Source organism: Oryx dammah, unplaced genomic scaffold (assembly GCF_014754425.2).
Source record: "Oryx dammah isolate SB20612 unplaced genomic scaffold, SCBI_Odam_1.1 HiC_scaffold_5, whole genome shotgun sequence".
NCBI lineage: Eukaryota > Metazoa > Chordata > Mammalia > Artiodactyla > Bovidae > Oryx > Oryx dammah.
In genome coordinates, this window is record NW_024070189.1 from 57,022,838 (window position 1) to 57,164,146 (window position 141,309).

Genomic DNA, 141,309 nt, shown 5'->3' on the forward strand with positions numbered 1-141,309 from the left:
GGTAATAATCTTTTTTAAAAAACTGATATAACTCATCCTTTTAGAGTATACAAGACATTGTACTCTGGCCTCTGGCAACCATTAATCCACTTTCTGTCTCTATAGATCTGCCCGTTTCAGACATTTCATATAAATGGAATCATGTAACATGTGGCCTTTAGTGACAAGCTCCTTTAACTTAGCATAATATTTTCAAAGCTCATCCATGTTGTAGCGTGTATCAGTACTTCATTCCTTTTTATTGCTGAATAGGATTTCATTGTAAGGATATATGATTTTTTTTTAATCCATTCATCACTTAATAGAAATTGGTTTGTTTCTCCTTTTTGGCTATTATGAATAATGCTACTATGAACAAGCATGTATGCGTTTTTGTGCAAGACTTATGTTTTCGTTCTCTTCAGTAGATATATAGGAGTAGAACTGCTGGCTCTCAAGGTAACATATGTTCAATTTTTTGAGGAAGTATCAAATTTTTCCACTGTGGCTGCACCATTTTACATTATCCGCCCCCTCCACCCCCCCAGCAATGTACAAGGGTTCTGCCCTTCTCTAGCACTACCTGTCTTTCTCTAGCAATACCCTTACTTTATCTTCCCGGTCGAAAGTTATCTGTTCCAAGTACTAGTCACAGCTCATCTAAAAACCTAACCTACATTACTGGTTTAATGTGTCATCTCTCTGCATAACATTTTCACAATTTAAGAAAAGTTTCCCAGAGATACAATAATACATTATTCAGGACACATCCAAATTCAAAACATCTGAAGCAGAAAGATGATTTATTTACTTGTATAGCTGGGAAGATAGTGAGGCAGCTTACAGACTCTAAAGGAGAGTTACAGGAACCAAAGCTTCAGCTTCAGGGTGAATCAGTCAATCTCTCTCTCTCTCTAATAACCTAACAGAAAGGTTATTCCCACCCCCACCTTTCTAAGTCTCCTTCTTACTTCTTTGGTTCCCTCATTCCATGATTCTCTCTCCATATCTCAACTCTGTAGCCTCAGCCTGGTCTCATTCCACACAGGTTCTTTCTGTGTGCAAGAATGATGGCTGCCAGCAACTCAGACTTCCGTCCTTCCAGCTTAGCAGGCCCAGGGACAGTTTAGATCAAGGGACAGGGACTCTTTCCTAGCATCATGTGTATTATTTCCATCTAGATCAATCATGTGTCCAGGAAAATGAAATCTAATGTTTGGCCTACACTGGCTTCACACCTACATCTGTGGCCAGTTCAGAAGGGGAATAGGGAAATAGATGAATAGGGTAGGAGGTGGGAGGGACATGCTGGGCAACCAAAAATAATCACTGCCAAAGACCTTCATTCAAAGGGGAGGTGCTAGTGTTAGACATTTCTGGCATCATGGAAATTCCAAGATCATAGGCAAATGGGTCATCGTCGGGGAGGAAGGACCCGACAACAACCTCAAAGCTTATTCTGTGTCAAGAGCCAGCCCTGGTCTGGACAGTCTCCTGGGGTAACAGAGGACACGGCATCCCTGGAAAGCCAACAGGCACTTTTCAAATTACAGGGCAATACATATCACTGCAGCCCACGTGGAGACTGGGGCAGACCTACCACTTAACCTGATTACTGCCTCCTTGGTTACTTCATTCTGTTGCAATTTTACTTTTTCCAAATGAGTGGAATGGAATCTTTTTTAGAAAATGGAGGAACAACTTCAGTAATTGAAAACATTTTCTATTTTACCCTCGGTGGGTTCCAAAATCTGAAAAAAACACTCAAGGGACTTCCAAAACCTCTCAAATAAAGTTAAATGGCTACTAGGGCCTACACGTTCAAAAGAGAAAATGAGCTGAATCCTTAGATGTGAAACTTGGAAGACCCTGTGGGGACCACCTAGTTCCCCTACTCATTTTACTCAGGGAGCAATTGAGGCCCAGAGCTTGTAAGAGGCCTGTCTGGTCATACAGATAAGAAGCAGCAGAGCTACTAAAACCAGCTCTCCCCGCCCATGCCCCTTCTTGACAGGGCCTCCTCTTGTCTGCAACTCTCCCTTATGAGCACAAACTTAAAAAAAAAAAATTAGCATTTCCCCGGTGGTATTGTGACTAAGAATCTGCCTGCCAATACAGGGGACAAGGGTCTGATTGCTGGTCCAGGAAGATTCAGCATGCCTTGGAGCAACTAAGCCCCTGCACACTAGGGCCTGTGCCCCGAACAAGAGAAGCCACTGCAAGGAGAAGCCCATGCGCCACATCTAAGGAAAGCCCTCGTTGCAATGAAAGACCCAGCACAACCACCAAAAAAATGGCTCCAGATACATAGTAAGGGCATAAGAAGGAGGTGCTGAATGGTTGCAAAGAATTTCCAGTTTTAATTCTTTCTTTGGACATTGCAGGAATCCAACCTATGCCTGGAGGAGGCTTCTTGTTGAAATAAGCACTGCGGGTGCCATATTCCAGCTGTGAGTCACAAACAACACAGGAAGCATCTTAATGAGGTTTTTCTGAGTGAGAAGAGAGTTCTTAAGGGTGAGGAGAGGAAAGAGGTGCATTTTTGAAACTGCAATAAACAGCTGAAATGAACAGAATCCACTTGAGTACTAACCACGTGTAATGTCCTATGGGCAGAACAGAGACATTTCAGACAGAATTCTCTCCTTGCACATTTAGAATCCAGTCTCCCAGGAGAGGAGACATGCTTCTGGGACATGTTTTGCAGTCTATGAATGTGGGTGTGTGTGTGTACATGTGGGCACACATGTGAATTTGTAAGAGCCGTTTATGCTAAGAGCTCTTAGTTCCTGTCTATCTCATAAGTTGCAAATATTTCTCTCCTGCTTTCATTTGTCTTTTAATTTGTTTTTCTCTTCTGAAGTATTTCATTTTCATATGTGATCATATCCATCAATCATTTCTTTTGTGTGGTCCAAGTTTTTGTGTGACGATTCAATATCCTTCTCTACTTCAGTTTTCGTCAGAATTTTTTCCTAATACTTTTGTACACTTAAATATTTAAACTATGTGGAATTTATTTGGGAGTAAAATGTGAGGTATGGATCTAAGCTTTTACTGGGTTTTTTCCCCCCTGAATATAATTAATCAGTTATCACAATAACACTTGTTGACTAATTCCCTTCACACCCAGTAATGTTTTACAGAGTTACAGGCTGGGAGGATATATACTTTCTTGCTGTTGTTATTGAAAAATATATGTGCAAATTTATGACCCTCTTCCCTTCAAAAGATGGAATTTAATTCCCCTCCTCTTGAGTGTCAACTGCATTTGTAACTTTTAATTGAATAAAGTGTTTTTTAAATTTTCAGTCCCACTTATTTAAGACTCTGACCCCTGAAGCCCTTGGAGAAGCATTGTCTCTATGCAAACCATCACAGGAGGCCAAGAGTTCTTCTCAGCCCCAGAGTAGAGTGCTTCCCAGGGTTTGGGGGTAGAATTGGCTACCCCTGACTACTACTGGACCTTCATATAGATCTGCTTTTCCCTGAATCTTGCAAAGTGCCTCTTGAATTGTTTCATCAGTGTCTTGCTATAATCCCCCTCTCTTAGGGTGCTCAGGTCCAGGCCAAAGGAGTGGACAGGAGGCACAAGCCCATCTATTTACTTATAGACACTTATTCTCCCTTCATAGAGCAAATGTCCCACATAAATGGATGGAGACCTATAGGGACTACTGGGGGTGTGGATTATCAGCATGAAGAGCAGCTAAGCACAGTGCTCTGCCAGCCCCATTCCAAACCTAACCTAAGAGCCCTCTGGTCTCTCTGACACTTTAAGTTAGCATTTGTCTTCTCACAGAGCTTTCCTGTCCTTGTTCCAAGTATCCTTGGAGTATCCAAGTATCCCAAGAGTCCTTGGGAACCCAACAGCTCTCCCTCGTCCCCAAAGGAACGTGACCTGGCTGTGCTTTTGCATTATAGATGATCCAGCATTCTTAGGGAAGCAGTGCCTTCTGCACTTTAAATCTAGGAAGGAGTAAGTTGTAGAGAGAATTCTCTTTCCTCTAACCTTCAAACTGGCATTCATTGATAGCAGGTTTTTGTTGTCAAGGGTAGAGAGGGAGCTGCTTAGGGTGACAATCTGACAGCCTTTAAACCATGCATATCAGTCTTTTAACAAGCAACTCCATGGTTAAAGAGACAGAGCCAAAGCAACAAAAGAACTTAGGTTTTCAGTCCCACTTATTCAAGACTCTGACCCCTGAAGCCCTTGGAGAAGCATCATCTCTCTGTAAACCATCACTGGAGGCCAAGAGTTCTTCTCAGCCCCAGGGCAGTGTTGCCTGAATTGAACAAAGAATGTCCAAACTACTGCACAATTGCATTCATCTCACATACTAGCAAAGTATTGCTCAAAATTCTCCAAGCCAGGCTACAACAGTACTTGAACCATGAACCTCCAGATGTTCAAGCTGGATTTAGAAAAGGCAGAGGAGCCAGACCTGAATGAAGTCGCTCAGTTGTGTCCAACTCTTTGTGACCCCATGGACTGTAGCCTACCAGGCTCCTCTGAGGAACCAGAGATCAAACTGCCAACATCCACTGGATCATAGAAAAAGCAAGAGAGTTCCAGAAAAAAATCTACCTCTGCTTTATCGACTACACCAAAGCCTTTGACTGTGTTCAGTTCAGTTTAGTTCAGTCGCTCTTGAATCGTGTCCGACTCTTTGCGACCCCATGAACCACAGCACGCCAGGCCTCCCTGTCCATCAACAACTCCCGGAGTCCACCCAAACCCATGTCCATTGAGTTGGTGATGCCATCCAACCATCTTATCATCTGTCGTCCCCTTCTCCTCCTGCCCTCAATCTTTCACAGCATCAAGATCTTTTCCAGTGAGTCAGTTCTTCGCATCAGGTGGCCAAAGTATTGGAGTTTCAATATCACTCCTTCCAATGAACACCCAGGACTGATCTCCTTTAGGATGGACTGGATGGATCTCCTTGCAGTCCAAGGGACTCTCAAGAGTCTTCTCCAACACCACAGTTCAAAAACATCAATTCTTCAGCGCTCAGCTTTCTTTATAGTCCAACTCTCACATCCATACATGACCACTGGAAAAACTACAGCCTTGACTAGACAGACCTTTGTTGGCAAAGTAATGTCTCTGCTTTTTAATATGCTATCTAGGTTGGTCATAACTTTCCTTCCAAGGAGTAAGTGTCTTTTAATTTCATGGCTTCAATCACCATCTGCAGTGATTTTGGAGCCCAAAAAAATAAAGTCAGCCACTGTTTCCCCATCTATTTGCCATGAAGTGACGGGACCGGATGCCGTGATCTTTGTTTTCTAAATGTTGAGCTTTAAGCCAACTTTTTCACTCTCCTCTTTCACTTTCATCAAGAGGCTCTTTAGTTCTTCCTCACTTTCTGCCATAAGGGTGGTGTCATCTGCATATCTGAGGTTATTGATATTTCTCCTGGCAACAGATTTCTCTCAACCTGTGTACAGATTTCTCTTTGACTGTGTGGATCACAACAAACTGTGGAAAATTCTTGAAGAGATGGGAATACCAGACCACCTGACCTTCCTCCTGAGAAATCTGTATGCAGGTCAAGAAGCAACAGTTAGAACCAGACGTGGAACAACACACTGGTTCCAAATCGGGAAAGGAGTACACCAAGGCTGTATATTGTCACCCTGCTTGTTTAACTTACATGCAGAGTACATCATGAGAAATGCTGGGCTGGATAAAGTACTAGCTGGAATCAAGATTGCCAGGAGAAATATCAGTAACCTCAGATACACAGATGACAACCACCCTTATGGTAGAAAGAGAAGCAAAACTAAAGAGCCTTTTGATGAAAGTGAAAGAGGAGAGTAAAAAGGTTGTCTTAAAACTCAACATTCAAAAACAAAGATCATGGCATCTGGTCCCATCACTTCATGACAAATAGATGGGGAAACAATGGAAACAGTGACAGACTTTATTTTGCGGGGCTCCAAAATCACTGCAGATGGTGACCACAGCCACGAAATTAAAAGGCGCTTGGTCCTTGGAAGAAAAGCCATCACCAGCCTAGCTGCTGCTGCTGCCTGCTGCCAAGTCACTTCAGTTGTGTCTGACTCTGTGCGACCCCATAAACGGCAGCCCACCAGGCTCCCCCAACCCTGGGATTCTCCAGGCAAGAACACTGGAGAGGGTTACCATTTCCTTCTCCAATGCATGAAAATGAAAAGTGAAAGCAAAGTCGCTCAGTTGTGTCCGACTCTTAGCGACCCCATGGACTACAGCCCACCGGGCTACTCTGTCCATGGGATTTTCCAGTCAAGAGTACTGAAGTGGGGTGCTATTGCCTTCTCCAACCTAGACAGCGTATTAAAAAAGTAGAGACAGTACTTTGCTGACAAAGGTCCGTCTAGTCAAAGCTATGGTTTTTCCAGTAGTCATATATGGATGTGAAAGTTGGACCATAAAGAAAGCTGGGCGCCAAAGAATTGATGCTTTCAATTTGTGGTGTTGGAGAAGACTCTTAAGAGTCCCTTGGACTGCAAGGAGATCCAACCAGTCTATCCTAAAGGAAATCAGTCCTGAATATTCATTGGAAGGACTGATGCTGAAGCTGAAGCTCCAATACTTTGGCCACCTGATGCGAAGAACTGACTCATCAAAAATGGGTAAGATGCTGGGTAAGACTGAAGGAAGGAGAAGAAGGGGACGACAGAGGATGAGATGGTTGGATGGCATCACTGACTCGATGGACAAGAGTTTGAGCAAGCTCTGGGAGTTGGTGATGGACAGGGAAGCCTGGTGTGCTGCAGTCCATTGGGACACAAAGAGTTGGACGTGACTGAGTGACTGAACTGAACTGAACTGAACTGATAGGTTATTAGAAGATACTGGGTGTAATTCGCTGTGCTATGGGGCTTCTCTTGTGGCTTAGTGGTAAAGAATCTGCCTGAGCAGGAGACGGAGGTTTGATTCCTGGGTCAGGAAGATCCCCTGGTAAAGGAAATGGCAATCCACTCCAGCATTCTTGCCTGGGAAATCCCATGGACTGAGAAACCTGGCAGGCTATAGTTCATGGGATCACAAAAGAGTCAGACATGATCTGGCAGCTAAAACAAACCAAAATGAAAAGCCCTGTGCTATACAGTAAATCCTTATTGCTTATCTATTTTATGTATAGTAGTTTACATCTGTTAATCCCATACTCCTAATTTGTCCCTTCCCCACCTACCTTTCCCCTTTGGTAACCATAAGTTGCTTTGTTGTCTATGAGTCTGTTTCTGTTTTGTATATAGACTCATCTGTATTGTTTTTTTAGGTTTCACATATAAGTGATATCATATAGTATTTCTCTTTGTCTGACTTATTTCACCAAGCAAGTATTCTCTAGGTCAAAGATGCCCTTTATAACATAGATTACAACAGTGAAAAATTGCCAAGAGCCTAAATGCTCAAAAGTAAGGGGATTTCCACACCTATGGTCAATTTATCTTAAACCAAGGAGGCAAGAATATACAATGGGGAAAAGACAGTCTCTTCAGCAAGTAGTGTTAGGAAAGCTGGGCAGCCACATGCAAGTCAACTTAGAACATACTCTTACACCATACACAAAAATAAAATGGCTCAAGGACTTAAATAAGAGACATAACATCATAAAACTTTTAGAAAAGAACATAAGCAAAACATTCTCTGAGGTAAATCATACCAATGTTTTCCTAGGTCAGTCTCCCAAGGCAATAGAAATAAAAGCAAAAATAATGTGGGACTTAATCAAACTTAGAAACTTTTGCACAGCAAAGGAAACCATAAACAAAATGAAAAGACAACCCACAGAACAGAGGGAAATATTTGCAAATTATGGGACTGACAAGGGGCTTCACTTCCAAAATATAAGAACAGTTCACACCAAATATCAAAAAAACAAACAACCCAAACAAAAAAATGAGCAAAAGACCTAAACAGACCTTTCTTCAAAGAAGACATACAGATGGCCAATAGATATATGAAAAGATGCTCATCATAGCTAATTATTGGAGAAGTGCAAATCAAAACTACAGTGAGCTACCACCTTGCACCATCACTGGAGAAACAGCAGTGCCAAGTCCACCACCCTACTCTAAGAAGTTACTTATGCCAGAGGCTTCCCTTGGGCCAGATTTGGGTTTTAAACCTACTTTTCATTAGATGACTGACCAGTAGCCCCAGTGGGCCTTAGTCTCTCCAGCTAAGAAATTTACAAAGAATTTACCTTAAAGGTTTGTGTGAGGATTAAATGAAACAAAATGTGTAAAGTTCTTAGACAGTGCACAGGACCCAGTAAAGGCTCAATAAATACTGGCTGTTATTTATAATGCTTTATGTAGGTATCCTTACTTATTGTCCCTGTTCTTTTCTTTCTTTGCTGTGGTGGTAAAATATACATAAAACATCATTTTAATAATTTTAGAGTAATTAGTTCAGTGGCATTAAATACAGTCACACTGGTGGGCAAGTATTACCAGCATCCTTATCCAGAACTTTTTCCACCTTTCCAAACTGAAATTTCATAACCACTAAAAAATAACTTTCTATTTCTCCCTTCCTCTGGTCCCTGGCAACCACCATACTACTTTCTATCTATGGATTTACAAGTCTAAGTACCTAATAGAAAAGGAATTATATATTTATCTTTTTGTAACTGGCTTACTTCACTTAGCATAATATCTTCAAGGTTCATCCATGTTGTAGCATGTGTCAGAATTTCCTTCCTTTTCAAGACTGAATAATATTCCATTATATGTATATACCACATTTTGTTTATCCATGGACACTTGGGTAGTTTCTACCTTTTGACCATGGTGAATAATGCTGCTACAAACATGGGTGTCCAACCATCATTTCAAATCCTTGCATTTAACTCTTTGGGATATACACCAAAGGGTGAAATTGCTAGTTCATACAGTGATACCATTTTTAATTTGTTTGAGGAACTGCCATACTGCATTCCCATAGCTATACACCATTTTACATCCCCACCACAAGAGTTCTAATTTCTTCCCATTCTCACAGAAACTTACTACTTTTGTTGTTGTTGTTAAAGTAACCATCCTAACGGGTGTGAGCTGGTATTTCACTGCGAGTTTGATTTGCATTTCCCTACTGGTTAGTGATGCTGATCATCTTTCATGTGCTTATTGGCTATTTGTAAATCTTCCTTGGAGAAATGTGCATCTAAGACCTTTGCTCACTTTTTAATTTGAGCTGTTTGTATTGATGTTGAGTATCGCAAGACCTCTTACATGAGTTTATTCCTTTCTTCCCACAATGCTCCCAGAGCCTCCTCTTAATGCCACAAGGCACCTCAGACTGATAAATGAAATCTGCAACAGTAGCTAGAAACATGAAATAAACAAATGCAGAAAGGAGGGAAAGGAAGGCCAGCTAAGAAGATAAACAAACTAGCTCTAATTCTCTCCAGCCAGTCCTTACTAAACTAACCACAAAATGTCAGCACCTCAGATTCAAACGTGAAGTGATTTATATAAATTTCACCTTTGAACTTGACAAGAGGAATGAGTCTTTGTACATTAGGAGCACCCTCCCTGCTCTCCCCACAATGGAAGAGCAGCAGCAAGCACCAGAAAACAGGAGAAAAAGAGTGAGGGGCCTGGAAAGATGTTAGGTCCTGTACAAGCAGCTTTCAGGGTGCAGAAACATCTGGGGGAAGAAACAGAAAGAGTGATTGCTCCCCCATCACGTTCTCCAGAGGCGGAATCTTAGAACACAGCATAGGAAGTTATGTTAATAAGGCAAGTGAAGCCATGATGAAAAGTTGTATAGGGAAGACAAGTGAGAATAAAATCAGGAGATCCCCTAAAATGACAGCGATCCACAAGACAGTTTTTAAGCATACTTGCTCTTCTGATAGTAACCCCAGCCTGCCCAGGTTCCTTCCTCTAGAATTTGAATAAGACTATAACTCTACACCAGGAATCACACTAAATGCAGGCTCCCAGGCACCGTATTCAGAGATGCATCCTTTGTGGGTCCAGGTGGGGCCTGAGGATCTGTATTTTAGCTCTGCTGCCCACGATGAAACCTCAATGAGTAATGAAGATAATATGAGAATCACAAGCCAAAGGTACAGAGAGAGAATAGGATTTTGCTTGCACGCTTGTCAAGAACACATCTGTTTATAATTGTAATAATAATGACTCTTGAGCCAGGCCCTCTGCTAAGTACTGTACTTGATTTAAACATATATTTACATAAGTAAACATGAACAAAAGAAAAACTGAGGCTGTATTTACAGATGATTACAAGTCAGTCAAGCAATGTAGCCTTGTGTTTTAGCATGAGTTCTAGATAGCCTCAGGTTCAAGTCCTGGCTGTATCATTCATTAACTGTATGACCTTAGGAAGGAAGATCTCCAGGTCTTAGTGGGTACATCTGAGAAATAAGGCAGCATGTACATCACAGGACTGTTCATCCAATTAAAGAAAATGATATGTACAAAGCTCTTAGCACAGTCCTCAGTATGTGGTAAAACCAGTTTATGAGTATTTTTAATGGTTGCTATTATCATTGTTGCTACCTGAGTAGAGTTTGAGTCCCCTATACTAAAGGAGGGCAAGGGTTGAGTCTATAGCCAGTTCTGACTTCACACATTCCCACCAAGATGCAAAGGAATACAGGGGACACTGCCAGGCCAGTGTTGTCACCAAGGTGTACCCACAGCTGGAAACAACCTATCACCAGTTATTCATGCCGGATAACTCCCCCTGCACAGAGAGTGCATCCTAGAAACTGCAGAGTTCCATAAGGTAGAGGTGAGGTCACTTTAAGAATGAAAGGAAAAAAAAAAAAAAAACAATGAAAGGAAGTAGAAGAGAGCACAGTACTGAGCAAATATTCAACCATTATTAGACATTGTTATTATCTCTAATTTATCAGATATCTGCTATGGTGTCTCTAAAAAACACATGACCTCATTAATAGTAATTCGCATTGAGCACCTACACCAAGAGCCATCTCTTGGGTCTGCATGCCAAATACCTTCACCTTTTCCTGATGAGAGGGTCTCACTTTTCTCTGGGGAACTTCCTCCCTCCATCCTAGTAGGTAGACCATCCTGTGGCTCTAGTAGGGCTGCCCATCACAGTGCTCTATTCCAGCTTCTGACAGTCATTACTAAATCATTCCAGGGCTTCCCTGGTGGCTCAGTGGTAAAGACTCCATCTTTCAATGCAGGAGACACAGATTCAATCCCTGATCCAGGAAGATCCCACATGCCGAGGAGCAACTAAGCCTGTGCACCATAATTACCAAGCGGGCGCTCTAGAGCCTGGGAGCCGCAACTACTGAGCCCACGTGCTGCAACTGCCAAAGCCCGTGCACCCTAGAGCCTGTGCTCCACAACATGAGAGCCCACCACAATGAGAAGCCCGTGCACAGCTGAGAGTAGCCCCTGCTCGCTCCAAGTCAAGTCCACGCAGCAATGAAGATCCAGCACAGCCAAAAATAAAAAAAATATTATTAAAAAAAAATAGTTCCTGACTAACCAGCCAGAGGTCACCAAGCAGCGAGGTGGGGCATCCAGAGGACCTCAGGAAGGACTGCAGCTCTTCTGTGTGAGTTTTGGGTTCCAGCTCAAGGATTCCAAGGAGAGTCGAGGAGAAGTGAGAATCAGTTCTGGATTGGTTGCTGTTTTGGTCTCAGGATTAAGAAAAGCAGAGGTTAACTAGGGATGGAGTGCTGTCATGAGGTGAGGGCTCGGAGCAGTTAGTTATTCTCAGTAAGAGATGAGAATAACAAAGCAGGCCTTTGCTTTTGCCTTTTGTCAGAAGTCAGAAAGCAGCAGTCATCCCAAGAGAGGTCCTTGTGGCATGTCACAGCTGCTGCCTGACTGTGGGAGAAACACAAAGCTGTGGCTTTGCAGCTGACTTTATCTTCTCTGTCCTCCCAGCCAACTTTTTTACTTTGCAGTCCAAGCTTATCTTTCACCGTCAGCCCCAGCTGTGACTTTGTACAAAGACACCCGTCCTCAAAACATTTGACTGTCATTTGCTAGAAAATTGAGAATTCAATACTCTGATGACTATAATGTGAAGGAACCCCCTGGTTGCAAAGTTCAAGCTGCTGTGATAAGGTAGAACTCTGCCACACCAACAAGGGTTGCAGCTGGATCGTCCAAGGCAGAGCCTCAGGGGAGGCCCTGCTACAAGCTGCTGGTGCCGAGATGCCCATCACTGCCTGGCCTCTCCCAGCCCCCCAGAGGACTGACTGTTTAAGCTATTATTTCCATTCTAGGAACTATCCCAGTCTTTTTCCAGTAATCTTTATTATACCAAGCCACTGAGTTACTGTTTCTTGCCACCCTAGAACCCTAAGTGGCCTGTCTCTGTAAGCCCTGTGTTGGCTGCTGGGGATAGAGAGGGATGTGCTCACTGACTTCTTGTGACTAAAGAGAGTGATTATTCTCATGACAAAAAAAGATTCTTCCCTTTGCAAAATAATTCACTTCTGGGTCCTCCCATTCCTAATTCTGTAAACTTCACGATGGCTTACTCTATCCCCAGTGCCTGGCCCACAAGAAGCCCTCAGTGGATTCATTGAATGAATGATGGATGATGTGATCATCTCTATTTCTAAAGATAAGGAAAAAGAAGCTTATAACTCATTTGGTGGTGGTTTAATCGCTAAGTCGTGTCCGACTCTTGTGACCCCATGGACTGTAGCCCGCCAGGCTCTGTCCATGGGATTTTCCAGGCAAGAATATTGGAGTAGATTGCCATTTCCTTCTCCAGGGGATCTTCCCGACCCAGGAATCAAACCTGGGTCTCCTGCACTGCGGGCAGATTCTTTACCAACTGAGCTATGAGGGAAGTAGATGCTATCAATAAGTGGTAGAGCAGAGATTCAAAACCAGATCAGCTTGTGTCTTCCCTCCACCACACCACACTATGTTTCCCTTATCCACCCAAAAATGGAGCTCTCCTCTTCTTAGATAGGAGAAATTCCAAGATACCAAGGAAATATTCTAATTTCAAAACATCACACCATGATTTGGCAGATCCTCTAAGAGCTAAGCAGGATTACCATATGACCCGGCAATCCACTCCTAGGTATATACCCAAAGACCTGACAACACCTACCCAATGAGCACAAGTACACACATGTTCATGGCTGCACTATAGCCACAAGAAGGAAACAGCCCAAATATCCATCAATGAATGGATGGGTAAACAAACTGGCAGATGCATACAGTGGAATCTGTTATTCAGCCATAAAGAGAAATGAAGCACTGACAACGTGAATAAACCTTGAACATATATGCTACAGGAAAGACACCACACACCAAAGGTCACATACTGTATGCTTTGATTTATATGAAATAGCCAGAATGCTATTTTGGCTAATTCACAGAGATAGAACACAAGAGTTGGGGATTTTCAGCATTGAGGGGAGGAGGAAATGGAGAAAAACTGTTTCATGGGTAGGGAGTTTCCTTTCGAGGGGATAAAAATGTTTTGGAACTAAATAGAGGTGATGATTACATAACAAGATGAGTGTTCTAAATGCCACTGAATTGTTCACTTCAACACGGTTAATTTTGTTATGTGAATTTTGCCTCAATTAAAAAAAAAGCATATTCCAGGAGCTCTGAGGGCACTCAGGAACACCATACTTGCTCTCTAATACATTTTATGCTACAGAGATGTTTCTGCCAGGAAAGGAGCTATTCTCCTCAGAGCAGACTGACTCCCCAGCGAAGAGATCTCCAGCAATGAAATTCCAAATATGTTCTGGAGGACCCTTCCTGGTTTTTATCTCCATCAGCAGTGGAGAGAGCTCCCAGGAAGTGAGCCCGACACAGAATCATTAGAGCGGTCCCTGTTCCCTTTGGCTGCCTGGGTAATTTAGAGCATTTATTGTTAGCTCTGTTTTTCGGTCGTTTGCTACGTGGGATGACAATGTGCCCCTCCCAGCACCAGGCTATTTCCTGTGCTCTGTGATGTGGAGATTTGGAGCTGTGGGAGACATTCCACAGAGCTGGTTGGCCAACTTCAAATATCCACCCTGGTCCAGATGGGTCACTAGGCTCAAAAAACATCCTGTCCACACCCTAAGAATATCAAACCTGTGCCTCTTATCCATGCCTTAGGGCATACATTTGATTTTTTTTAAATAATGATTTCAAAAATAATTAAAAGTGTTTAATATATAAAAGAATATGCCATGAAAAGGAAGCCTCTTCTGCTCCCTGCCCTTCAGCCTCTCAGTTTTCCTCCTCCAAGATCATCATGACTGTTTCCTGTATACCCTTCCAGAGACAGGTTGCTCATACAGGAACATATATTTATTCCTCCTTCTATGATGCCCACGCATACTCTAGCACAAATGATACCATACAAGGAGTTGTTTTCTTTTTTGAATACCATAACATTTATTAAGGAAATTAAATTCTTATTTTTCCAAAAGACAAAAAAATTCTTCCCAGAATTACAACTACACGTCTGAATGGCTTCTCTGAGGAATCCTTGCAAATATTTAAGAAAGTGATACACTAATCATCACATCTTGTTTTCTTTTTAAAAATTAGCTATCATGATAGTATTCATATTAGTTCATGGAACTCGATCTCTTTTTAATGGCTGCAAAGTATTCCATCTAACAGGTATCCAAAGATTTATCCAGCCAGTTCACGACTGATTGATATTTAGGCTGTTTCCAGTACTTTCCTTTAAGAAGTAGGTTACAATGAATGCCTTTCTAGAAGGAAATGAGAATTCAACTTCCTTCTGTTGAGGTGTGGCTTCCTCCTGTTCCCTTAACACTTTGCTTATACAGTTGCCTATACAGACAGGACATGCTCATTACTTTGTCCTGTGTCCTGTACTGACTGTCAGGACACCCTGAATGTCTTGTATTCAGCTTTTTTCAGTAAATTACCAAAATACGTCAGAGCTATTTTTCCTCCACAGTAATTGGTGCTTGAATCACTTAAATGGCAACACCAGCTGAAAAACGTATCTCCACAAATAAAGATTCAGGCAACCTCTTATGATCTCCTGCAGGTTTAGTGGAGGGAAATAAAAGGAGTCACTGAGAATTAAATGTATTCATTTGCACATTCACGAAAGGAAAACACTGTTCTTTGGCCATAGTCCCATGCCGTGAACAGTAACCACCGTTAATAAGAAATAACCGATTTTTTCCCCTGAAAACCAGCCAATCAGCGACACCCTCACTTCAGTAACTATGCTTCTGCATGTGAGCAAATCCAGGCCGGCCCCAAGCCTCCAAAAGCCAGCCAATCAGTGACAGTGTCCACGCTCCTAGACGACAGCCAATCAGCAAGCGTCTCACTCCCAGGACCTTTCTGGAAAGCCAGCCAGCCAGCCAAAGGCAGCCTTGCTCCACGGATACATTAACACAGCTGAAAAGGCCTTACATCCTGAAATCTTTTCTCTTTTGAAAATCCTCCAGACCCCGCTCCTGGGCTTCCTAGACGCTTTCATAAAATCAGCTCCGGCTTTGCTGGGGGGACTTTGCCTTAAAATTGTAGTTCCCACTTTTAGGCAAACAGGAAGTTCACCTTAAAAAAAATCATCAGACGTTAAATTCAATGTAGGTTAGTTTGCAGTTTTGCAGCCCTTTTAACAGTTGGACCCAGCTGTTCATGGTGAGAGTTTGAACCTGTGAATGACAGATGTACTCTCTCACAGCTGTGAGATTATCAATCTCTGATTCTTGCAGTGGTTTTTATTACTTTTTTCAACCTTCCAGAAATATTTTTTTCCTTGAGGTGTAAGAGACATATAACATTAGTTTCAGGTGAACAACATAATATTTGCATCTATAAATATTGCAAAATGATCGCAAATCAACAACTGTCACCATATAGTTAGAAAAATTTCTTTGTGATGAGGACTTTTCAGATTTACTCTTAGCAACTTTCAAATATGCGATAAAGTTTAAAGTCATCAGGCTTTACATTAACTTCATGCACTGGAGAAGGAAATGGCAACCCACTCCAGTGTTCTTGCCTGGAGAATTCCAGGGATGGCGGAGACTGGTGGGGTGCCATCTGTGGGGTCGGGGTCGCACAGAGTCGGACAGGACTGAAGCGACTTAGCAGTAGCAGTAGCTATGACTTATTTACTTTATTGCCAGAAACTTGTACTTTTTGGCCCTTTTCACCCATTTCTCTTAATCCTTACTCCTTCACCTGTGGCAACCACCAATCTCTGCTCTGTGTCTGTAAGCCTGGTTTTTTGTTGTTTTAAATATGTGCCATAGGCTACTTGGTCTTTGTTTTATTTCAGTTAGCATAATGCCCTCAAGGCCCATCCATTTTGTTGCCAATGGCAAGATTTCATTCTTTTTATGACTGAATAGTGTTCCATTGTGTAATCTATGCTGCATCATCTTTTTTCATCCATTGATGGACACACAGGTTGTTTCTATATCTTGCCTATTGTAAGTAATGCTGCAGTGAACACAGGGTTGCATACATCTGTTCAAATTAGTGTTTTCATTTTCTTCAAATAAATACCTTGGAGTGGAATTGTGGGATCATATGGCAGTTCTGTTTTTTTATTTTTTGAGGAACTTCCATACTGATTTCCATAATGGTTGCACCAATTTACATTACCACAAACAGTGCATGAGGATTCCCTTTTCTCCGCATTCTTGAAACATTTGTTGTTTCCTACAATAATAGTCATTCTGACAGGTGTGAGATGATACCTAATTGTGGTTTTGATTTGCATTTCCTGATGATTTAGTGGTATTGAGTATCTTTTCATGTACCTATTGGCGATCTGTATATCTTATTTAGAAAAAAATCTATTCAGATCCTCTACCCATTTTTTAAATGGGGTTGTTTCAGGCTTTTTTGCTATTTAGTTGTATGAGTTCTTATATATTTTGAATATTAACACATCATCAGATATCTATTTTTGTGTATATGGTGGTGGTGGTGATGGTTTAGTTGCTAAGTCATGTCTGACCATTTGCAACCCCTTGGACTGTAACCTACCAAGCTCCTCTGTCCATAGGATTTCCCAGGCAAGAATACTGGAGTAGTTGCCAGTTTCCTTCTCCAGGGGGCCTTCCCAGCCCAGGGATCAAACTGGCATCTCTATATCTCCTGCACTGGCAGAAAGGTTCTTTACCACTAGCACCACCTGGGAAGCCCTCTTTTATGGCAGAGCCAAATGCAAAGAATCACAGTACAGAAATTATTTTTGTTTTGTACAATATTTTTCTAATGAGAAAAGCTTGTATATAAGGCAATTGCAAGTAGAATTGCCTTCCAGATGAGACTTCAAAAACAGTAGCAATTTTTTGTAGACAGTCTTACTGAGTTGAGTTAATCACACACACACACACACACACACACACAAACCAAAAGGACACAGGAAATTTTTGGAGGTGATGGATAAATCTGTTAATTGTGATGACTGTTCCCCAGGGAATGCATATGCCCATACATACTCATCAAATATATACATTAAATATATGTAGTTTTTGCATATATATTAAAAAGTTAATAATACAAGCCAAAACCACAATGACCTGGAAGCAATCTAAGTGCCTACTGATAGATGAATGGATAAAGAAGATGTGGTATATATGTATATATAATGGATATCATTCAGGCATAAGAAAAGAATGAAATCTTGCCATTGGTGACCATATGGATGGACCTGGAGGGCATTATGCTACTTCAGATGCAGAAAAACAAATACTATATGATTTCAATTATATGTAGAATTGGAATCTAAAAGCAAAACAAATGAACACACTTAACAAAACAAACAGAGTCCCAGACACAAAGAACAAACGGTGGTTGCCAGAGCTGAGAGAGGGGAGAGAAAGAGAGAGATGGGTGAGGAAGATTAAGAGGCATAAACTTCCAGCTACAAAATAAGAATCATGGATATGAATGTACAGTGTGAGAAATATAATCAATAATAATGTAATATCTTTATATGGTGACAGATGGTAACTAGAGTTATTGTGTAGCAATCATTTTGTAACATACAGAAGTATCAAATCACTATGTTGTGTACCAGGAGCTACCACAGTGTTGTAGGTCAATTGTACTTCAAAACCAAACAAACATGTGCACACTGCTATATATGAAACATAATCAACAAGGACCTACTGTATAGCACATGGAACTCTACTCAGTACTCTATAATTACCTGTATGGGAAAATAATCTGAAAAAGAATGAATATATGTATATGTATAACTGAACCACTATTCTCTACAACTGAAACTAACCCAACATTGTAAATCATACACCTGAAACTAACATAACATTGTAAATCAACTATAAAAAAGAAAAGTGAAGTTGCTCAGTCGTGTCCAACTCTTTGCAACCCCATGGACACCAGGCTCCTCCGTCCGTGGGATTTTCTAGGCAAGAGTACTGGAGTGGGTTGCCGTTTCCTTCTCCAGGGAACTTCCGGACCCAGGGATTGAACCCAGGTCTCCCACATTGTAAACAGACGCTTTCCGTCTGAGCCACCACTTGATCTTGGCCAAAAGGCCAGGATAAAATAAAGGGAAGGACTTCCCTGGTGGTCCAGTTGTTAAGACCCCATGCTTCTACTGTAGGGGGCATAAGTTCTATCGCAGGTCAAGGAACTAAGATACCCACAAGCCACACAGCCAAAACATGAATTAATATAATTTTAAAAACTTTAAAAAATCCAAACTATCTTCCCTCTTTTAAGAAAAAAATTATATGTGAGTGACAAGCAATTCCAAGATCATTGCTAATTTAGTAAACATAACATTTTTATCATGAAGCTGTGATTCACCAAAATACATATTTCTATTGACACAACAGAACAATTTTATCTTCAATGCTGGATATTTTAACTAAATTTATAATTGTGTTTACATTACACTAAGCATGATTTCTCCTTAGCGAAAGTTCAATGGCCAAGGACAAGTTAACTTGGTTGTGACCACTAAGGAAATCACGTTAAAATGTAAATAGGACTTCCCTGGTGGTGCAGTGGTTAAGAATCTGCCTGCCAATCCCACATGCTGCAGGGCAACCAAGCCCTGCTTCCTGCAACAGCTGAAGCCAGAGCACCTAGAGCCCATGCTCCACAAGAGAAGCTGATGCACCACAATGAAAGAGTAGCCCCTGGTTGCTGAAACTAGAGAAAGCCAGAGCACAGCAATGAAGACCCAGGACAGCCAAAAATAAATATGTAAAATTTTATAAATGTAAATGAAACATACATAGACTGTCACTTTGGGGAATTTTATAAGAAAATCCTGCAAAACAACAAGCTATTAAGAGCCGAATCACCAAAGAAATATAAAGAAAGAAAGAGGTCTCTAATTTAGATGCAATTTATTTCAGATAAACAAAAATATGCTTTTAGAGACACTTATCTGGTAGTACAAGAAGTAAGAATCCGCCTACCAATGTAGGGGACATGGGTTCGATCTCTCCACATGCCGAGAAAAAACTAAAGCCACAACTATGGAGCTCACGTGCTGCAACTGCTAAAGCCCATGCAGTTAGAGTCTGTGCTCTGCAATAAGAGAACCCACTAAGATGAGAAGCCCGTGCATCACAACTAGACTAGAAAATAGCCCCCACTCCCTGCTACTACAGAAAGCCCCACACAGCAACAATGACGGCACAGCCAAAAAGAAAAGCTTTTAGAATATCCCATGGAGGATTTTCTTTTATCTCAAAGTAGATATGCATAAGAAAGTAGAAATGATTCAAATTTAACTGGGTCTCCTGTTTATATTTCTTAAATCTGGCAACACTATTCCTCCAGCCTCTGTGGCTTCCTGTTTCTGATCATCCCTGTCTATAATGCCACCCTCTTCCTCTTCAGTGACCAAATCCTAACTGTCTTTCAAGGCCCATCTCAAAACTCTAGTAATAATAACAACGATCCCTTAGTGACAGCTAACTCCGTGCCAGGCACTGTTCTAAGTGCCTTACATGTATTAAATCATTTATTCCTCCCTGAGGTAAACTACTCTTGGCAATCATAGTACATACCATAAGGTAGGTGTTATTTTTCCTATTTTATGGATGAAGCAATTAAGCAGAAAGAAATTAAGTGACTTCCCAGAAGTTACAATCAGTAAGTGGTAGAGCTGGGAATCAAAGTCAAACAGTGGCTCTGGCCTGCATTTCTGGATATGCCCCAGGTCTCTCTGGCTTTGATCTATGTGGCTTTCTTGGGGCTCTAATATCTGAACCACACGATCATGCAGCTTATTATACTGTCATCCCCTTGTGAAGAAGCCTGAAATTACTAAACTTGTCCACATTTCTCCGCTTAAAAGGAATTCTGCAATAGCCAAGAGGTAGGAGCAACCCAGTGTACCTGGACAGATGAACAGATTAAAAGATAGGTATGTATATTTTTGTATATACACAACACACACAGACAATGGAATAATTTTCAACCTTTAAAAAGGACATTCTGACACATGCTACAATGTGGATGGAACTTGAGAATATATGCTAAGTGAAATAAGTCAGTTGCAAAAAGTCAAATGCCATATGATTCTTTGTATATGAGGGAACAAGAGTAAACGAATTGGTAGAGACAGAAAGTAGTGGCTGCATGGGCTCAGGGCAGGAGGAAATGGGGAGCTGTTGTCTAATGGGTATGCAGTTTCAGTTTTACAAGATGAAAGAGCTATAGAGACGAGTTGTAAAACATGAGTGTACTAATCATACTGAGCTGAACACTTAAAAATGATTAAGACGGTAAACTCTATGGTGTTTTTACCATAAATATATTTTTTTAAAACAGAGAAAAAGAAATTTTGCATTTGCCTTGTTAGTCACTCCCCTCTCACCTGCTCTCTAGGAAGCCAGTTTTTGGCAGTATCATATCTGGGTTTTTGGAATGAGAGAGAGAGGAAAAGAGAACAACTGGGAAGCCAAACTCTGGTATCTGCATCAAAAAAAACCCCAGCAATTTACTGTAAGGAAAAGGAGAATGGACGTTAAGTTCAAGGAAGGGTGAGGCAGTCACCTGCTTTGGCTGGTTATGTGTGATGGGGTGTTGGGGCAGATTTTTTTAGTTAGGAATTTAGAATGAGCAGTAGAAAAAGGTTTCCTGGTTAGCAGTAAAAGGAATGAGGCAAGGAGAATTTTAAAAGGTGCTCTGAATTCTGATTTGGATTGTCTTTGATATTACTCTAGAGACCTTAACAACAATTCTAATTACTTTTGGTCACCAGACTGTTTCTCTGAATATAACTCTGGTGCAAGAACAACAACAACAACAATAATAATATGGGATTAAACTATGTAAAATGCACAGTATTTGGTTTCTAATCCATAAAAGTGACAATTTTGTATGATTTAACCTAATAAGTGATATTTATGGAGCAGCTGCCACGTTCAGGCATAGTGCCAAGTGCTTTACATGTGACGGTCTATTTTAAACCTCAAGACAACCCTATGAAGGAGTTTCGCTACTTCACAGTTGAGGAAACTGAGGCACAGAGATTGAGAAAACGTCCCAGCTAATAAGTGGGTGATCTAGTATCTGAACCCACTGGGCTCCACAGCCAATGCTCTGAAACATGTGGGGCTTTGACTTTTATATGCAAGGTACTGAGCTAGGTGGTATGGGAAATGCAAATATCAGTGAATAAGTTGTGAGATCAGAAAGAAAGTGAGAAAGAGCTATAGGAAATGGAGATTAAGACATGGCCTCAAAAAAAAAAAAAAAAGACGTGGCCTCAGATAATGAGAAGACAGTGAATAACAGCAGGAGCCTTGGCAAGGGATTCACAAACACAGCAGAAGGCAGCACAATATGGGAAGGTGTGGTCTAAGGAATGGAGAGTCATTGGTGGGTCAGATGATGCACCCCCAGGCACAGGGGAGAGAAAACAGGGGTTGGATCTCTTGCTCAACATCTATCCCACTTATGGAATTTTCCTGAGTGTGCTAGATATCTACTGCAGCATAACAAATTACTTTATAATGCAGCAGTTTTTAACAACAAATGTTTATTTCCTCACAGCTTCTGTGCATCAGGAATTCAGGATTGACTTAGCTGAGTGATTCTGGTTCAGGCTCTCTCATGAGACTTCATTCAATATACTACTGATCAAAATGGTGCCCTTGTTACAAGTGATGAACCTATACATTATAATCACCCAAAGTCCAGTTTACATCAGAGTTCAATCTTGTACAAGGGTTTAGACAAAAGTACAGTGAAGGACATGTATCTATCACTACAGTGTTACATAGAATAGTTTCACTACCCTATAATCTCTGTATTCCACCCATTCATCCCAGCCTCCCTGTTGTTTCCATTGTTTCCTGTTAATTCCTGGAAAACATCTTTTTTATTGTCTCCATACTTCTGCCTTTTCCAGAAAGTCATATGGTTGGAATATTATAATATGCAAAAATCCTCAACAAAATTCTAGCAAACAGAATCCAACAACATAGTAAAAAGATCATACATCATGACCACATGGGCTTTATCCCAGGGATGCAAGGATTCTTCAGTATTTGCAAATCAATCAATGTGATACACCACATTAACAAACTGAAAGATAAAAACCATATGATTATCTCAATAGATGCAGAGAAAGCCTTTGACAAAATTCAACACCCTTTTATGATAAAAGCTTTCTAGAAAGCAGGTACAGAAGGAACATACCCCAACATAATAAAAGCCATATATGATAAACCCACAGCAAACTATCCATAATGGTGAAAAATTGAAAGGATTTCCCCTAAAGTCAGGAACAAGACAAGGGTGCCCACTCTCACTACTACTATTCAACATAGTTTTGGAAGTTTTAGCCACAGCAATCAGAAAAGAAAAAGAAATAAAAGGAATATTATAATACATAGTCTTTTCAATAACACACATTTTAAGTTTCCTCCAGGTCTCATGACTTGATAGCACATTTCTTTTTAGCCCTTATTGTAATTATTGTTTTCAGCCACTAAGTTTTGGGATAATCTGTTATGCAGCAATTGATACCTCAATATTCTTCCAGAGTATCCCATAACTAACCTCAGGGGAAAAAGGATATTTATTTTTGTATTCAAAAATAACTTAAACCCAACAGAGTATATTTGGCTTCAGATATGGTTAGATCTAGACAGCTCAACTGATGTCAACAGGGCTTTGTGTCTGTTTTCTATTGGTTGTACATCCTTCACTGACAGCTCTAAACTTTCCTGGATTTTATTAGAAGAAAGATTCATACCTTTCTTCTGACCTGAGTCATCTGCTATGACAGTGAGTCATGTTTTTGATCTTAAGTCACAGGAAACTCTACCAGCAGTGGCTTAAATAAATATCCCACACAGATATTTATTATTTCCTTAGAGGAAGTCAGGAGTAGAAAGTCTGCTGCTGCTGCTGCTGAGTCGCTTCAGTCGTGTCCGACTCTGTGCAACCCCACAAACGGCAGCCCACCAGGCTCCTCCGTCCCTGGGATTCTCCAGGCAAGAACACTAAAGCGGGTTGCCATTTCCTTCTCCAATGCATGAAAATGAAAAGTGAAAGTGAAGTCGCTCAGTCATGTCCAACGCTTAGCGACCCCATGGACTGCAGCCTACCAGGTTCCTCCGTCCATGGGAGTTTCCAGGCAAGAGTACTGGAGTGGGGTGCCACTGCCTTCTGCGGTAGGAGGTCTCAGTTCAGTTCAGTCGCTCAGCCGTGCCCAACTCTTTGCGACCCCATGAATCACAGCACGCCAGGCCTCCCTGTCCATCACCAACTCCCAGAGTTCACTCAGACTCACGTCCATCGAATCAGTGATGCCATCCAGCCATCTCATCCTCTGTCGTCCCCTTTTCCTCCTGCCCCCAATCTCTCCCAGCATCAGAGTCTTTTCCAATGAGTCAACTGTAGGAGGTCTAGCACTTGTCAAATATCAAAGACTTAAGTTCTTTCTATCCTCCAATCTAGCTTCATGCTTGTTGCCTCACAGTTATAATATGGCTTCCCCAGCTCCAGGTATCACAACTGCCTTCGTGACAGGAAGGAATGAAAAGGAACAGAGACTATATAGATGAACTCACAAACAAAAAATTGGGGTGAGGGGTGTACTCACAATTCTTTTAATTAGACAACTTTAGTTCCAAAACAAGAGGATGGAAGGATGAGTATGGGTAACAGTTTAAACCCAGGCATGGAGTGGGAGGCGTCTGAGGAGGGCAGGTTAGATTAGAGAGTATTTAATTGCACTCATCTCACACGCTAGTAAAGTAATGCTCAAAATTCTCCAAGCCAGGCTTCAGCAATACGTGAACTGTGACCTTCCAGATGTTCAAGCTGGTTTTAGAAAAGGCAGAGGAACCAGAGATCAAATGCCAACATCCACTGGATCAGAGAAAAGGCAAGAGAGTTCCAGAAAAACATCTATTTCTGCTTTATTGACTATGCCAAAGCCTTTGACTGTGTGGATCACAAGAAACTGTGGAAAATTCTGAAAGAGATGGGAATACCAGACCATCTGACCTGTCTCTTGAGAAACCTGTATGCAGGTCAGGAAGCAACAGTTCGAACTGGACATGGAACAACAGACTGGTTCCAAATAGGAAAAGGAGTACATCAAGGCTGTATATTGTCACCCTGCTTATTTAACTGCTATGCAGAGTACATCATGAGAAACACTGGGCTGGAAGCAGGACAAGCTGGAATCAAGATTGCCAGGAGAAATATCAATAACCTCAGATATGCAGATGACACCACCCTTATGGCAAAAAGCCTCTTGATGAAAGTGAAGGAGGAGAGTAAAAAAGTTGGTTTAGAGCTCAACATTCAGAAAACTAAGATCATGGCATCTGGTCCCATCACTTCATGGGAACTAGATAGGGAAACAGTGGAAACAGTGGCTGACTTTATTTTGGGGGGCTCCAAAATCACTGCAGATGGTGATTGCAGCCATGAAATTAAAAGACACTTACTCCTTGGAAGGAAAGTTATGACCAACCTAGATAGCATATTCAAAAGCAGAGACATTACTTTGCCAACAAAGGTCCTTCTAGTCAAGGCTACGGTTTTTTCAGTAGTCACGTATGGATGTGAGAGTTGGACGGTGATGAAAGCTGAGAGCCGAAGAACTGATGCTTTTGAACTGTGGTGTTGGAGAAGACTCTTGAGAGTCCCTTGGACTGCAAGGAGATCCAACCAGTCCATCCTAAAGGAGATAATTCCTGGGTGTTCATTGGATGGACTGATATTGAAGCTGAAACTCCAATACTTTGGCTACTTCATGCGAAGAGTTGACTCACTGGAAAAGACCCTGATGCTGGGAAGGATTGGGGGCAGGAGGAGAAGGGGATGACAGAGGATGAGATGGCTGGATGGCATCACCGACTTGATGGACATGGGTTTGGGTAGACTCTGGGAGTTGGTGATGGACAGGGAGGCCTGGCCTGCTGCGATTCATGGGGGCTCAAAGAGTCGGACATGACTGAGCAACTGAACTGAAAGAGGGGAGGAGGAAATAAGGGGTATCATGGATCTATGATAATATAGTCAGCCATCGGTTTCCCAGGGGATTGCTTCAAGGACCCCCACAAATACCAAAATCCACACCAGCTCGTCTCTTACATAAAATGACACAGTATTTGCATATAACCTATATACAACCTCCTGTATATTTTAATCACCTCTAGATTATTTATAATCCCTAAGACAACCTAAATATTATGTAAACAGTTGCCGGGTACACAGCAAAACACAAGTTTTGCTTTTTAGGAACTGTTAGTAATTATTTTTTGAATAGTTTCTATCCAAGTTTGGTTGAATTTGTGCATGTGGAACCATGGACATGGAGAGCTCACTTTTTCATTTAATGCTCACAACAGCCACATGAGGTCAGTATTACTTAATTTCCACTCAATCCCAAAGTTCCAGAGAAGAAAATTAAGAATTGGGGAAGAGGAGTTATTGGCTTGAGTCACTCACTCAAGACGTGGATATTGGCGAGAACAAAATTCAAACCCAGGCCTTTCTGACTAGGCCCCATGCGGACTCCAGAGTTAACAGACACCTACACTGGTTCCCTACAGAAAGGGTAACTTTGGGTGGTGGTGGTGGCTTAGTCTCTAAGTTATGTCTGACTCTTGCCCGCCAGGCTCCTCTGTCCACGGAATTCTCCAGGCAAGGTTGCCATTTCCTTCTCCAAGGGATCTTCCTGATCCAGGGATTGAACCTGGGTCTTCTGCATTGCAGGCAGATTCTTTAAGGACTGAGCTATGAAGGAAGCCCAACTCTGGGGAAACAGGCCCAATTAAGGTCACTTCCTAGACCTATCTGAGGGCAACTGACTAGCTGCTGACTAGCAGCCTATTATCTGAAGTATTTGGAGATAGGGTGGGAACCTCACTGAGAAACATGTGCAATCCTCAGGCTGAGATGAGATTTCTAACTAAATAAAAAATAAATAAATAAAGCAAAACAAACAAACAAAAAACCCTAACCAACAGTGAAGCCAAAGAACAAGTACCCAGAACTTGTGTTAGCTCATCAGGGTCTCACCAGAAGATGGAGCCGCAGCGGGGCCCAAAAGGAAAGGGCGAGGAGAGTCAGGGAAACTGCAAGACATGGGCGCCCAGCTGCCTTGGGATGGCCCGTTTGGTATGCTCTCATTTCTGTAAAATATAAGGATCTTAAGGAAAATCCACTGAGGATGTAGTCTAAACTGTTAACATATCTCAGGGTGGAGGAATAGAGGCGATCAAGAGTTTACGTTTTTCTCTAGTTTATACTGCTGCAAAGATTGATTTTTTTTCCCCCCTAGAGGTAGAAAAAAAATCCAATTATATTGAAAACAAAAAAAGCAGTACTAACTAGGTAAAGAAATGACATCTAAAAACATCTGAGACAAGCTCAGCCCTAGAGGAAGCGATTCTGCTCTTCCTCCCCAGCCTCACCCCCAAAACTGAAAACCTGGTCCCAGAACCCCCGCCCGGGGAACTGCATCCCTGGGAACAACCTGGGACCCCCTCCCGTCTCTCTCTTCCACCAAACCAGTCTCCAGGTACCCACCACCCTCTCCGCCGCCACCCGGGCCTACTCCGTCCCGGAACTCAAACGAGAGTGGGCGGCCCCTGGCCCGCGGGGCAGAATCTTCCGCGGCCCTTCAGAATCAACCCCGCCGACCGAGTGCGCCACCGCGTGACCCGCAGCCACATGACCCGCGCGGGGCGGGGCTGCCGGCGCAGTCGCTGCAGCCGCCGCCGGGAGGCATCTGCGTAAGTGGGGAGCGGGGTCCACGGGGACCCTATTCGCGGGCGAGGTCCGGGTGCTGCCCAGCCTCTGGCACCCCGGAGCCGGGATTCCTAGCGATCTGCTTGGACTTCCTCTCTGGAAGGGCGATGGGATTCCCATTGGGGTGGGACGGGGGGAAACTTCGGTTCGTGGGGAAAACCCCATGAATCGCAGACCCAGCCACCTCAGCCTCGGGCCTTCCCACTCTGATTTGACCGCAGTGCTGGGGGAGGAGTAAACGCCCTCATTCCTGAGTGATTGCCTTTACCCGGTGTTTTTGGTGGAAACTGAGGATTCACAAAGCAAGGCCGGCCGGTAGGAGCACCCCTCTCTGGTACTGAAAAAGAACACACCTCTCCAGTCAGCCACCTACTCTAGTGATCCAAGATGATCCCATGACCTGTTTAGTGAGTTGTTGTTCAAGGGTAGAGCATAGCATCTAGCCAGGCTGTCAAGAAGGGGAACGCGGGCCTGGGTCGAGCTACAAGATACCAGCCAACATATTATGTTGAATATTATGTGGTTTACAGGCATTTTCTCATTTAATATTCACCATCATGAAATCTCTCAGGTAGGTGCTGTTGTCCCCATTTTCACGTTAAGAGAAAACAGGCTCAAAGAACTTGGATCCTTAACCAAGGTCCTGCAGTGATAAATAGAGGAACCGAGATTGGACCCCAGGTCTGTCCCGCAGCAGCGCCTCCTGCTGGGTGGTGGAGGCACTTGGCCCAGCTTTTTGATATTCCTGTGAACTATGAGCCTTCCTCTTCCTGGCTCAGCCTAGAGAAAGGGGCTTACCCCTCCATCCCAACCACCTCCACCCTTCTCCTTATGTCTTACCAATGATTCTTTCTGTCACCTGCCTCTGCAGGACACGATGAAGCTCATCATCCTGGACAACTACTCTCAGGCCAGTGAGTGGGCGGCCAAATACATCAGGAACCGCATCATCCAGTTTAACCCAGGGCCAGACAAGTACTTCACCCTGGGGCTTCCTACTGGTGCGTTGTGGGGTGGGGAGAGTGGGCAAAGGCATTAGGGGCTCTCAAGGGTCCAGGTAGGTAGGCTCATTCAGACAAGGAACTGCAAGGAGGGCTCTGAGGTACTGCCCCTTATGAGTGAACAACTCCCCTGCACCCTGAGCATACAAAACAGAGGACCTAGCTTCCTCGGGTTGGTTTTGTTGCAGTCTGCTCCTGAAGAACCCTGGAGTAGAAGGGATCTTGGTTAGGCATGAAAAACTGATTTTTAGGCTATATTCTAAGTCAGCTCTGGGAGCCAAGTGTCCTTAACAGAATTAAGTCCAAATACCTTAAGACATACATTTTATGTAATGAATTAATTTCTCTTCTCTGCACCTATAGTGCTAGTAACTAAGCACCGTCTTTGGGAGAATTGAGAAGATAGTCACTCAAAGCAATTTCTGTAAGGCTTAATTAAACATAGAACCCAAGTGAAAAATAGTCCCAATTTCTTTGGGGAAAAAATCAGAATGGTGCCTTTATCGGAGGATATTTTGACTCTAGCTCGTCAAAGCAAATGTTCTGATTATTTCTTTCAGAGGTGGGGTGGATTTGCCTCAGTGGCCCATATACTATTGGGTGAGTCTTCAAGCTTTTTCTATATACAGCCAAATAATAAATATTTTACACTTCACTGGCCATACAACCAGTGATTGCAATCACTTAACTCTGTCCTTGTAGCTCAGAAACAGCCATAGACAATACATAAATGAGCATGGCTGTCTGCCAGTGAAACTTTACCAACACTGAAGTTTGAGCTTATATAATTTTCATATGTCATAATATTCTTTTGTCTTTTAAACTGTCCTTTATGAATGCTACAAAAACAGGCAGTACGCTAGATCTGGCCTGTGGGCTGAAGTTTCCCCATCTCTGCTCTGGAGGTTTGTGGGAACAGTATATGCAGGTGCCTGTGAAACCACTAACATCTCAGACTAGGACAGGGCTGCACTAACATCTGTTTTCTAACTGTACAGCCAGGCTACGTTGGAGTCTGGGCTTCTGCTGAAACCCCTCCCCAGTGCCCCATCATTTGCAAAATAGATCCAGCCCCCTCAGAATGGTATTAAGGGCCATCGAAGACCTGGCTCCTTCCTTACTGTCATGCTTGAACCAGCACAGCATTTCCCTGTGGGTTCCTTGGAATACTCCTTCTATTAGATGAAGCACCAATCAGGGATTTGGGTGGAAGTTACCAAAACCTACTCTGGCTAATTTGAGAAGAAAAGGAATTTATTGGCTAGATATTGGGAAGCTCACAGGATCAAACCAGTCAATCCTAAAGGAACTCAACCCTGAATAGTCATTGAAAGGACTGATGCTGAAGCTGAAGCTCCAGTACTTTGGCCACCTGATTCGAAGAGCTGACTCATTGGAAAAGACCCTGTTGCTGGGAAAGATTGAAGGCAAAAGGAGAAGAGGGTGTCAGAGGATGAGATGGTTAGATAGCATCACTGACTCGATGGACATGAATTTGAGCAAACTCCAGTAGATAGTGGAGGACAGAGGAGGCTGGTGTGCTACAGTCCATGGGGTCGCAAAGAGTCAGACACAACTTAATGCCTGATCAACAACACACAGGACTGATGGGAAGGCTAGAAGTTTGGAAAATGGACATGACAAAGTTCAGGAGGAGGACAGGGAAGCTGTGTAGCTCAGGCATAGCTAAGACCATGTCACAGGGACAAGCTGGTTATTTTGTGTGAATGGGTCTGCTGCAATTCATTCAGCAGATATTTTTCGAATACCTGCTGTATGCCAAACTGTTCTCGATGCCAGAGATACAGCAATGAATAAAAAGAACACAAATTCCTGCCTTCCTAAAGCTTATAGTGGGAGAGACAGATCATAAACAAGTGAATTAGCAAAATACAGAGGTGATAAGAGGGAAGGAGAAAATGAAGCAGCGAAGTGATAGGGAATGTTCAGGAAGGGGTGGGAGTTACAGTGTTGGATATGGGGGCAGGGAAAGTCTCTGAGTAAAGGCCCTAAAGAGGTGAATGAGCTGTGCAGATACTGGTAGGGTAGCATTGTTGGCAAAGGGAACAAACCCCATGTGCAAAGGCCCTGAGGTGAAACTGCTTGAAGCAGGATTCCTAAGGCGGGTGGGAGGCAGCCAGGGGCCAGGTTATATAGAGCCTTTGTTAGGACTGGTTATTATTCAGACTGAAATAAGAAGCCATTAGTGGGTTATGAAAAGAATGACTTGGTTTGGGTGGGGCTTTTTTCTTTCCATCTTTTTATTTTTAGCAGTTTCACATATTCAGAAAAGGTGAAAGAATAGGTACCATTTACCTGGATTCACCAGTTGTTAACATTTTGCCATATTTACTTTCATCTCTTGTGGCTCATGTTCTGTCTATACACACACACACACACACTCCTTATAAGCCACTGGAACGGTCTAGAGATCCTTTAAGTCTTTTACTTCTAAGTCCTTTAGCACATAACTCCTCAGAATAAGGACATTCTCTTATATAACCACAATACTACTATCATACCTAGGGGAATTAAAAATCATTTCACAGTGTCATCTAATACACAAACTATATTAATTTTCCTTCTAATTGTCCACATTTATTTGTAGTTTTTTTTAAAATTAATCCAATGTCCAGTCAAGGCTTCATGCATATCTAGTTTCTTAATCTACAGTAGTCCTCTTGCCTCTTTATGGGTTTATGACTGACTTTTTAATGAGACTGCACTTGAGTTTGCTGCTCCAAGGGGAAGTCTCCCCGAACCCACAGGCTGGCCTGTACCTGTGTCCCCTCTCCTAGACAGTGAGCTCCTCCAGGGTGGCTGCTGAGTCCCTCACTTCTCTGCATGCCCATAATGTACCTCTCACGTACTGGTTGCTCAGGGAATATCACGTTGGTAATTAAGTCTGACATTCACTCAGGTGCTAATCACAGTCATTTCAATCATCAGTGTTTTAAGTGCTAGGGATTCAGCAGTGAACAAGACAAACATAGCCCTGCCCTCCTGGAGCTTGCAGTCTAGGGGGAAAATATGGATGGCAGTTGGGATTGAGCATTAGGTAGGACTTCAGATCTGACAGGTATTCCTAGTGAAGCACCCCTGATTCATTCCTGGTTGCCCTCTGGGCTTCCAGGAGTGGGAAGCTGAAGGGGGTTCATTGCTGTGGCCTCTCTTGCAGGGAGCACCCCACTTGGCTGCTACAAGAAACTGATTGAATACTATAAGAATGGAGACCTGTCCTTCAAATATGTGAAGACTTTCAACATGGATGAGTATGTGGGTGAGTCTTTGTCTTTCATGGTCTTACCTGATTCCAGGAAAGTCGTCAGGATCAGCCTCACAGGATCAGCCAGGAGAGGACTGGAGACATCTCGGAATCAGTGACATTTGGTGGTAGGCTCAATTGGTGATACCATATCCTCCAGGCCTTGGTTTCTTCAGCTATGACATGAAGCTAATGAAACTGACTTTTGGGCTTAAGTGATATAACAGATGTGGAAGCTTCTTGTACAGAGCAGACACTTGATAAACTTTAGCATATTGCCCCCTCTGTCTCCTCCCCAACTCCATGCCCTTTCTTTCTGGAACAAATGACTGCAAATGGGATCTGGGGTCCCATGGCTGGGGCGTGTCCCCCCAGTGTCTGTGTCTGGACTTTCTACTGTTCCTCTTCCAGTCCCTTTCCTGCCAAGTATACTGGGAGGGGAGCTGAGACTGGTGTCCTTCCCACTGATGAAAAGTGGCACCTTGGACTCCTGTCACCCTCTGTGCCGCCTACCATCATCTTGTAATGGTTTCACTTGAAAGGTTCTTTTGTTTAAATTGTGGTAAATTACATATAACATAAAACTTACCATCTTAACTGTCCTTCTATGTACAGTTCGGCGTTAAGTACTTTCACACTGTTGTGCAGCCAATTTCCAGAACTCTCTTTATCTTGCAAAATGAAAACTCTAGCTATTAAACACCAACTACCCATTTCCCCACTCCCGCAGCCCCTGCTGCTGCTGCTAAGTTGCTTCAGTCGTGTCCGACTCTGTGCGACCCCATAGACGGCAGCCCACCAGGCTCCCCTGTCCCTGGAAGTCTCCAGGCAAGAATACTGGAGTGGGTTGCCATTTCCTTCTCCAATGCATGAAAGTGAAGTCGCTCAGTCGTGTCCGACTCTTAGTAACCCCATAGACTGCAGCCTACCAGGCTCCTCCGTCCGTGGGATTCTCCAGGCAAGAATACTGGAGTGGATTGCCATTTCCTTCTCCATACCCAGCCCCTGAAACATGCATTTTAAACATTCTTCTTGACTGAAAAATATCCTTTTTGGGAAGCCCTGAAATTAATTCTCACCAGCCCCCTGGTGTTCAGGTTGGGGTTCAGGCTGAGCAGGGTGTAACTAGGAATGAATGGTGGGGTAGGAGGCATAGGGTAAGGGGTATGCTTGCTTCCTTCCCTAGATAGACCCAGTACTTACCCCCTAGGAGGCTAGCCCACCTCTAGTAGCCCAGAATGACCCTGGCCTGCAGCCTCTGGCCATTCCCCTGTGAAGAGATCAGAATGAGGGCCTAGTCCCATGGTCTTGAGCAGACAAGGATACCAGCTCAGCCTACCCTGAGTGGCTGGGGCCCCAGCCTCCCTGATAGGCTTTTCCCTGAAAGTGTCTCTGGGGGTCAGGAGGTATCCTGGCATCTTTGGGAGGCAGACTCTGGCTCAGCCTGGCATGACTGAGTGCAGCCATGGCCCCACAGGCCTTCCTCGAGACCACCCAGAGAGCTATCACTCCTTCATGTGGAACAACTTCTTCAAGCACATTGACATCCACCCAGAAAACACTCACATCCTGGATGGGAATGCAGCTGACCTGCAGGCTGAGTGTGATGCCTTTGAAGAGAAGATCAAGGCTGCGGGCGGGATTGAGCTGTTTGTTGGAGGTGAGCTCGACACTGCAGCAGGTGTCCAGGGTGGCTGGAACACATGAGGAGGACAAGACCCATGCCTGTCTCCCAAACAGCTTCCTCTCTGTGCCAGTGACAGGGGTCATTTGTTGGCCTGAGGTGGCAGGGAAGGCACAGTGGGAGCCCCTGTTGCTCAGAAACTGTGATCTGGGGCATCTCCTCTTCTTCAGTGTTTTATCTAAAGTGAGGTATTTGGATTTGGACTCAGATTCTCTGTTCCCTAGATAGAGTTTTATGGATCAGTCACAGGAACTGGCTAATCAGTTAAACATTAAAAATCAGACTCATGTAGTTCTAAAAGATTCTACCATCAACCCCAGCACACTATAAACAGCGATTGAACCCCAGAGCAGCTTTGTGACTTGCCCTGGGTCAGCCAGCCAGAGCAGCAGAGAGAGGGTGGGGACCAAGGGTGTCCCTCCGCTGAGTCGCCCTCTTAGACTTCCGTCTGCCGTGGCCTCTGGAGTCACCCACAGCGGGTGGAGGTGGGAGGCTGAAGTTGAACAGTTTTTTACTGCTCCAGATTTAACCCTTCTTTACTTCAAAGTGGGGAGGAAGAGGCTAGGAATGCTCATGTTTTGAGATATTATAAACCTGGCAGCCCCTTTCCAGGCCTTGTGTATGTTTTATTCAGTGTGACTCTGTCTAAGCAGCGGGACCCATGACTAGTGGCAGACGAGAGAAAAGTTACACTTGGATCACCTGGGGGGCAGAAGCTTTCTGAATCGCTCCCTCTTTAGCTTTCTGAGGGGGTTAGCAAGTTAACAATGTGTGTATGCCTCAGCTAGAAACAAGGAGGGAAGGTCAGATGCTTAAAGTTTATCTTAACTGAATGAGGTGAGAGACACGGTTTTCAAGGATTTCAGACCCCACGTGGGGAAAGAGGGATTGTCCATTCTTGAAGTCTTGGATCCCTGGCACCGACAGGGCTGCCCCATCTCTCTTGGGCAGGCATCGGCCCTGACGGACACATTGCCTTCAACGAGCCGGGCTCCAGTCTGGTGTCTAGGACCCGTGTGAAGACGCTGGCCATGGACACCATCCTGGCCAATGCTCGGTTCTTCGATGGAGATCTTGCCAAGGTGCCCACTATGGCCCTGACAGTGGGCGTGGGCACTGTCATGGATGCTAGAGAGGTAAGGGTGCAAGGGATCCACAGGCCTTTCATTGTGGGTGGGGGGAGCTAGACTTGTCTTTTTGCTGCTAATTTTAACTATACAAGTACCACCTGAATTCACTTTTATTAAAAATGAAGACATAAGAAATAAGGCTAAAGTCCCAACTGAGACCCTTCACTGTTCTCCTTCTTCTCTGGAAGTAACCATTCTTCCCAGTGTGAGGTGTAACCTTTCAGCAGTGACTGCCCAGGAAGCCGCAGGCTCCTAGTCTCTGCTTACCCAGTACCACTAATGTCAGAATATGAATTTGTACCTGCCCAGGTACTGAGGGGGCCCTCTGGTTCCCTGCATTTGGTAGCGGTCAGTCACTGCTTGAAGGGAGCTCCCCCTGCAACTGCAAGATGCTTGTGCTTATAGCCCTGTGTGCAGAGATTCATAAATGTGGAGAAGTGTGATGGAAATAGTATCTTGACCTGAATTTAGTAAGTCTTTCCATAGAAATCTGGGTATCATTAGAATTTTTTGTGGTTCCAGTTTCCTTACTTTCATTAGAAGCTTTTTCTCTTCATTTCTGGTATATTCAGTGAGAAGCAGCTACAGAAATTTTAGCTTCAACTTTCCTTGCCCAAGTCTGTAAACATGTAAATCAGTGAAAAAGATTCCCTATCTAAAATGAACTTTTGTGAAACGAGCAATGGCAGCAGATTTCTGTTGGGTAACCTTGAATCAGTACCTAGGGAGATCATTTTGCTGGTTTTGGTAAGTAGTGTGGTTTGAGGGCGCTTCCTGCAGTGTGCAGAAAGGACCTGGGGCTGGAAACCTGGAAATTCTGTTTTTGAAAATGAATTCTGGTGTCCTGAACAAAGAGTCACATTTCTCTTTGTGCCTCTGTTTTTTCATCTTTCAAGCAAGGAACAGTAGATCCTGCTCACAACTCCATGGTACAAGTGAATTACAATGAAAGGGTATATGGAGAGCTATTTATAATCACTTTCCAACACTTGACATCTTGATATTTTAAGCGTCGAGGGGAGTCTGTGCCTGTTTTACTTAGACAAAAAGCATTACTCTAAGTCACACGAGCAGGTCTAATACTCTGAATTGAAAAGTGACCAGATTAAGGGGCAGCCTTATTTGGGTTCAACCTTAGCAGCCACACAGATAACTCTCACCATGGCTTCCAAGGCCTCCTTGTAGACAGTGCCGATTGTGACCCCTCTTTCTCAGTTTGTCACTGAAAACTCACCCAGCCTAGAAGCCCTGGGACCTAAGGTGTGGGCCTCGGTGTGCATGGGACATCTGTTCACAGGGCACTTTCACAGACATCATCAGAAGTGCCAGAAGGCACAATTACGTGGTGGACAAGAGCATGGACTCTAGGTTGGAAATGACCTGGGGCAGGCTACTTAAACCCCCATCACAGAACCTACTTCCTTATGTAGGGATAATGATGCTCCCCACTTCAGGCTACTCGTGTGATAAGGCACACAGAGCACGGAGCACAGTGTGCCCCGTGCTAGACTTGAAACGACATAGAGAAGCAGTAGTCCTTACGATCATTTTGGGTGGCGAGCCTAGAATTCAGGTGTCGGCTTCCAGTTTTGCTGCTCCTTCTCCGTCACAGGCTTGTTTTCTGATCCCCAGGTGATGATCCTCATCACAGGTGCTCACAAGGCGTTTGCTCTGTACAAGGCCATCGAGGAGGGAGTGAACCACATGTGGACCGTGTCTGCCTTCCAGCAGCATCCCCGCACAGTGTTTGTGTGCGACGAGGATGCTACCCTGGAGTTGAAAGTGAAGACTGTCAAGTATTTCAAAGGTGAGGGTGAGGTGGGTCAGAGTAGGTAGCCAACTTCAGATGTGCCAGGAGTGAATCTAGCTTGCATGCTCTGACCACTGTAATTCACAACTGTGATTTAAAAAAAAAAAAATCAAACCCTCCTCTCAGAATAGTTTTTTCTTCCATCCATGACTGTCAGGGTCCATTTTGGGAGACCTGCTTGCTCTGAGGAGGAGAAAAAAATGAAATCAAAGTTGGAGTTCTAGGGCAATTTGGTAAACTACTTGCAGTGATACTGAGCCTCAGGCTTTTTATCTTCATACAGGCCTTTTCCTTCGTCAAGGCACTGAACTGTCATGAAGATCTTTTTTCTTCTACTTAAAGAGGACACTCACTGCTTCAAACATGAAAATCCTCATTTACTGACCAGGAGAATAGGAATTTGTTCTTTGGTGAACAAATGGCCAACTTATAATGGCCGGCTGTCCTAGCATTTAATAGGAATAACAAATTCTTTTCCTATTCTTAAGATGTTTATCATTTGGGCCCACAGAAAAATGATGATGAGTACCAGTTCTAGGACAAAAATTTTTGAGAGCTCCTGGACGTTACTGTTAATGGAATTCTGCCTCTACCTGCATTAACAACTTTTGTTTTTAATTTTTTGTAGGTTTAATGCTTGTTCATAACAAATTGGTGGACCCCTTGTACAGTATCAAAGAGAAAGAAATAGAGAAAAGCCAGTCTTCTAAGAAACCATACAGTGATTAGCAAGTACCTCATTGGGACAGGTGGATCTTTCTGGAAATTGTCTTTAGGATGACAGAATTGTATTTCTTTAATCTAGTATGGTTACTCCAGATAAGTGGGCAAACTTTTTGACTATGCAGCGTGGAGTTTGGTCATAAGAGTTTAGCTACTTGTTTGTAACTTACTCTTAATCAGAAAAAAAAAAAAGGAATCACTCCATAATTTTGATGTTTGCCCCACTGACTAGGGGTTTTTAGCTTTTTGTTCTGTCTCTGACACTGTTCATATGTATACTACATTCCCATCAGTAAGTTCTATCATGTGCTCTGATTCTCAATTGGGGAGGGAGTTAAGGGCTTATATATATTGGATAGAACCTCTCTGGAGAGTCTTGAAAGTCCCTCTTGAACAGACCTGCCCCTTATTTGAGAATCACTGTTTTAGATTCAGGAATAAATACTCTGTGTCTAAAATCAGTATGAGGAAGCAGTCCCTTTGGTCAATAACAGAGGCCATGGGAAGGAAACTATCCCTTACTTCCCCCCCTCCCTTTTTTTTCCTGCTCTTTCAGTTGGCCCTTCCTTGAACTCAGAGGACTCTCAGAGAGGATTTCGGTAGGTGGGGCTAGAGAGAAGGCTTTCTCTGATAAACTCAGATCTTCAAGGGACCCGGCCACGTCAAACTCCCCTCCCACAGGGACCTTCCAGCACTGGAAGGTGGAAACATTTTTCCCACGGGAGTCCTGTGTTTTGTTCCAAAGTCTCACTGTGGAACCTCTCATACACATGGAGGAGGTCCACAGGGGCAACAGACACTGTCAAGTTCAAAGCTGTATTCAGCCAAGGTTATGGGGCCAGGGCAAGCAGCTCAGTTTAGAAACACACAAGTGACATGTTCTACACCCCTAAGAGCTGAGTGCCAAAAACATACCAACTTCTTTAGAAGTCGCCTAATATCCTTTCCCCACATAAAACACCCTATCCTTCTAACCCTCGTGGGCTCCTGTGGCATGGCCTCATATTCCCAGAACATCAGAAAACACAATGCCTTTGCCCCTTTCTCCTTCGTTCCTTGTTCACAAAATGAGTCTACTGCTCTGCTTTCCTCTTACTTCTATGCCTTGACGGTTTGGATGCTGCCTGCTCCCTGTTTTTGTGCCAGCTAGAAGCTGCTGCCACCTCTTTTCTGGGAAAGATCTTTCAGAGCCTGGCTCAGGCCTCTCTCTAAGCACTGTGTTTGGTACCAGTGTTTTACCTTTAGCTTTTATACGTGATTGTGCTGCCATTCTGTTTTAAGCTAATGGATCAATGGACTGGTTTACAATGTGATATTTTCTATTAAATCCAGTATTTTCAAGTAAAATGTGTCATTTGTGGATTTCCTCCCCCAGAGGTCAGAAGCTGGCCTGGGTTGATATTTCTATGTTTTGAGAACAGCTAGCGAGTAAAGCACCACACTCACTCCTCATAGCAGCTCAGCAGGAAGTCACAGTCACAGCAACTGTTGATCTCTTCTTCAAACACCAGAGAGGAAAACAACCAAAATATTTCACAAAAATGAAGTGCCTGTTTGAAAAAATGGTAGGAATGAACAGATGAGCGAAAGCAATAAATGGTCAGCTTCTGGCTCTGCTTGACGTCCAAATGACTATATGGCTGTTAAACAGAGTAAGGCAGACTTGTGACCAGGAGGGATGTGTCGACTGCAAGGTACAGAAAACAGGTTTTAAGGTTTTTTTGGTCAAAAGCCAATACAATGGAACATCTTGAGTCAACATAACCAACTGAGGTATGAGTAGAAGTTGAAAGAAGGGTTTACTTTTTTAACAACTATTACTAATATATGTGCCCATAGTAGTCACTTGTTTTAAATATAAATTCAATGACTTTTATTAAGTCTGTGGAGTTGTACAATTCCTCACCACAGCCCCTTCCATCATCCCCCACAGCTCCCTAATCCTATCCCAGCCCAGGTGACCACTCATCTGCTTTGTCTCTATAGATTTACCTTTGTTGGACATTTCATATATAAATGGAATCATACAGCATGACATCTTTTTGGGTCTGGCTTCTTTCACTAAGCATAATATTATGATGTTTATCCATATAACATGTAGCAAACTGTCTATTCCTTTTTATTGCTGAAGAGTATTTCATTGTATGGATATATACCACATTTTGTTTATTTTGTAAAGAAGGGATTACATTGTAAGTAGGCATGTTAATAGGAAAAAAATCTGAATGAAATGAGAAAGGATTTAGTGATGAATGCTAAACAGAGATGTCTGTATGAACTCAGGATCTTAAAAAAATCTGTTATGGTAAAAAAGTCTAAAAAAGTGGGTAGATGTATATGTCCCCTTCATGGATCACAGCCTTGTCGTGGTGAAGGGGCCTGCATAATTCAACGAAGCTATGAGCCATGCCGTGCAGGGCCACTCAAGACAGATGCGTCATAGTGAAGAGCTCAGACAAAACATGGTCCAGTGGTGTAGGAAATGGCAACCCAGGCTAGTATTCTTGCCTGGAGAACCCCATGGACAGTATGAAAAGGCAAGAAGATATGACACCAGATGACCCCCCCCACCCCAGGTCAGAAGGTGTCCAATATGCTACTGGGGAAGAGCAAAGGGCAATTATGAATAGCACCAAAAAGAATGAAATGGCTGGGCCAAAGCAGAAATGATGCTATGTTGTGGATGTGTCTGGTGGTGAAAGTCAAGTCTTATGCTGTAAAGAACAATATTGCACAGGAACCTGGAATGTTAAGTCCATGAATCAAGGTAAATTGCATGTGGTAAAGCAGGAGACAGCAAGAGTGAATACTGACAGTGAACTAAAATGGACTGGAATGGGTGAATTTAATTCAGATGACCATTATATCTACTACTGTGGGCAAGAATCCCTTAGAAGAAATGGAATAGCCCTCATAGTCAACAAAAGAATCCAAAATGCAGTATTTGAGTGCAATCTCAAAAATGACAAAATGATATTGGTTAGTTTCCAAGGCAAACCATTCAAAATCCTAGTAATCTAAGTCTGTGCCCAACCACTGATGCAGAAGTTGAAGTTGACTGGTTCTCTGAAGACCTACACTTCCTAGAACTAACACCAAAAAAGATATTCTTTTCATCATAGGATTGGGATGCAAAAGTAGGAAGTCAAGATACCGGAATAACAATCAAGTTTAGCCTTAGAGTACCAATGAACCAGGGCAAAAGCTAACAGAGTTCTGTCAAGAGAACCCGATGGTCATAGCAAACACCCTTTTCCAACAACCCAAGAGACAACTCTACACATGGACATCACCAGATGGTCAATACCGAAATCAGACTGATTATGTTCTTTGCAGCCAAAGATGGAGAAGTTCTATATAGTCAGCAAAAACAAAACCTGAAGGTGACTGTTGCTCAGATCATGAGACTTTATTGCAAAATGCAGGCTTAAACTGAAGAAAGTATGGAAAACCACTAGGGCATTCATGTATGACCTAAATCAAAACCCTTATGATTATACAGTGGAGGTGATGAACAGCTTCAAGGGATTAGATCTGGTAGAGTGCAAAGAACTATGGATGGAGGTTCATAACACTGTACAGGAGGCAGGACCAAAACCACCCCAAAGAAAAATATAAGGCGGCAAAGTGGCTGCTTGAGGAGGCTTTACAAATAGCTGAGAAAAGAAAAGCGAAAGGCAGGGAGAAAGGGAAAGATATACCCAACTGAATGCAGAGTTCCAGAGAACAGCAAGAAGAGATAAGAAGGTCTTTTTAAATGAGCAATGCAAAAAAAAAAAAAAAAAAAAGGAAAATATCAGAATGGGAAAGACTGAAGATCTCTGAAAAATTTGGAGATACCAAGGGAACATTTCATCAAGGATGGGCATGATAAAGGACATAAACAGAAGGACCTGATAGAAGCAGAAGAGATTAACAAGAAGTGACAAGAATACACAGAAAAACTATACAAGAAAGGTCTTAATGACCCAGATTACCATGATGATGTGGTCACTAATCCACAGCTGGACATCCTGGAGTGTGAAGTCAGGTGGGCCTTAGGAACCATTACTGTGAACAAAGCTAGTAGATGTGATGGAATTCCATCTGAGCTATTTAAAATCCTAAAAGATGATGCTGTTAAGGTGCTGCAAATTTGGAAAGCTCAGCGGTGGCCACAGGACTGGTAAAGGTCAGTTTTCATTCCAATCCCAAAGGAGGACAATGCCAAAGAATGCTCAAGCTACCATACAGTTGCACTCATTAGACATGCTAGCACTATGCTCCAAATCCTTCAAGCTAGGCTTCAGCAGTGTAACCGAGAACTTCCAGCTGTACAAGCTGGGTTTTGAAGAGGCAGTGGAACCAGAGGTCAAATTGCCAACGTTTGTTGGCTCATGGAGAAAGCAAGGGAATTCCAGAAAAATACCTACTTCTGCTTCATTACACTAAAGCTTTTGACTGTGTGGATCAGAACAAACTGTGGGAATTTCTTAAAGAGATGGGAATACGAGACCACCTGATCTGTCTCCTGAGAAACTTGTACACAGGTCAAGAAGCAACAGTTAGAACCAGACATGAAACTGGTTCAAAATTGAAGAAGGAGTACATCAAGGCTGTATATTGTCACCCTGCTTATTTAACTTATATGCAAAGTACATTATGTGAAATGCCAGGCTGGATGAATCACAAACTGGAATCAAGACTGCTGGCAAAAATATCAACAACCTGAAATATGCAGATGATACCACTCTACTGACAGAAAGTAAAGAATTAAAAAGCCTCTTGATGAAGGTCAAAGAGAAGATTGACAAAGTTGGCTTGAAACTCAACATTAAAAAAACTAAGGTTTCATGTCAATGTATGGCAAAACCAATACAGAATTGTAAAGTAAAATAAAAAATAAATAAATAATTAAAAAAAAAAAAAAAAAACTAAGGTCATGGCATCTTGATCCCATCACTTCATGGCAAATAGAAGGGGGAAGATTGGAAGCAATGACGGATTTTATTTTCTTGGGCTTCAAAATCACTGTGGACAATGACTGCAGCCACGAAATTAAGATGCTTGCTCCTTGGAAGGAAAGTTATGACAAACCTAGACAGCATATTGAAAAGCAAAAACATTACTTTGCTGACAAAGGTCCATATAGTCAAAGCTATGGTTTTTCCAGTAGTCATGTATGGATGTGAGAGCTGGACCTCAAAGAAGGCTGAGTGCCAAAGAATCGATGCTTTGGAACTGTGGTGCTGGAAAAGATTCTTGAGTCCCCTGGACTGCAAGGACATAAAACCAATCAATCCTAAAGGAAATCAACCCTGAATATTCATTGGAAGGTCTGCTGCTGAAGCTGAAGCCACCTGATGCAAAGAGCTGACTCACTGGAATAGACCCTGATGCTGAGAAAGAATCAAGACAAAAGAAGGGGGCAGCAAAGGGTGAGATGATTAGATAAAATCACTGACTCAATGGACATGAATTTGAGCAAACTCTGAGAAACAGCAGAAGACAGAGGAGCCTGGTGTGCTACAGTCCATGAGGTCACAGAAAGTCATGACTTAGTGACTGACAACAACAACAAATAGGTATATATAAAGCTGATTCACTTTGCTGTACCGCAGATATTATACAGCTGTACAGCACATTATAAATCAACTATACACACCAGTTAAAATTTTAAAAATAGTAAGAATAAATTTTTTTTTTAATCTGTCTTTCCAAGGTCTGTGTTTCCCAGCAACAGTGTCATCATGCTTCAACCAGCTCTCGTGCAGATCAGGTGGGATGTATACTCCTGGGCCAGATTGGGCCTCTGATGCTACTCAGGGCTTCTTGGAGAGAAGCAATCATTAATGTATGTTTTGGGCAGCAATCACAGTAGGCCTGGAATATTTTGTTGCCAGAAAACAAGGATGCTTTAAGAATGGCCTTCACCAAAAAGTCTACAAACAATAAATGCTGGCGAAGTTATGGAGAAAAGGGAACCCTCCTGCATTGTTGGCGGGAATGTCAATTGGTACTACTACGGAGAACAGTGTGGAACTTCCTTAAAAAATTAAAACAGAACTACCATAAATTCCAGCAATCCCACTCCTGGGCATATATCCAAAGAAAACCATAATTCAAAAAGATACATGCATCCCAATATTCACTGCAGCACTATTTAACAACAGCCAAGAGATGGGAGCAACCTAAATGTCCATTGACAGAGGAATGGATAAAGAAGGTGTGGTACATATATATAATGGAATATTACTCAGACATAAAAAGAACAAAATAATGTCATTTGCAGCAACATGGATGGGCCTAGAGATTTTCATACTAGTGAAGGAAGTAAAAGAGAAAGACAAATATATGATATCACTATATGTGGAATCTAATTTTTTAAAATGACAAATAACTATAAAACAGAAACAGACTCAGAGATTTCAAAAACAAACTTATATTTACCCAAAGGGAAATGCTGGGGTTCTTGTTCAGTTACTAATTAGTGTCCAACTCTTTGCAACCCCATAAACTGCAGCATGGCAAGCTTCCCTGTCCTTCGCTATTTCCAAGTTTGCTCACTCATGTCCATTGAGTCAGTGATGCCATCCAACCATCTCATCTTCTGTCACCCCCTTCTCCTCTTGCCCTCAATCTTTCCCAGCATCAGGGTCATGGTGGAGAGCTCTGACAAAATGTGGTCTACTGGAGAACAAAATAGCAAACCACTTCAGTATTCTTGCCTCAAGAACCCCATGAATACAATGAAAAGGGTCAGGGGATAAATTAGGAGCCTGGAATTAATATACACACACTATTATATATAACACATAACCAACAAGGACATACTATATAGCACAGGGAAATCTACTGAATATTCTGTAATAACTTATATAAGAAAAGAATCTGAAAAAGAATACATGTACAACTGAATTACTTTGCTGCACATCTGAAACTAGCACATTGTAAGTAAACTGTACTCCAATAAAAAAATTTTTTTAATAAATAATACAGCTAAGTAGAAAAAGGTGAATCTGTAAAACTCTTACTGTGATACACAAAAAGGAAAAGATAGTGTATATATATATATATATATAATTTGTATTTCAGGGGTTGGATGCAATGTGCTTAAAGTTTCATTTAGTAAAAAGTAGCAGCATGCCAACAAATGGGTGTCATGCCTCCTATTAAATACATGTTTAGAAACTGCAGATGGATACAAGAGACTAGCCCACTATCTACACCCAACCCTGGTCAATATATCCATGGCTTACTCCCTTACTTCTTCAGGTCTTTTGCTCAAATGTCATTTATCAAGATATCTTCCCTGACCCTCCAGTGTAAAGTAGCAATCCTGATTCCCTATGCCTCTCTGGGATATTTTCTGATGCCTCTTTCCTGGGAACTAACATCCTTACTGTGATGAGATGCTAGTGAAAGGTGCAGAAGTTTCCAATAAATAGACTGTGATAGAATCCTCGATTATGAAATAATGGAAAAATAAAACAACGCAGTAATTTGGACCTCAAGAGTGTCCTTAACAACTATTTTCCCCTAGTCCTTTCAGTCTCCTTAAAGAGACCTAATTCATAATGTCTAATTATGGCCTCTAATCCCTCTTCCTCCAGCTTTTCTCTGACCTTGAAAATAGAAGCAAATGGTAAAGAACTTCACAGGTTCCCACCACCACATACACCCACCTGCTAGCCTTGCCCTCAGTTTGCCCTCTTCCTGTGGTTTGTCCCTTGTCCAATCCCTCTATTTGTACACTGCTGCTGCTGCTAAGTCGCTTCAGTCGTATCCGACTCTGTGCGATCCCATAGACGGCAGCCCACCAGGCTCCTCCGTCCCTGGGATTCTCCAGGCAAGAACACTGGAGTGGGTTGCCTTTTCCTTCTCCAACGCATGAAAGTGAAAAGTGAAAGTGAAGTCGCTCAGTCGTTTCGGACTCTTCGTGACCCCATGGTCTGCAGCCTACCAAGCTCCTCCATCCATGGGATTTTCCAGGCAGGAGTACTAGATCCCTTCTTTTCTTGCCTCCTTGAGGGCATTGCTCCTGACAGACTCTCCTTTCACACCTACAGCATCAAACTGTCCTTTTTTTTTTCCTGAATCACCCCTACAAGAATACAAAACAAGCTTTAAAAACAGAACTCTTTACCATTTGTCCTCTCCTATAATAGCTTCATTCTGATTCCCTTTGCAATAAGAAACTTCCTGGAATTATCTATACTCTGGCTTCAATCTCTCTCCAATTCTTTCTTTATTCTTGTATTCCCATTATGCACATTACACACCTTTTGCAACTGCCTCACAGTTCTTAGATACTCTGTACCTTTTCTGTATCTTTTGTCTTTCATTCCTTTTCCTCTTTAAATTTCAGTTTTTCTATTGACATATCTTGAAGTGCAAGGTTCTTTTTTCAGCAGTGTTAAGTCTACACATGAACCCATCAAAAGCATTCATTTCTGATAATTTTTGTATCTAGCATTTCTTTTCCATTCTTTTTTGGAGTCTTCCATTTTTTGCTTATATTCCTCATCTGTTCCTGCACGTTGTCCACTTTTTCTATCAGAGACTCTGGCATATTAATCTTAGTTGTTTTAAATTCCCATTCTGATAATTCTAAAATTTCTGCCACATCTGAGTTTGGTTCTGGTGCTTCCTTCATCTCTTTGACACCAGCAATTTTCCTTGAGGGCAGGCTTCTGTCCTGGAAACAAAGCTCTGGGGTTATTTCAAAAGTTACTCCCTCCAGCCCACCTCCCACCCCCAGCCCCCCACCAGCCAACACCTGACAGAAGCAGATTCTTTTGCCATCCTCAGAGTGACAAGACGGTTGAGCTACTGGTGGTAAAACCCACATATGGGTGGGTCCCCTTCAAATGAGCTCCCAGGAGGTTTCTTTTTTTAAATTGTAATAATTTATATGGTATGTGTTACAAATTGCTCCCCATAGTTTTAAACTCTCACTAATCCACACTCAGCCCCCTAGCAATTCATTTAAAGCCTAATTATTGCCTCCAGCAACTTCTACTTTGGGTAAGCAGACCTGTATTTTCTGCATTTTCCTGTCTTTCTAGTTTTTGTGGAAGTTTGCCCTGTGACCTCAGTTCTCTGGTGGAGCTAAGAAAAGTTGATTTTCAGTTTGTTCATTTTCTTTATTACTGTGAAGATACTCCATTCTTTCTCAAACACATTCCAGATTTTCATCCCCTCTATTAAAACAGCACTTGTCAAGGTCACCAATGACCTCTAAATGGATTTCCAAGTCAATTCTCAGAGCTCATATTACTTGATTTGCAGTATCTGACACAGCCAACCACTCTGTCCTTCACATCTAACGTGGCTTCCAGGACATCACACTCTGCTCATTTTCTTACTTCACTGGTCGCTCTCAGTCTCCTTTGCGGGTTCCTCATCATCACCCTGAATTCTTAGCATCTGGAGTGTCATAAGATGCAGTCTTTGGACCTCTTCTCTCTTAAAACTCACTCTCTTGGTAATTTCATCCAGTCTTATGGCTTTAAATACCATCTATACATTGACTCTCATATTTACATCTCCAGCCTGATATTTACATCTCTAGCCTCCCATATTTATATCTCTTCCTTGAACAGCAGAATATCCAACTGCCTACCTAACGTCTCCACTGAGATAACCATCAGACATAGCAAATTCATTTGTCCACAACTCAAGTCCTCTGGTAAACCTCTGCTACCTATAGGTTTCTCCATATCACCTATTTACAAAGACCTAGAAATCGACTCTGTTGTCTCATCTTCTCACATTGTATGTCCAATCTAGCAGCAAATCCTGTTAGTTTTACTTTCAAGGAAGTACAGAATCTGAACACCTGTCAAGAGTCCAAGTGCTGGTACACTGGTCCAAGGCACTTCTCACCTGAGTTACTGTAGTCGTTTCCTAATTAATCTGTTTCTGCCCTTGCTCACCCTGTTCCCTCAACACCAGACACTATCACACTTTAAAGTCCTCCAAGGGCTTCCATCTCAGAGTAGAAGCCAAAGTTCACCCAAGGCCCAAGCAGTCTGCAGCACCACCTACTCCCATCCCACCTCTTAAAAATCTCCCTTTCTCAGTCTGCCTAAGTCCTTATTGGCTACCATGCCGTTCTTGGAGTCCTCTAACAAGCTCCTATCCCAAGGGCCTTTGCTTCTGCTATTCTCTTTGCCTGGACTCTCTTCTCACATTGTCCACAAGGTTCACTTCCACACTGCCAAGCCTTTGTTCAAGGGCTATGCTAATGAACTCCTCTCCGCTCTTTAAAATTCCAACATCACTCAGCCTCCCTTAATAGCCTCCCCTATTCCTTCTTCCAAGTTTTCTCCATGGTGCTTATCTTCTGATAAATCATGTAATTTGCTTAGTGTCTGTTTCCTTCCACCAGAATTTAAGTTTTACAAGGGCAGGGAGATTTATATCTGCTTTAATCAAGGCTACATTCTCAGTTCCAAGAAAAAATAGTAAGGCCTATTGTGAGGTGTTAATAAATATTCATTAAATGAGTGAACGAATACTAGGAAACACAAGTCTGTATTGGAATGGGATTGAAATTAAGACACACAATCATCTCTTAAATTTATATGCATTTAGGTTATATTACAGAGAAGGCAATGGCACCCCACTCCGGTACTCTAGCCTGGAAAATCCCATGGACAAAGGAGTCTGGTGGGCTACAGTCCATGGGGTCACTAAGAGTTGAGCACGAAGGAGTCTGGTGGGCTACAGTCCATGGGGTCACTAAGAGTTGAGCACAACTGAGCGACTTGACTTTCACTTTTCACTTTCATGCATTGGAGAAGGAAATGGCAACCCACTCCAGTGTTCTTGCCTGGAGAATCCCAGGGATAGGGGAGCCTGGCGGGCTGCCGTCTATGGGGTAGCACAGTCGGAAACGACTGAAGCGACTTAGCAGCAGCAGTAGCAGCAGGTTATATTAATATTAGTTTGTTGATTCAATGAAGAAAATAAAAAAGTCGAGGAAAAGAAATAACTATGCTGACTTTGTACTTCAGCATCAGAATCTCACTAAGTTTTCAATGTGCACGATACTCTTCAAAGCATCCTCTGGCTCAGAGATATACAGTACTATTTGGAGTGGTAAATCTTCAGGCTACTTGAGTAATTATGCAGACACTAGACTATAGGTGCTCAAAGTTGATATTATAAACAGCTTTCTGACCACAACCTCTCAACCTGGCCTGCAGGCCAATGTTTACTTTTAATGAGCCAAAGTTCAGGGAACACACTACTTAGCTACTCTCATCAATATGAGATGGCACCACAGTTTAAAATTCCTTGGTCTTACTTACTCAGATATAACTTAATTTCTTCACTTCAGTGGTTTCAGGCAAGCACTACTATCAGGGGTGACACTTTAATGTCACATCACAATTGGAGGTCAACTATGGTTCAAGTACAGTTTTAAGTGGCCTTATAGTCTTTAGTAATACTGCTGTTCCTGCCTTGCTGGTATCATCAGATGTTATTCTACCTAACAAAGTGTATAACAAACTGTAATTAAACATAATGAGAAAAAGTAAAATCTCAGAAATAACATCTGGGATGTGTTTCTACAACAAAATACTACCCCTGTCATAACCAGTTATTGCATTTATACCATGGGAACTATTGCCACCTGCTGGTGATGCTTATGACTTACTTTAAAGATTAATATGGAGAAGGCAATGGCACCCCACTCCAGTACTCTTGCCTGGCAAATCCCATGGATGGAGGAGCCTGGTGGACTGCAGTCCATGGGTTCACTAAGAGTCAGACACGACTGAGCAACTTCACTTTCACTTTTCACTTTCATGCATTGGAGAAGAAAACGGCAACCCACTCCAATGTTCTTGCCTGGAGAATCTCAGGGACAGGGGAGACTGGTGGGCTGCCGTCTATGGGGTCGCACAGAGTCGGACACAACTGAAGCGACTTAGCAGCAGTAACAGCAGCAGGCTCTCCAAAATTCCAGGCAAAATTTTGAAATTCCCTTCTAAATCAGGCAACCACAAGAAGGACTTTATGATTATCAGATCTATTTTCTCTTAAAAATAAAAAGTAGATATACTAATGAATTTCTAATGTAAATGAGAACCAAAAAGAAATAAAAAATAAAAATTAAAAAAAAAAAGAGAATCCTCTTCTACTAAAAAATGACCTTGCTGACAATACTATAGGTCTGGGAATATGGCTGCCAACTGTTTTCTCTCTTACCCATCTCCTCAACAGGAAGGGGGGCAGACCCTAGATGCTCACTCTTTGAATTCAGTATTTAGCTGAGGTGGCAGGGCTCATCTTCTCACACTAGGGCAGAGCCCCTCTGTGAGTCCAGATGACCCACAAGTCTGATCAACTTGTCCAGTGTTTAATGATTTCCTCATGAAGCTGAGCAGAAAACTGACCATAACAGGCATACAGTCTAAAACTCCAGAGATAGCCAGTGTCCTCAGAAAAAAATAGAAAAAGACTCAATCAATAAAGAATTTTACTGATTTTCTGAGCCTACCTGCAACAGGTAATCAGTCTTCCAGAAAATATTTTTGGCTTCTGACCAATACAGGTGCATCAAGATACAATGCTTATGTAATATTACTAATAAAAATGTGATAGCTAAGAGAAGTCTAAGGAGACATGATGACTAAAAGTAATATGTGGTATCCTGAATGGGATCCTGGAACAGATAAAAGTCTCTAGCAAAAAAGAAAAACTAAGGAAATTAGAAGTATAGAGTCTAGTTAATAACACTGTTCAGTAACTGTGACAAATGTATCACAGTAATATAAGATGTTAAGAATAAGGAAATGTTTCACCTTCCAGTGCAGGGTTTACAAGTTCAATCCCTGGTTGGGAAGCTAAAATTCCACATGCTCTGAGGCCAAAAAACCAAAACATAAAACAGAATATTGTAACAAATTCAATAAAGACTTTAAAAATGGTCCACATTTAAAAAAAAAAAAGAGTAAGGAAATGGGTGTAGAGTAGATGGGAACTCTGTACTATCTTTGCAATTTTTCTGAAAATCTAAAACTACTGTAAAACAAAACATTTACTTTAGAAAAAATGAATGAGACAAGATTTACCTCAAGTGACAAAAGCAGGCCCTTAAGTTTCTTCAATCCCACACTTTAAAAGTCACAAAAGCTTTATATTGACTTAAAAAGCTATTTAGCAGGTTGTTTTATCAGTTCTAGATACAAACCTTTTCTACAAAATCAAGGGATGCACCCTCTTCAAACTTGCTTTAGCAATCTTCAAAGGGATCCTCCTCTGCTCTCTCATTCTCATCAAAAGGACTCATAAGGTCCATGTCAATTTATGGCAAATCTCAGCCCAACTGTAAAAAAGGCCTTCATCCTGAAACTAACACAATATTGTAAATGAACTATATTCCAATACAAAATTTTTAAAAATTCAAAGGAACTTAACAATTCATAGAATGAAAATTTCCAAAAATTATACTCATTAGTAGTCAATGTGTATGCAAAAAATTTTTAATTGTGTGCCATTTTGCCCTGTCAGATTGGCAAATTATAAGTAAATAAATAAATAAAAATAAGACTTTATAAGTCCTACTGTCTTTGTGAAAATTAAAGGGTGAAGATCTTGTACCTAAAGAAAAAACACTCAGTTGAACAAACAAGTCTTTGAGGCTAAGGACCTGTTGTGTTTTTTTTAAATCATAGAGAAAAATCCTGTCATTTCTTTCACGAAACTAAGATGTCTTTCCTACTTTCAATACATCATTACCATAATGTACAACAGACCCAAATAACCCCTAGCAACATCAATTAGCCCATGAACCTAAGAGCTTCTGAGAGGCTACCAGTGAAAGGTATGAAATGAATTCTTACCCAGTCATTGAGAAGAGCCACTATTCTCAAGTATGTACTATATATAATTAGTTGTTTTCATTTCCATTTCTTATCTTCAACTTATTTTTTAAGTTAACTTTAGTTCTTATATAAAATGTGCTGAATCCATGTAGATTAAACAAAATATGGGCCCCAAAATCTAAGTTCAGTCACAAGCTTAGGTAAAAGAGGAGACGCTGTTCCATGACTTTCTTCTGCTCACTTTAAGAATACGTGTTATACACCACATAGTTTTTAAATGTGATCATTGCCTTGGTGACAGAACAGATAGCAGCAACTCTGCTCTAATTATAAGACAATTTTTAAATAATTTTTATTTTTAAGATTTAGCATCCTCATTGACAATCCAGAAACAGTCCGTGCTCTTTGGATACACACACATAAAATGGTTAAAAGTGATTCCCCAATTTTCAATGACAAGGTAAAAAGAACATGTTCACAGCTTTAGCTGAATTCTTCTATCCTTTTTACCAAAAATCTTATTTTGCTACCAACCCACTCACCAAACCATAAGGAAAGACAATTTTTCAAAAAGCCAACAAAACCCAAGAACAGGGATCTAGGTATCAAGCCAAAATCATCCCCTGAAACAGTGCTGATGCCAAAAAAAAAAAAAAGAGAGGACAGGAAAACAAATTTCCATAGCACATTAGAGAAGGCCTTTTAAAAAGAATTCAGAAACTTAGCACTGGAACTATGGTGGTGCAGTGTTCAAAACGCAGATAATTAAAGTTTAGCTTGGGAATATATTAGGCTTTCTCCTATCCCAGCAGGGGAAATAAAAATATGAGCTGTTGGAGCTAATATTAAAATTGTCCTTACCAATGAAAGGTAGGGCAAGAGTCAACCGGAGAGAATGTAGAACAAAAGGTAGCAAAGACAAGTCGTTCTGAATCTAGGCTCTACTGCCTAGAAGAAACATGAAAGTTTAAAAGGGCTGAAATTCTTCTAAGCCACTATCAATAAATTCTAGACTTGGCTCAAAACCAGTGGACTATAGACCACTGGACTATAGACCACTGATAAATATATTAGGTGACCTACAGTGTTTATGTACTAAAAAATATTTTTTAAATTATCTGTAAATTTCTATTCTGAAAAGCAGCAGATCAAAATGACACTGGGCCATCCAATCAGTTAAAGAGTAAGGGGCTTCCTCCAAATAAAATTAGCAGAAATTCAGGTTGGTAAGAATGTAATATGGAGTAAATAAGATCAGGCTCTCGGCACAATCTTAGTAAGGCTTCTACCTACCCCAAGTGTTAAGGAGTACTACTGAGAGAGCTCCCACAGAATGTCTTAGATGGATGCTTCTCAGAGATAAAAAGGTCTTTAACTCTTGACCCCTCTCTCTTTCCCTAAAGCTTGGAGAAGAAAATAAATATTTAATTTTAACTATTCAAAGCTTTGGGCACATTGTAATATTTAATATTTTCTAGTTTTCATTTTCTGAACCTTTGGCTTAATACTTCCTCAATTATGCTGCAATGAAAAAATGTATACATGTGCCTTAATCAGTAGTACCACGTGAAAATAAAACCTTGTTCTTCCATATCTTCTACATAGGAAGACTAAATCAACGGCACCTAAATATCCTGCAAAGTTACTCTGTATACTTGACAAAAGATTAGGGCAAACCATTCCACTTCCATATCTTGAGCAGTAGAAGTTAACTAGTCTTCAATCTCATCTTCCCAAATATCTCCATTAACATCCACAGCATGGAACAACCTGGAAGCATAAAACAAGGTACATTTTAATATACCTGATAGAAACTGAATATAATTTCTTTCCTTTTTTCAAATATATTTTCTGCACTATTCTGATAATATCTTTTCCTTTCCTTTAATTATTCTACTGGGAAGGGCTGAAATAACAACCCTTTTTTAAGGATCCAGACAACTCTCAAGGGCCATGGAGAAACAATAATGGGAGACAGGTATCACAAAAACTGACACTAATGTGTATAATATGTAGAATAAGTCAAGACTGAAAAATTCAGGCAGTCAAGAAGCTGCACTCCTTCAAAACACTGTAACTTTACTACATACTAATCACTCCATCCTTTCCATCTTCACCGTGCTTGTACTCTCCACTAGTAGAATGTTTTACAGTTGCCAATTTCTTTTCCTCCTCTTATGTTACTTAAAATTTGTATTTTCAACACTTTTATTTTCAGTGGTTCATAGGCAGAGCTGGTTTCTTCAACTCATAGTTTCATAATGTCAAGAACTGACTGTAGGTACCCCACAGATGTCTATTAACAAAGATTATCAACTGATATTGAAACTGAAGCTGGTGGAGAATAGGATATTCACATTGTGCCAAGGAATCATCCCACAGATCACTCACTAACAACAGAAGAAAAACCTTACCTTTACAACGGAACAAATGATAGAACTGAACATCATGCTAATAGTGAGAGAGCCTGACATTATGGATCTGACGTGATACAACATGAAGTACACCACCTCTTGTTAAGTATTCCTGTCAAAAATGTTACTCTAAATCTAATCAAACTGCATTCTACAGCTAACTTCCACTTTACAGAAAATAGAGAGGAAAGAGAAACAAACTAAAAGGCACCACGGAGAAACAAAACTCCAGCAGGTAAGGTTATACAGGACAACAGCCTGGACTCTTCAAAAGGTCAACGTTCTGCTCAATACAGACAAACAAAAGGTGGGTAATACTTTTCTCTATTATGAAACAGAATCAAATAAAATAATTAAACTTGATTAGATCCTAGTATAATAAAACAGCTTTAAAAGATATTTTTGGGAATAGTTGATAAGTCTTAAATATTTTATTAGATGACAGTATGCCACTGTTAAATTTTTTGAGGTATTACTGTTATGTACAAAACTTTCCTTATCTTAGGAAAGATGTGTGGAAGTATATAGAGACGACGCATCATATCTCCAACTTATGGCCAAGTAGTTAAGCAATAAATTTAGAAAACAAATATGGTAAATATTATCAATTATTCATTTTGGTGAAAGATATCATAGTCCTATCCTTTCAACTCTTCCGTATGTTTGAAATTTTTCACTAAAAAAGTTGAGGAGGATAATAAATTAAAGAAAATCTTCAGATAGTACATTTTCATCATAAAACTCATTTTCAAGAAAATGCATATATGACAAAACATATGAAAGAAAAATATGAAAAATATATGAAAGAAAATATTTAAAAATATAAGAAAATTCTCTAAATAAACAGAGCTAAAACTTCCTGGGCTTGCAGTCTGCAAATCAAGTACCAAAAAACTGCTGAAAGTAGGAGTTCTGGGAATACATACCGGTTAAAACACGGGGAAGCAGGGTCAGTGAAATGTTTATAAGGGTTTGCTCTAGAAAGAGAACCCATGCAAATCCAGCAGAAATATTGCATACAGCCAGTACATGTCATCTTGTTACATCCATCTAATTTCTGGTGGGAAAGAGAGAAAAATATCAAGGCTGTAAAAGCAAAAGAAAAATGCACTTGACAAAATGATTTGGTGCAACACTCCCCTTATCGTCTCCCTTTTCTAATGCAGGGTTGAGAAACACAGGTTAACACACACTGATAAATATTAATGCCTAAACTGTTTGGCATTACAAGTGAAATACAGGAAATACTTCGATACTAAGCAAAATCTCTTCTGATAAACAGTAAATACAAAGCAAACATGTATAGGTGAATTATGTAGTTAGATTGATTATGAAAATGTTTGGCTTTAATATGTGGGATTTAAACTTTTTACCTAAATCTTAGTAAACATTTGGTACCCAAGTCTCCCATTCTATCAGAGCTGAGGCATGTCAAAGTGGTTAAATAGAAGGCTAGTTTCCTTAATGGAGTAATTGGGGCATCATCATCCAGGTTAGCTCAGATATAATGGATTGGAAAAACAGAATCAAATGCAAAGACATATATTTTGATTTTAAAACATATTAAGGTTTTGTCAAGAAGCAATAGATTTATCTATCTATTTTGACTTATATCTGTATTTCATAAGCAGGAACTTATAAAAAGACGTGTTAAATTCCAGGATAAATAGTTTTGAGAAGTCAGCCTTTTTTTAAAAAAAAAATAACATACATGAGTTGAGTTGACTGTAGTCCTAGCATGGCCTCCTCATAACTCATTCAATTTTGAGGCGGATACAAGGTGAGAAAAACCATCACTGTATGAAAGCACTCTGAAAAGGGAAGTCTAATATATTTAATATCAATAACAATAATTAGTAGTAAATTTGAATCTTCCAAGAAGGTTTAATAAATACCAAAATATGTTTTCTTAATTAGTTCAAAATTAAAAGGCTTCTTGAGGAAATCATAACATGCTTGCAAGTAGGCAGGCCTCCAAGTCTGTCCCCAGACTTTTACCTCAATGGGAGTTCCACAACATGGGCAGCTCTTTGAGTTCTTTTCTAGCCACTCCTTACTTTCCATCTCTTCCAGTGCCTTCTGAATCACCCTCTTACCATACCTCTGTTCCAAAAATCTTTTATTGGCCTCATCTGCTTGTAGGTACTCATTTCGTAAGTCCATTAATTTCTCTAGAAGGTGAAATGGAAAATTAACTTTTATACAACTTGTAAAGCTCATTAAAAATCATTAAAAATGATAACCTTTGACTATTCAATAATGTTATTATTTAATAATGTTATTCCTGGGATTTTATCATAAGGAATTAATCCAAAGTAAAATTATATGCAAAGAGACGCATATAACACATATAAAAATGGCAAACAAATTAAATGTCCAAGGGAATAATTATGTGTGGAACCACTTAATGACATAATGTTTAGTTATTAAAACTTATAATTAGGATGGCTACAACTCAATTAAAATACTCATTACAGAAGCCAGCAAAAAGAATATTTAGGTTGTAACTAGGTAAAAATTACACATGCATGAAAGACAAAGAACAGACAGGAATTCTCCAAGTAGAAAAGCTGGACTTCTTAAATGTGACAGAATAATAGCTTACCTTTTCCTTTTGATTTTAACTTATTAATGTTGATATTTTTGTGCAACTAGTACAACTAGCAGTACAATTTAAAGGCTGACTTATCAAATGACACAAAGGTTGAAACAGATGCTGATTTTCTACTAAGTCAGCATCATTCACCATTTAATAACAAGACCTGCCAAACTAAACAAAAGCACCTTTGATTTAAGGACAAAGACCAACAGTTCAATTCTGCATATATAAGAAAAAAGCCAGTGAATAAAATTTACCACCAACAGGTAAAGGAAAAGTCCTTTCTACCAACTTTTCTGCTTAATACTCATCAATCTGGTTTCTACTGCTTTATCACTTAACTCAAATGGAATGGGCAGCTATTTCCAAAGGCTTTATTTGTCAACAAAGGCTTTTGCTCACAATTCTATTACCTTACCTTTTCAACACAATTAATTAAAGACCTCTCTCAACAATGTTCTGGCTCTTTTATTATTTTACCTTCCTCATACTATTTAGAAGTAGACAACTTCTGGAGCAGAATTATAACTGCACTTTTCCTTCACCTATGAATCCTTTCTCTGTATTGTTCATTCCCATGACTTTAACACTTCTACTGAGATGCAGCAGACAGGTATTTTTAAATCCTGTCATTTGTATTTCCTCTACTAGTTCAAAGCGTTTTTGTATTCCGAGACATCTTAAGGACAGAGGTTGCTGCTCTAATGTTCTCAAAATAATAAAATTATTAGTGTATCATATATTTTTTATGGTAATATCTAACATATAGAGAATAAGAAAGAGATTCCCAATTTTGCTGCAGCCCCCAAGTCTATCTTTGATTTCTTCCCCAAACATTGTGAAATACCTGGAAGGTACTTCAGCCTCTCAATGATAAGGATACCAAAGTCTCAAGTAAAGGCTTATATTATACTCTGGTGAGTTCTCCATCCCATCTGCCCATAATCTCTACAAGACTCTGCCATAGGTGACTGGAAATACTCCATTTACTCATTCTCCTGTCAGGGTCCTTTCTTGGAGATGACACTCTGCCAACAAACAGTAACTATAGCAATACTGGCATTAATAGTTACCATTTTGTGGTTTGAAGACTTAAATCTAACACATAACACCATAAAACTTTCAGAAGAGAACAGAGGCAAAACATTTTCTGACCAAGGTAATAGAAATAAAAGCAAAAATAAACAAATGGGACCTAATCAAATTTACAAGCTTTTGTTCAGCAGAGGAAACCATCAATAAAAAGAGATGGTTTGGAAGAAAGTATCTGCAAATGATGCAACTGACATGGGCTTAATTTCCAAAATATACAAACAGTTCATACAACAAAACAGTTCAACAACAAAAACAAACAACTCAATGGAAAAATGGGCAAAATAACTATTAATAAATAGATATTTCTCTAAAGAAGACAAACAGATGGCCCAAGAGGTACAGAAAAGATGTGCAATACCACTAATTATTAGAGAACTACAAATCAAAACTACAATGAGGTTCCACCTCACATCGGTGAAAATGGCCATCATTAAAAAATCTACAAATAACAAATGCTGGAGAGGGTGTGGAGAAAAGGGAATCCTCCTAAACTGTTGATGGGACTGTAAAAGGTGCAGCCACTATGGAAGACACTTTGGATGTTCCTTAGAAAATGAAAAATAGAGTTACCAAATGATCCAGGAATCCTACTCCTGGGTATATATCCACATAAAACTATAATTCAAAAATATAGCTGCACTCCTATATTCACAGCAGCACTATTCATAATACCCAAGACATGGAAACTACCTAAATGTCCATCAACAGATGAATGAGTAAGGAAGATGTGGTACATATATACAAAGGAATACTACACAGCCACAGCAAATAATGAAATAAAGCCGTCTGCAGTAACATCAATGCAGCTAGAGATTATCCTACTAGTAAAGTCATAAAGAAAAGACAAATACCACATGATACCACTTATATGTGGAATCCAAAACATGACACAAATGACCCTATCTACAAAACAAGAACAGACTTGTAGACATAGAGAACAGACTGGTAGTTGCCAAGGAAACTAGGAGTGGAATGGATTGGGGAAGTTGGGGTTATGCGAACTGTTATATATGAATGGATAAACAAGGTCCTACTGTATAGCACAGGGAACTATGTTCAACATCCTGTGATAAACCATAATGGAAAAAAATATAAATATAAAAAAGAATGTACATCTATTCTGTACAGCAATGAATCACATTGCTATACAGAAAATATTAGCCCAAATTATACATTAATTATACTTTAATAATAAATAATATACAAATTTTTAAAAAATAGTTACCATTTTGCATTTCACAAGCAAAATGCCCATTCTCAAACTTCAGTGAAGAACCAGTTTTTTCCTCCCACTCTGTCAAGGACCAATACTTTTGCAAAATATAATCAAATGAATTATTATAAAAATGCATAAAAAGACAAAAAATATAAGCCTAAATTTTTGTGTTTGACTGACATAAAATTTAGTCAGTGGCCAGCAATAATGAAATTGCTACTAAAGTTTTAAACCCTGACTCTCAATTTCTGTATTTACCCTGTCACTGACCAGTGTAACAACTATAACAACTCTGAGCAGCACTACAATAGGTCATTTCAAACTTACAATAACCTTATGAAGTAGCTATTATCATCAGCCCTGTTAGTTTGAGAAACACTAAGTCACCAAAGTCTAGTCCAATTGATGTCAAGGGCATGATTTCTCAATCCTTATCTAAACCAGAAATGGCTAACAGGTTTCACTTCCTGTGCCTACCTCAATAGAGGGTGGCTTTCTAAAGCACTGGGTTGAGGAAGATTCTGAGGCCTCCTGGGCTCACTGAGAAAGCACCTGATCAAACGTGTGCATCATGGAAACAACAGTGATAGCTCAGATGCTCTGTATTTGCCAGCATCTACATTATTCCATATTCATAGATAGAAATTACCCTGTCATTCCTTCCATGGAATGCTCCCCCTTGATATCTGCATGGTTTGTTTCCTTACTTCCTTCAAGTCTACTCAAACCATTTTGCCTCCGCTGGGTTTTTCTAAATAAAATCCCAAACGTCTTACCCTTCAGAACACTTCATAGCTTGCTCTCTGCTTTCCTCTTTTTTTCCTCTTCAGCATTTACCACTATCTAATATTCTTATTTATTGGGTTTGCCTGTCTCCCCCATTAAAATGTAAGTTCCATGAGGGCATTTGGTCACTGCTATATTCCCAGAATGTAGGCAGCAACTGACATAAAAATTTCGGTTAAACCAACAAAGAAGAACACAATTCTTCCAAATTAAGAACTGAAGTTATAAGTCTCTTTTCTAGGGGGTGGGGGAGGGCTGGGAGACTGAGTTCACACAGTTACAACCTACCTGCTGTCACCTTACATGGAGAGACCCCGTGGTAGGTCAGTCTGCACAGGGTACAGAAGGCGAAATTGCAGCTGGAGCAGATGCCCATGGTACAGCCAGGCTCCTGCATCACAGGCAGCTGGCAGGATGGGCGGGGGCAGTACACCACATCGGCCATTAGGTCCAAGGTGGACTGGAGGAGAAGGCGGTCATAACGGGCAAACAACTCTGCTTCCACTAGCTCTTTGACCTGGAGGGAAATATAAAACATCGTTAAGTTTGATGATTTCCCAACCAGTTCTGATCCTAAGGGAGATCTTTAGGAAGCAAGCATAAAAACCAGATGAACAGAAAATAATAACGATAACCCTGTATGCGAGACAGCAAAAGAGACACAGATGTATAGAACAGTCTTTTGGACTCTGTGGGAGAGGGCGGGGGTGGGATGATTTGGGAGCATGGCACTGAAACATGTATATTATCATATGTAAAACAAATAGCCAGTCCAGGTTCGATGCATGATACAGAGTGCTCGGGGCTGGTGCACTGGGATGACCCAGAGGGATGGGATCGGGAGGGAGTGGGTGGGGGCTTCAGGATGAGGAACACATGTACACCCGTGGCAGATTCATGTCAATGTATGGCAAAAACAATACAATATTGTAATTAGCCTCCAATTAAAATAAAGTTATATTTAAAAAAAGAAAATAAAACCCTCTATCTCACTTCAAAATCAAACCAAGTATGAGTGAGTAAGTGAGTGAAAGTGGCTCTGTCATGTCTGACTCTTTGCGATCCCATCGACTGTACAATCCATAGAATTCTCCAGGCCTGAACACTGGAGTGGGTAGCCTTTCCCTTCTCCAGGGGGTCTTCCCAACCCAGGGATCAAACCCAGGTCTCTCGCACTGCAGGTGAATTCTTTACCAGCTGAACCACAAGGGAAGCCCAAGAATACAGGAGTGGGTAGCCTATCCTTCTCCAGCAGATCTTTGTGACCCAGGAATCAAACCAGGGTCTCCTGCTTTGCAGGCAGATTCTTTACCAACTGAGCTAGTATGGGAAGTCTATATCTTGACTGAGACAGTGGTTACATGGGTCTACCCATTTGTCAAAACTAAGCAAAAGGTACACTTTAAATGAGTACATTTATGCCTCAAAGGAGCTGATTTAAAAAAAAGAAGAAGAAGAAGAAACAACCAAGCAGGCTATCTTTAAAGTCTGTAAACATTTGGTTAATCATCCCAAGGGATAACCCCTCCAGATCCCAACCTCACACAGACTGGGTAGTAGTTCCCCCTCCTAGCAGATAATACAGAGTAAATCACCAGAATTATTTTTTTTAATGCTCATCCTTGCCAAGGAACACCAAAGCCAGCAAAGGGAGCATTTACATTTGTTTAAATAAAGATCATGGACACAATAAAACTGGTGGGCTGGCTCCAAGGCCTCAGACTGTCCTGATGAGCCCTATCAAGAAGTTCCTGAGAGAATGCCTCCCTTTGGAGAGTTGTGAGAGAATCAGGGAACAGCTGTGAGCAGAGTGAAGAGTTACCTGACCAGGAGTGGCCACTGAAGGGCACTTGGGTTCTGGGCAGTTGAGGCATTGAACTTGGCCATCTCTGATCTGGATTTCAAAGTAGTCCTTAAGACAGGCTTTGCAGTACACATGCCTGCACTCCAAGAAGTACATGCACTCACTACCCAGCTTCTCACAGAAACAGATATTGCACAGGAACAATTTACTATTAAAGCACTTTATCTGCTGAGCTTGATCAAAGTCCAAGATTTCCTGGATCAGACTCGATAATGATTCCACATCCTGCACGGCTCTCTCGTCCACAACTTCCTCTTGGTCTATGTCAGATCCAGTGGCTCCTCCAAAATCTAGCTCTGTGTTGGAAGAAGCTTGAGCCATCCTTCTCTGAACCTTTTTCTGAGAACCCATTGTGAGTTCAAAAGGAGAGACAATATTCAGGTATGCTAAGGTCTCTTCCTTAAGAAACTGCATCCAGGCAAACAGGACCACGCTGCCACGGTGTTCTTCCCACAGGTTGTCTAAGTGCTTGCAGAGAGCAGATAGCTAGGGGAAAAACACATGAGGATGTTGGTGAGTTTGGAAAGATGATGATGCTGTCAACTCCTAATTTCCCTTGAAATCTTTTTAATTTAGACTTTTCTACTTCCTGTTAGGAAGTAGAAAGTATTCTTTTCACTTCTGTGATAAACTGTGCTGCATAATAGCATCAGTGTTCTTATCAAAGTACTTCTTAAACTATTCAGCAACATGAGCCACAGACACAAGGTCAGAAGCTAAAAGAAGTTCCATAAAACAAGAGAAACAGTTAAGAGTCTACCAGATGTAGAACAAGGTTTACATATGGGCTACTGAAATGGAGGACTTTTTCTGTTCTTTATTTTTCTTTACTTTAGTATTGCTATCTATCTCATGTAGGAGAAGAGATCTAGTTTTAAAATGAACTATTTTTATTCCTTTGGAGTACTAGCCCTGTTGGTACCCTACAATAAAGATTAGCAAAAAACAATTTAAAAATACCATCCAAGCTTTAATATTAATTCTTTCAACTGTATCAAGAAGTCAACTTATGTGAAAAAAATCCACTAACAGAATCTAATCTCAGAGTCCTTGTTATTCCAGTTTATAAGCTGATTTTAACTAAGCAATCTGAGCTTACACCAGATCCTGGTAAATAAAGGAAAGCAGACTGATATTGAACCTGGACATGATTACAACCCCTTAACATGATTTGACTCCCATGGGGAAAGCTCACATTTTTCCTAAGTTAAGCAATCAAACTTTATTCTGACTTTTCCTCCTTTAAAACTGGTCTGTTCAATTTGAAGGGCAAATATAAGAAGATTTTTAAGTAGAGCTCAGGTTCACAAGCAGCTTTTCTTTTTAGGTAAACATCAAAGAATAAGGCTTCCAGATGCAAATAAATTTTGTAAATTTGACATTTGAAGTGAAAAAGAACCACATTCTCCTCCTTACACTGCGTAGTGCTATTCACTAAACTCTATATGGGCACAAAATTAAACACTGTTCAAGACTGGACAACAAATGCTTTTACATATTTGCATAAATGTGCTTTCATGATCAATAAGAAACCGGATGAAATCTTTAAAATGTAATAAATACTAAAAGGAAAGCTCTGAATGTTTGAGTCACCAAATCCAATGAAGAAGTTATCCTCCTCCATCCTCTTTTCTTCTCTAGTCCCTTCTCAAAAGAGGTATCTGAGATGTACATACATGTGAGGAATGAGGGAGGCAGAAAGAAAAGAGCATGAAAGACACTGTGTGTATATATATTGGAAAAGAAATAAGGAAAATACTAGAAAACTAAACCCACTTCTATCTATCAATCAAATTCAGTGAGGAATAGGTCCATGAGTCAACTTCATTATTAACAGGAGCAATTCATAAAGCCAAGGAATCAGGGCCCAGTAACAAACAAGAATTGAAGGAAGAAGGAGCATAAGAGACGGATTAAAATGTCAATTATATGGACAAAAATTTACTTGACAGAGAGTCCTACTGTAATTTTAGCTATGTAACATAAAATAATGAGCAACTCTCTTCTCCCTACACCTTAAAAGCCAGCATTAAGTAGATGCTATTTGGTTGGAATCTGCAACTGTACATATGTATACGTGCATGAACATAAAGTATCAAGAGCTCTCTGGAGAAATGGGACTATACATGTCTAGATAATTTAGTCAACTCTCAGTGATCTAAATGTAAATAATCCACTGTCTTGCATGTGTTACCTCTGACAAAGATGTTAAAATGCAAGGTGAAACTCCTTTTTATTCTACATGTATTATTCTTTTTAAAAAATTTAACTTTGTTTTTAAACTCTAAGTTCAATTTTACAAATGCACTCTCATCTAAGGATCAGCCTAGTGATGAATGAACAGTGGTGGGAATGAGAATTACATGACCAATAAAGAAAAACTGACAAGCTGTTCCTTGAGGTCAAGTAACTCTGACAGCTTTTGTCTTAATACATCAGCCTATCAATCATCATCATGACTTCTAGAAAAGTAACTGCTATTGATCCATTATCTATTCCAGAATACATTATATTAGCTTCAAGCCATATTTATGTCTCAATCAAGAGATGACATTGTTAGTAGAAAAGGATATACGATGCAGAGGAAATGAAAGCTCGTAATATAAGATCTCAAGCCTTAATGAGATATCTACAGGAATCATGCATTTCTATTTGTGTACATTCACATTATGTGAGTGTAGTCAACAACTGTTGCTAATATACAGACTTTTACATACAAAAGCGCTCTTATGTGTTCTTAAGGAATGTTTATTATAAGTACATTAGCTCAATCTTATTCCTAATTACAATTAAATCTTTCATTTAAGGAATGGATAAAAAAATAAAAAGCAATAGCAACATCTGAGGAAAATGAGGAGGACCTATAGTCTCCATTACAGTACAGATTAAAATGGAAAATAGCAAGAAAAGGATAGAAACAATATACTTGATTAAAAATTACTTCTACTGCAATTCAAAATGATTAATCATTCTAATTATTGCCATTCCTTTCTAAAACACCAAACATTTTCAACTTATTAACATTACAATTCATGAAGGGGAAAAAATTACAACATCAAACCCATTTGTTCTTCATGCACTGAATTCAAGATCATCAAGGTAGTCTTCAATTAAAGATGATTTTTTAAGTTTCTAAAAATGGATAGAAATTAAGTTTCGGGTCTAACCTGAGTTGGTGACAGCCATTTGCCACTAAGTGTGAATGAAGGTGGGGAGGAGGATGGATAATCTGGTGGCAGTTCAAAGTTCAGCACAAGTGGAGGCAGAAAGCAAATGGTGTATTCAAAGCCACTATTCTGGAGACACTCATTTGAATTGCCTGAACCAAAAACAAAGATTAGAAAGGATCAGCTGGTCAACACTTGAGTGTCCATTACTGCTGAGCAGTGCTCAAGAAAAACATAATGCTTTAGTTGAGGGGATAAAAACCCTCCCCCAAAGCACTTTCTGTTCTTAATTTTACTTTGGAGCCACCACCTTAAAAAAATCTTATAAGCCCTTAAAAAAATCTACTAAGCATCATGAAATTTAAAATGAAGATACACAACTTATTCTTGCTACACTTCTGAGTATAATTCCTAACACCAGTGAGCAAGTAATACACAATGTTTTCTTTTGTTGTTTTTTACAGTAGATGATTAAAGACACAATCTAGAGAAAAAGACATTATTTCTATCAAAAAGCCATGACCTACTTAGACAAGCATGTGCCAACCCCAATGAAGCAGAGTTGGGAGGATTTATGCCAATGCAATGATCTCAGGCTGAGGGCAAGCTACAACACATAACACCTTCACAATCAAAGTTTCATTTTCAGTTATCACACTTACTTTCTTTACTTAAAGCTGTTACACTAGAAACATATTGAGAAAGTGTTCATAATGTCTTCTGTGAATACAGTATCAAAAGTACTAGTTTTTAATTTTTTTCTGAAGCAAAAGGTCACAGAGTAGTAGTGTCATATGTTTATGGTGGTTGAAAAGATTCTAGAAACCAAACAGTATTAACAACCACCAAATCTTTCCAAGTGTTTTCACATATATTATTTCATTTTCTATTTTATTACCCCTATTTAACAGCCAGTGACTCACAGCTGATGAACTGCTAGTTAGATGATTAGGAAGCATGAAATATGCAGGATAATATTTGTGATCAAAAAGGCAGAATTAAATTGAAAATTGTTCACCCTTTATTTTCAATTAAAACAGAAACAGGCATTAAATCTGTAATACTACCATCTATCACTAATGCCTATAAACACAAGATGATAAATAACTCAGGGTACACTAAGAAATTGAGAATAACCTTTATCTAGAAAAAATCTGTTTAAGAGAATATTAACTAACCGCTCACAAATATCTTGAAATTTTGTGGTAAGTCCAAATGGATCCTGGTTTCTCCACCTTGGACAGACTCTGCTTTTCTAAATTCATCTCCATCATAAATACTTGCCAGGGCCAGCAATTCATCCTCCTGAGCTTCTCGGTCTTCTGACGACATTTAATTTTCTGAGGAGCTGAAGATAATCATTCAAGTCAGTTAAGAACAGAAAAGGCACAGAGTCTGGAAAAGTCTAATGGCCCTCCCCCCAACAACCCCATTCCCCCCAAAAGAAAGTTCCTCAAAAACAACCGCAAAGAATTAATCAATATTCTCACTTTTCTATCTAACTAAAACTGACAGGCATATCTAACATTCCAGTAGATCAGCAGAGTAACAGCCTTTTTCAAAAAGGACAGCTGTGGTTCTTATAATTGCTGACTTTTTCAGTTAGGTATGATATGTGTGGATCACAATAAACTGTGGAAAATTCTGAAAGAGATGGGAATACCAGACCACCCGACCTGCCTCTTGAGAAACCTATATGGAGGTCAGGAAGCAACAGGACATGGAACAACAGACTGGTTCCAAATAGGAAAAGGAGTACGTCAAGGCTGTATACTGTCACCCTGCTTATTTAACTTATATGCAGAGTACATCATGAGAAACGCTGGGCTGGAAGAAGCACAAGCTGGAATCAAGATTTCCGGGAGAAATATCAATCACCTCAGATATGCAGATGACACCACCCTTATGGCAGAAAGTGAAGAGGAACTAAAAAGCCTCTTGATGAAAGTGAAAGAGGAGAGTGAAAAAGTTGGCTTAAAGCTCAACATTCAGAAAACTAAGATCATGGCATCTGGTCCCATCACTTCATGGGAAATAGATGGGGAAACGGTGGAAACAGTGTCAGACTTTATTTTTTGAGCTTCAGAATCACTGCAGATGGTGATTGCATCCATGAAATTAAAAGACGCTTGCTCCTTGGAAGGAATGTTATGACCAACCTAGACAGCATATTCAAAAGCAGACACGTTACTTTGCCAACAAAGGTCCGTCTAGTCAAGGCTATGGTTTTTCCAGTGATCATGTATGGATGTGAGAGTTGAACTGTGAAGAAAGCTGAACGCCAAAGAATTGATGCTTTTGAACTGTGGTGTTGGAAAAGACTCTTGAGAGTCCCTTAGACTGCAAGGAGATCCAACCAGTCCATTCTAAAGGAGATTAGTCCTGGGTGTTCATTGGAAGGACTGCTGCTAAAGCTGAAACTCCAATACTTTGGCCACCTCATGCCAAGAGTTGACTCATTGGAAAAGACCCTGATGCTGGGAGGGATTGGGGGCAGGAGGAGAAGGGAACGACAGAGGATGAGATGGCTGGATGGCATCACCGACTCAACAGACATGAGTTTGAATGAACTCTGGGAGTTGGTGATGGACAGGGAGGCCTGGCGTGCTGCAATTCATGGGGTCACAAAGAGTTGGACATGACTGAGCGACTGAACTGAACTGAGAAAAGAAAGCACAATAAAAAAATTTTTCAAGGACAATTCACAAACTACTTTGACTTGCTCTCTAAACTTAGGAAAGTGCCTTGCTCACAAAAGCAGTCAAAGTATATTTGATATACTTCTTAAAAATAAATGAATTTTTTAAATCCACAGGAATCTCTACAGCAGGTTTTCTCAGCCTCAGTGCTACTGATGTTTTGGAACAGACAACTGTCGTGGGAGGCTGTCCTGTGCGTTAGAGAACGTGAATCTGCATGTCTGGCTTCAACCTGCTAGATGCCAACAGCATCCCTTTTCCTCAAGAGTTGTGACAATCACAAACATCTCCAGACATAAGCAAATATCCACCACCACCCCTGCCACTGGGGAAGGGGAAGAAAATTGCTCCTACTTGAGAACACCCCACTCTAGAGACTGTTAAAAGGACGATAACATGTAAGACAGATAACTGTGGAAGCAGCAAAATAACATCAAATTTTTGAAATATCAAATCAATTTTAACATTCATCATTATTTTAGGTAACACCAACAGTGAAAATATGCTATAATTAAACTGTACAAATGTTTTTTAATTACAGCAACTGAAAGATACACCACACTGTCAGATAATTCAAACTTGCAAAAAAATATGTGTGAGAATCTGTGAAAATTAATAAAACCACCACCAAAAATTACCATTCTATCAATTAAAATACTAGACTGTAACTGTATTTGCAAATATGCTCCCTCTTGGCTGAAATATTTTCTACATTGGAATGCACAAGGAAAAGTTAGGACGTGGTTTTCCATGTTATAAAAAAGTGACCACTACAAAACTCAAATTCATTTAAAATGATTCCATTTTCAAAAAGTACATTTTCTAGCAGATGATAATGGTTCTGCTTAAGCTGTGTCCCTACCTAAGACATAGTGATATATTCTATTTAAGGTCAGTACCTGTTAATAACAACTAGAAGAAAAGGATATCAGCACTGGAGTTTGTACTTCAGCCCCAAGTTTGGAACTCATGCAAATCTCATTTATTCTTAAGATGATGGAGATGAGACTGCTGAAGGTGGATAAAAGGCCAAGATGTAGAACTCATACTAGATATACTAGAGAAACCCTGCCATCTGCAGAAAAAAAATACAAAAGATGGTGTTAGCATCCTCTCCAAATTTAAATTCTGAATTTCCGTAACCACCACTTAAATCAAGCACATTCTAACACACAGTCAATCCTAATCTACAGCTGCATATTAATCACCTAGGTCAGCCTAACTGAGCCATGTGGTTCAAAGGATATTTGCATGTTCCCAATAATCAGAGTGCCCTTCTTATCTGCCTGCCTTCAGCCCTGGGAGGAGCTGAGAACACCAAGGTCATAGGAGATGACAGCACAACATACCCCCATAACAAACCACTTCCTGAGGTTTTCTTGTTTTTCTTTTTCCTTTCCTCTTCCACTTCTATTCCTTCATTTCCTATCCCTCCAGTTTGTCCTCTTGTCCACTAACGAATTAATCCTGCCAGGGACACTCAACGTTAGGTTAATTTAAGGAAGACAGCGGGGTATTTAAAAACAAAATAATAAAAGTGCTCACACACAAACATTTAAGTCCTATTCTAAATGCTCTACCAGGCTTCTTGAACAGGGAATAAAGGAGAAAGGGAGATTGGTCCATAGACGAGTTCTGGAGAATGCTATGAATACCTTAAAATATGCAAAATATATAAAACAATAATTTTAAAACCATATTTTCAGATGTGTGACTCCCAAATAAGTTAACAATGAAATTTAAGATCAATTTACATTTATCGAGTAGTACTATTATGTATTATGTACGATATATTAAGTCTTTTCACATCACCTTACATAACTGTAAATGCTTTTTACCACCTGTAGAACATGGTGATAATGTAATTAAGCTTTTTGTTTCTTCCTGTTCAAACATTATAAATGAGGTAAGGTAAAGTCACTCAGTTGTGTCCGACTCTTTGCGACCCCATGGGCTGTAGCCTACCAGGCTCCTCTGTCCATGGGATTTTCCAGGCAATAGTACTGGAGTGGATTGCCATTTCCTTCTCCAGGGGATCTTCCCGACCCAGGGATCGAACCCAGGTCTCCCACATTGTAGACAGACGCTTAACCGTCTGAGCCACCAGGGAAGTCCTATATAAATGAGGTGAAATGAATTTATACCCAGGCTACACCCCAGAGCCAATTCAATCAGACAAGGGTCATCCAAGTTCGCCATGTTATTCTAATGTGCAGCCAGGATTAAGAAACTCTACTCCAAGCTGTTTCCCATTGGCAGCTCCTTATGACCCAACTCACCAGACCCCAGCTTCTGAAGCTGCCATGGGTCCCAGTCCCTTAATTAAAATTGCTGACATGAATCTCTTTGATTCTATTCATTCAGTTTTCAAGACTCACCTCCAAAACCCCTATTCCATATAAAACTTCCAATTAGCATGTCTTCCTTTAAAAACTCAGAAAACTTTTTATTGTAACTTTCCTATGACGTTGTCACACCCCACCTTGCATTAGTTTTTCCTCTGAACTTGTGCTTCCTCTCCTACCAGACTAAATTAGTTCCTTAAGGGCAAGGATCAAGTATCCTGCTTCTATGTATATTGCTCTCAGAATCGAGCAGTGCTTTAGGTTAGACACTGGAAAAAGTGAGAACTGAACTGGGGTGAGATGTTGCTGCAATAGGGGACTAGAATGAAGATTCAGGGACTGCACTGCCACATCCCACCAGGAGCATGTTGGGTCGGTCGTCACAATAACAGCAAAAAGAGTGAACTCTTACCACGTGTCAGGCATTGTGGTAAGCCCTTTAAATGCACTAACCCGCTAGATTCCCACATCCCCATGAAGACAGGCCTACTTCTATTCCCACTATACACAGAAAAATGACATTTTAAGTCCACGCTGGCTCAAGGTCACAGAGCTAATATAAAAATAAAACGGGATTCAGACCACCTTGTTTCTTCAGCTGTTAACACAGGACCAAGAATAAACCCCGGTGTCACAAGAAGAGAGAATTCAAGTTTAATATTACTTTTAGGCAAACCGGAAACCGCTATAAGAGTGAGGGAAGCCCCTCCTCCGCCGGGTTTCCCTCGAGCCTGGGAAAATCCTACTCATTCTCCCAAGGCCACACCATGAAGGTTTTACCCGTGCGCGGGGGACGGCGGGGTCAGCACGCCGCTGCCGTGTCTCCACGGCTCACTGCGGGGCGTATGGAGTCGTTGTTTGCGCGACTCACCTACAGCTGGGGGGCAGGCCCGAGCCCTGCTACCTGCCCCAGCGCTTGGAAACGGAGGACGCTGCGCGCGTGTGAGCCCGCCCAGGGGTCCCGAAGGGGCAGGGCCTGGAACTTCCCCTTCCTCCTCTGGGCACCCCGGGGACCTTAGCCGGGCCGGGTCCCGGGTCCGGGGAGTTGAACCCTGCTAAGCCAGCAGTCCCGGCCCGGCCGCCCTCCTCTGCCTCGCGCGCCTGGAGCGCAGTTCCCACCGTACCTTCCGGCTGCCCCACCGCGCCGGGCTCGAAAGTTCCGCCCTCCAACCTTTCCGGGTCCCCTCACCTCCACTCGCTGGCCCCGCCTGGAGACGCCCGGCTCAACCGGCGGACCGCCTCTTCCGTCTTCGGAGCTGTCAGCTGAGCCGGGCGGATCTGGCTGAGAGGCCTCGGCGAGAGAAGAGTCGTGCGCAGACGCCGTGACTGCCCCGGCCCCTCGGCCGCCCCCCGCAGGTCAAACCGGCGCTGCAGCCGCGACCACCGTCACCGTAGCGCTGCCCACCAGACTTAAGACTTCAGTATGCCTGTGGAGACGTTGACACAAATGCAGATTCTGGGGCCCCTGCTGGGAATGTGCCTCGGAATTAGAATTTTTACCAATCACTAGAGGTAAATCACGAGGCAGGGAACTACCTGGGGTAGACCTGCTCCCCCAAGTAGAGAAGGCAAGCCTCTTCTCCCTCCTGGGATCCCGGTCTCAGAAATGCTACCTATCTTTCTGGCACCTCCACTATGAAGGCATTCGCTCATTGGTCATATTGTAACAGTAATAACTACAGTGTTTATTAAGCATAGGGATGCTTCAAGTCCTGTACTCATGATTTTATATAAATGTGCACTTCATTATAACCTTATACTTTAGATACTATTTGTTATTCCTGCTTTACAAGTGAGAAAATTGAGAAAGGTTCAAGAATTTACCAAAGCGTATAGGCTGAGTGGGAATTAAAATTACATGTCCCCTACTACCTCATGCTATATGCAAAAATTAACTCAAAATATAGCACAAAGACCTAAACGTAAGCAATAAAACTAAAAAATCTCTTAGAAGAAAATGTTGGATTAAATCATGAACTTGGATTATGCAATAGGTTCTTAGGAACAAAAGCACAAGAAATAAAAGAAAAATAGATTCATCAAAATTAAAAACTTCTGTGCTTCAAAGGGCATTATCAAGAAAAGACAACCCACAGAATAGGGGAACAAATTTGAAAATCATATGTCTGATAAAGGTTTAAAAGCCAGAACATATAAAGAACTCCTACAACTCAACAACAGAAAGACCAATAACTGAATTTAAAAATGGGCAAAGGATGTGAATAGACATTTCTCCAAAGAAGATATACAAATGTTTAGTAAGCATGTGAAAAAAGGCTCGTCATTAGTCATCAGTTTAGTTTCAGTTCAGTCGCTCAGTCGTGTCCGACTCTTTGTGACCCCATGAATCGCAGCATGCCAGGCCTCCCTGTCCATCACCAACTCCCAGAGTTCACTCAGACTCACGTCCATCGAGTCTGTGATGCCATCCAGCCATCTCATCCTCTGTCATCCCCTTCTCCTCCTGACCCCAATCCCTCCCTGCATCAGAGTCTTTTCTAATGAGTCAACTCTTCACATGAGGTGGCCAAAGTATTGGAGCTTCAGCTTTAGCATCATTCCTTCCAAAGAAATCCCAGGGCTGATCTCCTTCAGAATGGATTGGTTGGATCTCCTTGCAGTCCATGGGACTCTCAAGAGTCTTCTCCAACACCACAGTGCAAAAGCATCAATTCTTCAGCACTCAGCTTTCTTTACAGTCCAACTTGCACATCCATACATGACCACAAGAAAAACCATAGCCTTGACTAGACAGACCTTAGTCAGCAAAGTAATGTCTCTGCTTTTGAATATGCTATCTAGGTTGGTCATAACTTTTCTTCCAAGGAGTAAGTGTCTTTTAATTTTATGGCTGCAATCACCATCTGCAGTGATTTTGGAGCCCCCCAAAATAAAGTCAGCCACTGTTTCCCCATCTATTTCCCATGAAGTGATGGGAAATAGTCATCAGGGAAATACAAATCAAAACCACGATTAGAAGCCACTTCACACTCACTAGAACCACTGTAATAAAAAGAAAAAAAATTTTTTTTAATCTCATGATACAGAGAACTGTTTGGTGGTTGTCAGAAGCAAGAGGTGGGCAAGTGGGTGAAGACACAAACTTTTAATTATAAAATAAATAGGTCATTGGGATGTTATGGAAACCATGAATACAGTACATAATACTCTATATACAAAAGTTGCTAAGAGAATAAATCTTAAATGTTTTCATCACAAGACAAAAATCTGTATGTATGGTGTTGGATATTAACTACTCACTGTAGAAATCATTTCTCAATACATACATATATTGGATCTTTATGTTATACACCTGAAACTAATATAATGTTGTATGCCAGTTACCTCTCAATAAAGAATTTTGAAAAAGAAGACAGATTATAACAAGTGTTGGTGAAGTGGCAAAGAAATTGGAATCCTCATATATTGATTCTGAGGATGTAAAATGAAGTAGCCACTCTGGAAAACAGAGGTCTGCATTTTCATTTTGCACTGAGTTTCACAAATTACATTGCTGGTCCTGCATGGAGGAGAAAGGAAAAGTCAAGTGGGAAAAAATTGGGTACTGGAGGGGCTTCCTGACTGCCACAGAAGGGAAATTTTTGAAATGCAAATAATCAGTCCTAATCTTCTGTGCTATAAACCTTGACTGTTACAGAACAGAAACCTAACTATCCCTGTAATGGATATCAAAACCAGAAATGTACTCCTTAAAAAGACAAAGGAAGGAAGAATAATCTCTGAAGTCATCCACTAATATTGTTCATATTCAGCCAAAGGAAATAAAACCAAGGGTGAAACCCTACTGCAGAGTGCTCGGAGATGAGACCATGAATGCAGCCAGAGATCTCCCAGCTGCTAAAAGCGAGGGAGACAAAGAACCAGGTCAGGAAATTCTCACAAAGTCAAAGTAAAAGGTGATTGTGACATCATGTCATGGCTTCATGTCAGAGGTCACAGGACAGAGGGAATAGAAGAATTTCAAAGCAGTGTTAAAAGTTTGGATGAATGTTTAAAGTGGACTAAGCAGAGTCCACTTTGGAGGTCAGGTTTGGATAAACAGAGTTTTTTACTTAATTTTCTTTTTAGAGTCTGTAAGATTTTTGTAGCTTTGGCTTTATGTGCCTGGTTTTGCATCATTTAGTTTAAACTGAGCTTTCCCTACATGCCCAATCATCTGCTGTGCTAAGCATTTTACATGCATTGTTTCATTTTAACACCCAGGACCCCATGACCAAAGTAATTGTATCTCCCCATTTTACAAATGAGGAAATTGAGGTGCTACGGGGTGAAATGATTTTACCAGTGTCATTCAGTGGTGACCTATATAGTATTAGGACCAATTCCTCATCAGTCTGACCCTCTCATATAGCTTGTAAAAGAATTAGGGTTTGTTGAAACAGAAATACAAACAGAATAAAGTCATTCTGGCTTTAAGAATTAAAAGAGAAGGCCCCAGGGAAGTCAGGATTACAGTTTATGATGTCATGATAGGTAGAATGAAAATACAGAGAGAGAGAAAGTGATCTAACTCCATATCCTGTCCTCATGAACACTAGAAGATGATGGAGTCCAGGGCTAGGAGAGAATGGGTTGTGTGACCTAGACCAGAGGTCATGACCCTGCCAGTGGGTAGAGAAGCAAAAGTGAGTCACAAAATATGTCTGGTCTTGTAGGGACCAGCAGGCCTTCCATCAGGACCTGCACTGGTTCATCCATCACTGGCATCCAATGGTGTCCAGAGCCTTTGCTGAGCTCTCATCCCACCTGCCCGGGGGGGCCAGCCTCCTTTTCAACGGCCATCCCTCTCAAGCATTCCTGAAACAAGCCTTGACATATACAGGGGCAGCAGTGTGGAAGGGAAAGTCTTGCCCCATCTCTGGGACAGGACTGGATAGTGGCAGGCCTCATCCCAGTATAGAAGTTTCACAGCTGATCTCATGTCGTTTATACTTCCTCACTCTGTGGATCTCAAAAAATTTACTACTATCACCTGGAAATCTGAAAAATTGGTGTTTCTTTAAAACAGGGGCTTCGTACTCAAAAATAAAAATTGAGAGCTAAAAGCATAATTATAAATAATTAACAAGTAGAGCGCTATTCATGTCCCATGCGCCAGTCTAAATGTTCTGCATGGACTAAGCTAAACATGACAGGAACCCTGTAACATATTACCACCATCATCATCCCTATTTTAAAGCTAAGGAGACTGATCACAGAGAAGTTAAGTGGCTTGCCATGGTTACACAGATAGGAAATTACAACACCATGCTTTGAACCCAGGCAATTGGAGTCCTGAGCCCACATTATTAACCTTAATGTTATGCTTAAATTAGGTTAACACTTTGCCTAAGGAAAGTGCTCAGGTCTGTAAGGAAAAATAGCCAGACTAACCAATGTGGCCAGCTTCCCTGGTCAGTACAGCTCAAACAATACCTCAGGTCATCCCAGGGTTATATAAAAACAGACTCCTAAAAAGGCTTGCAGTGGCTGACACTATAAAAATGTTTTCTGTGCTTCTGTTCCAAGGTAAAATTTGATTTACAATAATAGGCACAGAATGATCATGTTTATACTTGCAACCTGGCACTTTATTATTATTCCCCTGAATAACAGTGAAAAGAGTTTTGTAACCCCAAGGTAACATGGCACTGTAAGAAGGAAAGAGGGTGAGATTTAGCAGCAGCTGCCATCATAAATCAGCGTATGGCTGTTTCTCTCGGAGCTCCAGGCTCAACTCTTGGCTGTCATAAACTTATAAAGGGGAGTCCCATGAGAATTTATGTAACGATGGGAAGACTCGTTTTCCTTCCTGCAAGAATCTTTCTGAAGCAAGGTGAGAATTAGGCTGATTAGATTCTATGTGAAGAAAGAAAACCAAACCAGTGGTTTAGAGGAAAGGAAAATATGGGTCAACTTTAGCTATTTAGCTACTTCCCTTGCCAAAAAAACCTGACCTTGTAAATGGAGAAGAACATGCTGAATTCCACCCAATAAATGAGTGACCGGATGACCAAATAAATTAATGAATGTGATCCAAGCCTCCTCAGGGGTGGTTCTTTTAGTGTGAGAACAGTTACATCCAACAATCACCCAGAAATGCTGAATACATAACAAGGCCAATCAACAGAGTCAGCCTGTGAATATTCATGCACAGATGATGCTCCCAGTCAATATGTTTGATTTTTGTGTTTACTGATAGATTTTCAAATTCACTGTGTAAACCAAAATTCTAAAAATAAAAAGAAGAGGAAAAAGGAAAACAGAGAAGAACTTGTGGTGAGGTCATACTTAACGTCTGGATAGGACTGCCAGATAAAAATACGTAAAGTTTTTTCACTATCTGAAATTCAAATTTAACAGTCACTCTATATTTTTTAAAAAATTTATTTATTGGTTGTTCTGGGTCCACGTTGCTACACGGGCTTTTCTCCAGCTGCGTCAAGTAGGGGCTGCTTTCTAGTTGTAATGCATGGGATTCTCACTGCAGTGACCACTCTTGTTGCTGAGCACGGGCTCTAGGATGCTCGGGCTTCAGTAGCTGTGGCTCCCAGGCTCTAAAGCACAGGCTCAGTAGTTGTGGCACAGGGACTTAGTTGCTCCACGGCATGTGGAATCTTTCCAGATCAGGGATCGAACCCATGTCTCCTGCATTGGCAGGCAGATTCTTTACCACTGAGCCCCCAGGGATGCCCCCACCCTGTATTTTTATTTGTTAAACCTGGCAACCTACTTCTGGGCTAAGAACCCTAGTTAGAAGAGAGGGCTGAAGAGAATATTTGGTGGACGTGCCCACACCTGGGAGTCAGAAGGAAGGCAAACCAAAAGGAGAATCCAAGAAGCAGGCAGAAGAGCCTGCAGAAATATGGAAGAACCAGTGTGCACAGAGCTTCTGCTGAGCATTGATACAGACATAGGACAGAGGTGGGGACCAGGAGGATGCTTGGTGAGGAAGGCCTAATGGCTATAGAGCTCGCCCTTACCAGGTTGTTAGTGCTTCTAAGAAGCTCTGTGAGCCCATGAGCTACAACTACTGAAGCCTGTGCATTTGAGAGCCTGTGCTCTGCAGCAGGAGAGGCCACCATAATGAGTAGCCTGCACACAGCAACAGAGACCCAACACAGCCAGAAATTTTTTAAAATAAATAAAAAGTTTAAGGTGCTCTATGTCACTGGCTCTCAATGAGGTTGGGGTGGAGAAGGGGTGTGTGGTAGAATGACTGATAGTATATCAGAACTGAGGCATACATGCTGGAGGTAGCCCTCTTCTCCTCTGAAGATTAGGGAGAGGGACGTAAGTGTAACCCTGATTAACTCAGAAATTATGTGGTCCAGTTTTGGAGGCTGTGTTGTGGTAACTAAAGCACAAAATAAGTTATGAATCCTTTTCTTGCACTTTTCTTGAAAACCATGATGGAGAGTCACAGTTTACAACTATCCATCAGAAAGTCCTTATTATCAACCTACTTCCTTCACAGCCTCAGCTGTTCTCTAAGGTACCCCCTCCACAACATCCTCAACCTTCAGCAATTCCCCTCCCCTCATCTATTTTCCCTTTTATTATATAGATCAATTAGGCCTCTCTTCCCAGCAAAAAGGTCCAATCAACTTACCCAACCTGGTCCCAAGTGATCTGAAAGATGAAGCATTTTCAAAGAGAGGAAAATAGAGCTGGCAATTATAAAATTCTCTTTGGCAGTCCAGAAAAAAGAAAACTATGAATTGCCCTGTTCATGGTATTTTGAAAAGCTTTTCAAGTGACTATGATACGTGGACCCTTTTGAGAGATACCACTCTTGATCAAGACACAAAACCTTTCCGCTTCCTGAAAAGTCCTCTCTTAGCAAATTTCTCCCTGCCAAGTAGTATTCTCTCTATGGTGGGCCCAGAAATCCACCCAGATGGGTGGGATTGGACATCTATGATCTGCCCCCAACAGAGACCACAAACAGTGGGGCAGGACCCAGAACAAGTCCTTGAGTCTCCCAGTCAATGGCCCAGGCTAGAATGCCTCCAACTTCAATAAGGTTTTGCTGGGGGAAAAAAAGAGGCAACTCTTAGGTGGTCTAGTCACCTCCCCAACCAGAAAGGTCTTGAGAATGAAGGCCCCCAGCTTCATCAGTGCTGCTTTGGTGGTGCATCGATTTGGTGGTGGTGACTACAGCAGTGGCTGGGCAGATTCACAGGGAGTCCTGGGGGTGGGCAGCCAGACCAGCAGGACATTCCTATTGTGGGGAAATGATCTTAGCCTTCATCCAACTGGTCTTCAAGTCCCTTAGGTGTCAGAGTCTCACCTTGCTGGTCTGAGCCCTCAAAGTTCTTCAGGACACCAGGTATTTAAAGAGATCCTCTGATCTCTGACCCTTTCCACTTCAGTCTCCGACCTCTCCCTATAGTGATGGACCCAAGTATGAGCAACCCAAAGGGTGGTGGTGAACAAGGCCTCCAAGCAACAAGCCCAAGCCTGTCCTCTTTTTAAAAATATTTCAGACTTAGGGATTTGAAACAACTTCTGCTTCTTTGAATCTATTTTTAAGACTCAGGGTGATGTAGGCTTTCCAAACAAATTCCAGTTTTACCCCTTGACATGTGGCTGCTAAAGATCAACTGACCCTGCAGCCAAAAAAGAGGAGGAAGTATTACTAAATGGGGACCTCATTCCTAGAGACAATAGCCTTTAAAAGGTCTGGTGCTTCCTTTCCTGCCCTTGGATTCTTAAAGGGTTGTCTTAGCTTCCTTCACCCAACATGAGTAAAACAAACAGAGAACAATAATAAACCACCTATGAGATCCAAAAGTTTTCATGACCTGTGAGTCCATTTTTTGCATCCATGGGTGCCAGTCAAGGCCACACACACACACACACTCAAATGCCCTTTGAAGAATACTCAAATAAGGGACTTCCCTGGTGGTTTAGTGGTTAAGACTCTGCACTTTCAATGCAGAGGGCAGAGGTTCGCTCCCTGGTTGAGGAACTAAGCAGCATTCCCCCCGCCAAAAAAACCTCAGGTAAAATCTTGAATTCTATCATCCCCCCTCTGTGGGTGTTTGGTCACAGTTGGCTTCCCACTAGGAGAAATGATTATCACCTGGGTATAGGTCCTTCCGCTGTGCTGCACACAGCACAGGAACAGGGGTCTGGAGCTGTGCTGCTGCTGCTGCTGCTGCGTCACTTCAGTCGTGTCCGACTCTATGCGACCCCATAGATGGCAGCCCACCAGCTTCCTCTGTCCCTGGGATTCTCCAGGCAGGAATACTGGAGTGGGTTGCCATTTCCTTCTCCAATGCATGAAAGTGAAAAGTGAAAGTGAAGTCACTCAGTCGTGTCCAACTCTTAGCGACCCCATGGACTGTAGCCTACCAGGCTCCTCTGTCCATGGGATTTTCCAGGCAAGAGTACCGGAGTGGGTTGCCATTGCCTTCTCCCTGGAGCTGTGGACATTTGTGAACTCCAGCCACCCACCTCCCTGCCTCTCTGCCTTTGGCCACCAGATGGCATTCTGGAAACGTTCTACGCACCAGAGCTTCTTGCACCAACGCTCCCCTGCATTACTCCTAGCTGGCTGCCTTACCTCCCTCTTCTCTGTTCCTTTGATCCGTTTCCCAGAGTGCAGCCTGTGGGGCTTTCTGGAAGGCAAATGTGCATGATCCTGAGCAAGTTACCCAACCTCAATGCTCAGCTTCTTCACCCATGGGCTGTTGTGAGGGTGGCGTGGGATGATGTATGTGAAGCACTCAGCACAAGGCTTGGCAGGTAGCTGCTATTTTCATCATGCAGCTCAGAGCCCTTCCAAAGCTCTCCATAGCCTACAGGACAAGGTCCAAGTCCTTAGCATTGGGCCCCAGGCCCATCATCATCCGGTGGCCCTGCTGACATCCCCAGCCCAACTTACTCTTCCTCTGTCCATAGAACCCTCTGTCCACAGACCCTCCTGTAGGACCACAGGGAGCCAGCTTACCCACCTCAGGCTTCTTCCATCCTGCTCCCTCCCCCTGCCTTGCCTCCCTGTTGCCCACCCACCTCCTTTGGCTCACTCCTCCACATCCTTCCGGGTGCATCTAAGGGTCCTCCAGGAGGACCTGAATCCAGAGCCACCCCACTGGACCCACTTCTTTCATTTCCCCACCCTGACCTGAAACTACGAGTCCCTTGGGGGTCACTGTGTCCTGCTCACTGCCTTGCACACAGAAGGATGAGTGAGGGTCAGGCAGTGGGGCCACCATGCAGGCAACCACCAGAGGACCTGGGGCCCACATTGGCTCTCTTTGCAGGACAGGTAGCCCTAGCCTGCGCTCAAGCTGAGGACACCCTGGGAAGTGAGACTTCCTGGCGGAGAAGACAGAGAAAAAAGTGAAGGGACAAGTGCAAGACCATCTTTACCATTTGCACTCAGGGTATAAAGCCTGGCAGATAATACCAGGTAAACTAGACCCATGCAGTGAGTGCTTCCTCTGTGCCAGGCGCTGCGCTGAGCCTTCACTTGTGTCATCTCATTGAATCCTTACCAGAAACTCAGGAGATGCAGGATAGCCATGCTCTACTAGAGAAGGAAACTGAGGCCCAAAGAAGTCATGTGACTTGTGCTATGTCTCTAAGCTAGTGAGTGTTCTGTCTGTCTCCAGGGCCAGGGAATACCCTCATTGGATTCAGACCCTGTGCTGTTGGGAATCTCCAGGGAGTAGAATATGAAGGGGCAGGGTGTGGAAAAGAAAGTACAGAGGGGAGCACAGGTGATGCTTAGGCCAAGGAGGTCCTCATCACACCATCCAAATGGCCACAAGCCTCCAGGCCAGTGGCCCGACTGGAGTCACTTTTGTCCCAACAGGCACCTCCAGCCCTAAGGACCTACCTAGGCAAAGTTGACCCTTAACTCCCATCACATCAAATGCTTTACAAACCTCTGGACTCAACCTCAAAGTAAAGTGCAAGGCTGGACAATGGTGGGGCAGCAGCGGCAGGAGGAAATGAGAAGGAGCAAGCCACCTCAAGGCCACCCAAGCCAGTTGCCCTCTTGGCCACCTGCTGGGTCTCATCTCTGTGACAGGACTCTTGAACAAGAACTGCAGTGGGGAGTGAAGAATTGGAGAAAGGGAGGGAAAGGGAGAGGAAAGGGTGGGAGAGGGAAAGGTATAAAAACCTCCAAGACCAAGGAGTGGGAGGCTGGGGGATTCCCCGGGATAGGAGCTCAAGCTAGACCAGATGTGGAGAACAATGGGCCAGGAGGCTGGGGAGCCAGAAGGGAAGGGGGAGGGAGGCCGCACCGTTGGGTCAGAGAGGTCATTGTGCTTCAGGAGCCAAGGCCACGGGCTCCTTTACAATCTGGTCTGTGTGGGCAAGGGACTGCCCCACGGCCAGTGCAGGAGCCAGAGGCAGTCCCAAGGCAGGCCAAACTGTGCAGATCACAATACCCACCTCCAATAACAATGTCATTGCTCATGACTCTGGGCCAGGCTTTCCATGCACATTCCATTTCATCTCCAAGATTTCTGCCTGAGAGGTCTACTGTTCTTATTCCCATCTCACTCTCAAGATGAGGCCCAGAGAGGTTGAGTGACTTGTCCCACATGACCCGGCTGGGAACTTGCAGGGTCAGAATTTGAACCCAGGCAGTTCAGCTCTGATGGCCACTCTCTTAATCAGCTCTGCTTCCCTTGAGACAAAAATGGGTGATGGGGGCAGAGTCAAGACAGAGGTAGACAAGGGTGGGAAAAGAGGAGTGGGAGGGGAGATGAAGGAAGCAAGGAGAGACAAGGAAGGAGGAGAGGCCGGGGCGTGACTCGTCCAGGAGGGGCCCGGGCTCTCTGCTTACTTGGCCACAGCAGGGGCTCCCCTCCCGTCAGCGGCCGCCTTCCACAGGGACAGCACCTTCCCATCCGGCCTGTCCCCAGCCGCATCCTCCTCGGCGGCAGTCCACTCAGCTTCACGGAAACTCTCTTTCTCTAATTGGCATAGAAACTCACAGCCCTCCCTTTTCCTGTAGGTGGGGTTTCCATAGGAAAAAGCTGCTTCTCTGTTTCCCTGGCCCAGCAACTGTTTGGAAGTCAGATCCTCACATCCTGCTTCACTGGGTCAAGTTCCTCTTGGACCGACTCTTGTCCATCACTGGCTGACGGGGGCCCACAGTGCCCCTGTACCTGGGCTCCCCTGGCAATTTTACCTCCTCGGTCCTCGCACCTCTCAAATCTCTTCTGATGAAAATGGCCTTTCTTTCTGTTAGTTCCATTATCTAATGATGGGACGAGGCTGTGCCAACGGGCCTGGGGGCAGGAGAACGGGGCTAATCCGGTCCCTCAGGAAACACTGGCGGCCTCGCCCAGCCCCTGAAGAACTCTAGCGGTTTCTGGATCTAGCGCACTCTGGTGGTAAGCATGATGCGACTTCTGTCACTTCTGGGACTTTTGGGGCCAGGCGGCTACTTGTTCCTTTCAGGGGATTGTCAGGAGGTGGCCACTCTCACTGTGAGATATCAGGTGGCAGAGGAGGTACCGGCTGGCACCGTGATAGGGAAGCTGCCTCAGGAACGGGGCCGGGAGGAGGGGCCTGGCCAAGCGGGGGCTGCCTTCCAGGTCCTACAGCTGCCCCAGGGACTCCCCATCCAGGTGGACTCTGAGGACGGCGTGCTCAGCACAGGGAGGCGGTTGGACCGGGAGCAGCTTTGCCGGCAGCAGGATCCCTGCCTGGTGTCCTTTGATGTGCTGGCCACAGGGGAGCGGGCGCTTATTCACGTGGAGATCCAGGTGCTGGACATCAATGACCACCAGCCGCAGTTTCCCAAAGGTGAGCAGGAGCTGGAAATCTCCGAGAGCGCCTCTCTGCGCACCCGGATCCCCCTGGACAGAGCTCTGGACCCAGACACTGGCCCCAACACCCTGCACTCCTACACCCTGTCTCCCAGTGAGCACTTCGCCCTGGATGTCATTGTGGGGCCCGATCAGACAAAACATGCAGAACTGGTGGTGGTGAAGGAGCTGGACCGGGAAATCCACTCATTTTTTGATCTGGTGTTAACTGCCTATGATAGTGGGAATCCCCCCAAGTCAGGCACCAGCTTGGTCAAGGTCAGCGTCCTGGACTCCAATGACAATAGCCCTGTGTTTGCTGAGAGCTCACTGGCCTTAGAAATCCAAGAAGACGCTGCCCCTGGTACTCTCCTCATAAACCTGACCGCCACAGACCCTGACCAAGGCCCCAACGGGGAGGTGGAATACTTTCTCAGTAAGCACGTGCCTCTGGAGGTGCTGAACACCTTCAGTATTGATGCCAAGACGGGCCAGGTGACTCTGCTCCAGCACCTAGACTACGAGAAGAATCCGGCCTATGAAGTGGATGTCCAGGCAAGGGATCTGGGTCCCAATCCCATCCCAGCCCACTGCAAGATTCTCATCAAGGTTCTGGATGTCAATGACAATGCCCCAAGCATCCACATCACGTGGGCCTCCCAACCACTGCTGGTGTCCGAAGCTCTTCCCAAGGACAGTTTCATTGCTCTCATCATGGCCAACGACCTGGACTCAGGAAACAATGGCCTGGTCCACTGTTGGCTGAGCCAAGAGCTGGGCCACTTCAGGCTGAAAAGGACCAATGGTAACACATACATGCTGCTAACCAATGCCACACTGGACAGAGAGCAGTGGCCCCAATATACCCTCACTCTGTTGGCCCAAGACCAAGGACCCCAGCCCTTATCAGACAAGAAACAGCTCAGCATTCAGATCAGTGATGCCAATGACAATGCACCTGTGTTTGAGAAAAGCAGGTACCAGGTCTCCACTCGGGAAAACAACCTACCCTCTCTTCACCTCATCACCATCAAGGCCCATGATGCAGACCTGGGTGTAAATGGGAAAATCTCATACCGCATCCAGGACTCCCCAGTTTCTCACTTGGTAGCTATTAACTCAGACACAGGTGAGGTCACCGCACAAAGGTCACTGGATTATGAACAGATGGCCAGCTTTGAGTTCCTGGTGATTGCAGAGGACAGCGGGCAGCCCAAGCTCTCATCCAGTGTCTCTGTTTGGGTCAGCCTCCTGGATGCCAATGATAATGCCCCAGAGGTGATTCACCCCATACTGAGCAATGGGAGAGCCAGCCTCTCAGTGCTTGTAAACGCCTCCACAGGTCATTTGCTGGTGCCCATTGAGAATCCCAATGGCCTGGGCCCAGCAGGCACTGACATACCACTACAGGCCACCTCCAGCTCTCGGCCATTCCTTTTGGTGACTATCATAGCAAGAGATGCAGACTCGGGTGCAAATGGAGAGCTTCTCTACACCATTCGGAGTGGGAACGAAGCCGGTGTCTTCGTCCTCAGCCCCAACCTGGGGCAGCTGTTCATCAACATCACCAATGCCAGCAGCCTCACTGGGAGTGAGTGGGAGCTGGAGATTGTGGTGGAAGACCAAGGCAGCCCCTCCTTGCAGACCCGAGCCCTGCTGCAGGTCTTGTTCGTCACCAGTGTGGACCACTTGAGGGATTCAGCCCGTGAGCCAGGGGCCCTGAGCACATCGGTACTCACGGTGATTTGCCTGGTCGTACTGCTTGCTGTCTTTGGGTCGATCTTGACTCTGATCACGTCTATCTGCCGGACAGAGAAAAAGGACAACAGGGCCTACAACTGTCGGGAGGCAGAGTCCACCTACCGTCACCAGCCCAAGAGGCCCCAGAAACACATTCAGAAGGCAGACATCCAACTTGTGCCTGTGCTAAGGGGCCAGGTGGATGAGCCTGGCGAAGTCGGGCAGCCCCCCAAGCATGTGGGCGAGGAAGCAATGATGGAAGCAGGCTGGGACTCCTGCCTGCAGGCCCCCTTTCATCTCACACCGACTCTGTACAGGACTCTGCGTAACCAAGGCAACCAGGGAACGCTGGCCGAGAGCCGAGAGGTGCTGCAGGACACTGTCAACCTCCTTTTCAACCATCCCAGGCAGAGGAACGCCTCCCGGGAGAACCTGAACCTTGCCGAGCCCCAGCCTGGCCAGCCCCGCTCAAGGCTCCTGAAGGCTGCGGGCAGCCCCACAGGAAGAGTGCCTGGAGACCAGGGCAGCGAGGAGGCCCCACAGAGCCCACCAGCCTCCTCTGCAACCCTGAGGCGGCAGCGGAATCTCAATGGTAAAGTAGCCCCTGAGAAAGAATCAGGCCCCCGTCAGATCCTGCGGAGCCTGGTCCGGCTGTCTGTGGCTGCCTTTGCGGAGCGGAACCCTGTAGAGGAGCTCACCATGGATTCGCCTCCTGTTCAGGTACCTCTCTCTCTGGTCACCCCTGGGCCACCACGAACAGCATCAGACCCTGTTACCCTCACATTCATTCCTTAGGCTCACCAAGCACCTTAGGATGCACTGGGTACAGTGATTCAGCTCTGGAGTCAAAAGAATTTAGCTGTGTGATCCTGGACAAATGACTTACTGTCTCTGAGCTTTAGTTTCCTTATCTATAAAGCAGGGATGGCAGTAAGAGCATCTGCCTCACAGAATTGTCACTTAATTCCTATTGAGCACTTACTCAGAGCACCTGGCACACCCAGACACACAGCAAAGGCAGCAAGCAACAGTACCTGCCTTCATCTCATTTGGGCAATTTTCCCTGTGAAGCAAGCTGGCATGGGCATTACTGCCCCCCGGGTCTCAGGGGCTGCCTGAGACCCCAGAGCTTGCCGGTTAGGCCTGCTGGGTAGGGCAGTGGAAACAACCGTGGGACTTGGGAGTTAGGCAAATCTAGGTTCCAATTTCGGCACAGTCACTTTAGGAGCTGGGCAACATTATCTTATTTTCTTCATCTATAAGATGGGAGTTGTGATACCAAACTTACCTGTGTCTACCTCCCAGGGGGTTGAAGATTGAATGGGATGATGAATGGCTGTGTCCAGTGACCTAGGGTTTACTGGACACAAATGGGAAAGCTTTTTCTGGGATGGGGCCTGATCTCACATCTATATCGACTCCTCTGAACCCCAGATCATTTCCCTGTGATCAAGGCACACTTCTGTCGTGAGCCAGGCCATCGGCTCATGTTTCCTGCAGAGCAAGGACGTTGCTTCCTTCCCCCACCTCTTCCCCAGGAAGCCACCTGGAGGCGGCCCAGCTGCTCTTTCAGGAGTCCTGCCCTGGCTCTGTGCAGTCCCAGAAGTGTTGCCCAGAGCCATTCATTCATTCACCTATTCATTCATCAAATGCTTATTGAATAAACTCTTTGTGTCAAATATGGTGCTGGTGGTTGCCAGAGACAGCAGAGAGCAGGCCCTGAGGGTGACCCTATTGAAAGAGAGAAGGGCACCCAGGTGAGATTGACATAAAGGTAAGAGGTAGCTTGCCTAATGCTTGTGTCTTTCCAATAGCATAGTGCTGCAGTGGAGTCAGATCTGGGTTAAAATTCCATCCAGCCCTGCCTCTAATTGCTAGGTAGCCCCTGTGAGTGTCAGGTGCCACATCTGCAAAATGGGTATAATAGCATCCTTTTCCTTGGGTTACTGAAGAAGGACATGAGATTAGATACCACTGGGGACAGTTAGTAAGTGCTTATCCTGAGATCTATTACTAAGTGATTTATAGATGTTCACTCATTAAATACTCATATCCACAACCAACACATGACCTGGGTCTTGTTATTATCCCCTGTTTTCCTGCTGAGGAAACTGAGCCTCAGGATTCCTTAAGGTCACACAAATGGGAAATAGAGCAGGGGAAGATTTAGGATTTGAACCTGAGTCTGACTCGAGTCCGACTCTAGCTGTGAAATGACCCAGAATGACAGCACATCACCTAGGGGCTGGCACTCAGGGTGTGTCCCTGAAGTATCGGCTGTCACTCGAGAAAAGGGTGGCAGGTGCCTTAGGAGGGTTTCTGGGCCTGGGCCAGGAGGTGGGAATGGCCCTGAGGCAGGCAGTGGGGCCCTGACACTCCCAAGTCACAGTGAAACCCCAGTCCCAGCCACCTCCCCTTCCAGACCTCCTCTGAGGTCGGCCCTTTCTGTCACAGCTGCCCAAAGGGCAGAGGGATCTCCTCAGCGGGGAGGTGAGCTGGGCCTGGGAGGCAGACACAACATTTCTAGGAGTAACAGCCCAAACCCCGCCTCGACTCTGCGGAGCATTTTAAACTTTAAAACCACCTAATTAATCCTGACAAGCCTGAGAAGGCTGGGTAGTATTTTTAGATTCACCTTAGAGATGAGGAAACTGAGATCTGAGTACATCTAAAAACCTGCCTGTCATCACACACCAAGCTAAAAGTGACTTTGACTTGGCCTGTTGCCTCCCTCATAAGAGCCTGTGGGGCCTAGCCCTGAACATCTCACCCACCCCTGTCCCATTCACCAGCCTTTCTGAAACTCCACTGTCTCCTCTGGCCTTTCAGCTTGAGTACCTTCTAACTGAAACTCCTTTCACCCCTCGCCCAGACTCTCACCCTCTCTCTACTTGCTAACCCTCTATGGAAACTCCAGGTCTCAGTAGAGGGGCCTGTGATGCACTATGAACTCAGAAAACATTTGTTGAAATAAGTGAATGACTTCCCCCTGTAGCCATACCCCTGCACACACACACACAACTGCCTCCTTGCTCTAAGTTGGATGAGGGGCTTTCATCTGCTCCACTTCACCTCTATCTTTTCCTAACTCCGATGTAAGCCCCCATAGTAGCCCACATGCGCTGTCTCCCCTGACTGTTCTCCCAGGCAGACTGGGAGTTCCCTGAGGGCAGCGACTGGGCCGTGATCTCATTCTTACTTCCATAGCAAGCACAGGCCCTGGCACAAGCAGGCTCTCATTAAATACTTGTCGAGTGAATGAAAGGATGAATAAATGATTCAAAGACACCCTCTGCCTTCTTATAACATAGTTACATCTGACCCACCAACATTGGCTGAGTGTTTGAATACAGCTGAAGAGGGGGATATAATACTTTAAGATGATCCTTATTGAAGTAATAATACATTTATAGTCAGGAAATGCCTTTTCCACCCCCCTCCCACAGTGTCCACCGGGAGCAGGTCTCATGGGGCCCCCCAGAGGGCCCTTATTCTTTCTCTCAGACACCCAGGTCCCGGGAATCTGTAGTTGACACAAAGCCAAGCAGGGAACCTGCCTGCAAACGTCCCTGCCTCCGTCACCATCACTGTTCACCATCCCCCATCCAATCCACAAACATCTGAAGCTGGAGGAAAGACTATAAAAAGAAAGCGCCGGCACTGAGGGAAACATCCGGTAAGGAAGTGTGCTGGGTCGGAATTGTGTGGAGTCAACAGATTTTTCCTGTCTTGTAGCAAATCTCCCAGCTGCTGTCCTTGCTGCATCAGGGCCAATTCCAGCCCAAACCAAACCACCGGGGAAATAAGTACTTGGCCAAGCCTGGCAGCAGCAGGTAAGCAGCACGTAGCCCCAACTCTGGCTTCTCAAGCCCCCTCCCCACCAGCCTGCCCTCACCCCTGCAGCTTCTGTGCTGCAAGGAAGGGTGACCACATTCCAGATGCTGCTTCCCTGGGAGACTGCAGAGAACAGCATCCATCCCCCAACCCAGACAGCTTGGTCCTGGAGCTACTGTATTAATAGTATTTACAGGACCCAGAGTCAATAAGGAAATGACTTCATCCCTGAGGCTCTATCTGTCCTCTGACTTCAGAGGGACTAGACTATGGACTTTAAATCTGCAACGTTCAGCCTTCTTGCTCTTGACCCTTAAATATAATATGAAGGTTCCTGGCTAAGGATATGGGTATGTGGGTGTGTTTCTTTGGGCTGTCCTAGAATTAAAGAGACCTCAAGAGGACAACTAATTTAACTCCCTCTTGTTACAGATGGAGAAACTGAGGCTCTAAGTAGTTTGATCCTACCCAGCTACGTAAACTTGAGTAAGTCAGATCAAGCCTCAGGCCTGCAGTTTCTCATCTGTGAGATGGAGGTCGCCACTTCCTTGTAGTGATGGGGTAAGAATTTAGTGACCACAAGTGTTCTAAGCCTGTGGCCCAGTGCCTGGAACAAAGGAGGTATACAAACAATGCTAAGTCCTTTCCCCTTAAAGTGACTTTGCTCAAGGTCAAGTAACCAGTGAGTGGCAAAGCTGGGATTGGCTCTCTGGACACTGACTTCCAGTTCAGTGCTCTTGCTGTGACAACTTATAGTCATTTTGTTTGGTTGGTTTTTGGTGAAAATATCTAGAAACACTGTAGAGTAGGGGTGAGCACATATACTCCAGAGTCATCTCAGCCTGCCTTTGAAATCTGACTTCATCACTTAACCTGTGGGAACCTTGGGCAAGATGCATAATCTTTACAAGTCTTGGTCTTCTCATTTGTAAAATGAGGATGATAACAAGGGTAGCCCTTACAGAAGTGAAAGGTTTGATGAGAAGGCGAATATACCTTGCAAAGCATATGTCTGACTCAGAGTAATTGCTCAATAAACATTAGTTGTTGTCATTACTTGCAAACTTGCCACCTTCCTGCTGAAATGGCCATAGAGAAAAAGCAGCAAGGACCCCAGGCCTTAAAGGCTGTTGGGGAGCCTTCCCAGATGCTGGGATGAGAAGCCAGGCCTACCCACTGTGTTGAGGTAGTCCCAGGAACTGGCCTCCTCAGTGATAGCAGCCATGGGAGGGAGAGGCCAGGGAGACAGCAAGAAACCCCATAGTAGACTCTTAGTAGTTTTGGGATGCCTTACCTCAGCTGCATCCTATATTGACCTGCTCTTCTGGTCTGGGATTTAGCCTCAAACAAGGAGAAGGGAACATTGAGTCATTCAGTCCACCAGGTATTTATTAAGCACCTACTATGTGCCAACCTCTGTTCAGTGCACTGGTGAGAGAGCAGGGAATGGCACAGACAAAAGTCCTTGCCCTTGGAGACTTGGCAGATGAATGAATGCTGGCTTCCTGATGGTCCAGTGGCTCAGACTCCGCATTTCCAATGCAGGGGGCTCAGGTTCGATCCCTAGTCAGGAAACTAGATGCCACATGCTGCAACTAAGACTTGGAATAGCCAAATAAGTAAATAAAAATAAATACTAAGAAAAAGAACCCTGCCATCACTGAAACTCATACTCGGCTGGAGGGATGGAGAGATGGAAGGGTGATTGCGCTGGATCAACCAAGGTTTACTAAACTCCTACTCTGTACCAGGTAACGAGAAGGAACGGAGGGACAACGGTGAATAGTATCTGTGCATTCAGTCACTTTTGTTTGCTGAGTGCTTACAACACTGTCTAAGGCCTTTACCTGCGACACCTCATTTTATCCCCACAATGCCCCGTAAGGTGGTTGTTATTTATTGCTCTCATTTTACAGATGAAGAAACAGACTCAGAGTAGGCAAGGGGGCTGGGATCAAGAAACCCAGGTTGGTCTGACTCTGAAGCCTGGGCTGGGAACCTAGTTCACTTTGCAGATGAATGAATGCTGGCATGAATAGCAGAATATTCATAAGCAGGAATGAATGAATCTGTGTGTGAATTTCCTCACTGGTGGAATGGATTGGCTTCCTCTGCAGGAGTGCAATCCCAGACACAGATGGCCCAGGCACCAGGGCTGGTGGCCAGGCAGAAGCAGACCAGGAGGAAGGACCCCTGGACCCTGAAGAGGACCTCTCTGTGAAGCAGCTGCTAGAAGAAGAGCTGTCGAACCTCCTGGACCCCCACACAGGTAGGGACTTCTCAGGGTCACCCTGACCCCACTTCTGCCCCTACAGTCCCTTCCTGTGCCCAGGCTTCAGGGGGCTGCTCCAATCCACTGCAGGGAAACACAGCTAGTCTATTTCTGGAGAAGACTATCAGCAACATTTTTTATTTCCCCTGGAGCTTCAGGTCTTCATTTGTTTAAAGACCAGATTCGTCTTTGATTATGCATTTGAAAAATCATCAAAGAATAGTGAACAATTACTGAGCTCTCGGTGTGTGCCAGGTACTAAGGAAGCATCTTGTAGGCATTATCTCAAGTTAAGCTTCTACACAGTCTTCTGAAGTAGACATTAGGAGTTCCAACTTAGAAATCAGCAAACTGAGGCTCAGAAAGGTATCACAGCCTGCCCAGAATCACCTAGCTCATCAGTGATTGAAGAGAAGTCAACCTGGGCCCACCTACCATTAGGGGACCTCTCTTTACCTCTTAAACGACTCATCTGCATTTCTTTAATGTGTTTGAACACCCCTTTACCATGAGAACTCAAGAATCTGCTGGCCCTCCCACATCTCCCCGACAACACACATCAGTCAGCCTCCTCCAAGTAACACACACTAAGTCTGACCTATGCTATGGTTTTCTGCTGCATAGTTAATAATCTATTTCTCATCTGGTCATATTTGTGTGCTGAAGGCATGGCAGGAATTTCCCTTTCCTTGGTTAAAAAAATATAGCTAACATTTATTGAGTGCTTTCTGTGTGCTAGTCCCTCTTCTAAGTGCCTCATGAGAAAATCTTCTGAGATTGGGACTATTCATTATCCCCATTTCATAAAGGAAAAAAAAAAAAACTGAGGGGCCAGGGTTTTAATAATTTTCCCAAGGTTGTGTAGCCTATGGTTATTAACCCAGGCAGTGTGGCTCTAAATTGAAATTAAGTAAAACGAAATCTAATTAAAAGTAAGTAAAATGAAAAATTCAGTTCCTCAGTCATACCAGCCATGTTTCCAGTGCTACATGTGGCTAATGGATATTGCTTTGGACGGCACAAATACACAGAACTTTATAGGACTGCATTGTCTAGAATGTAGAGCTATGAGGTCCATTCCAATAACCAATAGCCATATGTGAAGACGGCTGGACCAGCTGAGATGTGATAGAAGTATAAAACACACTCTAGAGTTTGAAGACTTAGTATGAAAAAAGCATGTAAAACATCTCATTAATAATTTTAAAAATATTGATTACATGATAAAATGATGATATTAAATATAAAAAATGTACATAAATTAATCTCACCTTTTCTTTTTACTTTTTAAATCTGGCTATTAGAAAATTTCAGATGACCTCAGTGCTGGTGTTATATCTCTATGCCCCAGCTTTGTGCTGGAACCTGTGGGCTTAATTCCCATGTGGTCCTGATTCCTCATAGCACAGAGGGCAAGGAACACAGGAGGATGGTAACAAGTTGGAGAACGAATAGCACAGCATCGGTAGCAGAGCCTGCGCTGCCCATAGGGCTGGACCATGATGGGGCTACTGGTGAATGTGCCTGACACTGGGGTCTCAGTTGCATCAGGTAAAAGCCCCACTGGAGGATGTGATGATGCTCATATTTTACTGGCTGCATGAGCTCACTGCATCCTCATAGCCACCTACAAGATAAATGCTACTATCTCACCACTTTATAAGATAAAAAAAGAGGCTCAGAGAGATTAAGCAAGTTTTCCAAGTTCACACTGCTCATAAGCTGCAAAGCTAGGAAATCAAACCCCAGTCTGCCCAGTGCCCACCTGCCTCAGAGTGAATTCACCATCATGTTTCAGCCATTCTCCTACACTCCACTGATTTTCTCATTCCAAGCTTCATTCCTTCTGAAGCCCTCTGACCCTTGTACAAGGAAAAGCCTGATTCTGTAACACCAAAAGAGTTCCAACCTTATTACCCCAGAGTCTCAGGGAACTAAGGTTTACATTTCCCAAATGTCCAGGGTTAATATTTATGTTCATTCAATCATTCAATAAACGTTCACTGAGCCCTGGGCATGGGCTGGACTAGTCAGAAAGGGGCTGCCTCACAGCCTGTATAGCCCCGCACTGACAAGGCAAGACCAAGACTCATTTATCAATAGAAACAGCATTTAGCTGTATTTTGGAATAACTTTTCAAAATCACAAAAGTAATATTTGGTTAATAGAGACAAATGTAGATAAACAAAAAGGGAATAAATCATTTCTGCCCCGGGGCAATTTCAGCTAACACTTTGACTTATCCCTTTCCAGTCTTTCACTCTATGCACAGATTTTAAACCAGCTCACCTTAAGCAAGTATTAAATACATGTTAAAGTAGTTGTTGTGCTTTTTTTTTTTTTTTTTTAAAGATACAGATTCTTAACCACAAGGCCTATGCTTTGTCTCCTCTGCCCTGGCCTCTATCACTGGGCCTGAGACTGGTTTCCCAAGACAGGATTTTCTGTTGAAGAGATGGCAAACGGAGAAGTGTGATGGTGGGATTCAGGGTCAGGGGGACTCTTTTTCACTGCCCCATGCCTTTCCCGGGACAGCTCTTAGGCAGCCAGCCCCTTCACAGGTTTCCTGCAGCTTGAGAGGCGAAGGTTGAGGTGTCGAGAGCATGCGGTGTGGAGAGCGAGTGACAGTACAGACCTTAGCAGGCCAGGGAAACCAGCACCACAGGTGAGCACCTAGCATCCAGGGAGAGAGGAAGGGCACATTCTCCAGACAGTGGGTCTCAGTGGTTCAGTCACAGGGGGCTTCCAATCATCAGACCTGGGGGTCAAATCTGGGCTTGGGTGCCTAGTAGATGAATGACTGAACTTCCCGGAAATCGTTTCCTCATCCATAAAATACTCTTGACTTCAAAGGTGTGTGTGGAGGTTAAATGAGATAATTATGCAAATTGCTTGGCACAGAAATACTTAATAAGTGGTCACTATTATTATTATTATGAATAGGAAAGGAAGGCAGCAACAAGCCAGGAACTACAGCATTGGCTAAAAAGGGGAATCCCTCCAGCTTTCCCATCCTCAACTAGTGGTGTCTGTCCTGAGGGAGTGAAAATCCTGGCTGTACAGGGACGGATGGAGGCCCCCTAAACCCGAAACACCCCTGGGGACTGGGAGATGCTTTAGAAAGAGGCCAATTTCTAATTCTAGGCCTTCCTCCTCCCGCGGCCGCGTCCTCACTCCAGCTCACGAGCGAACCTCAGTCGCTGCCTTCCTGCCCAGCGCGCTTCCTCATCAGGGCCTCTTCCTTCCCGCCCCCCTCCGCCGCCCCATCTGTCCCCCCCCATTTCCCTTCCCTCCTTTGTCTGGCGCCCCGCCCGCCCTCCCGGGGCTCCGCCCTCACCGCGTCCCCTTCGCCCCCTACAGGCCTGGCCCTGGACCGGCTGAGCGTCCCCGACCCGGCCTGGATGGCAAGACTTTCTTTGCCCCTCTCCACCAACTACCGTGACAACGTGTTCTCCCCGGACGCTGCGACCTCGGAGGAGCCCAGGACCTTCCAGACGTTCGGCAAGGCGCCCGAGCTGAGCCCGACAGGCACGCGGCTGGCCAGCACCTTCCTGTCGGAGATGAGCTCGCTGCTGGAGATGCTGCTGGAGCAGCGCCCCGCCGTGCCGGTGGAGGCCGCCTCCGAGGTGCTGCGGCGGCTCTCTGTCTGCGGGAGGACCCTCAGTCTAGACCTGGCCACCAGCGGGGCCGCGGGCTCGGAAGGCCTCACGGGCCTAGCTGGAAACAAGGGGGCCGAGAGCAGGACCAGCAGTGGCAGCAGCAGCAGCAGGGGCCAGTGGATCCAGGAACCGGGGACCCTGGGGGATGTTAGGAAGCCCAGGCCCTGAGGATTCTGGGACAGGAACTGGTGTCTCTAATCTTTGAACTCACTGACCAGAGGTGGCCTGAGAACTTTAGGGTGATGGATGCTGCCCCACAGAGGAGGCTGGAGCCCCAGGACAAAGAGCTGGCTGACCAAAGCAACCCCATGTTAAGTGCTGGCTCTACCTGTGGAATTTTTGGAGGAGGGAAGGTTTGTGGCTAAGTGTTTGCTGGCAAAACACATGGAAGAAGAGCACAGAGAGTTCATCCTCTTTGCAAAACAGATGCCAAGGAGCATCCCAAGCAGGAAGGAGGGCCTGGTTGCACCCTGGAGGGTTGGGGACTGGATCCTGGGGCACCAGGCAAAGCTCTCTGACCTACTAATAAAGGAAATACAGTGGGTAGTTACCCTGTTTGCACCTGTCAGGAGGGGCAGGGAAAAGGGAAGAGTAGGGTGAGGGTTGTCATCCAGTCGCTGGCCGGAGTGTCATTGTGGGCCTGGATGGGAGGGTGCACAGTGTTAGGTCAGCGGTGATGGACATAGGTACACTTGACCCTTGTTCCCTTATTGCTACAGTATCAAATAATCTGCTTCCCAGGTGAAAATTAAAGCTAAGAAAAGCATGAGTATTTATAGAGTATTAACAGGGGCCAGGCACAAATCTTTACAATAGGATTTAATTTCATTTCCTCACAACCAGAGGAAGGGAGATGTTATTATCCCCATTTCACATACAAGGCCATGAGACTTGGGAGAGGCTGAGTGTCTTGCCCAAGATCAAGCAGAGAAAGGAGGCAGAGCCAGAAATTGGAACTAGGCTTGTCCAACACAAATACCCATGCTCTCGACTTTGGCACTAGACTGCCAGACAAGGAAAAGATAGGAAGAGCTACCACAGGTGGGCTTTTGCCAGAAGTGGACTTGCCTGAAATCCCCTCAGGAAAAATATTGAAAAGAATATTTCCAAAGCTTCTCAGGCTGCACATCTCTGCTCTTCCAAACGCAGAGTGAGGGGGACTTGTCATGGACCTGATGCAGGCTGGGCCTCTGCAGACTCCTGTCCTTCCTTAGCAAGCAGCCCTTCAGGTGCAGAAGTCATCTTTCCAGACCCACTAATCGTGGGTAAATCTTCCTCTGTCACAGCAGTGAATGCAGGCCCTAGAGGAGTGTATGAACTGGGTCTATGAAATCAACACTGACAGCAACAAACCTTCCAGGGGAGGAGGGGATGAAAAAAACAGCAAGTATTTTCCCAAGGTTCAGCCTTATAATTTTCCTGGAAGTTTCCAAGCAGTCTATTCAGCTTCTCGACAATGTGGAGGCTCTCCCTGGTACTAAAGAAAAAATTTCTGTGCCTCTCCTTTCGTCCTTTTCCGGAGCTCAGATTTTCAAAGGAACATGTGACCTATAAAAAAGGTAAGCAGCACTGCTCGTCACTAAACCTCCACAGACAGGCAGTTTTAATCACAAGGAGTCTGAACGCTTTATTGCCAAAGAAATGGCAAGACAGGAATGTTCACTCTTCACTGAAAGGTGCCAATCATACTCCCATCTAGGGATAATGAAAACCATCCATACTTGGAATGTAGTGAGGCATCATTATTCCATTATCCCATTTTACAGATGAACAAAATGGGGCCTCCAAAGTGCTTCAGGAGCTCTGGGAGCAGGGTCTCTTGGTCTCTGATATCTCACTCCAGGGCAGAATAACCTCTTTACAAGATCTGTGATTTGCAAGTTGTTTGGTTCCCCAAGCCAATGAAAGAGGCTGGGGGACACCAAGCAGGTGGGGTTTCCAATCTGACCAGCAAGGCACCTGGCCCAAGGCAACACTTGATGAATACTTGTTGAATGGAAGAAAAAAATGAAACAGTGGGTACAGAAATGCTACAGGATTCTCTTTTCTCTATACTGGAGCTCCAGGTATCAGACTTCATTAGAAAAGAGAAGGAAAAAAAAAAACAGGTTCGATTACATGAAAACAGACTGAAAACCATAGCACTGGAGTAGACAGTGCTGACCCCCAATCACTAGTGGATTTTTAGTGCAGAGCTGATGTTGGGCGATGGAGAGAACAGATGAGAAGAGGAGATGACCTAGGAAGCTGGAACCATTGCTCACAATTGGATCACTGCCGCCCTCTAGTTCAAAAGACCTAAATCTGTAATCCTTGGAACCTCTGCATACTTGGCAAAATTTTGTGTACAGGCTTTTTTTCTAGGCAGAAGATACAGAGTTATCAGATTTTCAAAGGAACATGTGACCTATAAAAAAGGTAAGCAGCACTGCTCGTCACTAAACCTCCACAGACAGGCAGTTTTAATCACAAGGAGTCTGAACGCTTTATTGCCAAAGAAATGGCAAGACAGGAAGGACTGACTGGCCCAGAGCCACACAGCAGGCTTGTGGCAGAGCTAGCATCTACATCTGAAATTCAGATGATGTTCTTTCTGATATATCAAGGGTCCTTAACCTGGGGTTCCTGGTCGAGCTTTGGGATCTAAGGACCTGCTTGAATAGCATGCAAAATTGGGAGGATGAGTACTTTTCCATGAGAAGGAGACAGTGCTTTCATCTGATTCTCAAAGGGGTCTGTGACCTAAATAAGATTAAGGACCACTGTGATCCTTGCTTCCCCACAGAATCTGGAGAACTCGTAGGTAGAGCTGTTATTGAGGCAAACGACCTTTGATAAGGGCTGGGGTGTATGTTGGTGAGCCTTGGTGCTCTTGCCCAAACCTAGCAACCCCTCCAAGGGCTGATGCCAGTCCTTTCCCCCAAGAAACAGTTGAGAGTGAGACAGTGCGTATGCTGACAGAACTGAGTGTGCTGAACAGAAAGGTTACAGAAACTTCTTGACATCAGCTGAGATGTCAGAGCTGAAGCTTTGGACATACTCAAACATCTTCCACCAAGATGGGCTCTGTCCCCCGGGAGACTGAAGGAGCAGGCGAGCCAGTGAGCACTCGGTTAAATGTCGTCTTAATTTGGAAAGCGCAGGGGGACATTTTTTTTTTATCAATAGTCAGCTATTCTCCAGCACTAGGAGCGCCACAACGCAGTGCTCACTTGGAGCCCGGGGGCAGTTTCGAGACTGACAGGCAGCCTCCCTGTCTGTCACCTAACTTCAGCTTGGCAGGTCACTGACCCTACCTCTCCTCTGACTGAAATGAGAGGGATATGGCAACTACCACCCTTGGGACTCTGGAGAGAACACAGCAAGACAGGAACAGGAGGGGAAGAGTTTCAGCACAGAAAATAGGTCAGTATTTTCCAGTCTCTACTGAGTAAATGGGTACAATATAGTGGGTCAGGGGTGGGACGCATGATCAGAAACATTCATTCAACAAACATTTTGTATTTATGAGTAATTACTAAGGGTCAGAAGAAGCACTAGGAATGGCAGTGGGGGGAGGGGTACACAGAATCATTTAAATATTTTAAAGCAATTGCTATGTGTTGGGTAGTCTTGGCACTGGCTGATGTCAGGTGGAGAGAAGACAATGCATAGAATCACTCATTCACTGAATGAAATTTACTGAACATTTGCTTAATGCCCTGCACTGAAAATATAATGAACCAAACAGCGTCCGCAGTGCCAGTGAAAAGTTAAAGTGTTAGTCATGTCTGACTCTTTGTGACCCCATGGACTACAGCCCACCAGGCTCCTCTGTCCATGGAATTCTCTAGGCAAGAACACTGGAGTGGGTAGCCATTCCCTTCTCCAGGGGATCTTCCCGACCCAGGGATGGAGCCCTGGCCTCCTGCACTGCAGGCGGATTCTTCACCAGCTGAGCCGCCAGGGAAGCCACGGTGGCAGGGGCCTCTGAAACCAGCATCTCCAGATAAGGAAACTGGGGCAGAGCGCCTTGGCAAAGGGCTCACCACTGAGGGGCCAGGGCTCCGACACCGGGTCCTCTGGACCCAGGCTGGCCCTGCTAATGGGGCCACCTCCCTAGCCTCCCCTCACATCTCCTTTCAGGGCACTGACAATGAGTCATTAAGAGCAGGATTTTAATGGCAAAAGCACAGCAGTTCCAGGGGCTGTGAGGAAGCCCATCCCCTGGGGCTGCACAGAGACCGCAGGGACTGAACAGCTGAGGATTTTTGGCCCCTTGATAACATTCCTCTCACGACTCTCCATCCTTCCTGCTCCACAAAAGGAGCTTAAAAATATCCCCCCTCTGTATCTGGCATGTCAGATTGGATTAGCACTTAATTTGTAACAACCGATGGGGAGGGAGAGCCCTACCTGGCCATCACCACAGGAGGCCCAGGGTCCCCAGACTGTCTGAACTGCCCCTTGGCCCCAGGCATGACCAGAGAAGCTGATAATCAGAGAACCCCCAGTGACAAAAGGAGGGGAAGAGGCTGGGGAGTGTGGCTCCATGGGAAGGCAGGAAGTGACACTTTACACAGGGGGTGCCCCAGGAAGGCTTACCAGCTATGAGGGGACCTGGGCTCTGTGCCCAGCTCTATGAAGGGAGCACTCGGTTAACCAAGTTCTTTACTGCAGGACTTCTTGGAACCTTGAATATGCTGATGTATATTGTGAATCTATAAAAAGGGGATGTCTAGTGCAGCATTTCCCAAACTTATCTGACCACAGACCTTTTTTTTTTTTTTGCAGAGAGACGAGTGCGCTGCACAGCTTAAAACCCTGAGCTTTAACCAATGTGTGTCTTGAGCCCTTACCTGCACAACGGGGCCTCATGCTAAGTGCTGAGGATACTGGAATCCAAAGAAAAAGTCCCTGCTTCCAAGGAGCCATCTGTAGGAGGAAGCCACAGGAGGGGACCAGCAGGGTGAGGCCTGTGTTCAGGGCAGCCCTGGAGAGGGAGTAGAGGGCAGGGGAGGCGCAGGAGCTGGAGGAAGCTTAGGGCTCCAGTGGCGAGACCACTAGAAGTGGGAGGGGGTGCGGCCAGCAGAGAGAGAAATGTGGAGAACTCCCCTCCTCAGATCCTCCCCACTTGGAGCTAGCCATGCTGGGTGGTCTTTCCCATTTGAACAGTTCCTAGGGGCTTGGTCCTCAGTCCTTGCCACCCTGCACCCTCAACCACATCTCTGCTATTGAACTTGGGCTAACATCCAGAAGCCAGGGAACAGCTATGCACAAATTCAGTAATTGGAGTCATTAGTGTTGACTCAGAAATCATTTTTTTCTACGTCTCTCTCTTGGAGAAGCTTTTAAGACCCTTTAAATTGGTTAATGGAGAGTTTAGATATGAGGATGGAGCCTCAGCTTTCAGCTTCCCCTGCCCGTCTCCCTGGCTTTCCCCAACATACTCAAGGGCAAGAGTGATGAGATAATCTCCAGTATCTCTTTTATTAAACTCCCATCCATTTCTGGCACAAACCTTTCACAAACGAGGATCTTGAAATCTACACTCTCTGGTACCAAAACTCCTGGGGCTCAATCTCCCTCCTGTCGGCAGGATGATAATAAGGCTTTCACATAAAATTGCAGTGAGAACTGTGCAAAAGAGCCCTGGGCCAGGGGTCAAGAGGCAGGATTCTAGTCCTGGCCTGATGACTCACAAACCCATGGAAACAGGGCATCACTCTGCCTCCTGGGGCCTGAGTGCGCACCAAGGTCCTTTCGCAGTGAAATGTCCCACCTCAGCCCTGGCGGGTAGGAGGGCAGACACCGCTGCCCTTGGTCTACAGTTGAGGAAACAACACAGCGAGTCAGGCCACTGCTTCGAGGGGTCTTTATACACTTCCCTCTTCTTCACTGTGCTGGCCAGGTACTTAAGGTTCTTTGGGGAGGCAGGTGGATAACTGGCCTCTTCTTTGGGATTCAAGTTGTGGTATCTCTCTGAGAACTTGCAGGCTCCATCTTTAGGGCTGAGTGAAGTGTGAAGGCTTGAAAAAGTCAAACAGTTACATCAGGCCTTTGGACACTAAGCTCCTTCCTTCCAAGTCAAAGGTGAAATGGAGACAATCATGGATCTAGTGGAGATGAACAAAAGCAACATGATTCAGCGTTTCCTGAGCTGTAGGCGTTCGTGGAACCGCCCCTTTGGATCTGTGCTCCCTTTATGCAATGTCACAAGGTTTTTCTCGAACTTGATTCACTATTTTTTAATATCTGTGAAACTATAATATGCTAATCACATTTTATAATATATATTAACAATACAAATACTAAAATAAAAAAATATTAGCTTAAATGCTGCCTAAAATCTTCTTGTGAACCACCGGAGGCACACACATCAGATGCTGGCAAAAAATGATGTAGTCTGAGCCTGAGGAAACTGAGGCCAGGCAAGGGGGAAGGGAAGTGATTTCTCAAAGACAAAGGCCAAGGCAAGGACCAGGGTCTCTGGCCCCTTCAGTATAAAGTTTTCCCCAGGTCAATGAAGGAATCTTTTATGCATAGACGGAATGACTGTGAACGCATCCACAGCTCATTTGTGGGCCTATGAGAAATGATCGGAGTCATCTATTAGCCATGTACTCGAAATGGCTCAAAAACCTAAGCTCCCATGGAATTTCCACCCCAGAAAGGGATACTGACACCCTATTTTTGTTGCCATCTCACCTCCTTCCTGCCCGCCCCTCCCTCCAGCACCAGTGAGAGGTCCTGGTGACTGCATCTTATCTCACCTTAGCCAAAACCCAGTCTGACGAGACTCCTTTCCAAGGGGTAGGGGTGTGGGGGGATGGCCCTGCTGGGGGCTCCAGGGCTGGCTCGGAGATGCCCGCTTCTACAGAGGAGGCCAAGGTTCCCTGTGCTTGAGGCGTGTGGCAGGCAAGAGGCTCCTGCCAGCAGGCTCCTGTTCAGGCTGCAAAGAGAGGGGCTGGAAAACGACTTCAGTCCTCTTACTGCTAGGTCGCTGGGCCCTGGGGCTGCAAGGAGAGGAGAGAGCAGCGCTTACCCTGTGTTCTTGGACCTCTACTTTGGAGCAAGGGTTTCTTAAAGGACTTGGCTCCCCTGGCATTGTTCACCAGGTCAGCCAGAGTGAGTTAGGGGTGAGCAGGGCTCCCAGAGCCCTAGACTGTACGTCGGGGCCCAGAGGCAGCCTCAGGATAGTGTCCCTCCTGACGAGTCATCTGAGAGGCCACCACGTATTCAACACCTACTATGCGCCAGGCTATGCTAAGCCCTTGGCTGTAGTCTCATTTAATCCTCAATGAGTTTCCAGAGATTGATTCCAAGATGGCAGAGTAGAAGGATGTGCCCTCATCTCCTCATGTGAGAGCGTCGATAACTAGCTGTTGAACAATCATCAACAGGAGGACACGGGAACCCACCAAGAAAGGATATCCCACATCCAAAGACAAAGGAGAAGCTGAATGAGACAGCAGAAGGGGACGCAATCACAATAAAATTGAATCCCATACCCTCCAGGTGGGTGGTCCACAAACTGGAAAATAACTGTATCACAGAAGTTCTCCCACTGTTGTGAAGGTTCTGAGCACTATGTCAGGCTTCCCAGCCCAGGGAACTGGCAAAGGGACTGGGAATCCCCAGGAAATCTGACTTTGAAGGCTGGCCGGATTTGATTACAGGACTTCCACAGGACTGGGGGAAACAGAGACTCCACTCTTAAAGGGCACAAACAACCTAATGAATTTTCAGAGGTGAAGAAACAAAGGTGCAAGAACATGCAATCCAAGTTCAGTGATAGAGCAGGGGTTAAAACTCAGGTTTGATCTGTCAGACTCAAAAAGCTGGGCTCATACCCACCAATGGAGCAGGAAGTAACAGAGAGACAGAAGGCTACCGTCACCTGCTTCTCTGTCGCAGGGTACTAAGCTCAGGGAGGGACCTGATGGCTGTGATTCTTGTCTGTACCTGCTGCCTCCGTGGAGAAGAGGGCCCGCAGCCTCTCCTGGGCGGGCATGTTCCCCAGAGCTGCTGACTGCTGGTAACATCTCATGGCCTCTCCCAGACTCCTCTGTACCCCAAGGCCCTTCTCATAGCAAATTCCCAAGTGGTATCTGCTCTGTGAGTCCTAAAGGAAGAAACGGATAGACACACAGATGGACACACACGAAGGACTGAGAACTGAAACGCTGGGGCAGCAGGAAGGCGCAGCAGTCAGCAGGCTGGCGCTTCACCCCTGCAGGGTCAGGCCCAGCCCCGACTCCCTCGCTGGACCAAGGGGTCTCAACTCTGAAGAGCCAGAGGCCCAGAACAGAGGAAACAGGGATCCCTCCACCCAGAGCAATTCCAGCCAGAGCAGTGTGGAAACTTGCTGAGGATGGTGCTGAAAGTGTGCAGAAGTGAAGTCCATGAGGGGCACTCAGTCCTGCTATGGGAGCACAAGGAGTCAGCCCCTAGGTTTGCCTGAAAGAGCCAGCAGCTGTTTCTCCTGGTAGAGGGTAGAGGCTGGCCTTCTGCAAGCCCTGTATGCCTTCCTGATCTCTGCCCGGACGGTTACAAAGCCTATGTTACCGAGAACATGTTCCTCCTCCTTTGAAAGGTTAAAATGCTTTTATCCCTTTGCCTTTGGCTCTGGGTCCTCTCTCTCTCTTGCTGAGAACTAGCAGTATCAGGTAGGGATTAGGAACCTAGTCTGTACAGCCAGATGTCTGAGTTCCAGTCTTGGCTTCACCACTTCCCAGATGTGTAACCTCAGACATGACAGTCTATGTCTCTGTGCCTATCTCCTCATCTGTAAAGTGGGACTAATAACAGCACCAACCTTATTAACCCTGTGGTTAAGATTAAATGTGTCAGTACGTGGAAAGTGTCTAGATTAGCGTTATTGTTATCACACTTGTCATTGCCCACATCATAATCTCTCCCTCTCTGTAATAAATATTTTCATTATATTCAGTCTCCCAATCATGGTTCCATTTCTCTTCTGCCTTCTAAAGTCAAATTTCTGGAAAGTTTCTGTAACATGTAGACCAGAGTCTATGTAATAAATATGGTAGACTCATGGCTACAGGCCAGGTTGGAACAGTCAGGTCAAAATACCCATGCTGCTATGCACGTACATGTTATACAGCATCCCTTTTTGTACTTTTCCACCAGGCCTGCTGGGTGACTAACACAGGCCAGGGTGTCCCCAGGATTGTCCCTCACATGGTCCCAAGGCCCACCCAGCTCTAGGAAGGCTCTGCAGCTATTTCATGGAAAGGCAGGCACAGAGGCTGGTACTGCTTGGTAACACTGGTCCCCTTTTGATGGCTACTGCAAATACTTTGGGCTTCCCATGTATCTCAGTGGTAAAGAATTCGTCTACCAGTGCGGGAGAGGTGAGTTAAATCCCTGTGTTGGGAAGATCCCCTGGAGTAGGAAATGGCAACCCACTCCAGTATTCTTGCCTGGAAAATCCCATGGACAGAGGACCCTGGCAGGCAAGTCCATGAGGTCACAAAGAGTCAGACATGACTGAGCATGCATGCCACTGTGGCAGATACTTTGGACAACACAGAGTGAAAAAGGAGAAGTATTCTGATGCCCAAGAGTTCACTGAAGCCATCACCATGTTGGCCAGAAAGCAAAGAGGAGCAGCAGCTCTTATGCAGAGAAATTATAGTACATGGCCATTGCTGGCTTTAATTCAGGGCTTCTGGTCCTTCAAGATACAACTCAAAAAATATATACACTGGTCAGAGACACTTGAGGATACAGCAGACCCACAGATGTCTTTTCAGTGATTCACAGTGACATAAAGCTCTGAAATTTCCTGCATTAAAAATATCTGTTTAACTCAATATTTCCTGAACCTATCTGAACATTTTTTCCTTTTATTATTTATGCTAATGCTCTCTGGAACAGACTCTGGGTCATGCTACCTGGATGCCAATCCCTACTTCATAGACAACCAGACATCATCTACCCCTCAAACTGCTCAATGTCTTCACCTCACGTGTCTTCTGACTTCCCTGGACTAAATTCCTTGTGATGGTACACCTTTTATGTGTGCGCTTTACAAAGTGCTTTCACACTTATTATCTCAGTTAGATTCTGATCCTCACGACAACTCTGTGAAGCAGTAGGCAGGTCAGGCAGGCATTATTACTCCAATCTTAGAGATGAGGGAAAACAAGTGACCAGCTCAGTAGTATGCTAGTAAAAATAACAACTAGCTCTCTAAGGGGGAAAGCCCTGCTGTGTAGCATTTGGCAATTCTGTGGTGCTAATGCTCCCCCCAAAGCTGATTTCAAGCTAATGACAATTCTTCTACACTGGTGTGAGCTAACATCAGCACACCACTGCCCAAGGGGCACACAGTAAGTTAGCGAGTTAAGGCTTGAAGCCAATGCTCCCATCAACCTTCTTCTAAGCATTCCCAAATCCCTTCCTCTATCCGATTTGATCCCCATCATGCCTGGATAAGGAAACCTCATACCCCATTGTTGGCTGCAAGCCAAAGATATTTCACAGCTCTCCGCTCGTCCACGTAGGGCTCCTTGGTGAAAAGCACCCCGAGGAAAGCTTGGGCCTGTGGTCAAGGAGGAAGGAAAAAGGTATTCTGGTTACTGCCTAGTTCAACATGACCCAAGTACCCAGGAAAGACCCTACCAATGGCCCTCACCTCTCGTAAGCCTGAGTCTGCAGCCCGCTTCAGCATGGACACTGCCCTCTGCCGCTCATGGTTCCACGAGGAGCCTGGGTCTTGTAGCAGGCACCTTGCATAGCGGTATTGAGCCAGGCTGTGGCCCTGGCTGGCAGCCAATTGGTAATAAAAAGCTGCCTGGGTTGAAGGGGAAAATATCCAGTTAACTGAGAACTCTGTAGGCTGCCTTTTTTTGGAATGAAGTTTTAAAAAATTATTTTAATTAAATAATATATAATCACTGTATCAATAGATTAGTCAGAAAATACAAATAAGTCAAGAATAGAAACAAAATTCCGAGAAATCCTACCTTCTGAAGATAGTTCTCTGTTAATATTTTAGTGTACAGCCTTCCCCCATATGCTATAATATTAACATATATATACACATTATATATGTATTCACACACACATATTTAAGTGTGTGTGTGTGTGTAGGGATAGAGAGAACTATTTTGTAACCTATTTTTTTTTTCACTTAACACTACACCCTGGTGGCTCAGTGATAAAGAATCCACCTGCCAATGCAAGAGATAAAGGTTGGATTCCTGGTCGGAAAAGATCCTACATGCTGCAGATCAACTAAGCCTATGCGCCACAACTGTTGAGCCTGTACTCTAGAGTCCTGGAGCTGCTATTACTGAAGCCCATGCACCCTAGAGCCCATGTTCTGCAACAAGAGAAGCCACCACGATGGCTCTGTTGCACTGCAACGAAGAGCAGCCCCCGGTCTCTGCAACTAGAGACAAGCCCATGCAACAGTGAAGCCCCAACACAGCCAAAGATAAAGAAATAAAATAAATAAAACTGTTAAAAAAGCTGCTAGTTTAAAAAAAGTAATACACCATGAATACCTTCCTTCATAAATAAATATAGATATAGTACATCATTTTTAAGGCCAACATAGATGTTACTAACCAATTCTCTATTGAAGGAACTTCAAATTGCTTCCCTTTTTTGGGCCATCATATACAGTTCTAAGAAATAACATTCTTATGTACAACATCTTTGCCTACCCTACTTTTTAGAATTAATTAATCCATTCATCAAGGTAACATTCTAGGTCATGAGGATACAGCTGCAAAGAAGAAAGACAAGGTCCCTGGCCTTCCTGTGTTTGGAGTTTAAATTCTGAGAAGCTGGAGACTTATTTATTTTTCCCTCCAGGCTTGGAGAGAGAAGCTGGACTTTCCCAAGCCCTGGCCCCTGCTCATCTCTGGAGGTCACTACGGGCAATGCAGCACAGGCAATGGGCCCGGGGGCAGGAGGAGGTGCGGTACCTTCCTGGGGTCCCTGGGGGTGCCCCTGCCATGCTCGTGACACAAGCCCACGTTGTACTGTGCTTTGCTGTAGCCGCGGTCTGCTGCTTTCTGGAAGTAAGAAAAGGCTGCCATGTAGTCCCCATTCTTCATGTTCTCTGTCCCTGTAAGAAAGCACAGGCTGTAAACACAGCTTCCTCTGTGAACTTCCCCACATCCTTAGTCAGATACCCAGAGGCTCCTTCCTTTCTTTTTTGTGCTAGACACTTTGCATGTATGTATTTCCATCCTCTGAGTATTTCCATCCTGTACTCCATCCTTCTCTTGGGAATAGCATCCTAATTTTCCCTTTGGGAACAGCCCTCCCCCCAGTGCTGTCAATCAGTGTGCCTCTGCTCTTCCCAACCAATGAGACCCTCTCTCAGGAATCTGAATCTTGATCTGGTTGCAACAGGAGAGAGGACAGCCCCTGCAGGTTATTCTGATGGCAGCACTCTGCAGACACTGATGCTCAGTTACTGCCCTCTAGATTTCTGGAGCCTCTCTGATTCCTGTTCCTTTCTGATTCCTTGGCAGGAAGCTATAGATCCCAATAGATTCCTTTTGTGCTTAGGTTAGCCAAAGTGGCTTTAGGCTGCTTGTCACCAACGTAAGGTAACTGATACAGCTGATACTGTCAATCCTGCTTTATGAGAAAACTGTGAGAGATAATATAAGAGACCCCAGCTCCAAAGCCCATGTTCTTTTTATCATCTGAACAAAGAGGAAAACAGGGAAGAGGCTGGACACGGCCTACTCTCAACTCTAAGCCTGTTTTTCCTGCCTAGGATGCCTTTTTCTGCCTCCATCATCATGCCATCCCAACCTGTTTCTGCTCTAGAATCTTCAGACCACACTCAGGCTTTAAACACTCTTCTGGCACTTACTTCATATATAAGCCTTTTTCTAGGAACTAAACTGTTTCGAGAGTACAAGCCCTGTCTCCTCAATTAGACTGTAAAATCCCGGAGGCAGAAGCAGAAAAAGAATGTAGAAGAAATAACTCTGCATAGGGTGAAAGCTCTATACAAATGCAAAATATGATTATGGCTTACGCTCCCTTTGTGCTCTGCCACAGTGCTGAGCACTTGCTGAATAAATGAATATGTATATGAAGGAAGGAATGGGCAAGAAAATTCTCAGAAGACAGTCTGCCCATCAAAAATCACAAAAAGCTAATGAGGTGGAAGCTGGGTTCCATTCAGCTAGCAGTGAATGAGTCACCTCCCGGCTGCTTGAAAACTCACTGTCAAGGGTTCACAGAGCCCTCTGTCCTTGAGGAGAAGACTCCAGAGGGCGAAGGATCCTACCCTGTCTCCATTCCCCACACTGGCTCCTCTGCCTCTAACCTAGACCAAGTCACTATCACATTTTGTTTAACCATCAGCTCCAAGCTAGTTTCCTGTTTCCCTTCTGGCATTCTTATGATCCACATCTGTCTACAAAGCAGGCAGAAATTTTTTCTTGTTTTTTTTTTTTTTTAATTTGGCTGTACTTACATCATGCAGGATCTAGTTCCCTGACCAGGGATCGAACGAAGGCCCCCTGCATTGGGAGTGCAGTCTTTACCTCACTAGACCACTAGGGGAGTCCCACAGGCAGAGAGATCTTTGAAAAAGTAGATCAGATCACATCACTGCCCCCGCTTCCTGCTGCAGTACAAAAGCCCTCCAGTGGCTTCCTGTCTCACCCACTGTGGCTCAGAGGTCTGATCTGATCTGGCCCCTGCCTGTTTCTCTAATTTCATCTCTTTCTACTCTCCTGGTGATCCCTGAGCTCCAGCCACATTCACCCTTTTTTCCCTTTAAACAAACAAAATTCAATCCTGCCTCAGGACCTTTGCACTTGCTATTCCCTCAGCTTGAAAGCTTTCTCCAAACAGAAACAAGACTGGCTTATTTTTGTCAGCCAGGTCAAGGATCTTTCCATCTGTGATTCAGTCAGGTCAAAGCCTTCCAAATCAGAGCTGCTCCTTGTCCAAGTCACTAATGCATCCCCCTGTGTAATTTTCTCCATAAGATTTATCATCAACTGAGATTCTCTTTTTTGTTTGTCAATTTATTGTTTTTCTCTCCCTCAGCTCACACAACAGCTCTATGAGAGTAAGGACTTTGTCTTGTGAAACACCGTGTCTCCAACAACTAATACAGGGTTTAGCAAAGGTGACTGTTTAATACATCTGTACTGAATGAATCCCAGCCTTTCACCCACAGGCCCATTAGACTCCAAGAGATGCTGCTGGGGGTCTGAGAAGGCCTGAAACAAGCCAGGGCACTGTGGTGAATAGGACAAATGTTGAGAGGTATCTGGGTCTCCAGATGTGGGTAAGTAAGGGCACTTGAGGGCCTGCACCAGACCTCAGGAGACTATCTTTGCCTAAGTGTGGCAGAAAATTCAAGGTATCATTCCAAGATTTTTCTCCTTCTTACACACTAACAGAATTTCCAGGTACACTTCTATGACTACATTTCCCAGGCTCCTCTGAGACTAGATATAACTTCAAGTCTTCATTCTGGACAATAATCTGTGCAACTTCTAGACTGGGAAGGAGTGGTTCTTCAGCTTTCTCACCTTTCCCCTTCCAGCTGGTTAGTATTTGCATATGAGGCAGATGGGACCTTTAGCCTGTTTTAAGAATGGCAGAACTATTGGACTGAGAATAGGTCCCTGACACCACTGAGCCGTTCTGCCAGCTTTGGTCGACATACCTTGGAGAAAATAAACTCTCTCATGTTTATTTATGTTATTATTAGGCCATTTGCTGCCCTGACCTTATTTGACCTACCCCATATCTTTCCCATTTTCCCAACTGACTTCCTTGAGGCAGGGTCCATCCAGTTACCTAGGAAGTTGAAAGCGATGGAAACACTGAGCTGGAAGAGCTGCTGAATGGAAGTCACGGCCTCCTCGAGGGAAAGACTTTTTGATTTCTCTTGTTCCTGGGGAAGAAACATAGACTCATCATAGGACAGTTCCCTGGGAGTGCTGCCTGTTTAGGGAAACGTTATGGGGATCCAGGTGGCCACATGGACAATACCTGCTTTTCGTCAGTGGGCTGAGGTTGGGCCGGCTTTGCCTTGGACTTGAAGCTACTGCTGGCATGCAGGAAGCTGATGTCACTGGGATCTGCGAGGGAAAGGGCAAAGGAGGAAGGTGTTATTTCTTTTTTCTCCCACTCTCCCAGTGCCCCCAGCCTTCCAGCCAGCACCACTGCCAAGAACCAAAATAATTCCAAATTGCCCCAGAAAGCATGAGGACTCACAAGAATGACAATTCCCTTAGCTGGCATATGCAGCAATAAAAGTCCATCTGCCCAATTCCCCACCCCCACCCCACCCCGCCACAGCCTTCTGCTTTTATTAGCTGGGGCTATACCTTCCTCAGAGGGATCCTGATGCCTAGATGCTCTCAAGGAGCTGGGTGAAGAGATGCTTTCAGGCTGAGTGGAGGGTTCTTCCTGGCCCAGCCTGCGTTCCCCGAGGCCAGTGTGCCTGGGAGCTGGGCTATCACGGCTGGGCAGAATGTGTCTCCGCAGTGCTAGAAAGAGCCAGTGAGAACAGTCACATCAGAAGGGGATCAGTTCAGGGCTTCCCTGGCCGTCCAGTGGTTAAGACTCTGTGTTTCCAATGCAGGGGGCGTAGGTTCGATCCCCAGTTGGGGAACTAAGATCCCACATGTGATACAGCCAAATAAAATTTTTAAAAAAAAGAGAGAGAGAAGGGGATCGGTTCACCCTACTGGGACTGACTGAGCTCTCCCTGAGATTTTACGGACCAAAGGAAGAATCTGGAAACTCCTGAGATATGTCCATCACATGCCTCTTCCTCCATTTCTTTGGCTGGCTTCCCTCCACTGGGGTGGAAAGAGGCCCACATTTCTGCTGCTACCCACATCCCTCAAGCATAAATCTCTCCTTGGCTTGAATTCTTTCAGCCGCAGGGAGGCATCTACTTTATTCACTCTTCTAGCCTGGCACTTAGCACTTGGTTTGATGGTAATATTGATAATGATTGTAGTCATAATAATAAAGGCAAGAACTTAAAGTGATACTTACTGAGTGCTTACTACATGCCAGGCACTAAGTCCTCCACAGGTATTGACTCATTTAGTCCTTCCAAGAAACCTATGGGGTGTGTTTTATTATTTCCTCATTTTACAGGTGAGAAACTGAGGCACAAGAAAGTTAAGTGACTCATCCAGGGATTTCCCTGGTGGTCCAGTGATTAAGAATCCACCTTCCAATGCAGGGAACACACGTTTGATCCCTGGTCTGGGAACTAAGAACCCATGTGCTCTAGGGCACTGAGTACTGCAACTAATACCAAACACAGCTAAAAATAAGTAAGTTTTTTTTTTTTTTAAGTAATTTGGCCAGGGACACAAAACTAGTTTCAGCAGTTCTGGGCTGGAATCCTGACAGTGTGCCTCCAGACCTGTAACCGTGACACTGCACTGCACTGCCTCTGTACCATGGCACATGATAGCCATTCAATAAGGTGGCTCAGTTGGTAGAGAATTCACCAGCAACACAGGAGTACTGCTTGCAATGCAGGAGACCAGAGTTCGATCCCTGAGTCAGGAAGATCCCCTGGAGAAGGTAATGGAATCCCTATTCCAGTATTCTTGCCTGGAAAATCCCATGGACAGACAAGCCTGGCGGGCTACAGTCCATGGGGTCACAAAAGTTGGACACAACTTAGTGACTAAGCCACCACCACAAAGATTCACTTTTTAATGAATGACTAACCAGAGAATAACCTAACTGGTTGAGAACGGGGCAGGGAGCCACACCTAGAATCTAAAATCTCCTGGACCCTGGCATGGCTCCCTCCATGGAAGGTGAGGGGAGGACATGGGAGGACCCTGGAGGCAGGTGTGGCCTACACCCTGGGTGGGTAGAACTTCCTCCCATTCCCCTTCCTCTGACTGCAGATAGGAAAGGCAAGGAGCCTCTGATGGCTCTTTTCCTGAGGTGTGTCCAGAGATGCTTCCTGGCCCAGAGAAACTCCCAGCCCAGCCCTTCTGTCCCTGGGACTGACAACTCACAGGAACAAGGGTGCCTCAAGGGAGATGAGAGGAAGCGGTCCAACGGACTGCACCAAGAGCAGTGCTCCACTCGCCAAGGTCCTGCTGGCAGGGATGTCTGGAAGTGGATCTGCCTCGCCAGCTGCAAGGCCAACACGGCCAGAGTGCCCTGGGGAAGACAGCATATAATGGACACAGCTCTCCATCGATCAACTCCTGCAGTCCAATGTCACTACCTCAAGAAGCCTTTCCTGATTTCTGGCTGTGGCCGCTTGCCCACTACACACTCTCACAAGCACCCAAACCTTCCCTGTGGAGCCCAGATCACACTTGTACTTAAACAGTCATCTTTGCAATTATCCATCAAGGTCTGTCTCTGTTAGTCTCTAAGCACTACAAGGGCAGGAACCATGTCTGTTTTGCTCACCTATGTATTCCTAGTAGACCATAGATATAGTCTAGTAGATATAGACTTATCTATCTATCTATATAATCTAGTAGATACAGGCACCTAATAGAGATAGCACTAATAAATAAATGTTGAATAGATGCATGAGTGAGTGACTGAATAAACAAGGTCAGGCTTTTTCACGTGGGCAGTAGTGACAAAGCTCAGGGGTAACATCAGGACCCCTGAGATCCAGACCCAGTTTATAGAAGGACTCACTACAGGATCACCCTAGGGTTCATATCATTGACAAAATGGGAAAACACCCCCTCTCCAGGATGTGTTATGCCCCTAGGCCACAGATCCCCAGAGAGAAGTGCCCTTGGTGCGGAGATATTCCAGGCTCAGCTCTGCTGATGACACCAAATTAAAGATTAGAAACCTGAGGCTCAGAGAGGTCAAACCTTCTGCCCAAAGTACACAGCATGAAAGTGAGAGGGATGAGAAATGATGGACATGAGAATGATGTGAGTGCCAACTTCATTTAGAGTATCTTAAAAACAGAACCTGAGAGGCAAAGATTCTACCCTGATAGACCTCCTGTCAGCTCATGTTACTAAACCTCTATCTTTATAGATCAGAGTCAACAAATATTTACTAAGTAACTATTACAGGCCAGGATGTGTACTGAGTGCTTTCACAAGCTATACTAGATACAGCAACAAAGGTACAGACCATAGTAGCTAACAGCATGAGCTCCAAAGTAAAATCTGGTTCATAGCTGTGTGCTCTTAAGAGTGTTACCTAAACTTTCAGAGCCTGAGTTTCCTCATCTATAAAATGAATATTATATGTCCTCTGTAAAGCTTTGTAAGGATTAAATAAGATAATATACAGAGAATCTATTAATAAATGAAAAGTTAGCTATTCAGTAATATTTAGTTATAAGCATCATGAAGATAAGAATCATATCTACCTTGTTCTCTGCTATGTCCCTAAGGCATAGCAAAAAATGCCTGGCTCAATGAAGGTGTTCAATAAATGTTTGCTGAATGAATGTAAGCTTCCCTGGTAGCTCAGTCAGTAAAGCGTCTGCCTACAATGCGGGAGACCCGGGTTCAATCCCTGGGTTGGAAAGATCCGCTGGAGAAGGAAATGGCAACCCACTCCAGTATTCATGCCTGGAAAATCCCATGGACTGAGGAACTGGGTAGGTTACAGTCCATGGGGTAGCAAAGGGGTAACAGGATCAGCAATATCTCCCCGAATATGCTCCAACACCATGGGTTACTCAAATTTTGAGTGTGGGCACATTGATGCCCTAGCTCTTGTTTCTAGGCTACACTTCCATACAAGATCATTCTCATCCACAAGGAAGGTCAACGAAAGGCGTGGGGAAGCCTTACCCATGATATGGCATCCCACAGTGTGTTCCGGGAGCCACGAGCAGACATCCACTGGAAGGCATCCTTCCATCCATGGGACTTTGGGCCCCTGCTTGTGCCTGGGCCAGGGCAGTGGGGGCTGGACCTAGATGTAACAGAGGCTATCAAGTTCTGGCCTAAGGGAGGGTAGAGGGAGGCCAGGGAGCACATGGGTGACAGAATGGCAGTATCTCACCTGTCAAAACTGGGCACAGGAACCAGCAGGTTGGAGGAGGTAGCCTGAGGCCCATCTGGGCTGGAGGACTTGGGGGTCACCCCACGAAGGCCAGGTCCCAGCAGACGGGGAAAAGCTGTACAGAACAAGGGTCAGTCACTTTCACATGAACGGGATTGAGGCAAGGACGTCTCCACCAGTCTTCCCTCTGACCCTTGACAGAACCCCACCCCAGGAACCCAGGAAACACTGACACTTGCTTCTGCAGAGGTTCTTTAACAAGGATACACGTAAGAATCTTTTGCCTACAACAAATTCCAGCGTGCCACCCCAGAACCAAACAAACCAGGAGCATTGAGGGTTGAGCTATTTTGAAAAAGCTCCCTGGGTGATTCCTAGTGCCCTTCTGATAACCACTGTTCTAAAACGACCATTCATTCAAACAAACTCTCGCTCACAGTTTGGAGCTCTCGGTCTCTAGAAATCTCGCGTCTTTCCATTGGCTCCGCCCACTCCGCTCATCTTTCCTGGACTCTGCGCACTGTCTCCGGCTACTTGACTCCTCCCCTTCCAGTAACTCCACCAATTCCTAGGCTCTACGCTCCACCTTCTTCCCACTAACCACTCCCACACCTCAAATTCCAAAGACCCCTTGACACAGATTGTAGCCCCGCCCCTTACGACGCAGCCTCTCCTCCGCTCTAGCACCGCCCATTATTGCTTTTGGCTTGATCCTCCTGGCCGCACCCTCCTCTGTTTCAAGTCTCAGGTGCCCTTTAAGATCCGGGGCTCCGAAGTCCCTTACCTCGGCCCAGGAGTCCCGGGAGCCGCCACATGTCGTCGCCAGCACCATAGAGCTTGCGGCCGAAAGAGGGAGGCCAAACCACGGGACAGCGGCTAGAGTGGCCGCTGTGGCGCTCTCCGAGTGGCCAAGTCCCCTAGGAAGCTCGCTACCAGCCAATTAGAGGGGAGCCCAGCCGGAAGCACGGCAATCAGCGAAAGGAAGTGGGGGTGTAGGCGTATTTGGGGGTAGCGGAGAGGTGAACTGCGACAAGGGCAGGGGGATGTTGCCCCAGCATCCTGTGGAAGAGGTGTCATTTGCTGGCTGCACAAGAATGGGGGGATCGCACAGAGACACGGGGTGGCAGGTGGCGAAGCTGAACCGCCTCAGAAACAGGACCGTTGAGAACCGGGGCAAGAGCGGCCTCCGTGGTGCTTGACGACCTTGCAGACCCGGTGGAGGCTCGAGGGGGAACAATCTTCCCCAGGCCCCGAGGCTAGAGATGGGAGACACCAGACCCAGTGGGTGGAGGAGAGGAGCCTTAGGGTGCGACGGAGTAAAACAGTTGTCCGAGCTTTCCGCCCAAGGCCATCAGCTTGGAGTTGCAGACCCGGCTCGACTTGATAGGAGATGAAAAACTTCACCTGGGGGATTCGGCTCTGGCTCGGCTTTGTTTCACTGCCTACCCTCCGGCCGAGCCCTTCCTTTGTCAGGGCCTCAGTCTGCCCCATGATAGGGTCAGATGGAGTGATCTCCCCTGGTCCTTCCTGGTTTAACAGGAACAAATTTCTGGTTTGAATTGCTGCTTTCAAAGAGGAGACTGGCCCCCTCCTGGCCGCCTGTTAATCAGAGCTCTTACCTTCAATCTAAGCCAGTGTTATCTGTGTATTATTTTGTTGGGCAAAGAATCAGTCCTCTTTCCCCACAGTTGAATCCATGAAATAAAGGATCTCAAATTCTCACACTTTCTCCCTCCTCCTTTCTCCCTGGCAGGTGACTTCTGGGTTGGTGGAAGTCTCTGTCTGAGGTAAAAGAGTACCTGGGGGAGCGGGGGGGTACCTACCTTTAGACCCAGGCATGTGTTATGACAAGTGTATTGATTTGTTTGGCAAATTTTGAGCCATGTGTCAGCCACCATCCTAGAATCTGAGAAGACTGATAAGTAAAAGGCATTTATAGCCTCCAGGAAGACATAGTCTAGTATTTTAAGAGTGGCCTCTGAAGCAACCCACTCCAGTACTCTTGCCTGGAAAATTCCATGGACTGAGGAGCCTGGTAGGCTACAGTCCATGGGGTCCCAAAGAGTCAGACAGGACTCAGCGACTTCACTTTCACTTTCTGGAGTTCCACAAATGGTTGGAATCCCAGCCTTCTTACTTCCTGTTTCGTATTCTTGGGCGGTTTACTTAACCACTTTAAGCCTCGGGTTCTTGATCTATAAAATAGGAAAAATAATACCTCATGCAGTTGTTGTGAGGCTTAAATAACACTTTTTAAATGTTTAGTTCCCAACAGATAGTAAAAGCTTAGTAAGTGTAAGTTGCCTTAATGCAGCAGTAGAGGAAGTGAGTAGGCCAAAGGCATAAATATGTTCCAATAGAAGCATGAGCATGGATTATTGGATACCATGGGAGAATTCAGAAAAGTAGTTGCATTTGAACTGGACCTTTAAATACGAGTAAGAATTCACCAGGTGAAGGGAGAAGGGGAAAAGGCTTGCAAGCACAAGAAACTGATAAAGGCCTAGAAGGTTAACACTGGGAAACTTCAGAAATACGCTTGCTTTGGAATTTGGGGCAGCCACCTTTCACATTCCTTGTGTTGCTGCACCAAAGTAAAATAACAAGCATGCTGGTTTGGGTCTCTTCTTCCTCCTAAGAACTTCTGCCTCCTTCCTTTCAGCGAGAGATGGGGGCGGGGGTGGGGGTGGGGGACTGCGGGAGTTGGTTTCATTCCTTAAGGTTCAGCCACCTCCAGTTCTTTAGTGACAACACCTCAACTGTTCGAGCCCTTGCTGTTCTCCACTTTCCCCAATTCCTGTAGCACTTAGTTTCTTACCACACAATTTAGCAGTAATTATATGTTGTCCTGTTATTTAATTATCTCATTTGTGTAAGTCTAGTCTCCCCTGTTCTCTCCCTCAGGGCAGGGATGGCATTTTCCCATTTTGCATCCCCCATAAGGCTTGATACAAACTGTCAGTCTACAGAAGGTGTTCAAAAGATACCCACTGAGTTGACTAGACACTTTGTGTTGATGATTATTTCAGATAAGACCACCAGACCTCAGTCATGGGATTTATTGATTTGAGTGGAAATGTATTTGTTCCACATACACTGAAGGCCCTCCGTGTTTAAAGTGAGTTGAAAATTTTTGAAGATGATGTCTAGTCCTATTGTAGAATGGCATTTCGGTGTCCCTTGTCTCTAGAAGCCTGTGAACACTAACAGACCATTTGAGTGAGGGGTATTTGGCGAGGCAGCTGTCGTCCTCACTGATAGGCCAGATAACCTGTTTAGTGCTGCCCAGGGGAGTACCATGGGGGATGACACCTTTGTTCCCTTGCCTTTACCTTGGCCTGAACTTCCAGGCCCAAACCATTAGCCTTTCTCTTCTGCTCCCAAGGTTGCTCAGTGTTGCCTTGCAGCTCTGCAAATCCTTCTATAAAGGTAAGCTATCTCACTTACATTGGGAACTTACTGCCCAGATGTCCAGTTAATCACCTTTTGTTGATATCATTGTATAGTCAACACAGTGAATGTTCTAGACATTTGTTGTTGCCTTCATTCTGTAGACGTTCTTAATTTGCATTCAAGTATATGGGGGCTTATTCTGTGTTGGGGAATGTCCTGAGTGTATAACAATTTTTAAAAACTGGATGTGGCCCCTGCCTTCATGGAGACAGTAGTCTGGCAGGGTAAGCAAACTCATAGACAATTAAAATCCCAAATTGTCCTTTAGTTATATATTGCAGCACAGCAAACTCTCCAAAATTTAGTGGCTTAAAACAATCATGTTATTATCTCTCGCAGTTCTGTGAATTGACTGGGCTCAGCTGGGCAATTTTGCTAGTCTCACTTGGGATCTGTCATGAGGTGGCAGTCAGATGGCAGCTGGGGCTGGAGTCATATGAAGACTCAACTAGGCCTCTTTCTTCATGTAGTCCCAGGGCCTCTCCAGCTGGGTAGCTGAACTTCATAAATAGTGGCTCAGAGCTTCTAAATGTACAGAAGTGGAAACTGCCAGGCTTCTTCAGGCTTAGGCCTGGAACCTGCCCAGGGTCACTTCACTCTGTTGGTTAAAACAATTCACAGGGTCATCCGAGCATCAGTGTTTGAGGGAAAGACAAAAGGGCATGAATACTAGGGAATGTAGGGAAAGTACAGAGTGCTATGGGAACACCCAGGGAGGCTCATAACCTAGGTATGGAAGTCAGGAAAACTTCCTGAAGGCACTGACCTCTAAACTGATGAACCTGAATGATGAGGCATGGAAACTAATCAGATGAAGAAGGGATGGGAAAACACAATTCACGAAGGGTAAAGAACCGATATAAAGGCCCACGGAGGCAAAGAGAGCAAAATTTAAGATCTATAGGCTATAGCTAGGGCAGGGGTGGTATGGGATAGCAATAGCGCTTTAGTATGGAGAGGTAAGTGAGACCAGATCACAAAGTCTTATTTGGTCCCCACCCCTACCCCATGTCTCGACTCTGGAGAGCATCAAAGAAGGAAGGATAAGCATGATCAGGCCTGCCTGTAGGATATTAAAAGGCTGTTGGCTGCTGTGTGGGGGATGGTTTGAAGAAAGTCAAGCCCTCACCGTCATCCTGTCCCTTCTAGCCAATGACCTCACCCTCATCACTGAGAAGGCTGAGTCATCACCTCAGCACCTATACCAGTTCTCTTCGCTTTTTGTTAGTAGGAATTTGTATTATTTAAAAAATGCAAACCTCCTTTGTGTTGTGCAAGTTGGGTTGTTTTTGGCCATGCCTTGTGGCATGTGGGATCCTAGCTCCCCAACCAGGGATTGAACCTGTGCCCCCGGCATTGGGAACACAGAGTCTTAACCACTGGACTAAAGGGACGTTTCTCTGTGTAAGCTTTTGTTTTCATTTTGTTTTGTATTAGAAAAACCAACCAACAAACAAAAAGTCACAGAAAGCCTGCTTTTCCCAGTAGGATCTGGACAGGAGGTTGGCAGGTGGTCAACCAGCTCATACCTAACTAAGTGTGGACTGTGTTAAGGAAGAGTGCGTCTGCTGAGAGCAGGGACTGTGCCAGGCTCAGTGGATTCTACCCCTCACTTAATAGAGGAGAGCCTACTCCAGTAAAAAACGGTATTTATATAGCTTATAACAAAACCCTGCAGACCCATGCCACACACAGCTCTCTACCCTCTCATCCTACTACCTAGAGACAACCATTTTCAACTTAAAATTTCAGGAAGAGCACAGAAGAACACTGGAACGGGACTGACCAGCCTCCAATCCGTCTCTCCTACTTACCAGCTGAGTGACCTTGGTCAAGTGAATTATAATCTTTTATCTTGGTTTCCTCATCTGTAAGGTGAGAATGATAGTTGTACCCTTCTCATGAGGTAACACATCATCGACTGGCACATGGTCAACAAGCAGTGATACGAAGAAGGCTCTAACTTGAAGAGCTGCTATGAGCACAGATGTGGATGTTTAGCTGCACACTGTCCAAATAAATGTAAGGCGTGAATGTGAGTCGAAGGATATGACAAGAACACAGACTCATTTGAAGAGGTCTGTCTCTTTTCTTTGTCTTAAGGCCAAACTCTGTGTTTGTTCCTAGTTCCATTCCCTTCCTATCTCTTCTAGAACCTTGTCTCTATAATTATCCTGACCCTCGTGACAAGCATACATCTATTGGTTTTTTTCTTTCTATGAAATATACACAGGCCTTTCTTATCTTGGAGAACATTCTTTATTTGATCCTCCTGTGTTTTTCAGCTCCTATTTCATTCTCTCCACTGTCAGATTTCTTAATTAACACACACATTGCCTCCCATTCCTTCCTGACTCCTTCAACTTTTCAGCTGTCTCCCAGCTTCCATCGCTGTTGTTCTGACACAGCTATCACCAGGGTCATCAAAGACCACCTCATTAACCACCTGTGGGCCTCTGCTCCGTCAGCCTCCTTGACCCAGAGCATTTGACTCAGTTGACCATCCACTCCTTAACTCTCACATACCAAACTGCTTCATCATCTCTCTTTCTTATTTCTGTCAACTGTATCATTTCCCCCAACCATTCAGGAATAAACCTTGAACTGAGGGTTTGATGTTCAGCTCCTTTCTCTGCCCACCCCCACATTACTTTTGAGTCTTACTGCAAATATTAGAAACCCGTTGAAGCTAGCTTTTTAGAAAAGTCTAATCAGAATATGGAGGAGTGGGGGACAGCTAATGGAGCCCCAAAGACAGGATGCAGCTGGAGCTGAGGAAAGCCCAGGACTGTAGACCGGAGTCAGTGAAGGGAGTTCTCTCTCTCTAGATTTCTCCAGAAGGAGACTTTTGGGATGATCTGCACCCAGTGAGTCACAAGTCCTGTAAAAATGGCCATCTTTTGTGTCAGGTCCTTGAATCTGTCTCCTCTCCAGCTTCCCTTGTACTCGATCTCCTGTGTTTGTTTACCTCCCGATTACTGTTGCTGCCATTGCTTCTTCCTCCTGACACTGAGTAACAGCATTGACCACATCAGTTCTCTGTCCGTTGCTCTTTGTTTGACTATCCTTCTGGGCTGCTGACTCCTAAACAGGAGTAGAGTGGTTAAGAGCTTGAATTCCTGAGTCCTAATGGCCTGGGTTTGAATCCCCTACCACTTTCTTTGTTGTTGTTGTTTGTTTTTATTTATTTATTTTTGGCTGCATCTGGTCTTAGTTGCCCCAAGGCATATGGGATCTTAGTTCCTGGACCAAGGATTGAACCCATGCCTCCTGCAGTTGGGGCAGAGTCCTAATCACTGGACCACCAGGGAAGTACCCCCCACCCCCCGCACCGACTCCACTTTATAGTTGAGTGAACTTGGCAAAGTTACTTGAATTTTTGAGCCTCAATTCCTTGTCTGTGAAATGGGGATAATACGGGTCCCTTCCTAACAGCATTGATGTGAAGATTCACTGGGCAACCACACATGAAATGCTTACCCCTGCACACAGAAAGGAATCGATAAATGTCAGCTATTATCAGCCTTATTGTTTTCTTTCCCAACATCACCAGCTAGTCTCTTCCATTGGATATCCTGCTGTGACCTCAGGTCCTCCTGTCAGAATTTGCAGGAGCCACTGGCTGAAAGATGCAGCTTTCTGAGAGCTGGAGGAGGGGAAAGCTGAAAAAGAGGAGTGGTCTCATCCGATCTTTGAAGGAATTCTGACGTAGCCTCAACCAGGCTCAAGCAGATAAGACTGAAGAACAGTTCCCCGTAACCCTCCAAAAGCTGGCTGATTCTTGGAATCTGGGAGAACAGGCAGGGCTGCCTTTAAGAAAGCAAATGAAGGATGTGAATCCAACCTTTAAAAAAAAAAGCCCTGGGGGTAGTGAGAGGAGAAGTAGCAGGATCAGTGGAGCTTTGGGGTGGGTGTGAAAGGTGAGAACAACACCCTCAGGGCGCTGAGCCGGCTTAGGCTGGGGCCTCCCTCCAGAGCTGGGGCTCTGCAGCATAGAAGCCAGAGGCGCTCCTGTTTTTAGCTGAGCTGTTGCACGTCCCCTTTGCCGCCCTGCGAACACTCCTCATTAAGCTCTTGTGCGGAACAGGGTGTACAGCTTTCATGTGCCCCTCAGCCTGGCACTCCCACCTCCCTCTCTGCTGCTTGGGTGGCGGGATTTCTACCAGCAGGAACGAGGTGAGGGGCAGTACCCCACAGTCACTTGGTCCGGAACCAGAACTGGGGTCGTGGGCAGGAAGAGTAACCTCACTGAGAGCCCTTTGCTCTGAGGCAGAAGGCCAAGTAGTTAAGAGCTCTGGGCCTGAAGCAGAATGCACCCCTCTTTGAATGCCACTTCTGCCATGGCTATCTTTGGGATCCCAGGCAAGCTGTTTAACCTCTATGTTTCATCTGTACAATAGGGATGATAACTGCTCACTTGCTCAAACATGTCCAACTCTTTGCGACCCTTTGGACTGTAGCCCACCAGACTCCTTTGTCCATGGGAATTTTGACTCAAGAACACTGGAGTGGGTTGCCACTTCCTCCTCCACTTCCCAACCCAGGGGTTGAACCTGCATGTCCTGCATTGCAAGAGAATTCTTAGCTGCTGAGCCATTGGTGAAGACAGGGATGATAATAGGCCTAATAGTTGTGAGTTTTAGTAAGATAATGCAGGTCAAGCATGAAGCTTAGTCAACTTAGACCACCTGGAACCAAGGGTCCTATCCTTGTAGACACAGTCTTCCCCCTCCCTCCACACACTCTGTTGTCTCTACATCTGTGTTGTCCTCTATTTACATGTCTGTCTCTGCTATCAGACTATGAGCTCTAGTAGGTCAGCAACAGCATTGTATGGATCTGTGCCCTTGGTGCCCTGCTTAATAAATACATTTATTGTTGGAAGGAAGTGGTAAAACAATATAGAAGATTCAAGATTCTCTGGTCTCAGAGTCCCATCATTTCACCACAAATAGAGGGCCTACATCAGTCACTGTCCTGGGGACTGGGGATTCCACAATGAATGGAACAGGATGAGCTCCAGGCCTCATGGTATGAACTGTCCAGGGAGTGACAGACATTAAAGATATAACAAAAATTATGATATATTACAACTGGAGCATTGCTAGTAAGAAGCCTGGGCTGCTATGAGAGTATCAGAGGAGAGACTACATTTGATGGTGGTAATGGAGAATCAGGAAGTTTCCCGGATGATGTAACAAGTAAACTGAAGCCCTAAGAATGGGCAGCCTGGGTTGAAGTGGAAGGCGGAAAATAGCCTTCCAAGCACAGGAAAAGCATGTGCAAAGGTCCTGAGGTGCAAGGGAGCTAGGCTGCTGTGCAGAAGTTAGTGACTGGAGCCTAGGTTGGAGTGGTCAGTGGCTTCTCCAAGGCCAGAGAGCTGGGAGCATGGATTATGCAGAGCCTTGTAGGTTTTGGTGAGAATCTAAGCCTTTATCCTGATGATAATAGCTAACATTTATTCAATTTTATGTGTGTTTGTACTGAATAGAGAACTTTATGTGTTTTCTCATTTACTTTTCACCGTCCCCCAGGAGGCCGGTGATATTATTCCCATTTTACAGATGATGAAACCCTGGCTCAGAGGTCAACTTAATCAAGGCCATCCAGTTGGCAGTGACCGATATGGGATTTGAACCATCAGGATGCCAATGCTTGCCCTCTTAATCCCTGCGTGGCCCAACTTATGAGCTAAACGTCGTCTTCGATCCCTGCGCTTCATCTTCAAAGCCTGCATTTTATTCTCAGCATGTCCCCAAGCCTTCTCCCGGGAACTGGAGGAACTCACGCAGAGGCTCGCCTGGATGAGATGAGCTCCCTGGCGGCGGGCCGGACTGCGGGTAGGGGCGGGAACCCAGCCGCCTCTGCGCAGGCCTCCTCCACCCACGTGAGGGGTCGGGGCACGGGCGCCTGGAGCCGTGGAGCGCGGCCGCAGTGCGGTGGGCACTGGGATGTATGCTAGCGTTGCCGCGGCGGCTGTGAAATCTGGAGGTACCGGACCCCAGAGAGCCGCGGGGGTGTGGGGAAGGAAGGGCGCCCCTTCGCGTCCTGCAGAGGGCCCTCTCTCCCGGCGATACCCCCCGTAGTCCGGATCACGTTCCCTCCAGCCTTGAGGGAGAAAACAGCGTCCTCTGATTAAGAAATGACTTTTTTAAATGGGTTTTATTCTTTCTCTCTGTCCTCTCCCAAGGCTAGAAAGGGGCTGAAAGCAACACCGAGAATCCATTCCAAACGAGCAGCCAAGAGGAGACGCGGCAGCTCCCAGATGTTGATGTTTTGTTTTTTGACATAAATCTTTGCACTCGTGTGGGAGTTTTCATTGATTCATGTTTCCATCTGCTGAATTTCCTTTTATTTATTTAATACAGCTTTTTGGGGAAATCTTGCTCCGAAGCTCTGGAGGAGCATAAACTGTGCCCACCGCTGTACCCCTTTCCCCTCCTCCAAACCTTGGTTGCCAGGAGGAAGGGAGTGAGTGGCACCCCGTGGAGAAGGCAGCGGCAGGTCCTCTTCTGAGGGGGCGGGGCAGGCGCCCTAGGCCCCGTTAACATGGCTGTTGCCCTGCTTGGTGCCTGCAAAGCCGACAAAGGAACGGCAGGAGAGACTCCAGTCTGTTCCTTCTCCCTCCTGCCCACCCACAGTACTGCCCTCCCTTCACGCCAAGACACTTACTCTCCATCTAACAGTGGATGTCTGCATTAAACATATTAAAGAATATCTCTTTCTACCCCCCCCACCTCCGCCCCTGCACACCCCACCCCAGTGGTGATTCTTAGAGCTTCACTTCTAGAGTCAGACTGCCTGAGTCTGAATCCTGACTTCACTTTGTATAGTGAATTCTTGAGCACCTTAACTACTCTGAGCCTCTAAAATGAACCTGTAAAACTACTCGGAGCCTGTAAAATGGGGATGATTATTGTTTCTTCCTCAGATACAGTTACATTTTACAGATGAGACATTGATGCTGAGGGTAGTTTAGAGATTTGCCTTACTAGCTTGGAGTCAGGACACATTCCTATGTCTTTCTGATCCTTACCCTATTCATTCCCAACTCTTGCCCCACTGTTCCTCCAGCTTTCTCAGGATAGGCCATTTGCAGCAGAAAGGGGGCACCCTCTTTTCCACGAGGCAGAAGAAAAGATTAGTAGTTATGGTTCAAGATGTCTGACATCTTAGAACAATACCCATCTAACCTTAGAACACAGGCCCTGATTTGGGCAGCACCTACAGGTCATCTCATCCTGTCTTCTACCTAATCCGTTCAGTTTCCCCACAGATACATAAAACTCACCTCCTTATAGCCCCTTCTATTTGAGGGTGCCTCTAGGTATCAGGAGACTCACAGACCCTTTGAATGTAACAAACCACAATTTCCACAGACCAAGTGCCCTAAGACCCCTTGTTACTCAGAGGGAGGGATCTGAGATGCCTCCGTGTGAGACTTTTCCTTAGCACATCCTTTGTGAAGCACATTCCTTCCCTTTGTATATTCCATCCAGTCCAAGTTTCTCTGCATGTGCTCTGTGGGGCTCTCCCTGCAGGGCAGGACATGGCTACATATCTGGGACTCTGTGATTGATTGGTTCTAAGCTCACTCTGTAGGTGCACATGTCCTTAACTCTTCATCCACACGAGCTGTTTTCTGAAACTCTCTTATATGATAAACAGACATGCTTGATGTCTCTGTATGTGCTCAGTGCCTTGAAGTAAGCCCTCAAAATAAGATTATTAAAGAAAATGAGATGGTATAGGAGGGCACTTCTGTTCACTTTGCTCAGCAACTACCTGAAAGTGAAAGTCACTCAGTCGAGTCTGACTCTTTGCGACCCCATGGACTGTATAGTTCATGGAATTCTCCAGGCCAGAATACTGAAGTGGGTAGCCGTTCCCTCTTCCGGGGGATCTTCCCAACCCAGGGATCAAACCCAGGTCTCCTGCATTGCAGGTGGATTCTTTACCAGCTGAACCACCAGGGAAGCCCAAGAATACTGGAATGGGTAGCCTATCCCTTCTCCAGCAGATTTTCCCGACCCAGGAATCAAACCGGGGTTTCCTGCATTGCAAGAGGATTCTTTACCAACTGAGCTATCAGGCAAGCCCCTTACCCCCACCCCCATTACCTTCTTCTTGAACTGAAACCTACTTCTTGGTTACATAATTTATCCTTGAGATTGTCATGAGATAGAAAAGAAGAGGAACATTATTAGTAAGATAAACAAGGAAGAAACAACTCTAGAAATAATGGGGGGAGGGGAGGCAAAACATTGTGGTAAGGAGGCTAATTATACACCAAAATCCATCTTCCCTCCCATCCATGGTAATAGATTTGAGCTGGGATATGTCTGTCTAGTCAGTCTATATTTTCCACCATCCATCACAGCTAGGTATAGCCAGGAGACTAAGAAGTGATATAGAGCACTTTCAGGCCAAATTTATAAAACCTTACATGTACATAGAATCTTTATTTATTTATTCATTTGGCTGTGCTGGGTCTTAGTTGCAGCACATGGAATCTTTAATCTTTGTTGTAACATACGGGTTCTTTAGCTGCAGCATGCAAATGCTTAGCTGTGGGGAATCTAGCTCCCTGATCAGGGATGGAACCTGGGCCCCCTGCACTGGGAGTGTGGGGTCTTGGCCACTGGACCAGTAGGGCTTCCACATGATTCCTCTCTTTCGCCAGCTGGATCTCGAACATGGCAGCAATCTGGCCTCAACCATGTATTTCATGACAAAGTCCTAGAGTAACCTTGATTTCTTAATGGTTTGTGGAACAGAACTGCCTACTGATCTGAAACATTCCCTTCAGACCATTATATGAGAGATTTCTATTTTAAACTACTGAGTTATTTCCGGTTTTCTAGTTACAGCAGTTGAGTATACCTTAATCAGAGCAGGGTAGGTAGTGAGCTGGTTAAGAGCCTAACCTTCAAAGTCAGATTGACGTGGTATAAATCCTAGCTCCCCTCCACTTGGAACCTGTGATCCTGAGCTACTGATGAGTATCCATGTCTTCATCAGTAAAATGAGAGGGATAAACACAACACTAAACACAACCACTTTGAAAAACAATCTTTGGGATTATTCATCACAGCTGAAGATACTCATATTCTATGATGCAGCAATTCCATTGCTAATTATATATGTGCTCTAGAGAATTATGGACCCATGTACACCAGAACTCATGTACAAGAATGTTTGTGTGGTCTGAAAAGGAGAAACAACCCCAATGCCCATCTATAATGAATGGAAATATAAATTGTGGTATCTCATATAGTGGAATATATACCAATACTAGTTAACTTCAGATATGTGAAACAACATAAATGAATTCCACATAGATTCATGATAAGAAAAAACCTTTAGAGGATATATATTGTATTATTCCATTCATGTACAGTTTTAAAAGAAACAAAATAAAACTATACGATTTAGTAATGTGCTAAGTTGCTTCAGAAGTGTTCAACTCTTTGCGACCCAGTGGACTATATATATAGCCTGCCAGGCTCCTCTGCCCATGGGATTCTGTAGGCAAGAATACTGGAGTGGATTGCCATGCCCTTCTCCAGGGGATCTTCCCAAGCCACGTCTCTTAGGTCTCCTGCATTGGCAGGCAGGTTCTTTACTACCTGCGCCACCTGGGAAGCGATAGGAATGCATACATGGGTAATAAAACTATAAAGAAAAACAAGGGAATGTTTACCACAGATATATGTGATAATAATACATGATCTACCAATGTTAGAATATTGTTATTATATTAATACATTATAGGGGACAAGTATGTGGCAAACAGTTCATATACATGTTTTAGACATCTTCTGTGTATCTGTTATATTTTACAATTAAGCTTCTCAAGCATCATATACCTGGCAGGGTCCTGTGAGGACTGAATGGGGTAATGCACGGAAGTGTATAGTATGTGCTCAAAGGAAGTGACTTTTTTCATGTTGAGGGAACTATTGGGGGCCTTGGAGAAATGCCACGTAATTAGCCAATAATAAAAATTTTAAATGCTCTGGTTTTTCCTTTGAGACACACTGTCTTCCTATTTTTGTGATATCTGGTATGTAAATATAAGTCTGTGGGGGGCGGTGGTTGGTGATTTAGGGTTAATTGACAGTCATAAGCTTAGTGCAGAGCTGGGAAACTTCACTCGCCCCCTCAGAGAAGACACAGAGGGGAGGGTAACCCTAGGGAGCCTGGATGGGAGGGATAAGAGCAGTGAGGAGAAAACTGCATTTTGCAGGCCTCATCGGAGAGGTCTAGGCGTGAGGCTCTGGCCAGCTTCTGGGCTCCATCATGCTTCCTGCAGTGGGGTGGGGCCTCAGAAGTCTGCACAGGCGACAGCAGGATGGCTCAGGCCCAGCTGAGTGAAGCGAGGGAAGCCACTCTGCTGACGGTATGCTCGAAGGCACCGTGGGCAGCCAAACACAAGAGCAGTCACCCAGCCAAAAGGCACTGGGCTCAGCCAGGATGCTGGGAAAACCTGGCCAAGTCTTCCAGCCAAGAGATGCCAGCAGAGGTGGGTACCTCTGGATGCCATGTCTGAGGGTCCCAGAACCGAAATTGCTGTCCCCAGGCTTGGCCAGGAGCTCCCTAGCTGTGTGCCATCCCATGGGGACCCCAATCTGGGTCCTGGGGAAGGCCTTTCCCAAACAGAGTGTGCTGGAAGATACACTTCATCACGCAGTGAAACTCATGGAGAGAAGGGAGTTGAAACCTTGGATGCACTGCCATGAAGTGATGGGACCGGATGCCATGATCTTAGTTTTCTGAATGTTGAGCTTTAAGCCAACTTTTTCATTCTCCTCTTTCACTTTCATCATATCATGGCAAATAGATGGGAAAAAATTGGAAACAGTGACAGATTTTATTTTCTTGGGCTCCAAAATCACTGTGGACAGTGACTGCAGTCATGAAATTAAAAGATGCTTGTTTCTTAGAAGAAAAGCTGTGACAAACCTAGACACTGTATTAAAAAGCAGAGACATAACTTTGCCAAAAAAGGTCCATATAGTCAAAGCTATGGTTTTTCCAGTAGTCATGTATGATGTGAGAGCTGGACCATAAAGAAGGTTGAGTGCCGAAGAACTGATATTTTCTAATTGTGGTGCTGGGTAAGACTCTTCAGAGTCCCTTAAACAGCAAGGAGACCAAACCAATCAATCCTAAAGAAAATCAACCCTGAATATTCATTGGAAGGACTGATGCTGAAGCTGAAGCTCCAATTCTTTGGCCACCTGATGCTAAGAGCTGACTCATTGGAAAAGACCCTGATGCTGGGAAAGATCAAGAGCAAGGGGAGAAGTGGGTGGCAGAGAATGAGATGGCTGGATAGCATCACTGACTCAATGGACATGAGTTTGAGAAAACTCTGGGAAATAGTGACGGTCAGGGAAGCCTGGCATGCCGCAGTTTGTAGGGTCTGAAAGAAGTCTGACACAACTTAGCCACTGAACAATGAAGCAATGAACAAAAGGAGAAGCTTACATCCTGTGGGAAAGTATCGTCAACAGGAGACTTAAGACGGTTTAGTGCTGTTTCTCAAAATATGTACCTGTACCTGCATCAGGCATCTAAGGTCTTTGCAGAAAATTCAGATTCCTGGGCCTCATACCAGATCTACTGAGTCACAGACTTTGAAGGTGGGGCCAGAAATCTGCTTTTTTCTCCATCGGAGCAAAATTTACATAACAAACAATAGCTGTAAAAGTATACATTTCAGTGGCATTTAGCATATTCACAACGTGGTGCAATCATAACTTCTATTTAGTTCCAAAACATTTTCATCACCCATCAAGCAGTCATTCCTCATGTTCCCCTCCCCCCCTCTCTTGGCAACCACTAACCTGCTTTCCGTGGATTTACCTACCTTGGATATTTTATCTGAATGAAATTATACACATATGCCATATAACACTTTGTGCCTGTTTTCTTCAACTTGTAATATTCCTGAGGTTCCTCCATGTTGTGGCATATGCCGGCACTTCATTTCCCCTTATTGATGAATAATATTCCATTATATGAATATACTACATTTTGTTTGTCCATTCATCTATCGATGGGCATTTGGATTATTTCCACCTTTTGGCTATTGTGAATATTGTCGCTGTGAACATACATGCACAAGTATTTGAGTATCTGTTTTCAATTTTCTTGGGTATATACCTAGAAGTGGAATTGTTGGGGCACATGCTAATTCTATGTTTAGCTTTTTAGGGAACCACCAAACTGTTTTCCACAGTGGCTGCACGATTTCACCAGAAATGTACAGGGGCTCCAAGGTCATCACATCCTTGCCAACAGTTGTTTTTTGTTTTGTTGAGTTCATTTGTTTGTTTGCTCTGTTTGTTTTACTACAGCCATCCTAGGGGATGTAAAGTGGTATCTCATTGTGGTTTTGATTTCCGTTTCCCTGACTAACGATGTTGAGCATCTTTTCATGTACTTATTGGCTACTTGTACAATCTTCTTTGGAGAAATGTCTATTCAAGCCCTTTGCTCATTTTTAGATTGGGTTATTTGTCTTTCTGTCGCTGAGTTGTAAGAGTTCCATATAGAACCTTATTGGAAATATAACTTGCAAAATGTCTTTCCACTTTCTTAATGGTGTCTTTCAATGCACAAAAGTTTTAAATTCGATGATGTCCAATATGTCCATTTTTCCTTTTGTTACTTGTGTTTTTGGTGTCACATTTAAGACCGTTGCCAAACCCAGGTCATGAAGATTTGCTGTTATGCATTCTTCTCACAGTGTAATAGATTTAGCTCTTATATTCAGGCCTTTGATCTACACTGAGTTAATCTTTATGTATAGTGTAAAGTAGAGGTCCAGCTTCTCTTATTCTCTTCCCTCTTCTCCTCTTTCTTTTTGCATAAGGATCTCCGTTTTTTTCTGCACCAAGCATTGAAGAAACTATTCTTTCTCCATAAAATATTCTTGGCATTCTTGTCAAAACTCAATTAACTGTAGATATATGAGTCTATTTTTGAACTCCCAATTCTATTCCACTGATCTATATGTCTATCCTTATGCCAGTACCACACTATTTTAATTATTGTAGCTTTATGGTAAGTTTTGAAATCAGGAAATGTGAATCCCCCAACTTTGTTCTTTTTCAAGATTATTTTGGCTAGTCAGGGTTCCTTGTAATTCCATATGAATTTTAGGGTCAGCTTTTCCATTTCTTCACTGAGTCAAAAGCTCTGAAGATGGGGCCCATGAATCTGCTATCTGAATTTTTTAAATTGTGGTAAAATATACATAACATAAAATTTACCATCTTAACTTTTTTAAAAAAGTATACAGTTCAATAGTGTTAAGTATATTCACATTGCTATGCAACCTATCCACCAAAATTTTTTCATCTTGCAAAACAAACTCTATACACATTTTTAAAAAACTCCAGTTTCCTTTTTTTCAAGCTCCTAGAAACCCTATTATGTTTTTCATGTGTATAAATTTGACTGCTCTAAATACCTCATATACATGGAATCATATAGTATTCATTGTTTTGTCACTGATTTATTTCACTTAGCATTAAGGTCCTCGAGTTTCATCCATATTGTAGTATATGTCAAAATTTCCTTCCTTTTTAAGGCTGAGTAATATTCCATTGCGTGTATATACCACATTTTGTTTAGTGATTCATCCGTCAAGGAACATTTGGCCTGCTTCCATTGTGAATAGTGCTGCTGTGAACATGGGTGTAAAAATATCTCTTTCAGACTCTGTTTTGCATTCTTTCAGGGTTATATGCAGAATTGGAATTGGTGGAACATGGTAATTCTATTTTAAGTTTTTGAGGAACTGTCATACTATTTTCCAAAGTGGCTGTACCATCTTACATTCCTACCAACAGTGCACAAGTGTTTCAGTCTCTCCACATCCTAGCCAGCACTTATTACTCTCTCTCTCTTTTTAATAGTATGTGGTGTTATCTCATTATGCTGTGACTTGCATAGGAATCTTTTTTTAAATAAACTTTTTAATTAATACTTTAGAATAATCTTAGATTTACAGGAAAGTTGCAAAGACAGTCAAGAGTTCCTGTGTATCTCTCATTCAGTTTCAGTTTCCCATGATGTTTCATGTCACATTACCATGGTACTTTGTCAGACTGAGAATCTGCTTTGTAATAAGCCATACTCACACACACACACACACACACACACACACAATTCTTACATGCACTAAAGTTTGAGAGCCATTGATCTAGGGTCAGGAAAGTCCTTCCAGGGAAATACATTTCAGCTGTTACTTGACAGATGCATATAAGTGAGTAAAGGGAATGGGGTGTGATCCAGGCAGAGGGAACAAACTGTGCCAAAGCTTGGGGGTAATAAAGAACTTGGAGTGTTTGAGGATAATCATAATAGCAATAATAGTAATTTATTGACACTTACCATACGCCAAGCACTGGTAAGCACTTTAGAACATTATTTTACTTAATTTTTCACAACAGTCCGATAAAGTGGGAAATGTTACCATCTCCATTTTATAGAAGAGGAGACTGAGACTTGAAAGAGAGAAGTAGCTTGCCCAGGGCCACCTAACTATAAAGTGGCAAAGGCAGAATTTGAACTCAGCTCTTTCTTTTCCAATTCCTTTTCTCCCATCAGGCCCCAGGAAAGCTTCACCATCTACTTGCAGCAAGAAGCAAAGCACTGAACACGTGCCTTTCCCTTCCCTGCTTTACTCTTCCCACTCTCTTCCCCAGGCTACTCAACCTTCAGGGCTCCAGAGAGGCCTTTTCTTCCAAAGCCATTCCCTATTACTCTCCCTCATTGTATCGGTATTTGAATGAGTGAGTGAATACAAATAAGTAGCATTAGCAACAGTTTGCACTTATTCATGTGTGTATCTGTTTAATGTTTCTCTCTCCTGTTATCATATAAACCCACATGAAGGCAAGGGTTCAGACTGTTTGGTTCTTTTAGTACCTGTAGGTGCTTATTAAGCATTTATTGAATAAAGGAAGAAAGGAACTCAGTGAGCATTTTTTGGATGTTGAATGAGTGATTTTTATTTTTGAGAAAGAAAATCAAATGGAGTTGTTGGATGTCATTTAAAACATTAACCATAGATTCCCTCTCTGTCCAGCAAAACTCTCTATCTCACTTCTCTAAAACCCATCACACCCTATAGAAAGTACCAATGGTTTTGATGCCTCAGAAAGAGATACCGGAGAACTTGGTCTGACATAAGAAACATCCCTGTCACTTTTGGGAAGTTCAAGTCCTGAAATGGGGATGGGAAGCCTCTATTCAAGAATATTCTCAAGAAGAAAATAGAACATCATCTTAGCCTCAGAAAGTCAACTGCCTACAAGGAGGGAAAGGGACAAGTGACCTCCCCCTTGGAGGGGGAGGATTCTGCTTTCCAACATAGCATCAGAGAGCCAGCAGAGTGACCAGGCTGCAGGTGAAGGCATAATTGCTCCTCACCTCCCTTGGCTTCCCAGTGTTAAATTAGCTTTATGTCAATACCACACCCGCAGCTGGGATGAATTATTGAAGCTCATTCACTGCAAAGGGCCCAGGTTCCACTTGCTTTATGGGATGGAGGTGAAGGTGAGCATATTATTTCTGCTTGCCTTGTGGTCAGTACATTTTCGGTCCGTGAATATGAAAGGACTCAGCCCTGACCAGCCTCTGCATCTCATGAGATCAGTGGAGATAGGCATAATGGGAGAGGAGGAACACAGGAACATGCCTGCCAGCCCCAGACTCTTAGTTATCACAGTTGACACTGGTCCCAGACACCTATTCATATCCACATAAGTACGTACAGTCAGCATTCATTCACATATAGATGTATGCATACATTCAAAGTCTCAATAAAGGTATGTTCACTCACCAGGGGCTTCCCCAATGGCTCAGCAGGTGAAGAATCTTCCTGCAATGCAGGAGACACAGGAGATGAGGGTCTGGACGATCCCCTGGAGGAGGAAATGGCAACCCAGTCTAATATTCTTGCATGGAAAATTCCATAGACTAAAGAGCCTGGCAGGCTACGGTCCATAGGGTTGCAAAGAGTTGGACACAACTGAGCACGTGGCACTCACCGAGGGCCCAGGAACAAAAATATGGAGGATGCCGATGTTCTAAATATCAATTTTCTAAAAGACTGTGCAAATTTTAAAGCCTCTCCTCCTCCCCCGCCTTCAATACCAATGCTTCCCTAGCAGGGCTGCTTAGTCTGCCCCCGACACTTGGCAGAGATGGATGATCTGGGATGTCCAAGGTCAAGGGTGCGGGGTTTAACTGATGGGGGCTCTATGTGCATGCAGGGGAAGTTTTCCTTCTTGGTTCTCCTGCATCTCCCCCATGAATTGGCACATCCCTGGATTTAAAGATATGTTTCTGCTGCGTGGCTCAGATGTCAAAATTATTAGTTATAGCTCTGCATTTGTTCATACACACCTGCACCTACATTCACAGTCTCAAACATGCATTTACATTTCAACACAGAACACATACCCAGAGATAGGCTTCCTGGACACATGGCATGGCTCGAATGCTGCTGAGAAGGCCTCCTTACCCTATCAGCTGGTCACATGTCTCTCAAAAACCCCACCATTAAATATTTATCCCTTTGGGAGTCCCCAGTCAAGAATCAAATACCTCTGGTGAAGGCAACACACCATAAAGTTATCATCTAACATTTTGGCAGGAACTCCCTTTGCCCAGGGCACTTTCCCCTGCATGGCTAGCTGACTCTTACTCATTCTTCAGGTCTGATCTGGCCTTTCCTGCCCGCTCCCTCTTCCTCTAGACTAACAAGGGAGGTTAAGTTCCTCCATCATCCACTCTCATTACTCCTGTCATTTTCCTTAGATGCAACCACTATAACTGTAATTAAAGGATTATTTGTGTCATTATAGTTGCATAGTTTGTGGCTGCAATAAAACTGAGAGCTCCAGTAGGTTAGGGGCTGTCTTTCTCTCTGATCTTCACTGTACCCCTAGTGCCTAACATGTTGCCTGGTATATAGTAGATGTTCAATAAAATTTAAATGAAATTGGAGGGTTTGAGGAAAGGAAAGGAGAAAAGGGGGCACAAAAGGTCAGAGCAGATAATTCCAAACTTTTAAAATCCTGGGCCTGTGAATATCACTAGTCTTGCCTTTCCTTACCTGCCAGAGTGACATCAGGTCCACTTCCCTGGGTGATGTTAAGATGTCTGAATAGGTCCACATGGAGACAGCACTAGGATTTAAGCTGACAGAGACTTCTCAGCTGGAAGAAAGAGGGGCATCCTGCCTGGTCTGGCTCCCCACTTTTCCCAATGACTTACAACTCATACTTCTACAGCAAGCCTTGTATGAGGAAGCCCCTCTTCTAGATGTCTCCTGGTAAATAAAATGGAAGCTGTTTGTTGCTGAGAATGTACAACATCAATAATAATAACAAAATACTAACAGCTGGCATTTACTGAAAGCTTACTATGTGCCAAGAACTGAATCAAGCACTCAACAATAGTTACATATATAATTATTTCAATTAGTTCTCCAACCATCTTGAGAGGCAAGTATGCATTATTCCCCTTTACAGATGGGGAACAAGCTCAGAGAGATTGTGTCATTGGCCCAAGGTAACCGAGGACCAAACTAGGAAGGAGTTGAGTCAGGACAGGACTCTAGAGGCCAAGTTTTTACCCACCGGAATATACTACCTTCCATTTTAAGCCCTATTCATACTGTTCATGGGGTTCTCAAGGCAAAAATACTGACGTGGTTTGCCATTCCCTTCTCCAGTGGACCATGGACTGCAAGGAGATCAAACCAGTCAATCCTAAAGAAAATCAATCCTAAATATTCATTGGAAGGACTGATGCGAAAGCTCCAATATTTTAGCCACCTGATGTGAAGAGCCGACTCACTGGAAAAGACTCTGATGCTGGGAAAGATTGAGGGCAAGAGGAGAAGGGGGCAGCAGAAGATGAGATGGTTAGATAGCATCACTAACTCAATGGACATAAGTTTGAGCAAACTCAGGGAGATAGTGAAGGACAGGGAAGCCTGGTGTGCTGCAGTTCATGGGGTAACAAAGAGTCAGATACAACTTAGTGACTGAACAACAATTTTAAGCCCATGAGGAAATGCCAGCCTACCCCTTATCCTTAGACTTTCATACTTACTCAGAAGATAGAAACTGACACCATTTATAAACTTGGGATTTATTTGGGATCTTGTCCTAGAAGCACCTAGACTCAGCTCAAAGAAGAGGAAAGATGCCAAAACATCTGGAATTGCAGGAGGAAGCAGATACATACTGCTAGAAGGTGCCAGTTCCTGGATATTCCCCAGGAAAACATGCCTGGGTTCAGGCCCTCCTGCCTGAAAGTCGGGCCCATTTTAGCCTTCCCTCTGGACTTCTCTTCCCCCAGTGGTGATGCTGAGGGCTTATTTTAGACTGATGGTTTGAGGTAAGTGACAGATGAGCCACACAGGGTCACATAAACCCAACCCAGCCAGTATGAGGGAGGATCTACTACGGAGCATGGGCTGTTTTCTTGGGATCTCACTTAGGGTCCTGGATTATTGTGTAGAGCCCCGTCTAGAAAATGAGAACTATTGTGGACACCGGGTCATGGTCTCTTTTTTCCCCACCTCTCCCTCGTGTGCTCACCTCAGTTTTATTCCTCCAGTGATTAGCAGAGCCTGAACTCCAAAGTAGGTCTGGACTCAGTTTAAGACCATTAAGGTCCCAGACCCCATGTGGCTGAAATTTGGTCTGTCACAGATATTTTCTGGCTCATCTTTTTAGCCTGCATTGATCCTGGTGTTTTCTCCTCTAGTCTGTGAACTGCTAAAGGGCAAGGTCCAAATTAGTGTTAAATAGGGTCAGTGGGCATGCATCCTCTATTGTTACTTTCTTCTACAGTGTTCTAGAGACTAGAAAGCTAGACTACATTTCCCTGACTCCCTTACAGTTAAGTGCACTTGTGTGACTGGAAGGCAGAAAGAGGAAAAAGCCTTCTTTCTACTATTTTGGGCTTTCTGCTGGTAAGCAGGATTCTGGAGAGGTGCAGTTCTCCTGCAGCAGTTATTCCAGCTTCCTGGTCTCTTCTTCCTAATTCCTAGATGGCAAAGCTTTGGTAGTGTGTTCTTTAATTCAGTAGTACCAATGGCCTTTTGAGTCCCCATTTCTGATTATGGACTATGTCCTAGCCCTCTTGGTACAGCCTCTAGGAGTCCACTCCACAAATCTTTAAAAATATTTTTGTAAGGACTCAATTCCCTATATTAAATTCCCTTCAGTTTAAAACACCTAGAGTAGTTTCTGTTTCCTGCACTGAATCAAGCCCTCAAAGAGTTGTGGAAAGACTTCTTGGACAAACTGGTCAGTATAATGAAGGGTAGGTAGGAAACCAGTCCAGCAAAAACAAAAATACACTATCATAAATCAGTTTCTGTTACCGACAACCAGTAGGCTTTCCCAATTAGGGTATAACAAAGATAGAGGCGGGGCAGAGTAGGTAGATAGCACAAAAAGAAATAGACATATTTCAAGGCCTATAAGGCTTATACAAAGGGGATAGAAGGCAAATAAGTACACAGTTCAAATGTGTGAGTTCAGAAGTCTGTTACAGATCCACCATTGAATGCACACTGAATATGTGTGATCCTTAGATACAAACACACACACATGCACACACACACAGAGCATGAGGCGGGATTCTCTCTCCTAGCTTGAAAATTCAGCCCCCTTTATTTAGTATGATGGCCCCAAATGGGATGAAGAATCATGTAGAAGATAAAAGATGTGTGTGTGTGTGTGTGTGTGTGTGTGTGTGTGTGTTAGGACGATAAGAATCAAGGTGAAGTGATAGGACTGTAGAGAACGAATGAAGTAGGAACAAAGAAGGAAGAGCTGGAAGTGTATGGGGGAGTAAACTGGGAGTGAACTTAAATTGAAAAGAGGAAAGGAGATGAATGAAGGGGTACTTAAGGGGAGATAAGCAAGAAAACCAACCTCCTCACTCCTGAATAATTTGATTTCTAGTGCACAATGCCTGGAAAATAGCAGGCATTAGATATACATTTACTAAACTGAAGAACAAAGTTAGGAAAGATGGGGGAGGCAGGATCACACAGGATGGGGTATGTGCATACTTATAACCACTAATATTTATCAAGTTTTACCATGAGCCAGGCACTCTGCTAAGCATTTGACATGCATTATGGATTTAAACACACAAAGCTCTCTATGAGGCAACTGTTAAAGTATCTTCATTTTATACATGAAGAAACTGAGGCTCAGACAGTTTAACTCATCCAAGATCACACAGATAGTAAGTGGCAGAGTTAGGACTTGAATCCTGACTTGTCTGACTTCAAAACCAGTATTTCTCACCACCACATTATATATATTCCTGTTTGAGTCAAAGGTAGGTCCACCACCCCCCATCCCCCTGTATAAGTTCAGAGGGCACACAAAGGGACATGTGCCCAGACCTGGTCTATCAGAGAGGAGAGGGCTGGCAAAGGAGGATAGGGAAAGCAGCTGGGGCCAGGCCAGGTTCCCTATCTGGGGAGGGACCATATTAAAGCCTCATCTTCAACAACACAGAGAAAAACAATTTGAAACTTAATCATCTCCCAGAATTATGATCCCTCCCCACAGCAGGGAGCACATTAGCAGAGCTGGGAAATGATAATTCAGCAGCCCCCAACCCAGCAGGGAGGGAAAGAGAGGAGGAGGGTGGAGAGAGTTAGGAAAACAGAAACAGAGGCAAGGCAGAGACGGGTGGGAGGAGGGGGGGAGGCAGGGCCTAACCTCTCCCAGTTTTTTCTTTAACTCTATCAGAGACAGCATTCCAGGCGACTGGGCTGGTGGCACTTGACCCTTCAATTCTCCTCAGATAGGGCAGGAGTCAAGTTGCTCCTTGGGTCAGTTCTCAGCACCCATGGATGCCTACATCCAGAGCTGCACCCATGCCCACCCAGGCTAGGTGTGGTTTGCAGTGTTAGCCTAGGTGGAGGAGAACTCCCAAGCTCCCAGCCAGCTGAGTCTGGCCCGGAGCCCCTTCTAGTGTGATGGCACCTAGGCGAATCACTGGTCTGTCAGGACCCGAGGTGCTGGACAGCTCCCAGCCCCAGAAATATTTCTCCAGAGAGAGCCAGAGAGTTGGGGCGAGGCTTCTACCCAAAACCATGGCAATTCCCACCCTTAGGAAAAGTGCAAAGGCTGCCGGGAGCAGTGGTGGAGAGGGCTTGGGGTTGTGAGGGGGTCCCGATGGAGATGTGGTGGGGACCTGGAGACTGGTGCCCTGGGGGCAACTTCTCCAGACACATTCCTTCCTTCTGAGTCGAGACCCCCCACTGACTCCACCACCCCCCGCCAGGGACAATGGTGCCTTCAGCCCCCAGAGATGAATGGGGCCTTTCAGAGCCGCACGCCACGGGGTCAGCAGCGGCCACCGGGTCCCAGGGCTGCCCAGCCTTCAGAGCACAGAGTCACTGGTCTGGGGCAATTGCGTAGCTCTTGGGGGAGGGAAGGTATCATATGATCCTGGTCTTAGACTAAGACTGGTGCCTCCTGGGAAAGAGAATCAACCCAGATCAGAAAGTTCCTGGTAAAGAAGGATTTTAGGGGTGTGGGGAACGAGGAACTCCCCTTCTCTGTGCCAGGCGTGGAGACAGTTGCGTGCCTCTTTGGGAGGCAACAGAGAAAGCTGTGTAGGGACAGAACCTACAAAGATTCTCTCTCCCCTCTCCAAATCAAGGTCCTCCCTCCCTTTGGATGGGGCAGCGTCCTCCTCTCAGTGCCCAGGTCCCTTCTTCTAGGGCTGTCCCTGAGGTCTGGTCCCTCCTCCCTGCTCCTGTCTCCCCTCCCCATCTCACACTGCGCAGACTATCCGGTTTCTATGGTAACAGGCCCAGGGAGGCTCTGCCATGAGGCCAAGGCCACTATTGCTGTTGGTGGGGAGAGGGCTATAGGAATTGAACATAAGGAGCAGAAAGTGAGTTCTAGCTCTCAGAGGGGGACAAAGACCTGTTGGGAGTGAGATTTTCACTGCTGGAGGGGCACGAAGAAGGGAAGCCAGAAATATAATTTTGTGATGTGATTCAGGCAGAGTTGAAGGGCGCCTTCTTGTTGCTCCGGTTCTTAGTGCTCTAGCAATCTAGACAAGCCCCATCAGAGGGGTAATTGGTGGGTGAAGAAGTGAAACAGGTAGTACCAAGAGTTTTGCCCCTGCCTTTTCCACCTGAGGCTCTATTGTTCTACTCCTCCTGGGGACATGCCCACTTGCGAGAAGGAGGTCCCCAGGAAACTAGAATGCTACTGGGGGGAAATCAGAGTGGGTGTGGGTATTCAGGGCTGTTCAGGCAGCTGGAGCTGGAGGTGGCCAGAGCCTAGGAGTGTCGGTGCTTTTGTGGCATCTCTCCTCATATCTCCGTTGAAGAGCTGGGGGTGGGTCTGGAGGCTGCAGCTTCCTCCCCTCTATCCAACCTGTCAGGATGCTGGGGTATGAAAAGAAGAGAGTGGAGGTGGCCAAGCAGGGGTTGGGAGGAGAGAAAAAAAAGAAGCCTAAGGAAGGAGGGAAGGCCAGAAGAGGGGTGGATGGAGTAGTGCAGACATGTATGGTGAGGGCAGGGAGGGAGCTTCTTAGAGGTTTGACTCAGCTCCTGGGAAGTGAACCCCAGTCCTCACATCTTCTCAATACCTCTTGGGCAGGGACCATTGGAAATCTTAGAGTCCTGGGAGAATTTGTTGGGGGGATTCCCTTGGGAGGGGGCCTCCGAGGTTATCAGAAGGTTTAGCAAAGCTTCCCTGGGGAAGAAAAAGGGTCCCTTGGGAGCCTAGAGTTTCCTGGACTTGAGCCATTGGCTCTCCCTCGGCCAGAGCCCCCAGAACAGTCATTTTGGTGTTTGCTTATTTTGGTTATTTTTTGATCAGATATTTTGGCGCTGTGCAAACTGTCTCCTGTTGCCATGGCAGCCGTGACAGGGGCTGAGGCACCGTGAGAAAAATACCAAAATTAATGAGTGAGCAAAAGTGCAGCCGAGAGAAAAACAAGGTTAAAAAAAGAGTTAAAACAGTAATGAAAACAGGCTTCCCAGCTTCACAGCAAAGCAGCTGCTGAAGCCTCCCAGAGCACCAGGCCCTGCCCAGCTTTGGGCTCCTGGCATCTCCCAGACCTCAAGGCAGAACTCATTCGCCTTCCCCCACGCAGCCAGCCACAGACGCAACAGCCACTCGGGAGCCATCCCAAGTATAGCAGTAGATCAGCTCCAACAGAAGATCAGCTCCCATCTCAGGTAGCATTCTGCCTCCCAGAACAGCTTCCCAGGGAACAGCTTCTCATCTCCTAGGCAACGGAGTCTGGGCTCCATCCCCCAGACAAGAGTGGTCCAGCTATATTACCAGGAAATGGCCTCCCAGCTACATTTGAGCTTCAGAGCTATGGCTGCAGGCATAACAGCATTCCAGCTAGAGTCCTGCACACAGTAATAGACCAGCCACAAGCCTGGGCAACAGCATCTTAGCTATAGCCAATCCCCAGTATGCTGTCATCACAGCTATAGTTTCAGGACCAATAGCATCCCAGCTACAGTCCTATACACAACAGTAGCTCTGCTCTTATCCCAGGTAACAGCCTTCCTCTCAGGTACAGGCTCCTAGCAACAGCCTCTCATCTCCTAGGACCTAAGCAATGGATCCAGCTACAGTTCTATCTACGTCATATGAACAGAGAACAGCTTCTCAGCTATAGCCAGTCTCAGGTATGCCAGCCTCACATCTTCAGCTTCAAGGCTTACAGCATTTCAGTTACAGCCCTCCTTTCCACATGAACACACACAACAGCCTCTCTCATAATCTGATTGTTCTGGCAATAGCCTAGGCACAGCAGCATCATAGCATCACAACAGTGCCCCAGCTGCTATCAGTGGCAACAATTTTTTTGTGTTACTATGCCAGGATCTACACCATCCTAACTTTCACAGCAAAAGCCTTAGGCCCCAAGCATTCCAACCACTCCCACACCAAGCATCACCCAGGGTCCAATCCCCAGCCATAGTCTCAGCTGGAATCTCAGGCACCATCAGTTTAGAACTTGACCTCATATCCTACTTGTCAGTCAGGCCCTCCTCCCAGTTTGGTATGGGGCCAGGAACCTGGCTTCTCTTCTCAAATGTAACCTCCCGGTCTCTGCCCTCTGCCTGCCCTCCTTCTTTGGGAAAACAGCCTCATCCTCATTTCTACACTGTCCCAGGCTTGGGTCCCCCAGAGTGCCCAGCCTGGCAGCGGGTTAGGAAGGGATAGAGAGCAGGGGGAAGAGTAGACACACCCTGGCCTTGCGCCGGCCCAGTTCTGCTCCCACAACTTGGTGCAGGATTTAGGCTTGATGGTGGTAGACTCGGGAGGACGGAGGAGAACATCTGGGAGATTAGCATTTCCTGCCCAGCTCTGCGCTGCCTATCTTGCTCAGCCCTGAGCAAGGGAGGAGAACAGAGGAGCCTTTGAATGGCTCCCAGCAAGCAGACTGGGGAGGGTTTGCTGCAGCGGGCAGCAGGCACATGCTGGGGGCAGGGAGGCTGGGGCAGCTTCTCTGTGGAAGATTTCTTGTCTCTGGGCCACTGATTCCTCCCGTGGAGCTGTGCTCAATGATGGGGAGAGTGTGAGTTTTGCAAGGGACAGAGAGAAACCACCTAAAGGACAGATTTGCCTGCCACTAGCTCACCTCATCTCCCACCAAGAGCCCCCAACCTGGGATTCTAGGACTGAGGGCTAGGGGTGCAGACTAGAGCAGGGCCCAAGCCAGAAAGGGAGTCCAATGAAGAGGGGGCTGCTATTGGAGAGATCTTGGCCAGCCCTTAGCTGGCCCGAGAGCCCACCCTTATCCTGAGGAGGGCTCTACCGAGAATCCAGGAGTCAGAAGGGGAGATAGCAGAGGAAAGAGACAAGGGGTAGAAGAGTGATAGGGATGGGAAAATGCGGGTGGATAGGGAGGAGGATTCAGAGGCCAAGGCAAATAGAGACGCAGATATCCGTCATCCCGTATTAGACCTTTCCACACCCAGTGCCAGGCCTTGCCGGGAACACAGTCTTTCTCACTCTTCTGAACTTCAACCCTCTGCGTTGGCTTATCCATGGCGAAAGGCTGGAGGTCGTATTCGACTGGGTTACTTAAGAGCCTTGGGTACCAAACCGTGAGCGAAGGAAAAGGAATTCCCAGGCCGCTCAGCCACCTCTAGATGGCGCCAGAGAGCCAAAACTGAGTGGGAGAAACTGAGTTATCGAGTGTGTGAGACACTGCGTGTGACACCGTGTGTGTGAGTCGGTGAGTGTGAGTGTAACAGAGTGTGGCACTGCGAGGGCGTGTGATACAGGCCGTGACACCGCGCGGCTTCGCGGGGTAGGGACCCGTGTGACTCAGTGTGAATATGTTTGTCACCGGTAAATGTGTTGGGGCCACAGCTCCACGCCGCCCAGAGGACAGGTGATTGGGGGACCCTCTAACAGCCCGAGCTTAGGCGCGTAACCTCATCCTCACACTGGCATATTTCCCCAGTCCTCATTCTCGGGGAGCCTCCGAGTCCCATTACCCTCCCCCTTCCACGGTCCCCTCCGTAGCCCCACCCCCAAGACTTGCTGCGGCCACCGACGCTGACCGCTCTGCGGCTTCGGCCAGAGGGGGAGGGGTGGACTTCCCCAGAGCGCAGTGGGAAGGGAGGGCCACTCGGGGTGCGCTGGGGGTCTGGGCAGGAAGAACGTGGATCTGGAGGAGCAGATGCCCAGAGAAGGCATCGGGAGACATTT

General features: G+C 44.4%; 4 protein-coding genes across 16 annotated transcripts; 2 read left to right on the forward strand and 2 right to left on the reverse strand.

Moving 5' to 3' along the window:
* Positions 1-27,122: 27,122 nt before the first annotated feature.
* Positions 27,123-37,831, forward strand: GNPDA1 (glucosamine-6-phosphate deaminase 1). 2 transcript variants are annotated; one of them, XM_040239843.1, is made up of 7 exons: positions 27,123-27,170; positions 28,058-28,187; positions 31,366-31,467; positions 32,930-33,112; positions 34,088-34,272; positions 35,899-36,073; positions 36,705-37,831. In XM_040239843.1, exons 2-7 carry the CDS (start codon positions 28,064-28,066, stop codon positions 36,803-36,805), a joined length of 870 nt encoding a protein of 289 aa, XP_040095777.1. In that variant the 5' UTR covers positions 27,123-27,170; positions 28,058-28,063; the 3' UTR covers positions 36,806-37,831. The 2 variants fall into 2 exon arrangements, with proteins under 2 accessions (XP_040095777.1, XP_040095778.1); XM_040239844.1 differs by lacking the exon at positions 27,123-27,170 and adding an exon at positions 27,446-27,501.
* Positions 37,832-50,941: 13,110 nt separating this feature from the next.
* On the reverse strand, positions 50,942-70,097 carry RNF14 (ring finger protein 14). Of its 10 annotated transcripts, none has more exons than XR_005721021.1 (9): positions 69,994-70,097; positions 67,359-67,534; positions 64,939-65,108; positions 63,761-63,912; positions 60,552-61,079; positions 59,018-59,246; positions 55,032-55,204; positions 53,960-54,119; positions 50,942-52,389 (listed from the first exon to the last, which is right to left on the reverse strand). XR_005721021.1 is itself a non-coding variant. In XM_040239836.1 (9 exons), exons 3-9 carry the CDS (start codon positions 65,090-65,092, stop codon positions 52,332-52,334), a joined length of 1,425 nt encoding a protein of 474 aa, XP_040095770.1. In that variant the 5' UTR covers positions 65,093-65,108; positions 67,359-67,534; positions 69,994-70,085; the 3' UTR covers positions 50,942-52,331. The 10 variants fall into 10 exon arrangements, 8 of the variants coding, with proteins under 8 accessions (XP_040095770.1, XP_040095768.1, XP_040095769.1 ...); XR_005721020.1 differs by having other exon boundaries at positions 69,929-70,033; XM_040239836.1 differs by having other exon boundaries at positions 53,960-54,090; positions 69,994-70,085.
* Positions 70,098-80,843: 10,746 nt separating this feature from the next.
* PCDH12 (protocadherin 12) lies at positions 80,844-93,857 on the forward strand. Of its 2 annotated transcripts, XM_040239845.1 has the most exons (4): positions 80,844-84,043; positions 87,059-87,156; positions 89,275-89,426; positions 92,790-93,857. In XM_040239845.1, exons 1-4 carry the CDS (start codon positions 81,173-81,175, stop codon positions 93,254-93,256), a joined length of 3,588 nt encoding a protein of 1,195 aa, XP_040095779.1. In that variant the 5' UTR covers positions 80,844-81,172; the 3' UTR covers positions 93,257-93,857. The 2 variants fall into 2 exon arrangements, with proteins under 2 accessions (XP_040095779.1, XP_040095780.1); XM_040239846.1 differs by lacking the exons at positions 89,275-89,426; positions 92,790-93,857 and adding an exon at positions 87,590-87,713.
* Positions 93,858-98,530: 4,673 nt separating this feature from the next.
* DELE1 (DAP3 binding cell death enhancer 1) lies at positions 98,531-113,004 on the reverse strand. 2 transcript variants are annotated; one of them, XM_040239847.1, is made up of 13 exons: positions 112,866-113,004; positions 112,082-112,196; positions 111,868-111,991; positions 110,095-110,242; positions 108,424-108,585; positions 108,086-108,174; positions 107,891-107,987; positions 105,031-105,173; positions 103,731-103,889; positions 103,545-103,637; positions 101,033-101,192; positions 99,841-100,083; positions 98,531-99,097 (listed from the first exon to the last, which is right to left on the reverse strand). In XM_040239847.1, the coding sequence occupies exons 1-12, from the start codon at positions 112,894-112,896 to the stop codon at positions 99,842-99,844; spliced, it is 1,563 nt and encodes a 520-aa protein (XP_040095781.1). In that variant the 5' UTR covers positions 112,897-113,004; the 3' UTR covers positions 98,531-99,097; position 99,841. The 2 variants fall into 2 exon arrangements, with proteins under 2 accessions (XP_040095781.1, XP_040095783.1); XM_040239849.1 differs by lacking the exons at positions 103,545-103,637; positions 103,731-103,889.
* Positions 113,005-141,309: the final 28,305 nt, after the last annotated feature.

What these genes read in the sequence shown, in the direction of transcription:
- PCDH12 (XM_040239845.1), top strand. Translation starts at nt 81,173, where the DNA reads ATGATGCGACTTCTGTCACTTCTGGGACTTTTGGGGCCAGGCGGCTAC. An exon ending in TGGATTCGCCTCCTGTTCAG is followed by an intron (nt 84,044 to 87,058) that starts GTACCTCTCTCT and finishes CCTGTCTTGTAG; the next exon opens with CAAATCTCCCAGCTGCTGTC. An exon ending in CCTCCTGGACCCCCACACAG is followed by an intron (nt 89,427 to 92,789) that starts GTAGGGACTTCT and finishes CGCCCCCTACAG; the next exon opens with GCCTGGCCCTGGACCGGCTG.
- RNF14 (XM_040239836.1), bottom strand. Translation starts at nt 65,092, where the DNA reads ATGTCGTCAGAAGACCGAGAAGCTCAGGAGGATGAATTGCTGGCCCTG. An exon ending in AATGGCTGTCACCAACTCAG is followed by an intron (nt 61,080 to 63,760) that starts GTTAGACCCGAA and finishes TTTTTCCCCTAG; the next exon opens with CTATCTGCTCTCTGCAAGCA. An exon ending in GTTGTGGAACTCCCATTGAG is followed by an intron (nt 54,091 to 55,031) that starts GTAAAAGTCTGG and finishes CTTTCCCACCAG; the next exon opens with AAATTAGATGGATGTAACAA.
- DELE1 (XM_040239847.1), bottom strand. Translation starts at nt 112,896, where the DNA reads ATGTGGCGGCTCCCGGGACTCCTGGGCCGAG. An exon ending in CTTGAGGCACCCTTGTTCCT is followed by an intron (nt 108,586 to 110,094) that starts GTGAGTTGTCAG and finishes GGCTCTTTCTAG; the next exon opens with CACTGCGGAGACACATTCTG. An exon ending in CTTCTCCACGGAGGCAGCAG is followed by an intron (nt 100,084 to 101,032) that starts GTACAGACAAGA and finishes CTCTCCTTGCAG; the next exon opens with CCCCAGGGCCCAGCGACCTA.
- GNPDA1 (XM_040239843.1), top strand. Translation starts at nt 28,064, where the DNA reads ATGAAGCTCATCATCCTGGACAACTACTCTCAGGCCAGTGAGTGGGCG. An exon ending in CTGTCATGGATGCTAGAGAG is followed by an intron (nt 34,273 to 35,898) that starts GTAAGGGTGCAA and finishes TCTGATCCCCAG; the next exon opens with GTGATGATCCTCATCACAGG. An exon ending in GACTGTCAAGTATTTCAAAG is followed by an intron (nt 36,074 to 36,704) that starts GTGAGGGTGAGG and finishes AATTTTTTGTAG; the next exon opens with GTTTAATGCTTGTTCATAAC.